The 144179-nt window shown below is 36.6% G+C and overlaps 1 protein-coding gene across 3 annotated transcripts; it reads right to left on the reverse strand.

Annotated features, from left to right (window-relative positions):
* Nucleotides 1-12990: 12990 nt before the first annotated feature.
* On the reverse strand, nt 12991-120515 carry LOC131066502 (uncharacterized). Of its 3 annotated transcripts, none has more exons than XR_009111677.2 (7): nt 119918-120505; nt 84246-84287; nt 84009-84124; nt 83768-83873; nt 83251-83304; nt 20942-21514; nt 12991-13339 (listed from the first exon to the last, which is right to left on the reverse strand). XR_009111677.2 is itself a non-coding variant. In XM_058001272.2 (6 exons), the coding sequence occupies exons 1-6, from the start codon at nt 120242-120244 to the stop codon at nt 21356-21358; spliced, it is 804 nt and encodes a 267-aa protein (XP_057857255.2). In that variant the 5' UTR covers nt 120245-120505; the 3' UTR covers nt 20774-21355. The 3 variants fall into 3 exon arrangements, 1 of the variants encoding a protein (XP_057857255.2); XR_009111678.2 differs by lacking the exon at nt 12991-13339 and adding an exon at nt 26872-26991 and having other exon boundaries at nt 21378-21514; nt 119918-120515; XM_058001272.2 differs by lacking the exon at nt 12991-13339 and having other exon boundaries at nt 20774-21514.
* Between the last annotated feature and the right edge of the window lie 23664 nt (nt 120516-144179).

Genomic DNA, 144179 nt, shown 5'->3' on the forward strand with positions numbered 1-144179 from the left:
AAGAGTTGTATTAGCCATTGCAGCAGCTAAGGGGTGGAAGGTACACCAGATGGATGTTAAGACAACATTTCTAAATGGTGAGATCTCAGAAGAAGTCTATCTAGAGCAACTTGAAGGGTTTGAAATTTATGATGTAGAGTCTCATGTGTGCAGACTCAAGAAAGCTCTCTATGAGCTTAAACAGACTCCCAGGGCCTGGTATGAAAGAATTGACACCTATCTCTCAGGACTAGGCTTCTCTAAAAAAGATGCAGATCCTAATCTCTACTACAAAAGAAATAAAGGTGATATGTTAATGTTGATTTTATATGTTGATGACTTATTAATCGCAGGAAATGATCATCTTATAGATCAATGCAAGAAAGATCTATCCAAAAAATTCGATATGAAGGACTTAGGACTCCTTCATTACTTCCTAGGATTGGAAGTATGGCAGAATTTAGACAACATTATACTAAACCAAGGAAAGTATACCTTGGATATATTGAAGAGATTCGGAATGCTAAACTGTAGACCCATGACCTCTCCTATGGAAACCAATTTACATAAATTTAAAGAAGCAACAGCAAAGTCACAACCCACTGACTCTACTCAATACAGACAAATGATTGGGTCCCTGATGTACCTGGTGAATACAAGGCCAGATATTTGTTATGCAGTTAATGCCTTAAGTCAGTTCATGTGTGAACCTAAGGAGGTACACCTGGTTGCAATAAAAAACATCATGAGATACCTACAAGGTACTCTAAACCTTGGTCTCAAATATGAGAAAGTTGACATAAACCTACATGGATTTACAAATTCAGATTGGGATGGAAGTGTAACTGACAGAAAAAGCACCTCAGGGTGTTGCTTCAGTCTAGGTTCAGCCATAATATCTTGGATCAGCATGAAGTAGTCCTCTGTAGTACAAAGCTCCATTGAGGCAGAATACATTGCAACTTCTATGCCTGCTCGAGAGGCAGTATGACTTAGAAAGTTGTTTGTGGGGTTGTTTGGAGAACCTATGAAACCCAATATTATACACTGTGGCAATCAGAGCTGCATAAAACTTTCAGTTTACCCAGTATTCGATGACAGATCCAAGCATATTAAGATCCCATACCACTGTGTGCGAGATATGGTAGACAGAAATGTAATTCAATTCGAATATGTTTGTACAGGAGATCAAATGGCAGATATTCTGACCAAACCTCTTTCCAGGGTGAAGGTTGATCACTTCAGAAAAGGTTTAGGTATGATAGAAAGGTAATTTGCTTTGTAATCTGTATTTACATATCAATAAGATGTTTAATGTGTAAACTTCTTTGTCATGATACGACATTTTGGATTTTTATCCCCTAAGTTCATATCTAAGAGGTGGCGATCTCTCAAGATAATGAACACTTGTATGGAGACATTATAAGGTGACGATCTTATAATGTCCAAACCAGTTATCATGTTGGATCTCTAGTGTATCATGGATGAGCCATGATTGTGTTGTGGTAAAACATTTATATGAAATGTTAGCGCACCTACCTCAACTTGGATAAAGATGAGAATGGAATATTTTCTCATATGATTATCCTTAAGTATTGCATGCTTAGGCAATATTGATATCACGTGCTAAGGTGATATTCTGTCATCACAAGATTGAGGTGATGGAATTTTGTATCATGTGTTTAGGTGATACTTCATATCATGTGATTAGGTAATATTATTTCCTAGAAAGTTAGATTGTGTAAAGAATGCTAACTATCATTTAAAATTGTGATGCTTGATACACTACTCTCATTTATCTTACCTAGCTAAGAGGGAGTGTTAATGCATGGTAGCTACGGTAAGACAAATGATTGAATGAGAGATAAATGAAGTCTCTCATTCAATCATTTATCCTATCGATTAAACCATTAAAAAAACTTCAAGCTATTTTATTTGATGATTATTCCTCATCTATATCAATATTGATAATCATATCATGGCACATTGGTGATCAATGATAGTTATCAAGTTAACCATCTATCCCGATCTATATCGGATGTGTTCCCAGCAAATGATTATCAACTTGCAATCGGGTGGCATAGTACGCACCATTTAATGAATACAACCTTTAGTTAGCAATCGGTGTCAGTTAACATAGACACCGATTCACTTCAGTTAATTTGCCACGCCAAACACCACCATTAATACCAATTGGCATATTGGTAAATATGTTAATATGTTCCATGAACCCCGATTAATATATCAAGCTGGTCAATATATTAATATGTTACATGAACTCCGATTAATATCGGGCTGAAAAATATGTTAAACACCGGTTGATAATATATACCAAAGGGTGTGACCAAGTAGTGTCTTGATCGGTCATGTCCAAGTCAAAATTATAATAGAGATAAAATACATAGATATATAAAGAATAAAATTAGAATACATCTTGCATATTGAATTGTAAATTGAACAAACATTTACAAGCACCCACCTTAGTGTGTTGCATCTTGCATTTTAAAATTCCCTTTAAGTATTTAATTAATTAATTTAATTTAATCTAAAGTCCTCTTTTATCACTCCACACATCATAAAATTGGCCCCTTTAAAGCCCTAATTAGGTCCTATTTTAACCTTTGAGGCCCAATTTCACATATCTAAATATTGATAGGAAAAAAATTGGGAATCACCTTATAATCAGAATCCTTGCATCCCTAGAAATTTGGAAAAAAGTTGATAGGACCAGTGTGATTCACACCAATCCCAACTCTTTCTCCCGGAATTTTGGGATCATGTTTTGGCGGTATTATAATGTTTCAATCCAAATGCATGTGAAAATATATCAATTCTAGGTCAGCCTTTGATCAAAAATAAATTTAGGGTTTCATATATAAAGCCTTTCCTTTTCTCATTTGAAGGATCCATTCTCTAGCAATTGAAGGAGCCTCTTATGAAGCGAAAGTGTAGGTTATGTGAAGTATTCGATCAGCAAATCATGCATCCATCAAGTCTATATCAACCATTTTCATCATCAATTGAAGCCTTGAAGATATTGAAGAATAATAGGAGATCACTGACAGTTGATTGGCTTGTACCTCTCCCTTTGGGTTTGGTATGGTTTCATGTTATTTTCATGTCTTCATATGAGTTTCACAACACTTATTTTCAGCTCTACATCCTTGCTTTAGATCCATTATTCTATTTGTGATTTGAAGCATTCTCATTTTCATTTAGGGTCTATACTCAAAAGCGTAGGATAGAACTCTAATTCTTGCATTTTTAGCATATTTAGGATCTTATACACACATAAGGTTCTAGCACACACATTTCAATACATTATTGGCTATTGGTGGAGGTGGAAATCACAAAAACAAGGGGTTTGACTAAAGCAAAACCCTATATAGCCACCCAAAAACCATTTTTCAAGTTGCACCAGTAGGTACAGAAATTCGACAGACGCACGATCTTCAGGAAAGCCAGAGATTGCAGATACAGTACTGCTACCGTGTGGGCAGCAAGGAAAACCGTCCCGCGTGGTGGGACTAGCATGCCATGTGATAGGGAAGGGTAAGGAAATAAAAGAATAAAATACATGCCTCCCAATGCATAAAAACCCAAACACCCAATCGTTTAAGCATGAAAATGATTCTTTTCCAGAACATTTCACGGCACACACTTACAAAATGCCAAATCCAATTTTCTTAAATGGATTTACCAGCAAGGTAAAAGATGAAATTTCGTCCCACAAGAACCCCAAATCTATGCAACATGAAACTAGAAAGCACACAACAAGCCAAATCTAGTTCATTCTTTCCAAATAAAAGAGGTAAACAAGAAAATGATTTTCAAGATCAAACACACAGCAGAAAGAGAAATGAACCATTTCCTTCCTAAAAGCAAACATGTGATATAGATTTCACAAAACCAACAATAATAAACACTATTTCTTCCATTCAAATCATTCCACAAACATCTACAGGAAGATTGCATAAATTTCCCCACACAGGAAACAAACTGAAAATTTCAAATAACAAATTCAAAAAAAGAAGAGAACCTCCAACCTTGAAGCAACAACAAGCAAAGAGATGAAGACTTTCTAGTCTTGCAAATCAGGTCGAATTTCCAGTTCCTCCAGGAAGTTTTCCAGAATTTCTCTCCCAAATTCCCCTCTTCCTTCTTCCCATGAATCATCCCTCCCGGAATAGCATGAAAATTCTCTTTTAACCTAAACTTTCTAGGTTAAAAAGTTATTCCAACCAATCAGATTTAAATATTTAAAAAGTAAAAACAATGAGATTTACTCCTTTTTCCAAAAATAATTATTTTCCAACAATTAAAATGAAAAAGCAAAAGTCCATTGGAAAAGCAAAAAGGAAAGCTTTTATAAATTTCTATATCCAAAAATACTTTCTTCCAACATAAGCATTTTTCATTTAAATGGCTAGGCAATTATTTATTCCGTTCCACAAAACACATTATGCAACTTTACACAATAAATTAAGCCATTTTAACCATTTAATCTAGCAATCATTAATTTAAATAAATCAATAATCACAGAGCATAATAATTAAATAATTACGCCAACACAAGATAGGATCATCCATTTAAATTAAATAACCATTTAAATAAACGGGAACATGCAAAACCAAGAATGATCAAATGACGACTCTCAAATGACAAAACCAAGGCACCATGGCACGCATATCAGCTAAACGGGGAAACACAACCGACTGACAACACTCACACGAGTGTAACTACGATTCAAACTAGGGTACAACAACTATCTCCTCCACTCCCATCGGATATATAAGGCATGCTCAAACCTGTGAAACCAAGTGGAGTCAATACCCCGTACCTACCCGGTACTAGTACCTGCAATCTTCTACACCAAAGAACCACACGTGCATATAGACCAATATATATACAGACACAACATACACACCGATGAAGGAGAATCATGATGTTCCTTGTCTCACCAGAGTGAGTGAAGGAAAATCATCCCCTTGCATCCCAATACACTTGCAAACACGCGACATATAAATAACGCATCGCAATATAAGGGAAAAGTGTCAGTCCATGATAATGATCCATACATAACATTAATCGTAAGCACTGAGATACTGCATAAAAACATACACCATAAATCCAGATAAATCATGAAATAACATCGCATGATATCCAAATCAATATACAATAATGTTCCACTGAACAGTCACTGAAGTAACTCAAAACATACAAAAGAGGTTGATCGAGGAGGGATACTACATCCTCCCCCCAAAGCCTAGGCTTACTCCTAGAAGCCTAAAACAGATAAGAATAAAGCTCTCTCATCTTCACTGCATCTTCCCAAGTCACGGAGGTCTCATCACTAGGGTCCCATAGGACCCTTACCTACTCGATGGTACGACCCCTGAGGGTCAAATCCCGATGCTGAAGGATGCGCACGGGCTCCATGGAAAGTTGTCCGTCCTCGACCTTCAAAGCATTCCAATCAAGCACATGGGTCACATCACAATGATAAGGACGAAGAACAGAAACATGCAAAACATCATGGATGCGGGATAGGCTCGGCGGCAAGGCAAGACAATAGGCAACAGGTCCTATCCTCTTAAGGATCTCAAAAGGGCCTACAAAACGAGGCGCCAACTTAGAACCCTTTCCATAACGGATCGGACTCTTCTGTGGTCGCACTCTCAAGAACACACGGTCACCAACAAAAAACTAACGATCAACTCTATGGGCATCGTCATACTTCTTCTGCCTATCCTGAGCAACAACCAATTGCCCACGAATCTGCTCAACTTGTTGCTCCATCTCACGAAGAAAATCCGGGCCTAAACGCACCCTATCCTCCAACCAATCCCAACTCAAAGGAGTACAGCAAGGACAACCATACAATGCCTGGAAGGGCGACATGCCTATAGAGCTGTGATATCCGTTGTTATAATCAAATTCGACAAGGCAAGGATATTCCTCCCAGCGCGACTGTTGATCCATAACATACATGTGAAGCATGTCCTCCAAGACCTGATTCACACGCTCAGTCTGACCATCGGTCTCTGGGTGATGAGTTGAACTGAAGTTCAACTGGGTTCCCAAAGCATGTTGAAGAGAGGTCCACAAGGCTGAAGTAAAGACAAGGTCTCTATCATAAATGATCCGACTTGGGATCCCATGCAACCTCACCACATCTTCCAAGAAGGCTTCTGCCACCATTGTTGTCGTATAAGAAGATCGAATAGGCACAAAATGGGCAACTTTGGTCAATCTATCAACAATGACCATGATGGCATCATGAGGACGCAAAGAAACAGGCAACCCTACTATGAAATCCATGGAAATGATATCCCATTTCCATTCTGGTATCAAATTAGGTTGTAAAAGTCTGGCAGGGTGCTGATGCTCTGCCTTCACCCGCTGACATTCCAATCACTTGGACACAAAATCAGCAATGTCAAGTTTCATACCAGCCCAATGATATATCTGTCTAAGATCTACGTGCATTTTCTTGGCACCACGATGTGCCAAATAAGATGCACAGTGGGCCTCAGTCATGATCAAAATGTGAAGACCCTCCAAAGGTGATACATAGATCCGTCCAAGATGTCTAAGAAGACCATCTGACTCAAGAGTATATCCAGAATATCTACCCTCCAATGGTATTCCAGACTCCGCCACGGCTCTAACATCCTGATACCAGGTGTCCTAAGGTAGAACTCCAAGAATTCTCTCACTCAAGTCGACACCAAGGGACAATGTTGCAACCTCATGCTGCCTACGGCTCAAAGCATCTGCCACTATGTTCTCTTTCCCCTGAATATAACGAACCTCAAAATCATACTCGCAGAGGAATTCCATCCATCTTCGTTGTCGAGCATTCAAGTTCGGCTGTGTGAAAATATACTGCAAACTGCGGTGATCACTATGTAGTTCAAATCGATGCCCCAACAGGAAATGTCTCCAACGAACCAACGCATGCACTACAGCTGCCAACTCCAAGTCATGAACTGGATATTTCAACTCGTGATCCTTGAGTTTGCAAGACTCGTGGGCAACCACACGTCATAAGCACCGCACCTATACCTTCTAAAGAGGCATCTGTGCATACCATGAAATCTCTGAATGGGTCAGGAAATGCCAAAATCGGAGCACTAACAAGGAGTTCCTCCAAGGTACGAAAAGCCAATTCGCACTACTCTGACTAAACAAACTTCTTCCCTTTCCTCCGAAGAGAAGTAATCGGATGGCCTATCCAAGAAAAGATCTGAACAAAGTGACGGTAATATCCGGCCAAACCCATGAAACTTTGAACTTCAGAAACATTGGTTGGCGCTGGCCAATCAACAATGGCTTGGATCTTAGAAGGATCCACGGATACACCTTCTCCCAAAACTATATGACCAAGATAGCTCACCTCTAACTAGAAGAAATCACACTTTGCCAAATTCGCAAAAAGTTGATTCTCCCTCAAGCACTGCAATACCTGACGCAAGTGACCCTCATGCTCTTCCATAGATCTAGAATAAATCAATATGTCATCCAAGAACATAAGGAAAAAGTGGTCAAGGTAGGTGCGAAAAAACCCATTCATAAGACTCATGAACACTGAAGGCACGTTCGTCAACCCAAATGGCACCACTGTGAACTCATAGTGTCCATAATGAGTACGAAACGTCGTCCTATGAGTGTCTGCATCATGAATGCACCACTAATGATACCCAGATTTCAGGTCTATCTTGGAGAACACCTTGGCTCCCTTCACCTGATCGAAAAGATCATCAATCTAAGGCAATGGATATCGGTTCCGAATGGTCACCTTAATCAACTGTCGATAATCAATGCATAATCGAAGAGAACCATCCTTCTTCTTGACAAAGATAATCGGCGCACCCCAAGGAGATACACTAGGACGAATGAATCCCTTGGCCAACAACTCCTCCACTTGCAACTTCAACTCACTCAAATCTTGAGTAGTCATCTAATATGGTGCTCTCGAAATAAGATCCGCTCCAGGAACCAAGTCGACGCCTCGCTTCGGAGGCATACCGAGAATATCCAAAGGAAACACATCAGCATACTCTCGAAGAATAGGGTGACCATCAAGAGCAATTTCTCGACTCTCTCCCTCCTCCACATCCTCAGGAGCAACTGCAAAAAGCTGACACCCTTGACACATGCACCGCCTAAGTTGCATAGCGGAAATCATACGTAAGGATATCGATCACTGAACTCCAACGATCCCCACTTTCCTGCCATGGTCATCTACACACTCTACTATCTTCAGACGACAGTCTACACAAGCGTTGTGAGATGATAACCAATCCATCCCCAGCACAACTTCATAGGACCCCAAAGGAATGGCTCGAAGGTCAACTGAAGTGACAAAGGGTCCTAGGTCCAACTCACAACTGGGAACGAAGGCATCTACAAACACTCGCACACTAGTAGCCAACTCTACTTGCCACCTATCTGCCTACTTAGCAAACACGAGCCTGCACCGCTCCACAATGGATGAAGAAATAAAAGAATCTGAAGCACCGGAATCAAAAAGTACAAAGATAGGGGTACCACACAACACACCTGTGGTCTCAATCACAGTACTCTGATGCTCAGTCTAGCGGTCATCCACCGCTGCAAATACTCTATGGGATCTACCTGCATCCCCCATTGTCGGCTATTATGCGGCTGGCCTCTGGCTACTCGTCTGGTGAGGATGCTGAGGACACTAAGCGGCCTTGTGGCCATACTGACCACAAGTGAAGCAAGCTCCCCTAACCAGTCCTCTACTCCCAAATGGTCCACTGGACTGCTGAAAGCTCTCCCCACTAGGGGCCTGAGATGCTCCCTAAGAAGACTGCCTTGGAAAATTCTCCCTACCCTTCTGCCATCTCCTGCTCTTCCGGGACTGAGAGATGCCACCCTGCTAGCCCTAAGACTGCTTCGGTCTCAGCGGTTGATGCTGCTGCTGACCACCCTTAGCAGGTGCCTGAGGACTCCTAAAAGGTGTAGCAGTTTGGGACTAATTCCCTCTACCTCTTGACCCACTGAAAGGATCACTCCTAATCTGAACTCCAGACTGGCCGCCATGAGCACGGCTAAGGTTCTGCTCTACCAACCTGGCTTTCACCACAGCTACCTCCATTGAAGCAAGCTCAAAAACTCTCACTCCTCCACTGATGTGGTCATTAAGACCCCTCAAGAAGTGTTGCACAAGCATAGCCTCATCATTGGCGATCCCGACACACTATTTGAGCTCATAGAACTTATGCTCAAACTGATCCACTGACAACCCAAACTAGCACAGAGCATAAAACTCATCTGCTTGCAACTGCCTCCATTGGGGTGAGAGGAATTGGGCCCTAAACCTCTCCAAAAAGATCTCCCAAGATGCGGTGTTAATGCTCACACCGATCCTCTCCTCTAATCTCCACTAGATAGATGTGAAGCTCTCAAGACACATGATCGTGCATCTCGCCTTGGTGTTGCTACTATAAGGATACATAGCAAAACACCAATCCAAACTGATAAGCTAGGTGTCTGCCTCAAGACCGGTACCTTTACCATCAAAAAAGGGAGGATTGGACCTCATCAAATCCCTCATGTGCCCTAAGATCGCTGGATCCGGGTCCACTGGGACCTCTCTCCTTCTAGGAGATCTCTCTCTCTCTCTCTCTGGAATCTGCTGAAGCGATTCCTCTACCCGACCATGGATGAGTTGATCCACCTCGGGTCTGGGGCCTATCTAGCTAGCACATCCTAAAACATGTGACGCAGCTCCTCCCTTTCGGGAACCTTCTCTACTGAATGTGGTTCCTCCTGATGAACCGACTAACTCTATCCTCACTCGCATGAGTGGGTGGTGGCGAAGGACTATGGTGGTCGGAACCTCGACCTCTTCCTCCTCGTCTGCCTCTGGTGCGGCCACCAACACGGCCACCTCCCTTGGCCTTCTTAGCCATGACCTAACATTGCACAAGAGAAAAAAGTTCAAATCAAAGGCAAAGAAAGACACAAGGAAGTCACACCACAAAACCTACACAAAAGGTCAATGCAAATGGGCTCACTACAAACCCAGAGTACCCAATGTTGAAACATGGGCTCTGATACCAAATGTAATGCCCCGTGAGGAACCCTGAAGGAAAACCCACAACAAGGGTGAAGGTTTTTTTTTTTTTTTTTAAGTATAAACATCATAAGTGCATTTACACAACATGCACGATAACACAAGCGGAAGACTTACACCAGAATTCCTTAAGGGTAACCAACGAAGATTTAACTTCAAGAATAAATTCCACAAAACCATAAATCCACATATGCATCATTAACTCAATGATCACAAGAAGCAATAAGTACATAAAGATTCGGCATTGAAAGATTAAAAGGATACTATATAATTCCACTTCAAGCATTTACAAACATCATAAAGGAAACTGATAAAAAACATCCCAACATAGGGTTACATTACTCTTCCAATACATAGCTTTTCAATATACATATAAGAATACATCTCAACCAAATACAAGGTTACATAAGATTGATATTACAATGACCACATAGGTCTCCAAATAACAATAATCTCCAAACATGAAATAAAGTGTGAGCCACGAACCACAGAAACACCTGCGAAGCCAATCCTCGCATGAAGGTACAAATCCGAACATCCGATGGGGAGTGGCACTACCACCCGACCATGTAATTCCCAAAATGGAATCACCCCACCGTGCTAGGAGATAGCTAAGGACCCTCAAACAAGCATAAACATGACATGGTCGACAAAACAATACGACTCCATGACAGCACAATATGACTCCACAAACTCCAGGTGACTCAACATCACAAACACACAATTGAACCAAATGAGAGAGTGTCACAGCATAGCTTAAGATGGATACCATGGTACAGCCTCCATAGGTCTCGTCTCGCTGTCCTGGTAACCTCTCCCGAACCTCCGGTTCCAACTAAGTCTCATGCGGACCCTACCAGCCTTTCGTGAAGACAAGGTGGTCAGTTTGTCATTCCAAGCCTTCTCGCAACATTATGAGCCCCGTACTAGCACTCACCTATGCACGAGGTACAATTATCTTTATTAATGTTATGAAACTACCCACCTAATCAATTCATTAGATTACCAATTATTATATGACTTTCGCTGGGTCATAATGCCTACCACTTTGGGCGCAACCCCCAAGCGAAAGACACCATCTCAAAGGACACTAAACAGACATGGTCACTCCCCGAGGACCCTATGGCGAAGCAGGCAGCCATAACACCACTATCAGAAACACGTGGTCAAACAAGGACATATTGACTCTTGGCTAACCATAAGGCAAAGACACTACATGGTTAAGACAACGAACCCAACATATATCTCTTGGTCAAAGGTACCAAATACGCCACCACGGGACAACTGAACCACAGACCATAATAACACATAATACACTTGCAACATCATTGATTGACAAATTAGATAAAACACTCTTTCTAGCAATCAAATTATTCAATTTCCAAATCAATATTCCATCAGGAATGAAATCCACACTAAACATCCAACCGAATAAAAACATGAATTCCAAACAAGCATTTCAATTCATTTCTGGAATATAACCAAATTAACCAATTTGAATTCTTAATTCATGCCTTGATTCTCATTGATAAATTTATTAACCACATAATAAATATTACATGAAAATCACCTTTATTTTATTCAACACAAAATCCATTCTAAAAATATATATTTCATTTATTAAAAATTAACTTATAGCATTGACCGGTTTGAACTGGTAAAGTACCTGGTAATGCGGGGGTTAAACCAACCCACAACAGTGCCACTATTGGGGGCCGCAGGTACTACCTGTCGGTAGTACTACTGCCAACCGGTAGCAAGCACTACCTGTCGGTAGAACTGTTGTCGCCCGGTAGCGCTGCTGCCGACCAATAGCAGGCACTACCGTCCGGTGGCAGTGACTACCGTACGGTAGCGTTGCTACCGTCAGTAGCAGTAGCTACCGACCAGTAGTACTGCTACCGTGCGGACAGCAAGAACTACCGTCCCGCGTGGTGGGACTAGCCCGCCACGCGGTAGGGAAGGGTAAGGAAATAAAAGAATAAAATACATGCCTCCCAAGGCATAAAAACCCAAACACCCAATCCTTTAAGCATGAAAACGATTCTTTTCCGGAACATTTCACGGCACACTTACAAAATGCCAAATCCAATTTTCTTACATGGATATTTACCAGCAAGGTAAAAGATGAAATTTAGTCCCACAAGAACCCCAAATCTATGCAACATGAAACTAGAAAGCACACAGCAAGCCAAATCTAGTTCATTCCTTCCAAATAGAAGAGGTAAACAAGAAATTGATTTTCAAGATCAAACACACAGCAGAAAGAGAAATGAACCATTTCCTTCCTAAAAGAAAACATGTGATATAGATTTCACAAAACCAACAATAATAAACACTATTTCTTCCATTCAAATCATTCCACAAACATCTACAGGAAGATTGCATAAATTTCCACACACAGGAAACAAACTGAAAATTTCAAATAACAAATTCAAAACAAGAAGAGAACCTCCAACCTTGAAGCAACAGCAAGCAAAGAGATGAAGAATTTCTTGTCTTACAAACCAGGTCGAATTTCCAGTTCCTCCAAGAAATTTTCCAGAATTTCTCTCCCAAATTCCCCTCTTCCTTCTTTCCGTGAATCATTCCCTCCCAGAATAGCATGAAAATTCTCTTTTAACCTAAACTTTATAGGTTAAAAAGTTATTCCAACCAATCAGATTTAAATATTTAAAAGTAAAAACAATCAGATTCACTCCTTTTTCCAAAAATAATTATTTTCCAACAATTAAAATGAAAAAGCAAAAGTCCATTGGAAAAGCAAAAAGGAAAGCTTTTATAAATTTCTATATCCAAAAATACTTTTTTCCAACATAAGCATTTTTCATTTAAATGGCTAGGCAATTATTTATTTCGTTCCACAAAACACATTATGCAACTTTACACAATAAATTAAGCCATTTAACCATTTAATCTAGCAATCATTAATTTAAATAAATCAATAATCACAGAGCATAATAATTAAATAATTACGCCAACATAAGATAGCATCATCCATTTAAATAAACGGGAACATGCAAAACCAAGAATGATCAAATGACGACTCTCAAATGACAAAACCAAGGCACCATGACATGCATATCAGCCAGACGGGGAAATACAACCGACTGACAACACTCACACGAGTGTAACTGTGGTTCAAGCTAGGGTACAACAACTATCTCCTCCGCTCCCATCGGATATATAAGGCATGCTCAGACCTATGAAACCAGGTGGAGTCAATACCCCATACCTACCCGGTACTAGTACCTGCAATGTCTTGCACCAAAGAACCACACGTGCATATAGATCAATATATATACAGACATGGCATACACACTGATGAAGGAGAATCATGACATTCCCTATCTCACCAGAGTGAGTGAAGGAAAATCATCCCCTCGCATCCCAATACACTTGCAAACATGTGACATATAAATAACGCATCGCAATATAAGGGAAAAGTGTCAGTCCATGATAATGATCCATACATAACATTAATCGTAAGCACTAAGATACTGCATAAAAACATACATCATAAATCTAGATAAAGCATGAAATAACATCGCATGACATCCAAATCAATATACAATAATGTTCCACTGAACAGTCACTGAAGTAACTCAAAACATACAAAAGAGGCTAATCGGGGAGGGGTACTACAAGCAGGCTCTGCCTTCTCTATAATTTGTCATTAACCCTCTTTTGGAGCTCAATGATATGGCTCATCTTTCACACCCTATAGTTGAGCCACCTCACTCCTCTTTTAAGAAGGGTATGTTTGACTCTCAACTTCACTAGATCGTTGACACTCATCTCACGGGAACTAGTGGATGGGAGCGTTGAGGCAGTTCACCCATGGCACTTTTTGTAGGCGAGACACCTAGCACTGCTTTAGTCATTGTCCCTTTGCAAGATCGATCTCCTCCCCCTTATGATCAAAATTGGGAGGAGGGTGAAGATTTGTTAGAGATGATTGACTAAAGTAGTGCCTCTTCGTGTCTTTAGATTACTATTTTCTTGTTTGTTTGTCTTCCCTCGCACTTGCTTGTATATGTTTGTTCTCTCCCCTAGAGAACTTGAGATACCCTCATAGGTACCTAGATATAGGGGACAAAATTTGTCATATATTTTTATTTGTGTCATCAATCTTCTCTTTGTCATACTTCGATTTTCGACATTTGGGGACAATACAAAGCATTGAGGGCATTTAGGCCTTCTTCCATGTTCATCCGAATCAATTTTTTTATTTGTCTTCATGTGCTCCACGGTCCAAAAAATTCAAGAGTATGATAACGGTTCATATACAATTATATATACAGATGCTACTGATATTAATTTTAATGACCCCAAATACTAAGATCCCCATGTCTCTTTGTTTTTTGTATATGTTGTGCATTCTTTGTGTTATCTGTTGCAAGGTAGCATTCCATGGATACATCTCACTATGTTTTCATGACACATCTCTTCTCCTTAGAATGACTCGTGCTCCTTTGCATAGCACATATCACTCTAATAGGAGGCTATCATATCATATTATAGCTTTCTTATCGCATATTTCTTTTATATCTTTTTGAAATATGTCTGCATCTAGTTGTCTTACTCATTGTCTAGCATGGGGGCAACCCGCTAGACTTTTTCTTTATGCACATCTATGTCACTTTTTTGTGGTTATCCTACAAAACAGTTTGTAGCAGTCATAGGCCGATTAGATTGTCGTATGCTCCCTAACATAACACAATGATACCCATACATATTGGCACCGGCTTATGTCTATATCATTTTTTATGTCTGATTTTCATCTTTCACCTAATGTGTTTGTCTACAGCTAACATGTTTATGTATTGGCACCGTCTTATGTCTATATCATTTTTTATGTCTAATTTTCATCTTTCACCTAATGTGTTTGTCTACAGCTAACATGTTTGTGGTGGTACCGTTTAATAGATTTTATGTAGGATCAACTCAAGTCTCTTCCTTGGGGGCAACTCTGCACAAATAGAAAAATATACTTCCCCTTTGTATCCTAGGTATAATATTCTTAAATTTTTCTCTCTACTTTAGGTCACATTCTCTCTTGAACATTTATCCTCGCTAAAGAGGGGGCAAACTATAATGTCGCAAATTGCATCCTATGCAAATTCACATCACACATGCCTTCCCTTTAGTTACAATTAAATAAATTATGCTTCTTAACCTTAATTCTAATCTAAAGCATACCTTCCACCCCACATGCTCAATTTCTTAACCAGTTGGTCCAATTTTTGCCTAGACATGTGCGCACCACACAAACATTCATTTGATAGTGGCCCACAAAAATTTGTGATTATGCTAGCCATTGGGATATCACATTTGTCACGTTTTGAGAATGTAATGCCTCTACCAACCCACACCAACATTGGGGGTCATTTGTTATTGCTTAAACCCTTCCTTTAACCTCGATTTTCATCTTTCAAATTTTATTCTTACTTGCCATCAGTCTAGAGCATTTTCTCTTGCATTGTCTTGCTCACAACACCCTATACACTTTGTTATTATGTCATTATTCCTACTACAATAACATCTTTCAAGCTTTATTGTTATCATTCGAAAAGGTCGCTTTCATCTTAAGTATTCTTGCTACTTCATTGCACCAACGGGCTACTTTGCTTCTGCTCTTGGGAATGGTAACTCTTTAAGATTTTCTATTGAGCATATGGTCCTTACTTTGTTAGCATATTGTTCTCTCTATTGTTTTATGTCTATTTCTATTATCTTGTCTAAGCATTAGAACATTGTGGAAGTCATTTTGTGTTTTTTTTTGTCACAATTCCAAATTTTTGTCTTCACGAGATGCCAACACATCACGCATTTGTCCTAAACAATGACCTTGTCAAATTGTTTTCTAAGGTCTAAAGAGTTTAGATAATTTATGTGCTTCATTAAAACACACAGTGCTTCATTAAAACACACATTTGGTATATTAGTAAATAAACTTGAAGGTCGTAGTTACTTGAAGGCTTACTTGAGTGGAGGGTTGAAATTTGAATCCTCAAATGGTTTGATTATCCTTTGTGTTGTTTCACTTTTCATAGTCTACAACAATGAACGTTGTTATTTTTATTTTATTTTATTGTGCTTTCATAGTTAATGAAAAATGTAGATTGCTTCTCTTGTCATTTGCGTTTGAATGTGTATTTAGGTTATGTTTATGGCGACTAACTCGAGTGGGGTGCACCTAGAATGGCCATGGCAACAAACTTTAAGGGGGAGATTCACACATTATTTTTTTTTACTAGGTGACATATATGGGAGTTTCATCGACGTCTACTTTTATTATTACTATAAATTTTCTCTCCTTTTGTATGTAGGCATTTGGGAGATTTGAAAGGTGTTGATCATGTTTACTATTTAGGTTTGAACCAAATTATCAAAATTAGATTATCTGTGTGAATATAAGATTTTGCATGTGGGTTGATTTTTCTTGTAGTAGCTAGTGAACATTTGATAATACATAGTTTGTAGAGTAGGCAATGGGTGTGCGTGGGTGTATACCCCCTTTTGTTTCAAAACCAAAATTTAATCTAATTCAAATGCATGTATATGAGTTTATAGAGTAGGCAATATGTGTATGTGTATGTGTATGTGTACACACACACACACACACACACACACACACAAAATATATATATATAGTCGTAAATTGTAACCTTGTACAATTTACACCACTTTGTGTGCCCTTGCCTTAGTATGTTTCCTCTTAGTTCTCATCCAAGCCTATTTATGGCCTTTGTACTGCAAAACTAATGTCATTTGTCTACATGGTGATATGAACCCCTATCTCACGATGAATGCTCCCCATAATTAGCTTGTTCACCCTGTTTTAGGTGGATAAGGGCATTTGGAGTGCCCTTGTCCCTTGGCACGTCCTTGTCCCTCGTAGCCTAGCCCAAATTTGAACATGTCAATGCATGCTTCCTGCCAGATGGTTCCCGATCACAATGCCTCAATATGACCATGGGAGGTAGGCCTAATTTATGAAATACCTTGAAAACCCTATATAAGAGAATTCTTTCAATTAATTTTCATATCACAAGCAACTATCATACCCACATTTGAATGTGTATTTAGGTTATGTTTATGGCGACTAACTCGAGTGGGGTGCACCTGGAATGGCCATGGCAACAAACTTTAAGGGGGAGATTCACACAATAATTTTTTTTTACTAGGTGACATATATGGGAGTTTCATCGACATCTACTTTTATTATTATTATTACTATAAATTTTCTCTCCTTTTGTATGTAGGCATTTGGGAGATTTGAAAGGTGTTGATCATGTTTACTATTTAGGTTTGAACCAAATTATCAAAATTAGATTATCTGTGTGAATATAAGCCTTTGCATGTGGGTTGATTTTTCTTGTAGTAGCTAGTGAACATTTGATAATACATAGTGTGTGTGTGGGTGTGCGTGTGTGTGTGTGTGCGTGTGTTTACCCCCTTTTGTTTCAAAACCAAAATTTAATCTAATTCAAATGCATGTATATGAGTTTATAGAGTAGGCAATATGTGTATGTGTATGTGTATGTGTATGTGTATGTGTATGTGTATGTGTATGTGTATGGTGTATGTGTATGTGTACACACACACACACACACACAAAATATATATATAGTGTTCTAAATTGTAACCTTGTACAGTTTACACCACTTTTTGTGCCCTCGCCTTAGTATGTTTCCTCTTAGTTCTTATCCAAGCCTATTTATGGCCTTTGTACTGCAAAACTAATGTCATTTGTCTACATGGTGATCTGAACCCCTATCTCACATTGAGTGCTCCCCATCCTTAGCTTGTTCACCCTGTTTTGGGTGGACAAGGGCATTTGGAGTGCCCTTGTCCTACCTAGCGCGTCCTTGTGCCTCGTAACCTAGCCCAAATTTGAACATGTCAATGGCTGCTTCCTGCTAGATGGTTCCCGATCACGATGCCTCAATATGACCATTGGAGGTCGGCCTAGTTTATGAAATACCTTGAAAACCCTATATAAGAGCATTCTTTCAATTAATTTTCATATCACAAGCAGCTATCATACCCACATCAAGGTGACATTTCATCCCACAATATTCTCCAAGCATTTTGGAGCAGCAAATTACAACAATCTTTGCGCAAGCATGTGTTCATGTCATGTCATGTTATTGCATCAACACTTGTGATCATATTCAAAGAGCATTGTATCATCAGCCTTCAATCACTTCAACAAGCTTGAGGTATAACATTTAGTATTTTACTTTAGCGCTTTCAATTCAATTCAAAGGTTAATTCAAAACCTAAGGTTTGACCTAGGCAAACCCCTATCCACAACACCATTTTTCTCCTTTGTGTGTGCAGGAGGTAGGATCTAACGACAATTGCATATTCGAGATGAGCAGACAGAGACATATCCAACTTTTGCAGAGGCAAAAAGTGGAGGACAAGGTCATCCCAAGCACCTATGTCCGACAATTTTATATTGAAACTTCAAGAAAACGCTCAGGACTGCATCTTGATTCTAAAAAGATACATGTTACATGGATCTGACACGCTAAGGACAAAGTCGCCCCAAGCACCCTTGTCCAACACTTTTAGGACCAAATTTCAGACACGGGTTCCTCTCAGATCCCTAATTTCAAATCTGTACTTGTGTCTACATATCAAATCTAAAACTATGTGTGCATGTTGATTCTTGTCAATTTCTCAACTTTAGCCCTAGATCTTGTATTCAATTTAAATCGTTCCATAGCTTATTTTCAACTCAAACAAAGAGAAAAACATAAGTCAATCAACATCCAAACATTTGGGATTGGATCTATTGACTTCATCCCTCTTTAATGTAATGAAAGTTGGAAGTAAGCTCATTCCTTGTTTACATAGCTAAACTAGTGAATACCTATTTCCCTACATTACACACACACACATTACCAAGTTGAAGGATTGGCTTCTAATCTTATGGTAGAGATGGTTTTACATGACATATACATATACATATATTACTTGCTAGGTTAAAGGACTAGCTTCTAATCTAATGGTAGAGATGGTTTTACATGACATATGCAAGGCTTTTTTTTAACTTTTTTTCTAAGAATAAAGTGACGAGAGTGAAAGGTCTCAACCTATATATTTGTTTGTTTTTTCTATTCATTTTCCTTTCTTGATTCAAACCAACGACATATTGGGGTAGGAGATTATACATAGTAGAAAATATCTATATGTATCCAATGTAATTCATGAGTGAATTTGAAATAATTTAGATAGAAGGGATTAATAAAGATATGGAACCCTACCAATTGCATGTATGTGTGCGTGTGTGTGTTTGTTTGTTTTACTATATCCTTTACTCTTACTTTCAGATTTATCAATTACAAAGCATAGTGTAATAGATGCATGGTAAAACAAAATTAGTTAAATATATTTCCTTATATCATTAGATTCTTATAAACATTCAAAATACATTTTATTTTCAATTATATGGCTGCCTTAATGCCACAAATCTATAACTTGTTATTTTAGCCTAACATAGGTGAGTTTAAAATGGATCACTACTTTACACACCTGCCCAAATGAACTCCTAAACATGGGTTAAACTTGTTTTAACCTTACTCAATTGTTTAAGGGATGTATTTCCTTAAATGCAAATAAAATTAGAAATACTAGGAAGTCGACTCATGCTTGAGTTTTATGTTTTATTCATTCTTTTGACATGATTGAGATAATATTAACAATTGATGTAACCAAACAATTCTATTAGGATTAGATGAGCTATAAGTATTTTAAATGTATAACTAGAGACTCATGTCATCATTTGAAGAAAGGATTGCTTGTGCTCTTCTACTCCATATATATAGTTACCAAGTGATCCTCAAACTTCCTTTAATTTTGACAATAAATCCTTTTAAATCAATGTCATAACCTCCTCCAACAAAATGGATTAAATACTATGATGCATGAGCATTCGTGGTGGATAGGATATTCAAATTTGAATTTGGAATATTCTTCCTCGAATTTTGGAATATTCCTTTTGGGTGTGGGAAATGGGAGATTCAAATTTGAAAGACTTGCTATTTAATACATTTCAAATTTAAGCACCTAAGCACACTTGGCAAAACATGCCTCTTTTGTGTTCAGGAAAGTCCTGAAAGTTTCTATTTTGTCTACAATGGAGGAGGTGGTCATTTACAGTTGAGGGAGAGCAATTTAGGAAATTGTCTAAATTCATTTGTAGTCTCCTTGTCTTGGGGTGAGAGTTTGGGAATTGGAACCACCCATGATCTTGGAAACTTTGGTAGTTAAAAGGCAAGTTTCAACATTTATTTTGGAGATCCTCATTTTCAGATTTTCGAGAAGTTTGAGTGGAAGAAGAAATTGCAGGTTTGAAGATGATAAAGAAGAAGAAGAAACTGATTTCTATCTTAATGATCACTCATAATAAATAGCTTACAACAGGACTTGCATTCAAAGTATTCAACTTGTGGCACTCGGCTAACTTCATAAGCTTAATGATGAGACCAAGTCTGCAATTATGAAGTTGTATAATGTACTTCAAGATGAAATTGTCTTTCCCTGTCAACAAAAGCTTTTATTTATGCATGTATTAATTTATTTGATAACTTTGAAGAGAGAAACAACATAATGAGATGCTATTAACAAAATCATGCAGGTATTAATTTATTCAAATTATTTGAGCAACTCTGAAGAGAGGCAAAATAATGAGATGTTATTAATAAAGGAACTGCATTAACTAGCTTAATATGTACTGGAAGAATAAAGAAATTACAATTTGCAAAAGTATACTGTGGAACAAATTCAATTATTCAGGATAACAAAAATCATTAAGGGAACGAACGTGGGAATATTCACCTCTGATAATTATATGGGAAAGGAAATCCCTGTTAAGAGCAGCTAGCCTTGGTAGATGATTCTCTGCAGTAGTTCCAAATGCTGTTGGATGCATATTATTATCTATTATTCCTGATACCAATATTTCAGGTTCTGGTTTACTGCTTTACCATCTTCCAAGCTTCACAATAAACCTCTCCTTTTGATTTGAAGCAACTCGTAGCCTTGATGGATAAGGCTGTCAATAGTCAATTAGTTATATTGTGGCTTGTGAAACTTCTAGCACAGCATGCAGGTCAACTGGATCTCCTCTCAAAATCACCCAGTTCTTTCCTTGGTCAGGCCTTTGCGATCTCATCTCAATATGTTAAGTTGCCTTCAAATGAATTTTCTAAATGAAGCACTAGAGGGATGCATGTGCGATATCAGATAAGTCTAGATTCTCGAGATGCTAACTTGGCCACTGCATGAACTTTTTATATTCAGCTCCAACATGTCGACTTCATCAAAATCTACTTCAAATCTGATGTAATTGATGCCATTTCCAACCTTGTCATACTCATGCTCTAGGTTTGCAACCTGATACGATTGGATCTGACAAAATAAACATGTATAAACTATAGTAATTAGTAACTATATAAGGAAACTGAAAACAAAAAAGGAATTTCCTTCAAAAACTCTGCAAAAAAATGAATGATAAAACAGCATATGTATTTTCATGTGATATAATGATACATTCTACTGTAATAAAATAGAACACAAGTTTCCAGAATGGCTTTAGTAAGGTTTTTTAAGTATGGCTTTATTTCATCTAGTAGATTGATTTTGTGTTGAAAAGAAGAGAACCTGCTTTCAGTTAAAATTAGAAGCAAGATAAAAAAGCATAAGAGAAGAGGAGAAAATAATGGCGAATGATCTAATGAATCGTGAAGCATGATGATAAATGCTAAGAGAGAACTTGGGCAAAAATAACCTCTTGCTCACTGTAGGCCCACCACTAAAGAAACCTCAAGAATATATTTTGATACTATCATGGTCCTAGATGAAACTGTTTTAATGAAGTTGTGTATAAAAGTAGTTTCAGATTCTCCTAGATTCGATTCTCCAGGTGATTTGTTTCTGAGGGCTGAAGGTGTACTCTCTTCCCACAGGATAACATTAAGATTGACAAACACAGTCGGGATAATAGTATTCAATGTTGGTGCCATGGCCGCTATACCTACAATAATCTGCATAATCATTGTAGTTGGCAGAATGGCCTTGCACACCATTGCAAAGTGAGAAAGTAGCCCATACTTCTCCAGAAAAATAAATAAAGAGAGAAGGGCATCAATAAGGAGGATTCACATTGTATTCACCAAATATGTATGATTAGAGACAACAAACAAGCCTTACAATAGGGTTAGGTTAAGGGACCTACTAACTAATGAGGGATAGATGGAACCAGAAAGGCAATATACGGGAATTATACACGATTCATTGTGTGTAATTGTTGACTGGCCCCAAAACCATGCCAAGTCAGAACAGAAAAGCTAAGTTCTTGATAACCCAAACAATGCTTGGTCAAACCTAAGAAAACCCAGGTTTTGGAGTTAGGTTTAGGGTTTATTTATTTTAACTAGACTGTTGATTTTATGCTAGACCTAACACTGACCATAAACTAATGTTTTTAGTTTATAATTACAGTTAGAGTTTTACTTTTTATCCTTAATGTTTAGTAATAAGTAATTTAAAAGAAAATTACCTAATGCTACAGCTATTAATATAAATCTAACCCTAAGTCTTTAATTATTATTTTTAGTTTAGAGTGAGTTAGACTTAAAATTTACTAATTTTTACTAAATAAAGCCTGCTAGGTTGTTATTTTTTTATTTTTAACTGAACCTAAAAGTTTCTATGCATACTTTTTATTGACCCTAACAAGTATGCATGTGTTTTTTATTTCAGCTCATAATTCTCCTGCCATGGGCCTATTGCACACCCATTCCCAATTCCAATCAGCTGAAATGCAACTGTTGTGGGAATGAATGCGGTGGGGGAATCAATTGTTTCAAATGGTATCGTACAAAGTTGTTAGGGCATGATGTGAAAGCTTGCAAATGTCTTGCTGATGCAAACCACCAAATGTTAATGTCTCTTGAGGCCTTTGCAGAAAGCAAAGTGAAAAGGCAAAAACTACCATTGGTTTATCAACACAATTATCTAGTGACATCGCTGTTGGTGAAAAACCTTCAGATCAAGAGTCCAAGGAACTTCTAGGTCACGATTCTTCTTCTACTACTACTACTATGCCTATCACTTTAAAGAGGTGTAATATTGGAGGGAGGAATGTGATTAATTTTCTTGCACCTCATACCCAACTTGGATATTGAAGAGCGCACGGTTATACTGAGAGGGGGTGAATCAGTATAACAACAAATTTCACCAACTTAAACTTTTTCAACTTTAATTACATGTATGTAACTTATTTTCTAAACATACTCATTGCTTATCAACATTCATATGTGATTTAACTAATATGAACACGGGTAGAACACAAGATATACACATGGAAACCCTTACGAGAGAAAACCATGGTAAATCAATGCTTTTATATATTTCTTCTTTTACAATATTTGTAGGCATCAACCCCTAACACTGTTTGTGAGCACCAACCCACTGGAAGCACCAACTCCCAAATCTGATTTTGTGAGCACCTACCCACTGGAAGCACCAACTCCCCAATCCAGAATTAGTGAGCACCAACCCACTTCATATAAATCTGAATTCCCATCTTGACAATGTTGCTATCTCAACTGATGATGAACAGTTTAATCTTTTGCATATATTCCTTCGTCACAAGCATATATTCTTCTTCATAAAACTGTTATATTATCTTCCACAAATCTGTTATGATCTCTTCATAAATCTGCCATAATTCTTCTTCAAAATCTGCATTAAAATCTTTCTTTTTAACTGCTGCAAAATCTTCCTTAAATCTGCCATTTCAATGTTGTCCCATACACAAGATACACTCTATATCTTTTGCACAAATTCTGACCATGAAAGTATTTACAAATCTGCAGTAAACTTCATTACAGACTTCTTATATAAATCCTTCATGAATCTGCAATTCTCATCGATCTCTTTGGTGTATATGATGGTAATCTTCAATGCTTACACACAGCTTTCTTTTTCTCCTTACACCCAACAATACTTGTGTCTGATTATATTTTCAGAATAACATACCATACACTACACGTTTGAGAATTCTTTATTTTCTAAGTTATAATCTTAGAATTATTCTCTCATACTTCTGAATTTTCTTCAGCATATACGTATCATACTTCCCTCTGTCTAAATATATTTTCCAGAATTATATCCTTATATCTTCTTTTCAACGAACCTTGGTGTATAAGCTTTTATATTTTATACACATATACCACGAACACAGTATTACCCTCTTTTTCAGATTATTTCCTCAGCATCTTACATCACACACAACTCACCTTACACACTTAACATATTCTTCATACAGATATAGCAATATTCCTCCTTATAACATTATAAATATTCTTCTGTTTTCACTAGTCACTTATTTTTCCAGCATATATATTTTCTCGCACACTTTCACAAGAGGTGTGAACTCTTTTCAAAGAGTGATCCTTATTCAAAATGAATTAAACTTTATTTAATATCCTCTAAAACAAATCACACCTCTTCATACGTATTGTTGCCTTAACCAAATGGGTTGACCTTTTAGAAGCTTGTTTATATTATTTAAATCGTTGCTTCTTATAATGGCTATTAAAATAACCAATACCATTTCATTAAGCGCTGCCTCAATAGGATTTGATAATGCTTTAAATTTTAAATTCAAATCACCGCTTTGTCTTTGCCTTTGAATAAGACAAAATAGATTTTGTCTTTTAGGAAAATACTTTTGCCTTTATTCACAAGATAAAAAGAGATCGTAGCTTTCTATTTTTACTTAACCGCACCTTTTACAATTTCACTTATTTCCAATTTCGTCTCATGTGCAATTTGTCTTATTCTTTCTTTGTCCTATTCATTTTTTTTTGCCTTGTGTTGTATTAAGTCAACAGACTCCTTGGCCATGTCAGCCTATCACTTGATGAGTCGGTTGTGTAAGACATATACACAACTTGATTATTATCGGATTTCTTCTAAACACGATTTTTATTATAGACATATACTAGCAATTGCACCTTGGTGTGCAAAGGATACACCAAAGATGTGTGGAAAGTCAGTTATGAAAAAATTTAGTTTATTTTTTTGCATACATTTGTGTAGTACTTGAGTTCAATTGGTAGGTTGTTTAGAAAATGATGTTGTTTGTGCAATAAAGGTCTCAATGGAGAAGTGATGACTTCAAAACAACTATGCATCCTCTTACAAGTATCCAAACATGACTAAAAAACCTATGAATGGGGAAGGTAATTTCCATCCATTACCGATAGGCTCATGTTATGTTTACAATAGGGAGAGAGGGAGATATGGGGATAGAAAGAGGGATAGATAGAAGAGGAAGAGCAAAAGAGAGAGAGAGAGATTGGGGGGGGGATAATGATAGAAATATGGAGAGAGAAAAAGAGAGGGAGAAAACAAAAGGGAGAGATGGAAAGATCAAAACCAAAGGTGATTCAATGATCATTAAGGAAAAACACTTTGAAAATTTTGATTCCCTCAGTCAAGTTAGCATAAAAATTAACCATACAGAGAATGCTTTATTAAGTTACTCAATCGTTAACAAAAAAGTAAACATGATAATCACATTACCAATAAATAAATTTTCACCAAAATGTTAGTTCGAGAAATGGTCTTTTCTTTACTGCTATAGGCAATACTCAATATGGATGCTTTATTAACACAACGATATCTTATTATTAATATTTAAATTCATGTGATGTTTGTCTTTGGTCGAATTCCTTACAAAATATATTTGTGAAACAACACTAATCTGTTTCTTTTGAACTGTATTTATAGAGAATGGGATGAAGAAAGTCTAGTGCACACGCATAGCAAGGCATAAAAAAGACTAGCCACAAGGATTAAGATTTTTAGTAGGTACTTTATACAGTTTTATAGAATACATTTATATAGTTTTGTGAAGGAAGATAGAGGTAGACATGATGATAGATCAAGAGAGGAATAAGGAGATAAATAGATAGAGATGTAGAGATATACACATAGAGATAGAGAGATAGATAGGGAATAGGGAATAGGGAGAGAGTGAGGTAAGGAGAGAGGAGGAGAGGTAGGGAGAGAGAGAGAGAAATGGAAAGAAAGGGGAAGAGATAGGTAGAGAAGGGTGGAGAAGAGGTGGGAGAGAGTGAGATATAAAGGTAGAGAGGGATAGATATATACAAACGGTGATATATAGAGATACAAAGGGATAGGGAAAGAGAGAGAGAGAGAGAGAGAGAGAGAGAGAGAGAGAGAGAGAGAGATAGGAAGAGAGAGAAAAAGGGATGAGGAGAACGAGATAAAGAGAGTAGAGAGAGTGGTATGGATAGATAGTAGCATAAGGAGATAAAGAGGGATAGGGAATGGTTTAGGTTTCATATTATTACATGATAAAAATTGATGTATGCCTTTGTCATTAAACATCTTTTACAAATAGAATTATTATTTGATGAGTAGACAAATATGGTAGGGTAACATTATTTGCTTATAGTGCATGTTTGTAAATCAGAAAGTGCATCTATTTTATGTCGAAATTTGTTGGATGTTGTCATGAACATAATTTTATATTTTGATGATATCAAATGTGATTGCCCCTATATTATATCAATGTGATCCTCTAGTTTCACTTGTAGTATGTAATTGTAAATGCAAAAGAAGGTCGTTTGAGGCTCATTTAAGATCCAAGAATAACTTAGGAATGATTGGAGAAGTAGGCAATGCTAAATGGAAAATTAGAACTTTTTAGTAAAGTTTGAAAAAAATACCTCTAACCCCTTGGGGCTATAGCACACTTGGAAGAAAGAATTAGAAGAGAAATAAATTTAATGATCTTCCAATCCTTTGCTGATGTAAGTAGGAATAGTTGTAAATCCATTTTTTATGTTCTATCAATAAGAACACCATGAGAATTTGATTAACATTCCATTTTAATGTGTATAACATAGCAATGATTTGAATTGCTTGTTGCATTGATAAAAATTAAATAAACTATAAGACATTTAAAATAAAAGAAAAAATTACTTGTATCATCATAATGTGGTATAATAACAATTTGAAATTTCTTTCTTGACTAATTAATACTATCAAGTTAAAAATTGAAAAATAAAATAAGTATAGAATAATATAAAAAAACAAAAGTTTTACTTTAAAACTTTATAAATAAAACATAAATCTTACTATTTGTGACTAATAAATAAAAAGCGATTTTATATTATAATTTAAAACTAAAATTAAAATGTAAAAAATCTGATTTTTTTATACACTGTATTAACATTTTGAAATGTCTTTTGTATAGCAAAAATTTTACTTCGAAACTTGCTAAATAAAAAAATAAAATTTACTATTTATAAAAAAAATTGTATATTACAATGTAAAACTAAAATCAAAATTTATCTTCTAGTTTTTGGATGTAGGTCAAAAATATATATTTCCATTTATTGTCGCGTTCCTAAACTGTTCAATGCCTGCCATTTGTGGCGCTGCATGTTTCTCAGGTTTGATCGATCTACACATAGATGAAAAACTCGGCGAGCAATTCAAAAACTCGCGAGTAATCGCGATCCATAATCCCGCGCGAGTTAATCGCGGAAATACTCGGGGCGATTTTTTTATATACTCGCCGCGATTTTTTTGGCAAATAATCGCCGTTAATGGCCAAAACCCGCCCGAAACGCGGCACAAAATGCGAGAAAAACACGACTTAAGTCGCAGGCAAAAAAAAAAACCGAAGTCTTTATTCCATTTCGCGGCTCGCACGACTCCGGAAGGCAAAAAACGCCACGCGATTTGCATAGGGTTTGCATTTGCACGCACGACCAGGTATCTTTTTGTATTGTTTCATTTCGAATACACAGTCAAAATGACTGTATTGTTTGCATTTGCACGCACGACCAGGTATCTTTTTGTATTGTTTTATTTCGAATACACAGTCATTTTGACTGTGTAATACACAGTCATTTGAAATGACTGTGTATTACACAGTCAAAATGACTGCATTGTTTGCATTTGCACGCACGACCAGGTATCTTTTTGTATTGTTTTATTTCGAATACACAGTCATTTTGACTGTGTAATACACAGTCATTTGAAATGACTGTGTATTACACAATCAAAATGACTGTATTGTTTGCATTTGCACGCACAACCAGGTATCTTTTTGTATTGTTTTATTTCGAATGACTAAGACTGTGTAATACACAGTCATTTGAAAATGACTGTGTATTACACAGTCTTAGAATCATTAGTAATTAGTAATTACAATTTACAGTCATTTCAAATGACTGTGTATTACACAGTCATCAGTCATTTGAAATGACTGTGTAATACACAGTCATTTGAAAATGACTGTGTATTACACAGTCACAGTCATTTCAAATGACTGTGTAATACACAGTCATTTCAAATTTTCAAATGACTGTGTATTACACAGTCATCATTACACAATCACAGTCATTTCAATTTTCAAATGACTGTGTAATACACAGTCATTTCAAATTTTCAAATGACTGTGTATTACACAGTCATCATTACACAGTCACAGTCATTTCAAATGACTGTGTATTACACAGTCACAGTCATTTCAATTTTCAAATGACTGTGTAATACACAGTCATTTCAAATTTTCAAATGACTGTGTATTACACAGTCATCATTACACAGTCACAGTCATTTCAAATGACTGTGTATTACACAGTCATCATTACACAGTCACAGTCATTTCAAATGACTGTGTAATACACATTCATTTTCAAATGACTGTGTATTATACAGTCATCAGTCATTTGAAATGACTGTGTAATACACAGTCATTTCCAAATGACTGTGTATTACACAGTCATTTTCAAATGACTGTGTAATACACAGTCATTACAGTCATTTCAAAATTTCAAATGACTGATGACTGTGTAATACACAGTCATTTTCAAATGACTGATGACTGTGTAATACACGGTCATTTGAAATTTTGAAATGACTGTGTAATACATAGTCATTTTCAAATGACTGATGACTGTGTAATACATTAATCATTAATGTACATTGTAATTAATGACTGTGTATTACACAGTCAATTGTGAAATACTCATAGTCATTTGAAATGACTGTCAACTGTGTAATGTCAATGTGTATTAAAGTATTTCATTTAAATTTAAATTTGAAGTTAAAAACTTAAAAAAATACACAACCAATTAAAAATTTTAATTTTAGAGAGTCATCTATTTTGACTGTAAATAAAATACAGTTATACAGTCATTGTAATTTTTGGATGTTTGTGATTTTTTTTGGTAACAATGTTATTTATCTCTAAATGTTGCCTCTCTTTTGCTAGGTTCTTTTCCACATCTTTTTGAAAGAAAATGGATTCAGCTTCTACAGTTAAAGTTGGTGGCAAAAAGAGAGACCCTTGTTGGAAACATGGGAGACCAGGTCCAAAACGAGGAGATGTTTTTTGCAACCATTGCAAAAAAATTGTAAAAGGTGGCATTAATAGGTTCAAATATCACCTTGCAAAAATTCAATGCCGAGATACCACAAGCTGTACGGAATGTACTGAAGAGGTTACGAGAGATGCAATAGCAACGCTTGAAGCATATGATCAAAGGAAGGCAACAAAAAAGAGAACAGCAGAGGCAATGGCAGCCCCAAGGGCAGATTTGAGTTCCATGGGGTCACATACAGATGTGGGGACATCTGGTTCTTCCCTTGGGCCACGGATACGAGCAAAGGGAACTTTGGACAGCAACATGGAAAACTTCTTTATTCCACGTAACACTCCTGGTGCACAACCTGGATTGCTTGGCACTGCATGGAATAAAGAGGCTCACCAACAAGCCAAGGTGGCGTGTGCTAGATTTTTTATCTACAACGATGTTCCGTTCAATGCTATTTCTAGTCCATCTTGGGACCAATTGGTCACCGCGTTGACTGTGGCAGGTAAGGGGTTCAAATCCCCAAGCCGTTACGAGGTAAGTGGACCGTTATTGCAGGATGAGGTCCAAAACACTCATGCATTAGTGGAAGAGCAAAGGACTATTTGGGAAAAGAATGGCTGCACCATTCTTTCTGATGGATGGACAGATGGTAGGAACAGGACACTCATCAACTTTCTAGTTGCTTCAGGAGGACAGTTAGTATTTTTAAAATCAATTGATGCCTCCAATGAAGTGAAGAATGCGGAGACCTTGTGCAACATGTTGGATGAAGTGGTGATGGATGTGGGAGTGCAGAATGTCATCCAAGTTGTGACTGATAATGCAGCTGCATATGTGGCAGCCGGCAAACTTCTAATGGCTAGACATCCGACATTATTTTGGAGCCCTTGTGCTGCCCATTGTCTTGACTTGCTCCTTGAGGACATAGGGAAACTAAGTTGGGTAAAGAAAGTGGTTGAAGATGGAAGGAATATCACCAAATACATCTACAATCACACATGGGTCCTGAATCTTATGAGAGAACACACTGAAGGTAAGGATCTTGTGCGGTCGGGGGTCACATGCTTTGCTACCAATTTCCTCACCTTGCAGAGCATACTTGCTACATTGCCCAACCTGAAGCGGATGTTCGTGAGTGAAAGATGGTTGGGGAGTCCTTATGCTACAAAGCCTGAAGCAGAGAAGGTTGTGATTGCCATTTTTGATACTAATTTTGCCAAGATGGTGGAGGAGATCATCAATGTAAGTTTTGAAACTTTAATTGATGATTTATTATTTAATTTTCTAATATTTCAATCTGCTGATTTTGTTAGATTTTTTATATCTAGGTGTCGGAACCGTTGGTGAGGGTGCTACGAATGGTGGATGGGGATCATAACTCCATGGGGTATCTATATGAGGCCATGGATAAGGCCAAAGAGGCGATTCAACACTTGTATGGGTCAAACAAGACCAAGTATGAACCCATATGGCGCATAATTGATCGGAGGTGGAACCATCAACTCCACCAACATATTCATGCTGCTGCCTACTTCTTGAATCCCAAGTTTTTTTACTCTCCGAGTTTCAAAGCAGATGCAGAGGTTAGAATTGGCCTTGACACATGCATTCGGAGATTAGTTGATGATGAGATCCTTCGAGACCTGATACTTGATGAGTTGCAAAGTTATAAGAAGGCCTTAGGGGAATTGTTTTCTTCACCTGATTGCAAACGTAGGAGAGCCACCTTACGACCAGGTAAAAAAAAACATATGTTTAATTTTTACCATTTATTTCTCTCTTTAAGATTATTGAAATCTTTACAAGTTATAAATCACATTTTGTATCCTTGCAGATTTGTGGTGGGAAGATTATGGTGCCACAACGCCTAATCTTCAAAAGCTTGCCATCCGCATATTATCACAGCCTTGTAGTGCTTCTGGTTGTGAGCGCAACTGGAGTGTTTTTGAGAACATCCACACAAAAAAGCGCAATAGGTTGACTCAACAACGCTTGAATGATCTTGTCTATGTGCGGTACAACATTCGATTACATGAGAAGAAGGTGCTAGGGCAAGATTCACATGAAGCACTTGACTTGGATGACATTGATCCATATGCAGCAGAATGGGTTGCTTCTCCTGATGATGTTGATAATGATTTGGATCCATTCCTTACTAATGAGCAGCTGAGTGAGTTGGAGAGGGCAGGAGAGGAATGGGATGCGGAAGTGGCAGCACGTGAGGAGGAGCAGGAGGTTGATCATGCAGAAGAGGCACCTGTTAGTGTTGAGGATGTTGCCACTACTTCAGCACCACCCACCCAGCGGCCACAATCTATTTTGAGCTTTAGTCGTAGACGCAATTTATGATTTCTTATTTTCATAATTTCATTGATACCAAACTTTGAACTTGATATGTAATCAGAATTTCAGAGGTTCTTGTTTTGTGGTCTATGACTCTATAACTCTATGAGACTGTCACTATGATACGTTGATATGTATTGAACTCTTATACATATGTTGCACTTGGTTTTTGGTTTATGCTATGATACTTGCATTTGTTGCTATGTATTACCAAAAAAATTTGATTTATATATCATGGAAATCATATATGTTATACAAATTTGGTGTAAATGTGTGTTTTTGAATTATATATAAAAAAAAAATGTATTTTCAAATGTTCGATAAAGTTGCCGAGTTTTGCCGAGTTTTTTGCCGAGTTTTGGCGAGTCCCGAGTTTTCAAAATTTTTTGGCCTTGCCGAGTTATTGCAAAATCCGAGTTTTTCATCTATGGATCTACACTTGGAACCATGTTGCACAATGCTTTGAGTGATATATGCAATATGGGCTCGGGTAAGGACTAGATGCTATATGTGGCCATTTCATGAGCAATAACGAGTTGTAGTTGAGACATGGATTCAGTGTTGTTTACCAAATTTCTGTGGCAATTGCATCAGCTTGTCAAAGTTACAAACCTAGACAATGAACACCTTCTGTAAAGGATTTATCAAAGAATCAACAGGTTTGGAAGTGGCACTATGTTTTTAACTTTTTCTCTCTTTTTTTTCTTCAAGAAATACAAATTATCTATGGCTATAGATCTTGCCCAATATTATCAGCATTTTTGGGATGTCTACAATTTGTTTTCAGAGTTGGCTTAATCTGTGCTTATGTTTTGCTACCAGCTATTAATGTGATATTATCTTATCTTAATTTTGCTTCAGTTAGCTGGTTAGCCGATTGCAAAAAAGAAGCTTAAATTTATGAAAAGCTACCAAAAAAAGAGATTGCAGAAAAGAAGCTTAAATTTCAGAATTTTATTGCTACTTCAAAATTTACAGTTAATGGACAAATGCATGTGGTAAACTGCCCAGATATGTGGACTGTTGTTATGATGATGTCGAACAGTTCCGTGACATTGCCAAATGTAGCAAAACCAACATTTTTGTGGGATTCAAAACCACATGTAGGAGTAGCGGTAGAAGAGTATGAAAACTATGTTAATGGCGCACAGTAGGAGATATCTGGAATGATTGCTTCATACATTTTGGGTATTCCATCTATAAATAAAACCTCTGGCATTAAGGTAAGTGGTTGCTGGAATACCACAATTTAACTTTGTAGATTTGACAATATTTTAGAAACTACAGATGAATTTATGTTGGTGTTAGATAACAGAGATGCATCAACAAAGGAAAAGTATGTAGGAGCTGGTTACAGCTTATTTATTAAATGCAATCCGTCAAAAGAAATTCAACAAATTATTTAATGATAGAAAAATGAATGGCCGAGATTGATGTAATTGTCTTGTATTACTTTTAAGCGATTTTCAATTATTTTAAACAAATAGATTTGCATTTATTTTCAAACATACATCCTCCGTACTTATGTGGCGGTGCAGTTATGCTGAGAAGTGAAAAATGGCCAGGAAAAATATTTAGAAACCATGCCAAAGCAATTTTTTATGGTACAATCCATTCTACCGTGACAGTAATATTAATAGCAGTTGTCAAATAGTACCGTGTGCAGGCAAGTTGGACGTAATGATTATCTAGCTGCCCATTACAGAACCGGTGAAAACGCTTCTCCATTGTTATCTATGCACACAACCGCCGTTAATAGTGGACGGACCACATGAATTAATGCCGTGAAGAATGGACCGCGGGAGTATAGTCACATGTTTGATTCTCATTGCAAAGAGTCCCATCCATCAACCTCGGCAAATGAAAAACAACGAAGATGTAACGGCTACGATGCTTTTGATCGTCTTGCATCCCATTTCCAACCATTTCCACCGTCGATGCCTAAACTTTAGCTCGTCCATTTCATAGAAAGAGACGCCTTTGGCGTAAAAACAAAAATCGCATTCTCCTTTACAAAATTATTTTTCTGTTTCGTACATGTTCAATGTAAGTTTGAATCAAATCATATCTTCTGTTTCCGCAAACTATTGGGCATTCTGTATCCATTGTTTGAATACTCCTTCTGTAGTTATCGATCATACATATAAGTTAATACACCAGTATGCATCATTGCTGTGTGACTCCCTTTTTGATATGATGTCGTTGATACAGATTGAGACTGTATAATAATCAAGCCATACACAGAAATACATAGTCACTGATAAGTCACTGATACACAGTTTCTGAGAACATTGTGGCTTTATCACTGCACACAGTATAGATTCATTAAATAGCTGATTGCTGCTGATAATAATCAATTGTTTCTGCTGCATATTCATATCCTGAGAGGATGGCTTTATAGTATGACACATACTATAAAGTATAAACCAATATGTAATGTACAACATACTTAATTTGATATGTGTAAGTCATACTCAATTTGATCATCATCAACCGGCATAATAATTCAGACTTGTATAAGTCAACAATCATCTAAGCATCATCCAATATGTTCATCATCCTCCAAATTCCTTTGACATCAATGACAATATTTCCATCGGATATAGGATGGAGAGAACATGTTCCTGCAAAACCAAAACAAGCAATAGTAATTTTTTATGTATTACTCCAACAACACATTCAATGTTGCTCAATATCCTTATCAGCAGTTCATGATTGATATTGGTGATATTGTAGATTCTGGTTTCAAGGCCCTATCGTATGATAGCCTCAAAGTTGATGTGCCAAAAGAGGTAATGCATGATATTATCAAGGTAGTTGTTGAGCATCACAAGCAATGGGAGATTATAGGGGGTACGGATATGTTAAGTAGGTGGACTATTAGAAGAAACCATACATTAATCAAATTCCTTATTAAATTAGAGTGGCACAGTCTTCCTCAAATTGACAGATGCTTCTAATAGAGTGAAATCAACCCACTTAATATTTTATATGATTAATGAGGTTGTGATGAAGGTTGGGTCACAATATGTGTGCAGTTTATCATTGACAATACAACAAATTGTGTGGCAATAGGCAAACTTTTGATGGAGAAGTACCTGTTGTCATTTTATAACACCCTTGGTCCATCAGTGAGAACCGATCAGAGATATGTTCCATGGACCAGCACTGCCCCAGTTTGATCAAAAAAGAAACAATGGAATCATGAAGTGTGAAGTGTTGTCTTGTCAGAAGGAAGTTCCTAAGCCTTCCCTTCCTTGACCCCGGAACCCCCAAGTTCCCAAGTTCCTAAGTCTTCCCTTCCTTGACCCTCAACCCCGGAACTCCGGAACCCCCAGGTTCCAAAGTCCTCAACCTCGGAACTCCGGAACCCTCAGGTTCCCAAGTTCCTAAGTCTTCTCTTCCTCAACCTCGGATCTCCGGAACCCCCAAGTTCCTAGGTCCTCAACTCCAAAACCCCCAGGTTCCCAAGTTCTTAAGTCCTCAACCCCAGAACTCCGAAATCCCGGAATCCTAAAATCCCAAGCCTAAGTCTTCCCAACTTCGGTAACCTGTGTTTTTTAAGTCTTCCCAACTTCCTTCCAGCTTGCAACACTTCCAGATGGCGTGATCAACAATCAAGGCTCTTAATGCTCCAACAACTCTTGCGACTTGTACACCTTTTGTGGAGCTACAAGGGCGCATTTAATGATTTTTGCAGAATTTCCATCAAGAGAGGTACATGGCCATGCTTATTTGTGGTTACTTATGTCATGCCTACATGCTCTGACTTTGGAATGTCAGTCAATCCACCTTCTAGAAGTACCTTTCTTGGGATTGCATTTTCAAGGTATGGCCAGGTTGCTTGCATGTACACAATGTTAGGTGCATGCACTTCCCTGCATTCCCTGAATGATATTTCCCTGCACACACAAGGGTCAAGGCTTCTCTCCCTTGACCAATGGTCTCTCCTATGCGACCAGTTTTCTATATAAGGTTGTCATGCCTCAATGTAAAGGGTTCTCTCCTTACTGGCTTGAACTATTCTATGCTCTTTCACTTCTCTTAAAGACTTGTATTTATCTTGCATTTCTACAACTGTAAGTTTGGCCATTGGCCTTATAATGAATTGAAATCATAATTCTTGCCATACTTCAACTTATGTATGTTGTGTATGTGTTCTTACCTTCATTGTAAGTGTATGTTTGTGACTTTCCTTAACATATATGTTGTGTTAACCTGTTCTGGGTGTGAATTGTGGGAAACCTTCTCCCCTCTTGACATTCAGCAAGTTCTAAACTCCATATGTGCGTTGAGGTCATTCATGCAGCAAAAGTTTGTGCATCTCCTGCGTATTTTCAATTGATTCTTTGTGCCATTTTGGGTGGGGAGAGAAACAATCTCTTATCTTGATGCATCACCTCCTTTCATTTTAAGCATTTCTCTCTTCCCTTTTCCTCTGTAAGTTATTAGGATAGGTTTAGAAATAAGATTTGGAGTGTTGAGTTGGTTCAACACCTGCACTTGGATTGAGAAGGAAGTCGGCCTTCTCCAAAGATTCAACCCACTTGCGCAAGGTCCCACACTTCAGGGTTGTTTCCATGTTTCACAAGGTTGCTGAGTTGATAGCTCAGCAAGGGTGCAAGCTTTTGTGATAACAGTACCCTACATTATTTCGAAGCCCATGCATGGCACATTGCCTTGATTTAACACTTGAAGATGTTGGTGAACTTCAATGGCTTATATCAACAATATAGAGAGGGAGATCCATCACAAAACTTATATATAACCACACCAAGGTATTGAGAATGATCAAATCCTTCATCAAAGAAAAGAAGCTCATAAGACTAGACATAACAAGGTTTGCCACTAATTTCCTAGCATTGTAGAATTTATGAACCAAAAAGATAACCTGAAATGTATATTTTGATTAGATAAACTTGGGAGAGGCCCGAACCCTTTACATATCAGCCATAGAGGCAAGAGGACTGGTCCACCAAAAATTATACAAAAGATAACAAAAGCTTACAAAGCAGCAGCAAAAAACCAAAAATAGCAAAAAGCGAGCAAGACCGGCCAACAACTAGTAGAACCAGCTACGGTCACCTAGCAACTTCAGGCCTTTGATAGCCTACCATTCCTTGTTTAGAAAATCCATCTTGTCTACAAGGATGGAAGGAGGGACAGTCTCGCTAGCCGCTTTATCTTTACCCTTCTTCTTAGAGCTAGTGAAATATCCCTTGCTGTTGATAGACTGAATATGCAAGGAATATTGTCAAACAATTAGCTGACAACCTGTTGTTCTAAGTCACAGACTGTATAACTTGCGTGTTATGCTGAAAACATGCTTATATGACACAAGGAATATCATCGAACAGTTATTCTTCAATCCCAAACCATGCTGTTGTATAACCTTATTTGTTTTGGTGGTGTTTGCTATTAGAATATTTAATTATATTTTAGTCACCTATATTTAGTTCCTTGTTTAATGGTCATTTAGCTTTTTAGTTAATTAGCTTTTAAGCTTTATTTAGCATTTAGCTTTTTCTTTTTAGTTAATTAGCTTTTAAGCTTTATTTAGCGTTTAGCTTTTTGGTACTTCACTTTAAACGACTTGTTCTTAATTTAGAATGTTGTCTTGTAATCTCTATATATACGCTTGTATATTGTTGAATACATTATTCGATTATTGAATCATTCATTCAATTTATTTTTCATCTAGGTTACCGGGTTAGCCCCTAGGCCCCCCTGGTACGGGTCCTAGTTCGACCGGGTCCGTGGTTCGGGTCCGGTTCGAGTTGGGTTTGACCAGGGTTCGAAAAACCTAGAGGTGGTTCGACCCTGGTCGAACCCAGTCGAACCCGAGCGGCTAGGCAGCCCGTAAAGTCAAAAAATATGGCAAATTTTTTTTTTTTTTGAATTCCGCCTTCTAAAAAGTGAAAGTTCTAACCTAAAAGTGACTTCTAAAACATTTTATTCACTCATTTCACCTCATTTGTGTTGCAAACAAAAGTTTTATGAGAACAGGTTGAAGAAAGGGTGAACAAAATTTGGCTTTCAAGATCAAAGAGGAGTTGAAGACTGATTTTTGAAGCTTCAACAAGTGTTGCAGCATCATTTCCATACATTTTCAAGCTTCCACTGGCTGCAAGAGGTAGGTTTTTAAACATTTTTTTCCAACTATTTTTGTTTCACAAATTGTCAAACATGAAACATGAATTTTTTTTCATTATTTAGTTTTTGTTTTTGAATATGTTTATATTATTTCTTGCCATAGGAACTAGAATGACATCTACATCTTCCTCCATTGGCAATGTACAAATAATTGCAAAACAAAGAAATGATCCAAATTCTCCCTTATGGAAATATGTGGACATTATAAAACAACTTCCGAGAGGTGGGGGATTCTGTTGAAGATGCCATGGATGTGATATTGAACGTAATAGTTCATATTATCAGGTGGTAGGCCATTTGTGTGGAATAAAAGGAAGACGTATCAAAAAATGCCCTAGAAAAAATGGTAAACCTATACCAGATGAGACAGTGATGAAATATATTAGGGAGCATGAGGCGGCAGAAGAGAGGGAAGCCCGTAGATTGAACCAAACCGCATCAAAGAAAACAAAGGGAATGCAAGGCCCTTCTAATCCCAGTATTGTAGTAGAAGACCACCCCTTCTTTGCCACAAATGAACCTCAAAGTGAACCACCCTTGACATGTAAAAGAACAAAGGGGCCTTTAGAAACCGCATTCCAAAATGAGAGTAGAGACAATATTGACGAAGGTATAGTAAGGTGCATTTATGCAAATGGGTTGTCTTTCAATGTTGTTTGCTCCCCATTTTGGAAGCAAATGATAAAAAGTGTTAATGGGGCTCCAAGAGGGTATAAGGGCCCCGGTTATGAGAAGGTACGTGGAACATTATTGGAGAAAGAGGTGAAGAGGGTTGAAGATGCATTGAAACCCACAAGGGATTCATAGGTTGAGACAGGTGTAACAATTGTTTCACATGGGTGGAAAGATGCTAAAAACCCTCTCTTGATCAATGTCATAGCGGGGTTCCCTAAAGGAGCAATATTTTTTAGAGTTGTGGATTGTGAGGGCCAAATAAAAGATGGCCAATTTATTGCAGAAATTCTCATCTCTGCCATTGAGTCTGTGGGACCCCGCAATGTTGTCCAAGTCATAACGGGCAATGCAAAAAATTGTAGAGCTACTGGTTTGTTGGTTGAGCAACGCTATGATCACATCTTTTGGACACCTTGTGTAGTACATTCACTCAATCTTATGCTACAAAGGATTGGGCAAAAAATAAAATGGATCAGAGATGTGTATGCAGAGGCTGAGGACATCCAGATGTTCATCACAAACCACCACATGTCTCAAGGGATTTTTAGAACCTATTCGAATTTGGAGCTATTGAAGGTAAGTGAAATAGTAATTTAATTTTACATTTTCTAATTTTTTTTAATTTTCAATGTTCATAATATCATTGTGTAAGCTATATATTGTGTATTCTTCTTTAAAGTTTGGCTTTATTTTTTAATCATTTGGCATTAATTTGTGTTATAGGTTGCTGAGACTCGTTTTGCATCAAACACAATCGTCTTAAGACGACTTGTGAAAGTTAGAGTGGCACTATGCAATATGGTGATCAGCACCAATTGGACTGTATGGAAGTAGAGCAGCACTGAGAGGGTAGAAAAAATTAGGGATAGAATATTGAATGAGAAATGGTGGGATCTTGTTACATATCTCCTAAGTATCACTGAGCCCATCATGAGCATGATTCGCTATATAGACATGAATAGGCCTTGCATAGGTGAGATTTATGATGGCATTGACTCAATTCACGATATTTGAATATCGTTACCTTTATTAGATTGATTTAGGCCAAACCTCGTCTTACAAGTCCTAGGGTTTTCATGATTTTTTCCTGAAAAATTGTCCTTGGGTTTTCTGATTTTTCTCCACAAAAAAATCATGGGAGGGTTTTGCTTGATTTTTCCTCAAAAATCAGGGAGTGTTGTTTTACTACATGATGTCTGTTATTTTGCAATGTGAGGTTTGCGGTTTTACCACGTGATGTCTAGTATTTTACCACGTGATGTTGTCTGGTGTTTTCCCGCATGATGTCTAATGTTTTACGGCATGATGTTTGGTGTCTTAACACGTGGTGTTTTGGGTCTTGCCATGCGAAGTTTCAGGGTTTTGTTCGATTTTTTCCTCAAAAATTGATTTAGGGTTTTTTACCATTTTTTCCACAAAAATGATGATTTGTATCTTCAATTTTGGAGGGTTTGCCGATTTTCCTCAAAATCATGGTTTCAGGTTTCAATTTGGTTACCCAACGTCAGGTTGGATGGATTCTGGTATTCTTGGTCATTAACACTTCTCAGATCCAGGGAGGGTCTCCACCGTAGCAGAGTGTTCTTTTAATTTGTGATCAAAAGACCTGCAGTGTCCTCTGTAGGGTAGTTAGTAGATAGAATGACCATTAAGGGAGGGTATTAGAATATTTAATTATATTTTAGTCACCTATATTTAGTTCCTTGTTTAATGGTCATTTAGCTTTCTAGTTAATTAGCTTTTAAGCTTTATTTAGCATTGAGCTTTTTCTTTTTAGTTAATTAGCTTTTAAGCTTTATTTAGCGTTTAACTTTTTGGTAGTTCACTTTAAACGACTTGTTCTTAATTTAGAACGTCATCTTGTAATCTCTATATATACGCTTGTATATTGTTGAATACATTATCCGATTATTGAATCATTCATTCAATTTATTTTTCACACCCAGAAAAATTTGACGAACCAGTTGAGGTCTCAAAAAACCCACCAAGAATTTGCAAGCAAAATAAAATTTCGATTTAAACTGAAGGGTCAAAACCCTAGTCGAAAATTGCAGAAACCCTAAGAAAATTTTCAATCTGCGAAAAAAAACTCCAGGGTGCAGGCCCGAAAATCTCCAGAACCCTAAAAAAAACATGAACTGCTGCCCAGCACAAAGAAATTTGCCCACGAACTAGAAACCCTCGAAACCCTCAAAAAAGCAAAATCAATTTTTTATTAAAAAAACACTAAAAAAAATCTGTAAAATATTCCAGAAAGAAGGCCATGAATTTTTATTAAAAAATTTGTCAAACTTTAAAGAATCCCATCGACCCGCTCTGATACCCTACCATTCCTTGTTTAGAAAATCCATCTTGTTTACAAGGATGGAAGGAGGGACAATCTAGCTAGCCGCTTGATCTTTACCCTTCTTCTTAGAGCTAGTGAAATATCCCCTGCTGTTGATAGACTGAATATGCAAGGAATATTGTCAAACAATTAGCTGACAACCTGTTGTTCTAAGTCACAGACTGTATAACTTGTGTGTTATGCTGAAAACATGCTCATATGACACAAGGAATATCATCGAACAGTTATTCTTCAATCCCAAACCATGCTGCTGTATAACCTGATTTGTTTTGGTGGTGTTTGCTTGATATCAAAGAGGGTTTCAATGTGATTTGTTTGTATGAATTTGAACATATAAATGTAAAGTTTATTTGAAACTAAACCACATTAAGAAATGCCAAGCTAATGCAAGTAGAAACAACATCTACAGTTGTTGACATTTTGACAAACAATTGTCATGCCTTCTCAGATTGGTAACAAGTCCATTGGACAGCACATATAAGGTTTAAAACCAAAACCAATACAATCAAACAAGCTTAATGGATGTACACTCCTTTAATCAGACAATTATATATTGCTGTCTATGACAGTTACAACAGTGACACCACTAATATAATCAGCTATAAGCAAGTAAGAGAACCTGTTTGAATGTCTGCCCAATGCTAATGTGAAGAAGCAAGCAATATCTGAAAATAGAGTCCTTGTGCCAGAATCATGCCTTATCCAAAATCGCCCCTGTTCTTGGAGTCCTCGGAAAATAACCATTAAATAATAGCTGCTACAGTCCTCCTTTCATGCCAAAAACCATCGGACTACCTTTAGGAAGAAAGTGCTCAAGCCTCATAGCAGATTTGATGCTCAAACTGGACTTGCTGATCAAAATCATGGGCCTTCTACTGTTCTGACTGCTGCAGATCTGCAGATGTAAATGTCTGATAACAAATGATTGCCAGCAAATAAGTCTCCCTTCAAACACTGGAAATCAGTCTTGACCTACACCAAAGACGGCGCCACAAACAAATGATGACTTTGATGCTAGAACAAGGTGGAATAAGCAAATCGTGGGTATGGCTGACTGGTCGGATTAGCTTCAGACCTGATTCTTTTTCATGAAAACCACTCCAAATCTCATCCAAAATGCCGTAGGAAAAATCGCCTTGTCTTCCCTAATCACATCGATGCAAGTGAGGGCTGATATAATCAAAATCGTGGCTTCCTTCAGCTGCTGCCGGTCTGAACCAAAATCTGAAATATACTCAGAAATAAATAGCTCCTTAGGATTAAGTATTAAGGTCACAATTGGTCCTTAAACTTCACCAAAAATCTTCTCCATTCCTCCTTATACCAAGCACTACAAATATCAAGAAGAATCGTTGCCAAGGATGAAACAATGTGCAAACCGTGGCACTTAAAAAACTGATTTTTTTAATGACTGGAAACGTCTGATAATTAAATCAGAATGATCAAGATGAATATGCAGCCCTTTAACCAAACCCTTCTAAAATCAAATCCTTTAGCAAATTGGCCCTTGGCCATAAATTGAGCACAATTGAGATGACTGAAGTATCACCTCCCCAAATGCAACCCCTCGAGAGATCTTTCGCTCCTTCAGTTGTGCTATCAATGGGAGTTTTCGTTCCCAAAGACAATATTCTGCAGAAACCCTAGTCTCCAAAACTCCACAAAGCAAATATCAATTCCTGGATGATTCGAAGCTGAGCTAAACCAACTTTTATACTTTTTTAATCCATCATCCAGAAGCTTCTAGAATAATTTAATATTATTCCACTTAAGTGACTTTTAGATATAATATTAAATTAAGTCACTTTATTAAATTAATTAAATGTAAAGTCATCTTTTAATATTTTAATTTATTTGATAACTTGATAAATAATTAACTTAATATTATTAATTAAAATAATTAATCAAGCTATCCATAAGAAATATCAATAATTTGGACAACTTAACTAATTAAATTAATTAATTATTCTTACTCCAAAAATGGGGACATTACAGCTAGAGGAAGTGGTGACAGGGTGATGTTGAGGAGGAAATCCCTCCAACTTATGTTTGATTTCCTTTTCTCCAATTCCTATCGAAACACCTGAAAAATAGTGGTTGTGTTCTTGAATGACTCCTTGCAATTGGCAATTATCTCCTCCATATTTTAATATGTCTTAACCTAGTTAGCTCAAAGTTTGCCAACATCAATTTCCAGCTTCCTCCAATCTTCAACAGAACTAGCCACTTGCTTGATGTACTTGACATCTTTCTGAAGGTGTTCCTAGTTATCAAAAGTGGTGCCAAACTTTTTCATAGCATCCCAATATCCACCAACCCCTCAAGCCATTGTAGATATTTGGAAAAAACAAGGGATTCCAATTTATAAATTTTCTTTTTAGCGATTTGCATTTGGGCAAGCTACCACTTCAGAATGTCATTTTGAAGATTATAGGATTTTCAAAGCTCATCTATCTTTTCCCAAAGGTCAAATTCTGGGAATCCAACTAGCCCTAGGAAAGAACATTGACATTAGAAGGCACATCCTCTTGGGGGTGTGTTGTGACCTTTTCACACATCGCCCCATTGCTAACAGGGACCCCCTCTTTTCTTGCTTTCTGCATTGTTAGGTTAGGGTTTTGGCTACTTAGTGGACAATTCTGTGTTTCCCGTGCCCGAGTCTTGGAGTTTTGATCATGCCTAGTGTCGTTTAGGGTTTTTGAGGTTATAGGATCAAGCACGTAAAAATTAAGATTTTTTTTTAAAATGATCCTAGATTTTGTCTAAGTGTAGACCCTTTTGGAGCGTTAATGTGTTTTTTTAAATGTCCTCACCGGTGATTTTAAGTGCTAAGGTGTTTTCAAACCTTTTGGAGTTGTTTTCTCGCTCCTAGAGAATTATTCAAGTTGATTTCGCACTTTGTTCCGATGGATTCCCTTGTGTTACGCTCCAATTTCTGATGAATTTGCCTAAGTCCAGTTGAGTTCTATTAAGTTTCGAAGTTTCTAAGTAATTCTAAGTGGAAAAATCATCATTTTCTGGAGTAAAATCCATATTCTAAGGGTTAAAAGGTCAAAATTCCATACTAGAGGTGCTTTTCCCCTCATATTCCTGACTACCCATGGTTTTCCCCTCTTAGAATCCAGACTGGACATGGATTTCCCCTGAAATCCATACTTGCTCCATTTTCCCACCACTGTAAATCCATACTAGGGTCGCTTTTCCCCTGGAAGCATAAAATTTGACTAAGTGTCAGGATTTATCCTGACTACCCACGTTTTTCCACCAGGGAGGTATGGACAAGGTTGCGGATGACGTTTGCATTCATTCCACACCTGGGTCAATTTTCCACTAGGTCTTTTGTGACAAGTTTTTGAGGATTTTTTGTCCGGATTTTCATCCAGACTCATATCGATTTTCCACTGAGAGTACTTTTCATGATTTTGAGTCCGGATTTTCATCCAGACTGAGGTCATTTTTTCACCAAGGGGTATTTTTGAATGTATAAAGTGATTTTTGTCCGGAATTTTTATTCCACACTCAAATCGATTTTCCCCTAGCCCCATTTTGTGTGCATTTTGATGGATTTTGTTGGGAAATTTTGTCCATACTAAGATCGATTTTCCCTTATGGGGAATATTTTGACGTTTTAAATAATTTTGATGGGATTTTTTAATCCCTACCTGGATCGATTTTCCCAAGTGGCTCAAATTTTGATTTAAATTGCAATATTTTAATAAAGTGAGCCTTGTTTTAATTGTTTTTCAATAAAGCAACGATTATTTAATAAATTTAAAAAACAATTAAATGATTTGCAATAAGCATTTAATGTTTTCAACCTTCTAGAAGCAAATCAGTTTCACCCAAGCAAGTATAAGAACAAGTGTTTTATCCCACATTGCTTGTGTGGTGAAAGTTGGTGATGAAAGCAAGTTTAAAGAGAGGAGTCCAACATTATTTTATTATTTGAGTTTGCCAGGTGTCTCCATGCAAAGGTGATTTTCTCTCTTATTGGTGAATTTTGGTGAAGCGATTGGTAGAAGACTCCATTCTTCTCCATTTTGTCCAACTTAGCAACCTTTTGGTGGCTGCCATTAATGGCTTAATGCCACGATTTTCCAAGTTTGGCGCTATTTTTGGTGTGTTTGGAGATTTTGGTATTGACAAACTTTGGCGATTTTCCTTGACATCACCATCATTGCTTGTTGGTTGACTTCCACTGTGCAGATTGAAGTAAATTTTGAAGACATTTTCAGACTTAAGTGTTTGGCGCCATGATAGAAAAAATGCGATTTTGATTTAGCAAGAGTTTTGTGCCTTTTTGGGTGGATTACCTCATGTTTGGTGGTCACCATTATTCCCTACTTGCTGATGTTGCTTCAGATCTGAGTCTTGACACCATTATTGCAGTTGGTTCAGCCTCCATTGTTGGTTGGTTATCTATTTTCAGACTTAAACTTTCATTGCCAGCCAGCTCCAACTTTAACGATTTGCCTTTGGGAGGGTTTTCCAAGTCATTTTCAGTCAATCACTTGACCATTTGCGGGCCGTTACAGGTCTGCAACTTCACCATGGCTGCTTGTCCTCAGAAAATTTAACTCTTACCAGCCATACCATTATTCCCGGATTTGACTTGCTTTCATTGTATAAGTTGTTTCCCATCAAATTTATGCACATTTAGATAATTGCAACTTTTTTTGAAAGGCTAATTTGTACAGTTACAGGTTGTCTTCAGATTTGTGACCTCCATTGTTGACTATGGAAGGTGTCTTCAGACATAATTTTTTGTGAAAACACAACCTTTCATACCTTTCCCTAGTCACTCTTGATTCGATATACTCCTTTGCACTATGATTTGCACGAAATTTCTAAGTATAAGGAGGTGTTGATTTCATGAGGGTTTCATACCCTAATCTTGTCACATTTTGTATTTAAATTGTTAAGATCTACCTAGAGTGTGGACTATTTTCCTGACTTCATACCCTAATTAGCCTAAATCATTAAGAAGTCAGGAATTCTATTAAGAATGTTATATTTTTCTTAAATTCTAACTTCAAGCTTCGTACAGGTGTGATGTTGAAGTCCAGATTTAAGGAAAGAAGAGAACAACAAAAGATACTAGAGACTGGATTCTATCCAGAATCCAAGATGTCATCCAGATGGAAGGAGATTACGGATACAAACATGCATTTCCTGAGCCAGAACCTGATGCGACAGCGAATGTTCGGAGTCGGAAATCAGATTCCTTCCCCAACGTATAGAAACATTATGAAGAGTGGTATTTTTCAAGCCACTGGATTTCCACAGTCCATACAATGCAATGAGCTTATCCTGGAGTGTGTACAATGTTATGATCCTCGCTCGCGAATGATCAAGACTCCTAAGGGCATTGTCTTTGCCTACCTTGCTAAGGATGTGATTGCTGAGGTGTTTGGAATTCCACGTGGAGCAGATATGACGAATGCAACTAAGGATGAATATGAAGAGAGGTACACGAAGAAGATGGATGCGTGTAAGAATTTAATAAACAAAGAGTGGATGATCGAGCCTAGGCTTCATCATTCCAAGGCTCCCAAGACACTCATGTGCATAGACTTCAAAGAGGAATATAGTGATTTAGTATTCCTGCTCAACAGAGTGATGGGGATGCCGCAGGGTGCAATATTCGATGGATGGATGTTCTACTTCATCCAGGATTGTCTTAGAGGGACATTGACAAATTGGTCTAGAATCATAAGTGACAATCTGGACTTCCAACTGAGGAATGTAGAGCGATCCAAGTCTTTCGCCATGACTTCCTACTTGGTATACCTGCTTGCATGGTTTGTTTCATATAAAGGATTGATATGCAGAGGTGAAGTCAGGAATGGGCAAGGGCAATTCAGGAGTCATGAGTGCTATCCCTAGTTGAACATGTATAGAATTGAAGACTATAAGAGAGTGAATGATGTATTCACAATGTACATCACGCGGATGCTGCAAGGCAGAATCCACAGGAGATTGTCCAAGGAGGCAAAAAAGCTAATAGAAAAATATGGATCATGGTATATACAATTTCCCACTTTCACGTACCTTAGGATTCATGGGTTTCAATCCAAACCCTACAGGCTTCCTAGGTATCCTTCTGACATAATGATCTTGTTGGAAGTGGTGAGACAACTTCTAGAGTTTGATTTCATTAAGAAAGAGAAGCATAGGACAGGCATGACATTCCCTATTTCAGTTGGGAAGACGTTGGAGGTTTGCTAGTCTGCCTTAGCCGCCAGCATTGCGAGTGAGGAGCTTGCATTCTATCGATTTGCAACCTTCAAGAAAAGAGAAAGATTTGATCCAGATAAGAAAGTTGGAGGGGATCAGGGGAGAGAAGTTCATCCACAAGGTAGACATAGAAGATTATTGGGCCAATCTGATGGACGAGCAGGCAGTGAAGAGACGAATGTGGTCCAGAATGTCAGTAGATTTCATGAGGAAGTGTGGATTTTTCCTCATTCACGATCAGGTGTTAGATGATTGGGATCATACGCATCCACAATATGAAAACAAAATGAAGAAGGAAATCTTATTGCCTAATTGGTCAGAATCAGAGGAGATTGATTTGAATGTATTGATGAGAGAGGTCTTGAGTTTCTCCTATACATGGGTAGACATTTAGATGAATAAGTTAGTTGATATGGGTGTTTCCTTCACTTATGAAAAGATGAAGCCGGAAGAATCAACTTCCAAAGATGATCAGAGGACTATCAGTGATGTCAGGATTCATGCAGATGAAGAGAGTCAAGCTCCCAAGAGAAGGAAAAACACTCCAGGAGGAGTCAAGGCCAGAGGGAAGAAGATTGAGGAGGTCAAGAAGAAGAAACAAAAGACTATCATTCCTTCACCTATCATTCCTTCACCACCTCTCAGTGTCTCATCAATTAAGGAAATTGAAATAACAGAACAGAATAAGGAAACTCAGCAATGTTCCAACACAGTGCCACAGTGACATCTGCTCCACCAAATGAGAATGATGATCAGTCGGGATCCCCTACTGTCCTTTTGGAGGTTAGTTTGGGAAATGAGATATATGATTTGACCAGGAGTAATCCTGATGATGATGATGTTATCTCAGCATTGAGAGGACTTGATCGAGATATGTGTCTCGATGATGGTATGCAGATGGCCGCTATTCCTGATTGATTGATGAAAAGTATGGAAAAGAGTAAGAAGATGATAAAGGTACAGCCTATTGATAACATTGATAACTACTTAGCTAGGAGCAAGAAGGAGAAAGAGCCCAAAAGAGCTGAGATTTTGTTGCACATAGCTAGAGATGAGACAGGAATGCGGATTGCACAGATGGTTGTTCCTATTGGAGGTGTGACAACGGACATTGCTACTCCTATGGATTTCCAGATTACTTCAGTTGCCCTTGGCCGTACTACAAGAGAGCAAGAGTTTCGGGAGGTTGATGATAACCTTAAGGCGCTCAGCGCAAGGTTAGATAGAGAAATTGAAGAGAAGGAGAAGTACAGAGATGAGAATATCAGACTTAGAGAGTATATTGCGGGGATAAGGCGTGAGAATCCCACCCTTATTTCCCCTATTGCGATTGATCATGGACTACATTCACACTATGAGGCAGCGAGAGATACATTCTCGAAGGTGGAGAAGTGGATTGAGAGTGCAAGAAAACATGCGGATGATTTCCTTACTCAGTTTGTCCACACATATGATAGGACAACAGGGCTCATGTTTAGAATCCAGTATTTGGAGGGAGTTTGGGAAGAATTCCGACCTCTTCAGGAGAAGACAATTCCACGCCTCAGAGCTTTGAAGAAGATTCCCAAGTCCACGTTGATCAGCGAGAACATTGTGCACAATGGAGATAGATACGATTTTCATGGCTGGTATTGTTCATTGGCCGTGAAGAAATCAACTTATGAGAACGCCTAGCTGAGTTGTACAGAGATGGAAGGATTGAATCAGGACATTCAGATGAAGATCCTTGCCTCAATAGAGGATTTATTGGGTGTTGAAGTTAGTGATGCTAGTGGTTTACAATTAGCCGAATTAAGAGACAAAATGAAACTTATGTATTTTTGTCAATTGGACTCTTTGAAGAAGAGTCAAATAGATGATTTGGTCTCTATGTTGATTCATGTTCATAGTTCGCAGAAGCTCATGCCAGATTGGGAGAACACTTTGGACGCTTGCTCGGATTCACTGGATGTGATTGATTTGCAACAGGATACCTTACCTAGCATTTCCATGGAGGAGTTAGATTTTGTATTGGCTAGATTCTTGGAGTATGCTAAGAGAGAGGGAGATGCAAGGAGGAATCTTCTAGAAGATTCCCTATTTGATGACTAGGTATCTTTTTATTGGGTCATATGTTGGTGGCGCCATTTTTTATGTAAACCCTAATTAGGGCAATTCTAGGGTTTTGTTGGCATGATCTTGGCCATTGATCTTGGATCAATCTTGGCCATCCATTTTGTAAGAGACTCTATATATACCTCCTTGTCTCTCATTTGTAAGAGAGTTTTTGTAGAATTGTTGGTATATGCTTCAGCTATTTGAATCTAAATCATTGTTCAATTGTTGGTGATTTTGCTCTTCAAATGTTGTATTTGCATTCATGGTTCTCAATTCCTCCAAGTTAGATTAGAATTTTAGATTAGAATTTGTTTTCATGTTTATTAGATTGAGTGAAAGATTTGGTGAATATATTTGTGTGGGATCCTTAATCCATACCACTAGACTCTTGCCGCTGGCAAGTGCGCCTTGTGTGGCCGACTGGAAATTTGAGTAAGCTTAACTTCAACTATCATGCGTCCCTTGACAAACATCAACTTGGATGGTGTCAACGTTGGATGGTGATAGTCTGAAAATCCTTGAGTATACCTTAGACAATTGCACTAAGCTTGTGTCAATACCTGTTTGTGAGACCTTGCCGAGTTTGATTCCACTATACTTGTTCATCATTTCCTACATTCCTAGGCCTAGAATAGATTCCCTTAACCCTATTTCTTTTGCCCCTTTTTTTAGTAAGAATAAATCTAAAACTACATTGCTAAATCTTAAGTTGTCAGCATACCTATTCCGCATATTTTATGATCAAAGAAGATAATCCTAACATTTGTGTAAGTCCCTAAGTGAACATAGCAATTCACATCGACCATTGAGTTACCCACTCGTCAAGACCTGACATGTAGAAACCTTGGAATCATTTTAGTTGATCTTACCCCTTAGCATCTGAGGTGATGTTGTTCAAGAGAGGGTAAATTACTTTGGTATTTTATTCTGAAATGTTATGTGCATAAAACACACATGAACAGGGTGGAGGAGAGGGACTAACCCTAGCATTAGGAGAATACTACGACTATTCAAGACTTGGGGAGCTCAAGTATTTAGAGTCAATAGGAATCTTCAAGGGGGTCTTGAAGGAAACAATTTTACACTTAAAGAGGAGGCGGGAATCATTCACCACATTTTTACCCTTCAAAGAGGAGGGGTAATGTGGGGATCCGAAGTCTTAATGGCTTTCCTCTTTTTTGGCGGTGGGGGGGCTCTTCTAGCTGGACGAGCAAAGGGTTGTGTTGTGACCATTTCACACATCGCCCCATCGCAAATGGGGACCCCCTCTTTTTGCTTGTCTTTCGCTCGTTTTCGCTTTCGTTTTTAGGTTTTTGCTAGTCAGTTGGTCGTCTGGATTTAGGGTCAAGCCTTAGGGTTTTAAATTTTGTCTTTTCAGGCCAAAACCCAGTCGTTTTTGAGAGCTTTTGAGCTTCCTTTTCTAGGATGCAAATTTTGAATGCAATGAATTCGCCAAATTGGTCTAATTTTCAATTGGAATGTTGATGCAGAGCTTAGATTTGTCTAAGTATTGAAAGTGAAATGTGAATTTTTGTCCGATTGAATATTTTGACCAAATTTTGACTTTTTTTGATTTTGATCCTGGGCATTAGAATTGATTTGTTTTCGCCTCGTGAAGTGTTAAAATGTGAAAAATCATGTTATTTTGGCCTGTAGGAGCAAAATCGCTCCTGTCCCTCAGTGAAGGACGGGAGCTCATTTTTTAAATATCTCATCATCCCTGCAGAGTCCAGACAAATTTCAAGTTGGAAGTGATGGAGAACGGCGATATCTTTCCATTGAATATAAATTGAAGATTTTCATGAGCACAGAAATGCCTCCAGGAGGAAAATCGCTCCTGTCCCTCAGTGAAGGACCGGAGCTACAATTCAAATTTCGCCTTGTCCTTGCAAGATTTTGATGACTTAACAATTTGAGGACGTCCAAAGGAAGATGCTTTGCCAAATGAATATAATTTGAGATACAGAAACGAAGGAGAATGACCTATATTGACCAAATCGCTCCTGTCCCTCTCCAAGGGACCAGGGCGAGGTACCTTGTAGCTCTCGTCCCTCTCCCAGGGACCAGAGCGATTTCCTTCATTATGCAAAATCCAGACACAGGTCAAGGCAAGTTTACGTTCAAAAACAAGGAAAAACATGAGATAAATGCGTTGAATATAAATTGAAGATTTTTGGGACGTCCATAACAGTGCTAAATGCCTAGTTCGCTCCTGTCCCTCTCCAAGGGACCAGAGCGATTTTTAATATAAATGATTTTCTTGCAAAGTTACAGATGATGTCAAGGCACGGACGAATGAAGTGAAGAAGGACAAGTCCGTTGAATATAAACTTGGAACCTGGCAAAGTGAGGTAAAGGCTACAAAAGGAAAATCGCTCCTGTCCCTCTCCAAGGGACCAGGGCGATACAATGGTGATATTACTTCCTATGCAAGTTCAAGGTCGATCCAAGTCAAGACAAGGTGGCGAGGGACACTTCAAGACCTTTTTAGCATGCACAAACATTCAAGGGTCGTCACAATGATGAAATTCACACCCTATAGCCTAGATCGCTCCTATCCCTCAGGAAGGGACCAGGGCGATGTTGAATGCATTGGTCATTTCATGCAAAATTTACGTAAGGACAAGATGTTGCAATGTTTTAGAGGGTCCATGGTATGATAAAAGGATGATATACAAGGGTTTTGAACGTAAAATGATCATCATTTTGAGCATGGAGACTATATCGCTCCTGTCCCTCTCCAAGGGACCAGGGCGATTTGCTTTGGATTCCTCGTTTTGCTTCAAGTTCAAGCTAAGTCAAGACGTCATAAGATAGCATATGGTCCAAGGCATCGTTTGAAGATAATTCGCAAGAGTGTTGAACGTCCAAACATTGCCAATCAAGGTAAAAGCTCACATCGCTCCTGTCCTTTGGATAAGGACCAAGGCGATACTATCAAAAACACTCACGTTCCTTCAAGATCAAAGCGAAGCGAGGTTAGGAAGAGTGAAGGACGACGTCTAGAGGACATTGCAAAGGAGATCGAAGTGTAAAGTTGCCAAGGTCAAGGAAAAGAACGTGGATCGCTCCTGTCCCTCTCCAAGGGACAAGGGCGATGGTCTCTTTAATACGTCCAAACACCTAATGAAGACAAATGGAATAAGCGCAAAAGGAATGAGCATAGATGTTATTCGCTAACAATGAAAGATCGAGGAGCAAAGATGCATATTGAACGTGGAAATTTGGAGATCGCTCCTGTCCCTCTCCAAGGGACAAAGGCGATGAACACTCAAAAGACATTTAAGTACGCATGCTAGATGATCAAATTCGAAGGACTCATCATGATGATCGATTTTCAACGCGAAGATGAAGAAGTTGGACGTAAGAAATGCAAAAATCAAGACCAAAATATGGATCGCTCCTGTCCCTTTCCAAGGGACCAGAGCGATGAGGTACGTCCCTTCCTTTTTCCAATTTTGGCGCCAAGTAAGCAATTCGAATTTTCCTCAAATGCTAAATCAATTTAAAAATTGAATATCCATTTTATTTAGCATTTAATATGGCGTTATCTTTTATTAATTATTTTTTGCCTTTATTTAAAAATCGAAATTCACAATTTAAAAAACGCAAGGCATTAATAATTAATTAATTAATTAATAAAATCGATTTGGAGCGCTCAATTAAGCAAGTCGGCCTTGTTATTTTATTGCAAATCATTTAAAAAATGGTTTTATTAAGCAAGTCGGCCTAAGGGGTGAAAGGATGAGCGCGCTATATATGAAGGGTGAGAGATTTCATTTTCACATAATCATTTTTACCTTTCTTCATGCGAATTAAGAAGAGGCGAATATAGTGCGAAGTGTGTTCAAAGGTGGTGCGAATTCAAACCAAGGGTGGCGCTTAGTTATCAAAAGTGGTGCGAATTTGAAGACCACATCAAATGCGAACTTGAGGATACATTAAGGCGAATTTGCTAAAGACTTGGAGGATTTGTTTGAGCGATTTGTCAAGGACAAATTTGAAGATCATTTAAGACCACGTCTAAGGCGATACTTGAAGATCACGTTCACTCCAAGGGTGGCAAAGTCAATTTTGAGGAGACCACATTGAAGACTATTTTATACCTCAAGTTTTGCCTAGGCGAATTTTGTTTTTGCATTCTAGAGTTAGCTCTCTATCGAGGTATGGCGATTTAATTATTATTGCTTTATTCATTCATCGTCGTATTTCAAATTTTGAAATTTTGAATTTTGAATCTCTTAGCTCAATCGTTTATTTTAGGAAATGATAACTCTAAAGACTTATCATGAGGTTTCCTAAAAACTTTATCTCTCTAATCAACGTTATTTATTGCAAAATCTATTTCTTATAATGAAATGTTGTGTAGGTATGGCGACCCCAAAGGCAGGAGCATCCACCAGCCGCTCAGCTCTCATGAAAGAAGATCAGAAGACCGAAGAGATGGAGACCAAGATCGTGTCTAAATGGAGCAACATTGGAGATACCAACTTGGGGAACTTTAGCACGAAGAAGTTTCGAGAGGTCCCTTACATTGGCAAGCCATCACCTGTCGCCCGGAGAATAATAGAGAGTGGCATCATTAAGGCGGCCGGTTTTCCTCCAGCTGTTTAGTGTCACGAGTTGATGATCGAGTGTGCCCGTCACTACAATCCACAGTCCAGGACAATTGTGTCCAATGAGGGAAACACTTTGGCATACCTTTCAGAGGAAGCCATAAGTGAAGCCTTCCATCTTCCAGAGCACAGGGACATGATATACAAGAGCATTGAAGGAGCCAGATCAGTGTATGATGATGATCCAGATGCTTGCCTAAGCATAATCAACAAGAACTGGCTACTTAAGAGTCGTCCCCGTCTAAGCAAGGTACTGAACACACCGCACCGGATTGATTTCCAGGAGGAATACAGAGATTTGATTACCATGCTCAACAGAGTTACAGGAGCACCTCATGCCTTCTATTTTGAGAAGTGGATGTTTTACTTCATCCAGGTGATTGTTCAAGGAAAGGGTACAATACATTGGGCTAGGATAATTAGCCATTGCTTAGACGTACAGTTGAGAAGACTCAGGGCTACTAAGTCCTTCCACATGAGTTCATACGTCATCTATGCCTTAATCAGGAGCGTTGAGTACGCAGGACTACCTCACAGAGGAGTGATTGGAAGAGGACCCGGCGAGGTCAGAGCTTGTGAATCCTATACCTACTTGCATCATCCACCAGGGAAGAACTACAAGTTAGTCAATGATACTTTCACGATGAACATCACAAGGACGTTGCAAGGAGGGATTCACAACAGATTATCTCAGGATGCCCAAGAGTTCATCAAGAGGTACGGTGCTTGGTTCATTCAGTTTCCCAAGTTCACTTACATTAGAGTGCATGGATGTCCTTTACCTCCATACATGTTGCCGAGATACCCGACAGACAGAATTGTGTTACTTGAAGTAACAAGGCAGTTGGCAGCATATGTGAAGGCATTCAGACACAGACATCAGAATGGAGTCCAGGTACCTATTATTTTGGGTAATTCAGTTGAGGTATGTCCTAATGTCTTAGCCATGGATGACGCAGAGAAGGAGTTAGCCTTGTATTCTTTTTCATCTTTTGCTTGGAGGAATAGTTTTGATCCACATGGACATTTAGAGGAGACGGTCGGTAGAAGATTTAAACATGAGCACCAAATTGAAGATTTTATGATGAACCTCTTAGATGATCTCGAAGTGAAACGAAAGATACATTCTAGATTGCCTTTGGATTTCATCAGGAAATGCAGGATTTACAGAGTGGCCGACCAAGCTCAGGACAATGGCAGGCACATCCAGTCTTCATATGATAGAGAAAGCAAAACAATAAGTTTGAATTGGAATGAGCCCGAGGCCGTGGATTTAGATGATTTGATGGCACCAGTCTTGTCTTGTACTCACAGATGGGTAGACGTTCAGCATCAGAAGTTGAGAGAACAAGGCATAGCTATGTCTTTTACTTTGGAAGAAAAACCAGCCGAAGGTGGAGCAAGTGTTAGTGAAGGCAATCCTAATCCTAGGAATTCAGGTGAAGGTAACCTTCGATGTGCCAGTGAGGGCAATCTCCATTCGAGAGGTTCGAAGAGAAAGGAAAGATCGGAAAAGAAAGAGTCTTCCAAGAAAAAGCAAGGTGCCAACAAAGATCAAGCACCAAGTACTTCTTCCAGACCAGAGGATAGAACAGTTCGAGTGGAAGAGTCCATGGAGTCGATGGTACAAAATGACAGGCAGGAAGAAGGACAGGCACAGCATGTTTCGTCAGATGGATCTCTCCAAGACTATGATTTAGAAGAAGATAATGAAGTAACATCTCCTCCCAGACAAGAAGAAATAGTACATAAAGAAATTCAAGTTCAAGAGACAAGATCGAATATCCCAGATTGGTTGAAGGAAAGATTAACCAAGGTGATCGTAATTGAGGACGAGGACAATGCAATTGATTTAGAGAGCCTTGTTGGACGTTCACATGTGATAACAGAGAAGAAGAAGGCTACGAAGATGTCCAAGATGATTCGAGATGAGACTGGATCTAGAAAACTGCAGATAGCTACACCGGCAGCAGATAAATATGAGGGTGAGATCCTAGCAGAGGATTATGATATACAGACTTTTGAGTTAGGACCATCCACAGCAGAGCAGACTTTAGATGATGCCACCGACACATTTGAGGCATTGAAGGACAAGTTTAGAGAAGAGGTGGAAAAGAATAGAAAGCTTGAGAGAGAGGTCGGTGCATGGAGGACATATTTCAGTCACATCAATGAACCTTTGGGACGTCAGGATCCAGTTAGATCACCAGTGCAGGCATTGCCCCTTCAATCGATCAATGAAGCAGAAAGATTCAGGAACCTGGTCCAGCGTACATGTAGTTGGATGGATAGATCTCATACAGTGGCTATAGAATTTGTTACAAGGATGTCGAAGATCATTCATCAGGCTATCCAAGTTCTTGAGATAATCCACAGATTGATGGCAACAGTAGCTGCATTTGCCCATACTAAGGACGTTGTCATCCCTGTCTTGAAAGTGATAAGACACACATCCAGAAGAATTTTAACGCAAGAGAGGATCTTAGAAGGTGATTCTCACAGTTTGTTCCAGTGGTCAACCTTACTCCATATAAAGAGTGTTCTCTTCGAGGACATCAGTGTTAGATGTGGTCAAGTTGAGGAGGTGATCAATCCGATCCAGGACAGAGTATTTGAGGTACTTCGTACCATTCTTGGCAGAAGGATCGAGGTCGAGACAAATGTGGATATACAAGAATTTGAGGATAGAATCAAGATCATCTTTCGCAAGGACGCAGATGTTACAGATGAGCAGTATGATCAGATGTATGCCACCATGCTCCTGATTGATAGAACAAAGGAACTTGAACCTACTTGGGACGCAGCTCTTCTAGATGCACTCGATCAGGTCATCCACTTAGAAGAGAGTATCAAGAATCTTTCCGAGATTCCAATCACAGAAATCGAAGGAATCGTGACAAAATTCATTGCATATGCTAAGAAAGAGAATTGGAAAGGGAATAAGATTCTAGATGAAAGGTTGTTACAGATGACATGACATCTTATTTCTCATTGGTTGATACCTCCTAGATTTTTGTGCCGAATTTAATATTTGGCTATGTATTTAATATTGTTCAGTAAAAAGGAGGTCATTTGTAACAAACCCTAATTAGGGTTTAGGTGTCATGATCTTGTCCGTTGATTTACTTTCAATCTGGACCTTTCATTGTAACTGGGGATGCTATTTATACCCCCATTTTTCATTTCATTTGGTAATAGTGAATAGTTAATAGTCGAATAGTCAGATAAGAGTAAAATAGAGAGATTAGAGTTAGAAACAATTCTTATTTTGTAGCAAGATTGAGTCTTGAAGAGAGAAATTCAAGCAATTGTTGTATATGAAGTTATGGTGTTTTGTTGCAAATTTCTTAAGTTATCTTCATGGTTGTTGGATGTACTTGAATCACGCTCAATCAAAGTAGTTTGTTAATTTGAAAGACTAAGTGTGAGATTTGATATTTGGTAGGATTCGCTATCCAAACCACTAGCTTCTTGCTGATTGTAGGAAAGCCTTGCGTGGTCGACTGGAGAACATTTTGAGTCTTTAACCTTCAAGCATTGTCGCATCTAGGATATGTACCTTCGTAGTAGTGTCCTTGGTCTTTGATGCATTGAACATCATTATTACCTTAGAAGATCGCACTAATTTCAATTGAGTTGTTATCTTATGGCAAAATTGAAGTTGGTTGAGTCTTGCCAAATCTCATTCATGCTAAGTCGTTCATAGGGTTAGGCTAGGTTAGACTTCCTTAAACCCTATCCTTTTGCTTTTTTTTTTTTTTTTGAAAGTTCCTTTTAGATTAGTAAAATCTTCGAGCTTTGAATACGTAAGACCCCTTGGAGGAAACAGCAAATCACATCATACCACTAAAAAAGCTTGTCCACACGTGGAGACCCCACTAAAAGAACCTTGGAGTCCATCTAACTGATCCTTTTTGCAGATCTTCAGCAGTTAGAGACTATTTTCTCAAGAGAGGATAAGATGCCTACTGGTATTTTATTCTGTGTATGATTGTGTATAAAATACACGTCAACAGGTTGATATAAAAGTAAATAAATATAAAAATTAAATTTATATAAAAGTGTTTAAAATTTGGAAGGAAAATAGATCCCCATGGCTCCAAATTGGAGAGAGGTATATCTACAAGCTCCAACCACTCATTTCAATTATTCAAATTCCCATTTTCTGACATTCAATTTGAGTTCCAATTTAAGCATGCATTCCAAGATGGTACCCCCTCAACTACAAACCACTAAGATTAGGATGAAAACCCTACCTCGTTTGGCAATTCTACATAGAGATTTCAAAGTGTTGATTGAGATCTTTGTTCCTATCCCAGGTTGAAGTGATCAGGTCTGCATAAAAAATCTTGGAGGATACATCACCAATTTATAGAGCACTATTGATTTTCAGATTGTTGAAAGAAGCTTGATGTTTGTTTGGGAGCTGCCATAATCCTTTCCCCAGTTGCAGCTATAATTTATTCTCCATCAGCCACCATTAGAGGACAAGTTGTGCCACAAGGGAGAGATAACAGCTATAAAAAAGACCACAAACACAACTGCTGGGTTACACAATCTACACCATTCCAGAGCACCCTTGCAGGCCTGGCTGCACTTTACATTATATTATATGCACCGTGTGGATTGGCAAGGGAGTTAAAAGCATATAATCAGTGAAAGGGAGGCCAACTCAGTCTATGCTACAGTATATTTGTGCCACCTAGACCCGTCATATTGCAGATCTGTATGTTGTGAGGGAGATATCCCACTTATCCATTAAGAAGCAATGCAGTACCAAGGTTACTTGTAAGTTGTTCATGTGCAAGAGGGTTTCTAGTTGCATCTACAGCTGAATTACACCTAAGCCAAGTGATTTATACCTGTGTTTTAGATCTAAATTCTACAATCATTTAACTACTGCAATATACTTACAGTCCAGCCCTACTCGTTATTTTGTAACTGGTTAATCTGAATATTTTGAGATAAATGCTATGAATTGTCCACATGTCTGAGTTGTAAATTTTCAGTTTTAAATAAGAAGTTATTGACAACAGATTACCTTCATATAGTTGGTTTATCGCAAGAAAGAAAAGAAATTCAAGATTGTGATATCACATTGATATCAGAACAATTTGACCTACCATCCTGAGGGATCATTTAATGAATGTATGCAGCCCAATCAAAGAGATCTAAGAACATCAGAGAGAGAAAGAAGTTGGAAGCAACACAACAAGAAACTAATGAAGGAATAGGAAGCAGAGGTAAGAGAAACATGGCAGATCTTGGGGTTAAGCTTGATGCTTTTATCTAGAAGCAGGAGCAACAAACTAGTTGCTAATCCAAATGATGCAACAAATGCAAAACATGAATGCTACCCCAAATTTCACCAGGCCAACTCACAATGCCACAAGTGAAAGGATTAATTCAAATCAAAATGGCCTAACCAACCACACAAATTATAATAGAACTTCAACTTGAATAGCAGCTAGTCCATTTCTACCTACCCTTTTATCCAAAGTAGAGGCACCTATTGAAGAAAAAGAGCAGCAAAACCCAACAACGTATGGCAACAATGCTTGTATGAATGAATACATGGGACTCGACTCAAATATCAGAAATCAGATTTCATTTAAAAATCATTGCAATTTTAGATAAAGAAACAGACCAATAATAGAAAGAAGACCTCCTACACAACAACCCCATAGAGATTTGCAACAAAGATTGAGAAAGTTGACTCTTCCTCCTTTTGATGGTTTGGGGAAAAGTGCTACATGTGCTTGGGTCCAAAAGTTAGACACATCTTTCACTTAGCCCCATGTTGGATAAAGAAGCCAGCAAATTTGCAATCCTTCATTTGGAGAGCATAGCTCACAAGTGGTGGCATCATGAGTTGATTACACAAGGGCGTAATAATATTGTTACCTATAATGACTTTACATAGAGACTCATGGATAGATTTGATAGGAAGGACCACGAGATTCATTTCAGGGAGCTAGCTCAGTTGAGATAGCATGGTACAATGGATGATTATGTAGTAGAATTCCTATGAAGTATCAGTCATGGTTTTGTATGTTTTACTTATGGAGGGAATCCAAACCACTCAGGGGTTTGGTCAAGGATTTTGATCCAGTATCTCTACAAGATGCCATGAAAAGAGCATTAAATTTAGAGGATTCAGTAGCCAAGAAAAAAATTTACTCCAAGACTCCTCCAATAGGGCAGCAAAAGAAACCTTTACAGAAGGAGTTCTCTCAACCTAAGGCACTACCTCCAAAACCAAGCAGGTTTGAAGAATCCAAGAATGAACTTCAAAGGAAAAAATTACATTTTTCTTGTAGAGAGCCATGGAAGCTAAAGCATAGATGCTCGAAAAAAGGGCAAATACACTACATGAAGGTTATTCCTAGCAAGGATTCAAAGGTAAAAGAACATGAGCTTGAGATTGTTGTTGATGAAATGAAGCACAAAGGCAAGGAAGGAGAGTCCTCAAAGAACACCCTTGCTATTCTTTTTGGAGCACCTAAGTGTAGGAGTTGAAGAGCTCAACACCCTAGGATCACCTATGAAACAAAAAGATAACCTTTCACAAGAGAGTGAGAAAGAAATGAGCTTGCTTAATATTAAGATCTATGAGATATGATTTTCTGATCTATATTACAAATATACAACGGCCTTGCTTATAAAGGCAAGGTGGAGGATAGGATTAGACAAGATGATGACATGTGTCTTAATCCGATGACATGAGACAACTAACTCAAATAAATATTACATAATCTAGGACACAAGAAGTAAATGAGATATGATCTCACTAACAACTAGGACTTCTAGAAAAACTCCTAGGACCAAGTTAACACGTGAATAGGACCTAATAATAAATTAGTTAGGTAGAATACCTCATTCACAACAACACTAAGTATCATACCTTTCTTGTTTAGGGAATTTTTCAAAGTCACAAAGTGAGAATGTTGATCAATAGTGGGGCCACTCATATCTTCATAGATGCAGATTTAATTTCTAGGAAAGGTTTAGATACTAAAGAGTTTGATGGGTTTAACGTCATGCTTGTGGATGGCCACATTATTCCTTGTAATACAGCAGCTCGACTTATCTTTTGAAAGGCATCAAGTTAAGGATGATTTCTATGTTGTGGGAATAGGAGAATAGATATAGTTTTGGGTGTGCAATGGTTGCACTCACTTAGGGAATTCACTAAAAAATACCAAACAACAGAGTTTAAATTCTAGGTGGTTGGGAAAGAGGTAATACTCCAAGGCATATTGAATGGAACCCCAAGCATAGCTGAAGTGAAAAGAATGAAAGTGAGTGTTTCAGGAAACCATGCCACTGAATGCATAGAATTAATCAAGGATCCACTCCAAGATAAAATACTTCGTTATGATAATGTTTGGTCTGTTTTGAATATGTTCATGGTGGCACGCCAAAGGTGGCTACCCAATGAGAAATTGACAAAACAAGATCTTTGGGGTAAGAATCATCAACTTAACATGGCTGGGTGGAGATTTGGTAACAACAACTATGACCCATGGATCATTATTAGTGTTATTTCCCATTTTATAACTGCTACTACCCACATTTCCAATTTTCTTAACATTCTATTGGCAGCCATAAAGGAGTTGTTAATCACATGGAAGATGCATTTTCCACCCATTATCATTGTTGAGGCATTTGCAGCCAACACAAGATGGCTTCCAGCCACTAAAATTCTGATTTTGACCAAAGGAATGCAACGCTACAGCCATGGTATGGAGAAACTTTCTTGGTCTAATGGTGTGTGTAAGAGGTTTCACTTGTTGAGATCATTAAGTGCAAATATTCCCACATCTTTGGTGCTGTTTGGGAAGAACTTTAGACAAATGTATGTTTGGAACACTCAGCTATCAACACACATATGGTCAGTTTTTGAACCATTTTTCAGATGATGTAACTTGGGGCAACACAAAAGGAACTTGTGGAGACCAAGGTAACCATTATAACAGCAATATAGAAAGGTGAGTATAGTTGTTGACATGCACTGGTTAAATTTGTTTGGAAAGCTCATTTCCAAGAAGAGATTCAAGATGAAGGGAGTATTGTGTCAAGGCAACTATATTGTCGAGGCAGTCATGGGCATCATATGAAGACTTCAGGGAGAACTTTACATGAAAATCAAAGTGGTGCAGCTAAGCATGGTGAGGTGGCATCAAACTTGGAAGGATGTGCAAAGATTTGCCCACAAGGAACAAGGAGAGCACTTGTCAATGATCTCCTACCACCCAAGGAAAGGGAAAACATAATTCGAGCAGCCATGCCCCACATTCTTAGCCTCAATGCTGCTATCACAATCAATATCAATCCTCACATCTCTCCAATTATACTTAAACAATTGGTTTTGCAAGAATCAACAAGCATAGAAAGGAGGGATTTGCAGTTTGTAATTACTAATGAAGTATTTTCAGCTCCTACACTGCTTACACATTTGACTTTTGCAAGGGAATGTTAATTATGCTGCTGTCATATCATCGGCAGGTTCTTGGAACAGCTATTATCAGTCATGAACAATTTCAAGTTGGCACAATTTAAGAGAATATCCTTGAAGGAAGAAGTTGAATAGAGTTTTCAGTTAGGAAGGATCACCATTGCACCCACCATGGTACCTAATTGGGTAAGATTTCAGTTGAATTATGTCTTTTCTAACTCATTTCCAGCCCTTACACAATGTGATTTTACTCAATCCTGAAAGATATACATCACAATCTCTTTGAAGAGGCCATAGGAACCTACAAACAGGATCATGAAGTTCCAATATGTTGGCATTGTATTGTCATTGATGTCAACCAGTATGTATTCACCAGTATGGATGGCTACCGGTATGCAAGGTGTATGCAAGTTGCAAGCAGGAGATGTTACCGCTATGGATGTTCACTGGTAAGCAAGCACAAGAAAGCAACGAGACAACTAAAGGTATGTCTGATTATGTCAACCGGTATAGCAAAATCAGCATGTATGTATTGCACAACTGGTATATATGGTAGGTGTACCGGTATGAAGGTCTGGTATGTATGGCAGGAAATGCAACCGGTATGCAAGAGGAAGTTACCGGCATTGGAGATAGGTGACATGTGGATGTCAACCGGTAAGCAAGCAAAACCAATAAGTGCAGTCCGATTGAACATGTCCATCGGTAAGCAAGCAAGGGACAAGCAGAACACAGAGGAACCCAATAACCAGTAGGGCAAGAAGACCAGTAACATAAGGTAAATACCAGTAGGATGTTTTTGGTCAGTGACTGATCCTTGATCGAAATAGTGAGCTGAGGTGGATGCCGACAAAGAAGACACATGGACTCCAGGTGGCAAACGTACAGTAGTCGGTGAAGAGTGTTTTGGCGAGGTTGGTGATGAGTAGGTCGACATTAAATGTCGATTGCGAAAATCACGGATGAGTTGTAGAGGATTGCGGCTCAAAGCAGTTCAAAGGACAGAGATATGATTGTTTGACATCTTGATCGAAGCAAGACATCTGATCATCTTGCCGACCTGGAGAAGGAAGCTGCTAGATCATTTATTATGATTGACAAAAAGCAAGGTCAGTGTTTGCTAAAACTAGTAAACGTGTATTGAAAGAAAAGATTTGGCAGTGCGGTCCTGTTTTGTTGCAGTTTATCATCTCAGAGAAGAGATCCAATCAGATTTGATACGGATTGGGTTGGTGAAGAAAAACCCTAGGGCTCGGAATTTTTTTCTTTGTTTTGGCAGGAAAGCCCAAGTATAAATATGCAGAATGAAGATCAGAGAGGATGATGCCGGATGCAGAAGTACAGAGCGTGAGTGTGAGAAAAGAATTAGTCCAAGTGTAATCTGCAGAAGATCAGAGTGACTAAGTGTTGAAAGGAGAATCGGTAAAAGGATTTAACTAGTAAGAGGAGCTTGACTGATAAGTGACAGAGTCACCGGTGAGTGGTCACAGAGTTATCAGTGAAGTGAACCGGTGAGAAGGCATTACAAAGTAAGAAAGTGTTGAGTGAGGATCTAAGGAAATCAGGAAAGGCAGAGGTTGACCGGTAAGGGGTCAGAGTGAGTGAATAGTAAACCGGTAGCAAAAGAAGCAGTGAGACAGAATAACCGGTGGAGTGTATTCATTGGAGGTGCTACAAAATCCATTTGTAACAAGGTTATTTCATTGTATATCACTGAGTTGGAGCTCGGTGTAGGGGTTGGTGCTCCTTTGGGTTGGTGTCCATAAACTGTTAGGGGTTGTGCTCCTTGGGTTGGTGCTCCTTGGGTTGGTACCTGTTGTGACGTTTTCACACATCGCCCCATTGCAAATGGGGACCCATGTTTTTTTGCTCGTTTTGTTCGTTTTCGCTTTGCTTTTTCTAGGGTTTTGTTAGTTTGTTAGTTGTCTGGATTTAGGGTCAAGCCTTAGGGTTCTAATTACCGTCTTTTCGGACCAAAATCCAGTCGGTTTTGGGAGCTTTTTGAATTTCCTTTTCTAGAATGCAAATTTTGAATGCAATGAATTCGCCAGAATGGTCTAATTTTCAATTGGAATGTTGACGCAGAGTCTAAATTTGTCTAAGTGTTGATGATGAAACATGAATTTTGTCCAATTGAGTAATTTTGACCAAATTTTGACTTTTTTGAATTTTGATCCTAGGCATTTCAAATGATTTGTTTTCGCCTTGTGAAGTGATAAAATGTGTAAAATCATGATATTTTGGCCTGTAGGAGCAAAATCGCTCCTGTCCCTCAGTGAAGGACAGGAGCTCAATCTCAAATATCTCATCATTCTTGCAGAGTCCAGACAAATTTTACGTTTGAAGTGATGGAGAACGGCGAGATCTTTCCATTGAATATAAATTGAAGATTTTCATGAGCACAGAAATGCCTCCAGGAGGAAAATCGCTCCTGTCCCTCAGTGAAGGACCGGAGCTACAATTCAAATTTCGTCTTGTCCTTGCAAGATTTTGAAAGTTTAATGATTTGAGGACGTCCGAAGGAAGATACTTTGCCAAATGAATATAATTTGATATGCAAAAACGAAGGAGAATGACCTATATTGACCATATCGCTCCTGTCCCTCTCCAAGGGACCAGGGCGAGGTACCTTGTAGCTCTCGTCCCTCTCCCAGGGACCAGAGCGATTTCCTTCATTTTGCAAAATCCAGACAAAGGTCAAGGCAAGTTTACGTTCAAAAACAAGGAAAAACATGAGATAAATGCGTTGAATATAAATTGAAGATTTTTGGGACGTCCATAACAGTGCTAAATGCCTAAATCGCTCCTGTCCCTCAGTGAAGGACCGGAGCTACAAATCCAATTTTGCTTTGTCCTTGCAAGATTTTAACGTCTTGACGATGTGAAAAGGTCCAAAGAGGTACATTTTATCAAATGAATATAACTTGAAGTGCTGTCGGGGAGATCAACAGGGTAGCAAGTCCGGCTTGAGTGAGGTCCTGATCCTGAAATTTGGCTAAGTCTGGAATGTCCTGATCCTGAAATTTGACTAAGTCTGGAAACTGAAAAACCTCCAAAAACTAGATTTTGCAATATAACTCCTGGAGGTCTGAAACCACTCTCAAACATCCTGAAAGTATATATGGAATATAACTTAAAGTATAAGAAAGAAGAAACATAGAAGGAAATGTCACTTATACTTAAATGTTATATTCCATTAAAATTGTCCTGATCGAGAGTGCGAAAAGTCAAATTTCGCTCGTGTCCTTCTCCAAGGGTCCAGAGCGAAATGCGCTCGTGTCCCTCTCCAAGGGACCAAGGCGAATCGCTCGTGTCCCTCACCAAGGGACCAGAGCGAAAATGCTTAGTTGAGCCATTCCTGACCTTGTTTGGACGAATCGAGACATCAAAGGCATGGTGAAGGACGAAATGAGCATGATAGAACATCCAGACTTGATCAAAAACAATGAGATGATGAAGTTTTGCCTAGAGGGTCAAATTCGCTCCTGTCCCTCACTGAAGGACCAGAGCGAAATTCTTCATAAGGTACGATCTAGGCAAAGATCAAGCAAATTTTATGTTCGAAGGCAAGAAAGGAGGTCAATCGAACCCGTTGAAGACAAATTGAAGATTATCAAACGTCAACAAAGGACCAAAATGCTTAAGTTCGCTCCTGTCCCTCAGGAAGGGACCAGAGCGATTTTTGTTGTAGATGATTTTCTCGCCAAATTTCAACCGATCTCAAGGCATGAATGAATGAAAGGAGGCATTGCAAATCCGTTGAATATAATTTTCGAAGGTGATGAAGTAAAATGAGGCCCACAAGAGCAAAATCGCTCCTGTCCCTCAGTCAGGGACCAAGGCGATGAGGTACGTATCTTCCCACTTTTTCATTTTTGGGCGCTAAACAAATATTTTTGAATTTATTTTAAATGCTAAAAATCGATAATCTTTGAAAATTCAATTAAAATGGCATTTAAAATTTGCGCAAAACATTAATTAATTATTTTTGCCTTGTAAAAAAAAAAAAAATCGAATTTATTAATTAATAAACAAGGAAATTTAATTAATTAATTATTGTTTGCAATAAAAATGGAGCGCTTGAGTTTATTTTATGAAGGTCGGCCTTTGTTATTTATTAAAAATCATTTATAATTGCTTTATTTTTACACAAGTCGGCCTTAAGGTAAGTATGAGGTGAGCGCTATAAAGGGAGGGTGAAAATCTTCATTTTCACATCATCATTTATCATCTCTCATATGCGACTTGGAGAAGGCAAAGGAGGAACGAATTTCATTTCAAGCTAGAAGGCGCTAGTAACTTCCAAGGTGGTGCGAATTTAGAGTTTCCACTTGTGCGAACTTGTCAAATCCATTGGAGATCACGTTAAAGACTTGAAGGGTGGTGAAGTTGATAATTTGAAGAGGAGATCATGTTGAAGACTATTTAATGTCAATTTTGCTTAGGCGATTTTGTCCTTTTTGCATTCTAGAGTTAAGCTCTCAAGTAAGGTATGGCAAGATCTCTTGTTTTAATTTCAAATTTTGATCGTCATTGCCTTAATTTTGAATTTTGAAATTTTGTTTTGCCTTAGCTCAGTTGTTTTTAGGAAATGATTAATAAAGGACTTATCATTAAGTTTCCTAAAATTTGCTCTCTAATTTATGTTATGTATTGCAAAATCATGTTACTAATTTTGAAATGTTGTGTAGGCGTCAAATGGAGGTCTCTTCAAGGAAAATCAAGCCGGATCAAGGACGGTCTTCGCCAGGACGATCAAGCCAAGACATGGGCGACCTCTTTCAATCCAGCGTTCCAAGGCGAGGTACATCGTCATCCTGCACATCAAGGACAAAAGGAGTTAGAACAAGAGTTAATTAAAGATAGCCTCTCAACGACATCAAATTGAATATCTAGCAAGCTTCAAGTGTCAGATGAGGTGGCGTCCTAGTCATCATTTCTCCAATCAGTGAAGTCCATCTCAGCATGTCCAGATTCAATGTACTTAACTCATGGAAGGTGGCACAAACTCCGATGTACCTACCCCGGCTATCCATTGGTCGATTTTTCTAAAAGGGACATGTGTCCAAGCAATACAATTTTATCATTGGTCAAGCATTAAATGTTATGTAATGGTTGTAACAAACCCTAATTAGGGTTTTCATTGTAAAATCTTGGCCATTGATCTTGAATTGATCTAAGCCATCAAATTGTATTGTGGGCACTATATAAGCCCAGGCATTTCATTTTGTAAGAAAAAGATTTTTAGATAGAATTAGAGAGAGTTGTAAATAATTGATAGAATAGCAATTAGAGTAGAATAGGAGGACAAGGCAAGAAATTGTTGCCATTGATTGTAAACAAACTCCATTTTCATTGAAGTAATGGTGAAATATGTCGTTTTCTTGCAATTTGCATGGTTTCTTGTTGAGTCTTCAATCTTAGATGGTAGATGATTAGATGAATGGAGGAAATGTGATTGATTAATGGTGGAATTCGTACATCCATACTACTAGCAGTTTGTTGATTGCAGACTTGCCTTGTGTAGTCAACTGGAATCGTTCAGCCTAAGCTCAATTTCAATTTGTCGCTTCTTCATTGATATGCATCAACTTGGATGGTATCTATGCCTGCGGTGATGACTTGAACATCATAAAGCTTCCCATAGAAGATCGCACTAGTCTTGTGTAGATGTTCCATTGATGTCAAAACAAGACCTAGTTAGAGTTTCATCAAAAATCAAATCATTGCTCCTACATTCTTAGTATTAGGATTAGATCCTCTCTTCGCCCTTATCCTTTTTCCATTTTTTTAATCTAAGTTAGTAAGAGCCTGTGTCCAGCAAAGCAGATCGGAAGTTCAATGTAAGTCCCCTTGTGATTCCAGCAAATCACATCATACCACTGGAGCTTGTCCACACGTGGAGACCCCACTAAAAGAACCTTGGAGTCTACCTAACTGATCCTTTACGCGAATCTTCAGCAGTTAGAGACTATTTTCTCAAGAGAGGATAAGATGCCTTTAGGTATTTTATTCTGTGTATGATTGTGTACAAAATACACGTCAACAGAATTGGCGCTAGAAGGAGGGCTTGTACTATCATGCCTCGATCATTATCAAGCTGTTCATAGATAATCACATTCGCAAGGAGTTGTGTAGGACTTTTGTCCCTCCTCCCGCGTCAACAGAATTGGCGCTAGAAGAAGGGCTTGTACGTGAACTCCAAATTCTATCACTTCAAATTTACGGAGGTTATCTCAAGAGCTTTTGTCCCTCCTCCCGCGCACAACAGAATTGGCGCTAGAAGGAGGGCTGAGTATTTGAAAGTCCGATCTTGTCAAGAACCTTTTGTCCCTCCTCCCACGTCAACAGAATTGGCGCTAGAAGGAGGGCTTGTACGTGAACTCCAGATTCTATCACTTCAAATTTACGGAGGTTATCTCAAGAGCTTTTGTCCCTCCTCCCGCGCACAACAGAATTGGCGCTAGAAGGAGGGCTGAGCATTTGAACGTCAGATCCTGAGAAGCGCTTGACAGTGAACACGAACTCTTGAATCCAAGGAAGATCGGTGGAAAGTTTTTTTTTCTCAAACACTCGAAGGAAGGTGATCGCTGGATCGTCAGTTGGACTTACGCAAGAGGGAATCAAGCTGGAACCAGTTGAACGTTCAAGTTGAATCCGAGATATTCAAGATCTCTCTTATTCCAGAAAATCCAAAAAAAGTGAAAAATTGAAAATCCAAAAAAATCAAAAAATCAAAAAATCAAAAAAGAAAGATTTCTCAATGGAGCGGCAACAGTTTCACGAGGAGCAACAAGTTGATTTTCCTAAACTTTGGTGGAGGTTAGATACGCAACTTTATCCACGAAGATTGTCCGAGTTTGCAAGACCAGGGCAGTGTCGAGTTCATGAGACAGAGGAACATGATGAGATGCATTGCTTGAAGTACTTATCAAGGATGGAATCGGCAGCACAGGGAAAAATCTTCTTTTGGGATGTCCCAAGGCCAGAAACGGAAGAAGGCAACTTCAGTGTCCCAGAGACTAAAGATCCTCTTCTAAGCTTCATGTGGATGATCGAGAGTCAACTCGTTTTGGATGGTGAAATGCGTCTTGAAAACATATTGCTACCATTGTGGTGTAGAATTCACAACTCACCTCACTCGGAATTTACTTGCTCAGTATGTGAAATGGCTATCAATCAAGTCAGAAACCAGTTTGGAATGCCAACTTTGTCCGAGGAAGAATGTATCATGAATGGATCTTGGGGTGCACATCTTGCAGCCGAATTTAGGAGAACCTATGAACAGGACATTGCTCCAACATCTGAATGTGAGAATGATCAATTGTACGTTGACGATACCAATGCACCTGATGATCAATGTATTACAATGGATAGCCTGCCATGCCTTGCACTTGAAAAAGAATACCATGAAACAAAAGTTGAAGAATCAGTTGAAAATACAATAATAAAGGAAGATCCAGGAGTTGAACAAGCAATTAAAGAGGATGACTCATTCCTTGAAGAATTCTCACTTATGCTACAAAAGGAGATCCTTGAGATTGAATTGCAGGAGTTTTCAAATGGCCTCATTGAAGAAGACAATCAAGTTGAGATATTGAGTGAAGAGCTACAAATCATCATAAGTGAGCCCAGGTACGAAGAACAATTCAAAGGGGCGCTTAAAGATTTCATCACCATTATGCTATTTGAGGAAGCATTGAAGGATCTTGTAGAGGAAACACAAATGGAATCACTGCCAAATTTTTTTCTAGATAAGCAAGTTACTGTGAGTGATGTGATCCATTATCAGCTCCGACCTCCCGAGACTATACTTGAAGAAGAAAGGCCACCTGAGATTATCTTTGATCGACTAGAGGAGATGTTTGAAGCTCAATCTATCAAGGAGACTCTCATTTTTGAAGATAGGCTAACAAAATTTCATGAAGATGCCTGGTTTATGCAAGATATCTCAGTGAAAACAAAGAATCTTGAGCTATTCGAGGGGGCGCTGAGCTTGTTTCAAGAGGAACTTCCTAATCAAGATCAATATGTTGTGGATACTCGTGGAATGATTCGTCATCAATGGCGACCTCCTGAAGCGGCTGGTGACCTCGCTTTCAACAATACAGTTCCGTCTGAGCCTGAAATATGCCAGGTTGTTTCTTTCCTTAATCCTAGCCTTGAAAGTTATTATGATTTTGATTATGGGGATTTTGGGAAAACAACTTGCATTTGGATTGATCATGGTCCTAACGAATTACCTCAGTTGATCATTTTGAGTGAAAACTTGCTTGAGTATGAGAGATGCATGGTGAGAGTTTGCCTTTCTGTATTTAAGGATGAATTTGCCCGATTGAGAACCATCACGTTTGCCATGCTCCTGTTGCACAACCTGAGAAATCATGTAAAGTCATGTACATATTTTGCTTCTTTGAGTCGTGTCGAGTCTAGGAATCTTGTATATAGGTTTAGAGTAGGTTTTCTTTTCGCGTTTTAGGTTAGAGGTCTTTTGAGCCTTGTTCTTGATTTGCCTTGAGTCATTTGACTCATGATCTAGTGTGGCTCAGGTAGTTTAGTTGTTTGCTTTCTTTAGTTGTTTGCTTTTGGTGCGTTTTAGTTTAGTTTGCTTTGGGTCGGTTTGTTGGTCGGTTTGCTTTAGTTTAGGTGTCTTGAGTGGAAGTCTCCATCTTGTGAGAAAGGTGTTTGTGTTGTTGCCCGCACGCTGGCAATATCCTGGATCTTATGTTAGACTCATTTCTTAGATATCTATTCATGAAGTGCTCGGAATCCGAGGTTGTTCCTCTTTAGCTTTATCATCTGATCAGGACCTGTATTTGACTTGGAAGGGAATCATTTTCTGTGTCTTGATGCCGACATCTGTTGATTACTATATCTTCACACATTAAAAGACTCCGAGTCATTATGGTTTTCAGGCAAAGCTGTGATTGGTGAAAAATCTAAAATCTGGCTTCAGCGCCACCGCAATTCTCAAACCCTAGTAAGCTTCACTGCTTACGAGCCAAAGGAATTGACGAAGAGAAAAAGCAATATCAAAAGGAAAAAATGAGAAAAAAGAGAAAACGAAAAAGAAAAATGAGGAGAAAAATGAAATGAAATGAAATATCAAAATTGGCTAAAGGGAATATGCGAGTAACTCCATCGGGGCTATAGACGCCTGGCTGGCAATGGAGCAATGTTCGTGAGCTTGCGGCGATAACCTCGTCGGGACTATGGACGTCTGGCTGGCAGCGAGGCTCTATCCAGGATGCTTTTGAAGTTCAGATAAACTACGTAGCTAATCACAGGGGAACCTGAAGGTTATAGTTGTCTTGTCGAGAGGAATAAATACACTTGCACACACCTGGGTAATCAAAGACTAAGTGTCTAGATTTGGTTAAAGATTCTCCTTCTACTTTGAGTGCATTTTCTAATCTCTTGATGAGCTTGGTTGAATTTTCCAGAGGTTCTAGGTGTCGATTGAGTCTTTATCTCTGAAATGTTTTTCAACATTTATTCAAGGTGGCGCTAGATGTTGTGACGTTTTCACACATCGCCCCATTGCAAATGGGGACCCATGTTTTTTTGCTCGTTTTGTTCGTTTTCGCTTTGCTTTTTCTAGGGTTTTGTTAGTTTGTTAGTTGTCTGGATTTAGGGTCAAGCCTTAGGGTTCTAATTACCGTCTTTTCGGACCAAAATCCAGTCGGTTTTGGGAGCTTTTTGAATTTCCTTTTCTAGAATGCAAATTTTGAATGCAATGAATTCGCCAGAATGGTCTAATTTTCAATTGGAATGTTGACGCAGAGTCTAAATTTGTCTAAGTGTTGATGATGAAACATGAATTTTGTCCAATTGAGTAATTTTGACCAAATTTTGACTTTTTTGAATTTTGATCCTAGGCATTTCAAATGATTTGTTTTCGCCTTGTGAAGTGATAAAATGTGTAAAATCATGATATTTTGGCCTGTAGGAGCAAAATCGCTCCTGTCCCTCAGTGAAGGACAGGAGCTCAATCTCAAATATCTCATCATTCTTGCAGAGTCCAGACAAATTTTACGTTTGAAGTGATGGAGAACGGCGAGATCTTTCCATTGAATATAAATTGAAGATTTTCATGAGCACAGAAATGCCTCCAGGAGGAAAATCGCTCCTGTCCCTCAGTGAAGGACCGGAGCTACAATTCAAATTTCGTCTTGTCCTTGCAAGATTTTGAAAGTTTAATGATTTGAGGACGTCCGAAGGAAGATACTTTGCCAAATGAATATAATTTGATATGCAAAAACGAAGGAGAATGACCTATATTGACCATATCGCTCCTGTCCCTCTCCAAGGGACCAGGGCGAGGTACCTTGTAGCTCTCGTCCCTCTCCCAGGGACCAGAGCGATTTCCTTCATTTTGCAAAATCCAGACAAAGGTCAAGGCAAGTTTACGTTCAAAAACAAGGAAAAACATGAGATAAATGCGTTGAATATAAATTGAAGATTTTTGGGACGTCCATAACAGTGCTAAATGCCTAAATCGCTCCTGTCCCTCAGTGAAGGACCGGAGCTACAAATCCAATTTTGCTTTGTCCTTGCAAGATTTTAACGTCTTGACGATGTGAAAAGGTCCAAAGAGGTACATTTTATCAAATGAATATAACTTGAAGTGCTGTCGGGGAGATCAACAGGGTAGCAAGTCCGGCTTGAGTGAGGTCCTGATCCTGAAATTTGGCTAAGTCTGGAATGTCCTGATCCTGAAATTTGACTAAGTCTGGAAACTGAAAAACCTCCAAAAACTAGATTTTGCAATATAACTCCTGGAGGTCTGAAACCACTCTCAAACATCCTGAAAGTATATATGGAATATAACTTAAAGTATAAGAAAGAAGAAACATAGAAGGAAATGTCACTTATACTTAAATGTTATATTCCATTAAAATTGTCCTGATCGAGAGTGCGAAAAGTCAAATTTCGCTCGTGTCCTTCTCCAAGGGTCCAGAGCGAAATGCGCTCGTGTCCCTCTCCAAGGGACCAAGGCGAATCGCTCGTGTCCCTCACCAAGGGACCAGAGCGAAAATGCTTAGTTGAGCCATTCCTGACCTTGTTTGGACGAATCGAGACATCAAAGGCATGGTGAAGGACGAAATGAGCATGATAGAACATCCAGACTTGATCAAAAACAATGAGATGATGAAGTTTTGCCTAGAGGGTCAAATTCGCTCCTGTCCCTCACTGAAGGACCAGAGCGAAATTCTTCATAAGGTACGATCTAGGCAAAGATCAAGCAAATTTTATGTTCGAAGGCAAGAAAGGAGGTCAATCGAACCCGTTGAAGACAAATTGAAGATTATCAAACGTCAACAAAGGACCAAAATGCTTAAGTTCGCTCCTGTCCCTCAGGAAGGGACCAGAGCGATTTTTGTTGTAGATGATTTTCTCGCCAAATTTCAACCGATCTCAAGGCATGAATGAATGAAAGGAGGCATTGCAAATCCGTTGAATATAATTTTCGAAGGTGATGAAGTAAAATGAGGCCCACAAGAGCAAAATCGCTCCTGTCCCTCAGTCAGGGACCAAGGCGATGAGGTACGTATCTTCCCACTTTTTCATTTTTGGGCGCTAAACAAATATTTTTGAATTTATTTTAAATGCTAAAAATCGATAATCTTTGAAAATTCAATTAAAATGGCATTTAAAATTTGCGCAAAACATTAATTAATTATTTTTGCCTTGTAAAAAAAAAAAAAATCGAATTTATTAATTAATAAACAAGGAAATTTAATTAATTAATTATTGTTTGCAATAAAAATGGAGCGCTTGAGTTTATTTTATGAAGGTCGGCCTTTGTTATTTATTAAAAATCATTTATAATTGCTTTATTTTTACACAAGTCGGCCTTAAGGTAAGTATGAGGTGAGCGCTATAAAGGGAGGGTGAAAATCTTCATTTTCACATCATCATTTATCATCTCTCATATGCGACTTGGAGAAGGCAAAGGAGGAACGAATTTCATTTCAAGCTAGAAGGCGCTAGTAACTTCCAAGGTGGTGCGAATTTAGAGTTTCCACTTGTGCGAACTTGTCAAATCCATTGGAGATCACGTTAAAGACTTGAAGGGTGGTGAAGTTGATAATTTGAAGAGGAGATCATGTTGAAGACTATTTAATGTCAATTTTGCTTAGGCGATTTTGTCCTTTTTGCATTCTAGAGTTAAGCTCTCAAGTAAGGTATGGCAAGATCTCTTGTTTTAATTTCAAATTTTGATCGTCATTGCCTTAATTTTGAATTTTGAAATTTTGTTTTGCCTTAGCTCAGTTGTTTTTAGGAAATGATTAATAAAGGACTTATCATTAAGTTTCCTAAAATTTGCTCTCTAATTTATGTTATGTATTGCAAAATCATGTTACTAATTTTGAAATGTTGTGTAGGCGTCAAATGGAGGTCTCTTCAAGGAAAATCAAGCCGGATCAAGGACGGTCTTCGCCAGGACGATCAAGCCAAGACATGGGCGACCTCTTTCAATCCAGCGTTCCAAGGCGAGGTACATCGTCATCCTGCACATCAAGGACAAAAGGAGTTAGAACAAGAGTTAATTAAAGATAGCCTCTCAACGACATCAAATTGAATATCTAGCAAGCTTCAAGTGTCAGATGAGGTGGCGTCCTAGTCATCATTTCTCCAATCAGTGAAGTCCATCTCAGCATGTCCAGATTCAATGTACTTAACTCATGGAAGGTGGCACAAACTCCGATGTACCTACCCCGGCTATCCATTGGTCGATTTTTCTAAAAGGGACATGTGTCCAAGCAATACAATTTTATCATTGGTCAAGCATTAAATGTTATGTAATGGTTGTAACAAACCCTAATTAGGGTTTTCATTGTAAAATCTTGGCCATTGATCTTGAATTGATCTAAGCCATCAAATTGTATTGTGGGCACTATATAAGCCCAGGCATTTCATTTTGTAAGAAAAAGATTTTTAGATAGAATTAGAGAGAGTTGTAAATAATTGATAGAATAGCAATTAGAGTAGAATAGGAGGACAAGGCAAGAAATTGTTGCCATTGATTGTAAACAAACTCCATTTTCATTGAAGTAATGGTGAAATATGTCGTTTTCTTGCAATTTGCATGGTTTCTTGTTGAGTCTTCAATCTTAGATGGTAGATGATTAGATGAATGGAGGAAATGTGATTGATTAATGGTGGAATTCGTACATCCATACTACTAGCAGTTTGTTGATTGCAGACTTGCCTTGTGTAGTCAACTGGAATCGTTCAGCCTAAGCTCAATTTCAATTTGTCGCTTCTTCATTGATATGCATCAACTTGGATGGTATCTATGCCTGCGGTGATGACTTGAACATCATAAAGCTTCCCATAGAAGATCGCACTAGTCTTGTGTAGATGTTCCATTGATGTCAAAACAAGACCTAGTTAGAGTTTCATCAAAAATCAAATCATTGCTCCTACATTCTTAGTATTAGGATTAGATCCTCTCTTCGCCCTTATCCTTTTTCCATTTTTTTAATCTAAGTTAGTAAGAGCCTGTGTCCAGCAAAGCAGATCGGAAGTTCAATGTAAGTCCCCTTGTGATTCCAGCAAATCACATCATACCACTGGAGCTTGTCCACACGTGGAGACCCCACTAAAAGAACCTTGGAGTCTACCTAACTGATCCTTTACGCGAATCTTCAGCAGTTAGAGACTATTTTCTCAAGAGAGGATAAGATGCCTTTAGGTATTTTATTCTGTGTATGATTGTGTACAAAATACACGTCAACAGTACCCTAAATCAGTAGGGATTGGTGCTCCTTGGGTTGCTGCCCTAAATCCTTGTAATATTGTTGTTTCATTGCAAGGTTAGATTGGAGCAGTAAACTCCAGCAGCATTTCACACCGAGGTTTTTTTCACATTGGGTTTTCCTCGTACATCCAGTGTTGTATGATGCATTCTTTGTGTGTGATTGTTGATTAGTGTTTTTCTTACTTTACCAGTTGCACACACATAGTTGGAAATTGTTTAAAATCACTGATTCACCCCCCCTCTCAGTGACATATTGTGTTCTACACAATATGTGTTCCATATTTCAATCACATAGGAGGAATCCAAAGGTGAAGCATGAATGTGATGGGTAGTCTCCAATCATCAAGACGTTGGCCCAAGTTAATGCAATGGGCAGATGAGATTCATGAAATTGGTATGTTAGTGCTAGGGTATCCATGATTACGGAATGTTTTAGAACAAAAAGATATACTATTTGATTTGCAAGGTTTTTTTGGACAGAAGATATTCCAATGGAAAGATGCAGGACCTCGGATCGATGAGCATCACTTCAAAAAGAGGATAGTTTCCTCTGAATTAACACTACTTGCGAGCAAGAAATTTGGGGAAAGAATTGTCATGTCCCTTCACCCAATTTAAAATATTAATATATTATTAAAATTAAAATAAAAAGTGTTTATTGACACTAGCTAAAATAAAAATTAAAGAGATGTGTATATATGTATGTATGTATATGTGTGTGTGTGTGTGTGTCTATATGTATATGTATCTATAATAACCAGAGAAACGAGACTCACCCGAAATCGCCCAAACTCGGCGAGTCCGAGTCCGAGTCAGGCCAAACGAGTCCCAGGGGCTCGGACTCAGACTCGGCCGAGTCTGGAGAGTAAACTCGCCAGACTCGCCGAGTTGGCGATTTTGGCTCAAAATCGCCAGACTCGGCGAGTCCTGAGCCCCAGACTCGGCTACTGGCTGAGTTAATAAAATGACCAAAAAAAAAACATTTTAAAAAGTAATAAGTTTTTTTGGAAGGGCGAAATTTGACATTTTGGTCTCTCCGTCAGGATTATTTGATGGAATATAGGAAATGTCACTTATACTTTAAGTTATATTCCATATATACTGTCAGGATGTTTGAGAGTGGTTTTGGGCCTCCAGGAGTTATATTGCAAAATCTAGTTTTTGGAGGATTCTTTAGTTTTCCAGACTTAGTCAAATTTCAGGATCAGGACATTCCAAACTTAGCCAAATTTTAGGGCATTTGAAGATCAGGATGACATTCCAGACTTTATCACTCACCAACTTGACCTAGCTTGGACCTTCAAGGATGATACTCACTCACCAAGCAAGACCCAATTAGCAACAAGAGCAAAACCAGGCCCTAAGGAAGACTCTCAAAGAAACCCTAATTCAGACTTGTAATAAGTTTTTTTGGCCTTGCGGGGCGCTACCCCTCGACCTCGCCCTGTATCGCGACAGGGAGCACGCAAGTTGCACTGCCCCTTGACCCCACCTTGGGGGCGCTGCCCCCAAACCCCTGTTGAAAAATATGGGGGAAATTGCGTCGATAGAAGTAGAGAAAATTTAACCTCCGAGTCTGACATTGATTGGATCGACCAGGTAGATATAGAGGTTGAGATTGTAGCCATGGCAGAGGAGGAGCGGAGAGCACGAGCACAGACAGGAGATTCAGAGGCAGATAGTGACACGGATGTTCCTGATGTTGGTGAGCATGGCATGGTGTCACGGGGAGCGGCTATGGCAGTCGAATCATCTAGGACCTACCTTAGACGCCTTCGCAGGGGGCTGGGGCCGGAGGGTGCAAGCTCCTCTGAGCCATAGACTTGTAGTTGTATTTACCTTTGGTATTTGTATGAAACATTTGATGATGATCATATGATGACATGGATTTTTTATTCCATGAGTTTTGTAATATTGTATACATTTGACAATATTTATATATCTATGTTTGTTATTTTCTTTAGCTACAATTTGCGTTTATGCTTATGTGATTGATGTATACTTGTGTATGTAATCAAATGAGCCGAGTTTGATGATGTTATTGTGTCTTTAAGGTGTATTCAATAAAGGGTGTCTGAAACAAGTTTTAAATATTTAAAAATCTCTAAATTTCTTGAGTTTTTCACTATCCCGAGTCCAGCCGAGTCTGGAGCCGAGTCCCGAGTCCGAGTCCGAGTTGGCCTTGCCGAGTCCGAGCCGAGTCCGAGTCCCGTTTCTTTGATCTATATGCATATCTATATGTATCTATATGTATATCTATATGTATCTATATATGTATCTGTATGTATGTGTGTGAAATGTCCCCCTCTTAGTAAGCCATCTCAGTGATTTCTTAGCTTTTATGCTCCCGAAGGATAAGTGGAGAAATAAGGGAGAGTTGAGTTAATTATTTATAAAGTTATCAAATAAATAATTAAAAAAAAATTAAAAGGTGACTTTATATTTAATTAATTTAATTGACTAAATAAAAATATTATATCATAGAGTCACTAAAGTAACTAATATGTTTCTAGAAGCTTCTTGAAGGATCCACCGCCTCGGAGAAAAAGTATAAATAGAGGGATCAGCCAAGCTTCTAAGCATCCAGGATTTGTTATTTGCTTTGATGAATTTATTGTGGAGCCAAGGATTTCTGCAGTTTGCTACATTGGTCATTGGGAACGAACACTCCCATTGATTCGCATAACTGAGGTGGTGAAAGATCCTCCGAAGGGTTGCAGCTATTGGAGGAGATAACTCAGTCTTCTAATTGTGCCATCACACAATTTTGCTCATGGAGGCTTGTTTGTGCATCGATTTCATACGGGTAGTTGGGCGCTCCATTTTGTGAGTCTTGGCAATGATTTTTGGAAGGGTTTGAAGGCTTTTCTAAGATTGAAGGTGACATGAACAGTGGTCGTGAACAGTGGCGTTGCTACAGTGGTCGTGAACAATACCGCTACAGTGGTCGTGACAGTACCGCTACAGTATATGGTAGATTTTGAGCAGATTTAAATCTCCATGTTATTGCATTGTAATTTTGATCAGATTTAAATCTTCAGGTTCCCTTCATTATATCTTCATGTTATTGCATTGTAATTTTCTGAGTGTAAATCTGAAACACATTTTCAGGGCATTTGTATTGGCATTGTAGTCAGCTTGTTGAAGGCATTGTAATCTGATTTTATATCAGAATTTTATATCAGCAAACTATCATTTTTAAAAGTCTGAAATATAATTGAAGTCTGCATGACAAGTGTTTGTAAAAATGCCACTTACTTGTAGGTGTTGATTTGCATTAGATAAGTCATATATATGCTTTTGGAAAATGCCAAAAACAATTGCATCTTCATCCTAGTTCATTTTTAGATGTTGAAAAGTCTTTGCAAAACATTTTCTATTATACCATTTTGGACTCAGTACAAGTGAAAGTAATCTGAAATTTATAACAGTAAGATATCCCTTTGTATGCCAAGTATTCGACAAGATTCTCAAAATCAAAAATCAGAAAATTGAATTCAGAATTTGCAAGGGATATTACAGTGTGTGTGTGTGTGCATGTGTGTGTATACATATATATATGTATATATGTATACGTGTATGAATATATATATATATGTGTGTGTGTGTGTGTGTGTGTGTGTGACATGTGAAGAAGTAAGAGTTGAGGACGACTTGGATAATTAAACCCTCATAAAACATGTGAAACACCAAAAGAGGCCGACTTGATCTGAGTGTATAAGCAGTTTGGAAATATTTTCAGAGGAAATGAATGAAGGGTAAAATCCTAGCCGACCTGATTAAGAAGTTAAATGAGGTGAATACATATACAAGTTCAAATTGCAAATCATTTTCATCATACTCAAAATAATTCAAATGCAAATTGGAGCAGGTTTAATGTGAATTAAAGGCAGAGTGGAGGTGGATGCGAATTACAGCAGGGAGAAACAGATTCAATATGAAGGGTTGAATGAAGAAGGTGCTGAAATGAAAGAAGGCAGCGAACCCTGGCAATGAGGAAATCAGACTACACTCAGCTTGAAAGAAGGCAATTTCTTAAAAAAAAAAAAAAACTCTTGAACATCATTCAAAGCAAATCAGAGGCAGACTTCAATCCAGATCAGACCTGAAACAAGCTCAAAGTGCAGAATAAGAGGCAAATTCACTGCAAGACAAGTTTTGGAGCAGAAGTGAAGTTCGTAGCCAGAATGCAGATTCAACTCAAACTGAGACATGAGGCATCAAGAATCAGATCAAAACATAAGCAATCAGTCATGAGAAGAGGTGGAACTCAGACCTGAATCACCAAGTTAAGACCCTAAAAGCGTCAAAACTCAGGCTAGCAGGATCCTAAATTCAGCATTGAAGGAAATTGAAATCAGACCTCAAAATATAAGAATCGGGCCTGCAACACATAAAACCCAGAGATCAAAACGCCTAGAGTGCATATTAGATGAAAGATGTGTGAAATTAATGTATATCAGGTATGTTTGATGCTATCCTTGTTTGTTTTGCAGAAGATTAAGGAAAAGGGTGAAGGAGCAGGCTGTAAGCATTTCAAGGAAACATTGCAACAAAGAAGGAAAGCTCTTCACAACATTCATCAACATGGCAAGTGAAGAATAAGGACTCATCATCACAAGGTGAAGATCAACATCCTCAATGAGCAAATGCAAGAGATGAAATAATAAAGGAAGAATAAGAACAATGCAATCGAGGTAAAGGAGGACATCTCAGCAGCTTGCGGAGGTCAAGGTTCAAGGAAGGGTATCAGCGTAGTCAATGAAGAGGTGCAGCTCATGATCGGATGCAAGACTCAGCAAGAAGGTGAAGGGATTGAGATTCACTGGCATAGAGAATGAGGATCAGCTCAAAGATGACAACAGGTGCCGATGAATGAAAGATGAAGAGGACAGCAATGAGCATACAAGATCAAGAGCTAGGATATTTGAAGACATCACAATAATGAGGATGGATGAACAAAATGATACAATCAATTAAATTCCCAAATTAGAGAAGGCTGACTTAATCAAGGATATGCAAGCTGAGGTTGCGCTGACTCATCTTCATTTATCAATCAAGATCAACATGTCCAAGTTCAGCAAACCTAGCTCATTCAAAGGTGGAGCAAGTGACACTTGTCACTTCATCAAATATTGTTTATCTTACCTAACCTCAATTCTTACTGGTTAGAATTCAAAGTTGGACATGTGTCCAAAATATGTAATCAAATCATTGATCAAGTATTAAATGTAATGCAAAGTTAGTTGTAACTAGCCCTAATTAATGTTTTCTCATGTAATCTTGGCCATTGATTTGGATTTGATCCTGGCCATTCATTTTTAAAGGGAAGTCTATAAAAGGCTTGCTCTCCTTATTTGTAAAGGTTAATCGTGGCTAGATCATTAGAAGTAGAGGTAAAATAGGCGGAGAAGGCAGAAATTGTTGCCAAGGCATGTAAATAAACATACTTTTCATTGAATTTAAGGTAAATGGTAGTGTTTCTTTTACATATTGTATGGTTTCTTGTTATATCCTCAAAGTTTTAGATAAAGTTCATTGATTATGATGGAGAAGTGTGACACTATTTGATGAATCCTTCATTCATACCATTTACACTTTGTTGATTGCAAGTTGTAGGGCATGCTCAGCCTGAACCTAATTATTATTATGGCTAATTTCGATTGTGAATACTTTATTTGGATTGCACCAATATTGGATATTTGAATGGATGGTTTACAATATGAAGATCTTTCACTACCTTAGGAGATCACACTCTTTCGATGGCGTTGTCAGCTATCTCTGGTTAAGTAGAAAGTAGTTTCATGAAGGATTTGTCTATCAAAACATCATCCAATATTGGCATTGTCCTTAGGTATTAAGAGTTAGCATAGATTCTCTAAGCCCTTCCTCTTTTTTATCTTTTTTTTCAATTCAAGTCAATTTAAAAGAAAGCATCACAAGATTGCAATATCAGATGATCTAAGTTCCAGCAGGGTTCAAGCACAACATAAGTCCCCTTGTGATTCCAGCAAAAACACATCAACACACTGAGTCTATCCACATATAAAGTCAAGACCTGAATATCGGAACCTTCGAGTCGTCTCATTTGATCACATAGTTTAGCATCCGAGAGGTCTTTTATTCAAGAGAGGATAGAATACTTAGTATTTTATTCTGTGTTGCATGAGGTCATAAAAAACACATCAACAGTACCCAACCCCCCCAAAAAAATGCCATACCAGCATACCATACCCATGCCTGATTCAACAACCTAGAAAAATAATGCATCTACCACATCTGCATTAAGCCAACTAGAGAAACTCTGATGTATTTCATGTGATAAATGAAAACTACTGTATTTAATTCCTTTCAAGTCAATATTGCTTCTCAAAACAACCTTTGTTGTGGGATGAAAGCATTCTATCAGTTCCAAGAGAAATAGATGTTGATTAGCTGATCAGGGATGAATGAATAATAGCACTTCACAAATGACAAATTCAAACAAGGTACATGAAAATTTAGATGGCAACGCTTAGCAAATGCTTCTTCAAACAAGAGCAATTAAAACATCTTGTGTTAGCATAATGAATTTTATAAGTAAGAATTTGCTGAAGAGTGTAGCAATCAATGCATTATATCAGTACAAGGATCCACTAATACAATTAAAATAATCTAATCACACCCCACAAAGAGGTATATTAGATTAGTATTATAGATAATCCATAAAAGTTCACAATAGTAATAATCAGAAGAATTGGACTTTTCCTATAAATAAATTATTTTAATTTAAATAAGGTGTAGCTTCTGATATCATTATATTGATTTATCTTAGAAGCAACACATTTAAATCACAAGTATCAGATAATATAAAATGAGCATTTTACAGAGAATTACATTTAGCATAAAATATAATATAACTATATAAGTAGAAAAAGGGTATCACATTTCTCGAGTAGTAAGCACGAAAGGGCTTTATTAAAAGAATTATAAAATATAACATTGTTAAATCAATTGATCTTGTGCTTCTTAGAATACTCACCAGAGAATAGATGTTGCCTAAAAAGTCAAAAGGCACTTCCAGAGTTACTGCAACCTACAAAGTTAACAGATAAACCAGTTCATACAAACTATTAAACTATAGTCCCATATAACATAATACTATAGCATGAGACTTGTAACCTAGAAAGGCCCTAATATGACATAAAATTCTCCTCTCAACACATAAACAATGAATTTTCATTCACATATAATGGCATGATCAGATTTTCTCAAGAAGAGTTTGAGATACAAACATAACCCGAACGTACTTTGACAGAGAGATCACAACCATAAAAATTGAGTGCATAGCATTTTAGATTGAAAAATTTTATTTTAAATATTAAATATATTCCATTCTCTACTCACCTCAAATGAACCATCAATTTTTTCAGTGAAAATTTAAAATACAAGACCCTCGACAATATGAAAGTATTGTAAAGTACCAGCAAGAACACCTTAACAAAATGAAACTCAAAAGAAGTTATCCAAGAGAAGCCATAAAGGTGGAAGTCCATGACCTTAGATTTGACCAAACAACTTGGTGCATCTCTTAAGCAGTCTGAAGCGACCCCTCCATATGCCCTTACCAACCCTCCAGCTCCTAATTTTATCCCTCCAAAGTACCTGCAATGATATATAAATAAATACTGTGAAAAGGAACATAACCATGTGCAAAGAAGCAAGCAAAAGCTCCTCAATGACTATGTCAACTTCTTTCTTCAATTCAAATGTGATAGACAGACAACATTAATCATTTACCTGATTACCACAACCATTACTCTATCTAGTCCTGAAGCAACAATTGCAGAATGGATTGGTCTTCCAGCTTTACCCACAGGCTCCCCATCATCATTGAATCGATACATGTCCCCAATCTGTATTTATTTAAGGAAAAGAAGAGACTAATTTTAGTTCTCTTAGATTTATGTCACCTCAAGAATCTTATAATGTCAGCAAGAGTTAAGAAATCACTTGCATATTACTAATATCACCCACCTTGTAACCCCAGCAATTATGTGTCGCACGTGGGTCTCGGACCTGAAACAAGAACGCATGAATACTAAGAATTCTAAAGTCAATTCTTTGACAAAGGCAGAAAATACAATTTTCACTGGCTGTGAATTTCAAATTTTTATATAAGTAAAATAATTCAGCCAGAATTTCTTTTGAAATGCACAACCAATACAATATTTTCTAGAGGAACCAAACGATTGATATTGGCACAATTTTAGCATAACAAATACACCTTACAGAGGACCTATAAATCCAAGACATTAAACCTTTATTTTTGTCCATGAAAATAATAATCATAAAACACTTCCACAGATGTCCTTCGTTTATCAAAATAATACTTATGTGCCAAACTGAAAACTAGTAAATGGGGAATAGTTAATTAAAATGGTTGCTGATAGGAAATTGCCAATTTTCTCATACCATCTGTAAGGCCAATAGGCATTTGTACCTCTCTCGTCAACTTTTAGTTGCATGTCTATGGTTATATTATGTTATATTATTTTGTATTGGTTGACTCACACTTGTGGATACAAACATACTGATTTTGGCTACTCAATGTGTGTGTGTGTACGCACACATGTATTATTTATAATAAATCATGTATAAATGATGTATTCAACTTCACTATTTTCGTAAAATGATATGCTAGAAGATATAATTCTGTAATTCTAGATCATTGCTTTGAAAAATTATTTAACTGAAATAAAAGTGTTCAAATGTGATCTATTTGATGATTGGTTGATTTTACCATTCGCATTGGCTATTTTTACATATTGAACAATTGTGCCAAATGTGTGATTGAAGTCTCCTGTAATGTCCCCTACTAGGAGGGTTGCCGATTCCTCTAACTTAATAATAGTTCTGATCTGATCTGATCGATGATCATGTTCACTGGATGCTTTTGACTCCTTTCCTTTATATCTCTCGATGTGAGGGAGAGGTCACACCTCTTCATTATGGATGCCCTTTGGCAAGAGACACACCCTTTCACCATTAGCACCCTTTGAAAGTGTGCAACTTGTCATTACTTCTGCCCTTTGAAAGGGACACAACCTTTCACAATCAGATCTGCACTTTTTATTTAAATCAGATTTGCACTTCTGATTCCCAAATTATCCCCTTCTCAAAATGAGGTTCTCTTCTCCCTTTTATATCCCATGTTTGAGGTAGTCACAACTTTTCCTTCCATGTCTTTTGAACATTCATTAACTTTATTAAATTTTAATTATATTTAATTATATTATTTATATTTTAATTTAAATTTTATTTTTATTCTTTTCATTTTAATATTATAATTATTTATTATTAATTATATTCCAAATTGGGGACATTACATCTCCAAGTACAGGTAAGATCCCAGTGGTGGTTAATTGGAGGCATTCACATGTTTGTCTATTCTATTTACCTATCTAAACCCTATCAGGGTGTAAGGCATGTGATGTGTGAAACCAGTTAGCCCTATCTGAATTGCATGAGATTTTGGATCACCGTTGTTCTTGCAACATTTTTGTATTCTTGTGTTTTCTCATTATTTTCTATTGTCTATATTACTTGTTATAAGTGAAATCAAAATAAATTTTAAAGTGGAATGTTAGCATGCATGTGAAATGATTAAAAGGGCTTTTCAAAATAATAGTATGCTTTTCAATTATTTAGAAAACGAATGATTCCTTAATAAGCTATAGAAAAAAAAAAAGCTTTAGGGAAACATTGCATTTTAACTTGAAAGATATTTGTATTGCATATGATACAATGATTTGGAAAATATATTACATTCAAAAAAGGGTTGCTTTGGAAATAATTCTAACTTATCAATAAGTGAAAATTGGATTTAAATTAGATATTTTGGATTGAAAATGGATATTTGTTGGAAATTATTAAAAGTGACTTCCTCAAATGTGAAAAGGATGAAAAGTGAAATTGATGTTCGAGATAGGTTTATATGCAAAAAGGTTTCATTCTATTCTAGGACTCTTTTCCCTTGTGAGCTTTTGGAGAGCCAAAAGAGGAGTAGAGTATTTTTCTTGAAACCATTGCTTGTTTGACTGCTTTGGAAGAGGATTGTGAAGCCTGGGAAGTGGATTGATGTCATGCCCCCGCCATAATCCCTCAACCACCATCGATTAGAGAATATGTCTTATTCATAAGACTTCACAAATTTTCTGCCATTGGGAAAACATTGGATAATGCTGCGATTAAAGAGAGCGAATCGAATGAAGACTTGGACAAAGGGATAATGAGTATTATTACTCAGAGATGAATTAGTAAAACAAAAGGAGTATTTTAGGAGAAGACACCTCTTTGCATGAGTCATAACCAAGGGGAAAGGATCAAAAAATGCCACCCTTCCATAAGTCATGCCGGTGGGAGGGGACATGATGCTTTGCTCCAATAGAGATGGTATAAATACAGCAAGCCGATCAATTCAAGAGGGTAGAAAAGAATTGGGTCAGAGGAGTTGAATGATCAAGAATAGATCTGATACAAGACAGCTAGATTCAAGCATATTGTAGTGCTCCTCCCTGATTCATCTCGTCTTTCTGTACATCAGGGGATTATATTGACCTAGCTTAGTTTACCTTATGATGATTTGATGGTAACATGCTATGCACTAACCCTATTTCATGATTGAATTGGATATGAAGATGAGTATATATTTGATGATTTATATGTGTTCATTATTCGTGATGGATCACACTGTTTACGGGATTTTGATGACATTATGATTACGCTAACACTACTCTATGATTGTGATGTTTGAATTGATGCTACAATGTTTGTGATTGTCTTCTAGTGCCTTCGTGATTAGAGATGATGTCATACCACTTATTGCGAGCATGATATGGCGTTGCAATTCTCTATCACTTGCCTGATCATTAATGATGTATATATGTTGTATCATGTTTAGTGGTGGTTGCAAGCTTGCAGGTACTGGACATGGACTCCACCTGGTCTCACAAGTCTGAGCGTGTCCTATCCCAATGGCAAGTTGTCGGAGATGGCATGTGTTTCCCTCCCATACTCTAGGCTTAGTTGTTCACCTTGTGAGTTGTGTCGTGGAGTAAGTTGATGGTTAGAGTCTTGTGTCGGTTTTGACCCTTTGTCGGGTTGCCTAAGGTGTTGTGAGTATGTGATTTATATGTAAATTTATATTTGATTAATATAGTATTAATACTATAGTTGATTTATTTGATGGCTTGATTAATTGGTTATTATTTGGTTGGTTAGTTAATATTTATTTCTATTGGCTTGGTTAATGATTAATTGAGCTTGATTTATTTAATTAATTGACTTATTGTTTATTGGCTATTTATTTATTTGGTTTATTTAGTGTTTAATTGATTATTTGGTATTTCATTTATTGTTGAGATTAATTTATTAATTTATTTGATTTAATGTTTAATTGATTTGTATTAATTGTTTATTGTTTATTGATTTATTATTTAATTTGATTTATTTATTTATTGTTTAATGGTTAATTTATTATTTATTTATTGTTTATGTTTTATTATTGGTTTGATCTTATATTTTATTACGAATCTCTATTTATATGGCTTTCACCCATTTAATTCATTTATTTAATTATTAATGGGTATGATTTATTGATTGCTTATTTGTGTTTATACAACTATTATCTTGTTGCTATTGATAATCAAATATAATATAAAGTTTACCTGCCCCTTATTTCTATTAGTTGATTTGAATGGGTAAGTAAATAATATTGTTAAATAATATTTGCCTCGAATTTGTGCATGGTAGGTATAATCTATAGTTTATTGGATTTTTCTTATTGGCCAGTGATTTTCTATAGTTTCAAGTTTAATTTTTATTTATTCGGTTGCCTGTGCATTTTGTCGGGTTAGCATTTCTGGATTTTCTTTTGCATATTGGATTTCTTGGTTGGAGATTTTTGGTTGCTTGGATTTGGCCTAGATTGGATTTGTGGATTGCACTTCTTCAGCTTCATTTGCAATTACTTCAATCTTCCAGGTTGGAGATTTTCTTCTCACTGTAATTTTACCTTTCTGAAAGATTGTATGCACCGTGTTTGCAGAAAGATTGTATGTACCATGTTTGCAGAAAGATTGTATTTGGGAAAATTTGGGGGAAAATGTCATGAGATAGCTCCATATTTCAAGTTAATATTATTGTTGTATTATTTAGTTTGGGTAATTGGTTTTAAATATTTTGTTTTGTTTGCAATGAGTTATTGTCTGAAACTACCGTGAACAAATCTGTATGTGAATTGTATATTTTATGATGGTGGAATGTTTTGCCTTGGGTCCTTTGATCAAGTGAAATGTTGTTTTCACAGCACTTCTTTTTTTGAGTTTTGGGAGTGATTGCACTCCCATTTCGTGAATTCAATTGTTGATTTTAGAGCTTTTCCTCTCTAAGTGTTGCTGAGAGTTTCTGTGACAATTGGAATGAATCTGTAAGTCTATGAATCAATTAATAGTTTGAATTCCTCTTGATTATCAAGTTCGGAAGGTTATTGTGTCCTTTTGGGTGTTTTAGGATTCAATTTTTATGCCTTGATGATTTCCGGAGTTGGTCACGTTCTTCATTCTCCCGTTTCTTGAGATTTTACAAATGCGCTAAAAGAATTAACAAATGCTCCAAAAGAATTAACAAATGCGCTAAAAGAATTAACAGATGCTTTAAAAGATTTAACAAATGCTCTAAAGGATTTAACAAATGCTCTAAAAGATTTGTCAAATGCTCTAAGAGATTTGTCAAATGCTCTAAGAGATTTGTCATATGCGCTAAAAAATTGGTCAAATGCGTGATTCTGCCTTTTTAGTGGGTTTTGATAATTTTGTCAGTTGTAATCAATTTTTATGATTTTGGCTTTTTACCAGAGGCATGTTGTGATGTCCTTGAGGTTCTTGGCTCTGTGTATTGCTCAGATTTGAATGTTTCATTGTTATTTGGACTCCGGTAAGAGGGATATTGCTTTACCGTTGAGGATTGTGTGTATATGTTGTTATAGCTCCAGCAAGAAGGAGAATACCTTGTTGTTGAGGATGATTTGAGTATGCTCTAGCATGAGGTCTGTGATCCGTTGTTGAGGATTGTATTTTATTATGGTTGAGTAAGATGTATGGTGCCTTACTCTTGCTTATTGTTATGTCTTTGATAGTGGAGGCTCTTGTTGCATGTTGGCTTTATGGATTATGTTATACTTCAAATTGTATCAATGTGATTGTGATTGTGATTATGTCATTTGTGAGCCTTCGTGATGTTGTTGTGATGTTATTTTGATGAGTGTTTTCCCCAAGGCTATGGTCCATGGTTGGGAGAGTGGGCTCTTGCACGTGTAGGACCGAGATCATGAGCAATAGACTGCTAGGAAAGGGTCTAGACCTGTCATGGAACCACATGAAGAGTTTATGTTTAATTGCAAGTGATAACCATAATAAAATGATTAGTGGGTTGGGTAATTAGGAATTCACTTAATCAAGATAATGAATTTGAGTTGTATGCCCCAATGGTGGGTCCCAGGGAGGTGGTTTTGGGATCTATGGTTGGGAAGACCGTTGGAGCGGTAAACCGGTAAACCGACCTCCCTTGTTTGGCTCCAAGGTTGAAGCGGATTCCACATGAGGTTAGCATGTGATGACACTCTTCCCTACATGTGTCCATTATCTTTATGCCTTGATTTGTTGATCATGCCTCTGGGAGTTATTGATTTATGATTAGCCTTGTGATGTGATGTGATGTGATTCATTGTTATGCTTGTTGTCTTGTGGATGTCATGTTGAGTCCCTTGGTTGTTAGGTGTCAGCCTAGGTCTTGAGCATGAGTTGGAACCCCATGTCATCTCCTAGCACGGGGGGTGGTTCCTATTTGGTTCCACATGGTCGGGTGGTTTGATGCCTTCTTCCATTGGGATGTTCTTCATTGGATGCTTGCATGCATGGATATGGATTATATTATCTCATCATGTGGATAGATCTTTGGAGCATAATTCATGTAATTGGAATTGATATCATGTTTTTTTTGTATCTTGAGGAAGATGTAATAGTAAAGAGAACTATGTAATTTATATCTTGTGAACATATGAATTAGGACCTGTTGTAGGTTGATTCTAGAATGAGATGTATTGGATAAGGTCGCTGTAAATGGATATTCGATGTGTATGTAGTTCTAGATTAGAAAGGAATCAATTGATTTAAGTGACATGATTGGATTATCTTGTGTATATCTTGTGGATGGTAGTGGATATGTTAATGATCATGTATGCCTTGATTTAAAAGATACTAATCCTTAATGTTAGATATCCTTGGTGTAATGCCCCGCCAAGAACGCCGAAGGAAAACCCACAACAAGGGTGAAACAATTTTTTTTTTTTAAAGTATAAACATCATAAGTGCATTTACACAACATGCACGATAACACAAGCGGAAGACTTACACTAGAATTCCTTAAGGGTTACCAGCGAAGAATTAACTCCACAAGATAAATTTCCACATATACCATTAACCCAAATATTCATCATTAACTCAATGATCACAAGAAGCTATAAGCAAATACAGATACACCATTGAAGGATTGAAAGGAGATAATATAATTCCACTTCAATAAGCATTTACACATCTCATAAAGGAACTGATAAAAACATCCCAAACACAACTCCATAGGACCCCAAAGGAATGACTCGAAGGTCAACTGAAGTAAATAAAAATATACAAAAAGAGGCTAATCGAGGAGGGGTACTACACTTGGAATATGGAAAAGAATGAGTAGTTGTAGATTTGTATGGACTCTATGATACTTCTTTATGTGAAGCTGATTTCTATGTATTGAGATAAGAATATTGAATCATGATGACATTGAAAATGTAAAAGAGATTATGCACTTGTACCATGTATTCTTATGTGATAGGACGTGATGATGAGGTAGTCGAAGTTATGATCTTGTAATGGAATAGGATGTTGTATTCATTGTATGATACACGTTGTAAGAATGTTCATTAGGTAGAAAAGAGATAGAGATCTATATGGATTAAGATTTGAAATGCTGAGCTATGTGTGTCCTTATTGTAGATATGGTGCTTTAGATAATCTTGTTATAAGTAATCTCATTGGAAAGTAACTAGCACTGTTGTATGGACTTGTCAATGATTGTGTATATGTTATCTTGATAGGATGTATGACGAAATTAGAAAAGGGAAAAGAATTGGATTTGCTTACATGTTGATAGTGCTATTTGGATTCATATTGAGTTAGATGGTTAGTGAAGAAATGGGGGATTAGGAACACTTGGAATTGGTGTTTTAAAATGAACTCAAAGAGCTAATGGGAATATGATAGTATAAGTGTTTGAAAATTCATGATTCTCATGATAAGAGAGATAGTAATGTAAATGTTATAACAAAAGTTAATGGTTTTATGATATTGACGTGTTATGTGTTATTGCTAGTAAGTAATGACGTTAAAGTACCCTAGGGAAAAAAAGAATAGATGAATGGATGAATGATTGTAGGTACGCATTGAGTTGATGATTATTATTTAATGCTACTTCCACTTGCATTGTATGAGTTTGTGGTTATCTTCATGATGTTTATGCATTCGTGATATGTTAATCTATGATTTGAAGTAATGATAGCTTGCTATGTTGCATTGGTAGATGTTCTTTAAAAAAAAAATTAGTTAGTTTATTTATTTTCTCTAGGGTATTTTGGCGGGCATTACACATACAATCATTAAGTATTGCACTCGTGATTTGGTGGTAGGCAATATGATGTGATTCTATCTATTCACATGAATAATATGGATGCAATAATGTGATTCTACATTTTATTATATAATCTCGTGTATAAGATATAGACAATAATGTGTAATTCTTTATGTCTATTTAAATGCTACAATCAACCATGATAGGGATAGTAAGGGAATACAAGGAGGGGAAACAATTATGAGGTCCTCTTCTAAGCACATGGTGGTGACAGATAGTCCCATGAGGCCAAGGGGGTGCAAGGAGTGCCCCGCCCTTAGGCTTAGAAGGGAAAGAATGTTTCGGACACCCTATTGTAGGAAAGATCATTTAAGGCACCCTTATCCTAAGTCTCCTATGATTGAATTCTATTAATGAATTATATATCATATGACTAAAATAATGTTCCTAACCCAAGTAGGAAAGATCTATTTTATGGATTATGCTTTCAACGAGCTCAGAATTGTAATTTTAGGGCAAAAACTAGGGCATTTACTAAAGGGGACATTACAATTGAAGTGTGTTTGAAAGATTGCTTGTTAGAGGAGAAGAATTCACCTTGTGATTGCATTGGCTTCATAGAGGTATTTTCAATGTTTGTTTTGTTCTATATTTACAATGCAATTTCATAAAAAGAGAGATTGTAAACTCTTGTTCTATATTTATAATGCAATTTCATAGAAAGAGAGATTGCAAACTCTTGTTGCATGAAATGGAAGATTGTATTGAATATTGTCTCAAATCTATCTCAAGCTTTTAATTGGAATCTTAGTTCAGAAATGATAGTTGTAGGCAAAGTATCAATTTGATAATGTTGTAAGACCATTGGGTAGTTCAGAAATTCAATTATTTTTATTTCATAGTACAAGAAATTTGGAAAATATGAATTTCATGCCCAAAATCTTGCAAAATGAAAATAGATTAGAAAAGAAGAATACAACTAAGGCAATTGCAGCTATGATGAATATCCACTTGAATAAGGTGAGAATTGCATTCACTATTTTTTTGGTATAGCATACCATTCCATGTTTTGACAAGTCCATATTGGGAGTCGTTGGTCAATGTATTAATTGCTGCTAGAAAAGGTTCAAGGTACTTAGTCCATAATTTGTGTGGGTTGTTGTTGGGCAACGAAACCATGAAAAACGATGAGGTCACACTAGGGGCTCTAAAGAGAATTTGATGCAAAAAAGACTGCACTATTTTGTTTGACAAGTGGACAAATAGCAAGGACTACACATTGTCAACTTCCTAGTGGCTTCGGGTAGGTAGTTGGTGTTCTTGAAGTAAAGTGATGCCTTTTGTTTAATGTCTCTTTTTTCGGTTCAATCCAACTTTTTTTGAAACTACAACTTTCATGGAGAGTGCCATAATAGCACAAATTAAAATATTCAGATCCTTCGACAAGAAGCACCCACTAAGGCTCGTTGGAAAATAATGTCTCTATTCAAAAAAACTAAAAGCTATTGAACCCCTATTACATCGAAAACAATTTGTTTTATAGACTAGTCAGTCATGTTAGTGATTCCAAGTGCAACTCAGCTTTTTTGGGGCTTCTGCTCTGCATTGCATGAGAAAAGGGAACATACAGTTTAAACCACCGAGAAACTCACAATTATTTTTCCACTGATTGTGGCATGCTTCAAATGGAAGTCCTAGCAAAAAAGAACCAATTGTACAACTCCAAAAAGTGTCAGATCCTCCTTTGCTCCCAAGGAGCATTGTGTTGACACACATCCTATTGTGTTTCACCCCATGGCGGTCCCACTTTTTGGCTCCTTTGACTCTCAACCAATAGCATAGTGTTGCCATGTACCTTCTTTAACAAGCTCCCAAAACTTGCATCTATGTGACAAGTGGCGCAACATAAAATGACCCTCCTACAAAAGCTTTTGCAGATTTTACTTTTTAAGAGCACACACTTGGCTTCCACATCTCTCACTGGCACTGCATAGAGAAGAGCTAACCATTTCTTAGGAAGAAAACATGTACCAAGTGAAGAGCACAAGAATATACTAAGAGGGAGGGGGAGGGTGATTCAGTATATTAATAAACTTTTACTTTTTGAACTTTAATCACAAGTGTATAACTTATCTCATAAACATATGCATTGTATATTACCATTCACATGTGATCTAACTACTATGAACACAAATAGAACACAAGATGTATACGTGGAAACCCTTACGGAGAAATCCACGGCAATAAATGCTTATATGAATATCTTCTTTTACAAGATTTGTAGGCACCAACCTACTAGAGGCACCAAACCCTAAGTTTGTCGATGCACACCAACTCCCACTCTTGAATTTGTAGGCACCAACCCACTGGAAGCACCAACTCCCACAACTAAGCACCAACTCAGCAAGAGACACCAATCTCTTATTTGATAGGCACCAACCTACAAACTCTTCAATGACTGATATGATTTACTCCTTCATCCAAGTATGATCCAATTACAATTTTTCTTCCTTCTCAAATCCCAACGCACACCATACAACATCCTTGATCAAAGTTCATACAATAAACTTCTCTCAAATATCTGCTTGAATCTGCTTAATTAACCTGCTTGAATCTGCTTCATAAGTCTTCTTAAACTTGTCTCATATGTCTGAACAAATCTGCCTTGTATGTTCGATCAATTCTAACTCATACATATTGTTGATGTATGTACTTAACCACACACCACATTTCATCCAATCCTCATTTCTCTTATCTGTTGCTTGTGTCTTTCTCATAAATCATTTTCACTCACTTGTCACACACTTTCTTTTTAAAATCTTCATTACTCCTACTTCACATCACACAACACAGCACTACACTTTTGCTAGATCTTTTTATATCTTCATCACACACCACTATCTTCTCTCACACATTTCCCACTCTCTGAAATATATTCTTTTATTTTAGTCACATATATTTCTCTGCAATTTTCAACTCAACTTACACTCCATAGAGGTTATATATTATCCACGTACCCTTCATGAAGAGTGCAAAACTCTTTTCAAAGAGTCAAATCCTTTTCTTAAAACTATCAATAACTTCTAACTAATGTTATTTCTTTTCATATTTAATTTTTGTTATTGCATCAATCAGATCATTCCCTTTACAAACTGTTTTGCTTCCTTTTGAATAACTTAATCGCATCTTTTAATAGCATCTTATGATCACACCATTTAGTCAAACCATATTAAAAACTAATCGCACTTCTTCATAAATCGTGCAACTTAATAACAGTGTTCCACGGAAACATGCCCCCCGCCCCCCCCAGGCCCAAGTCCCCCCGTCTCCGAAACTTTTTCCCTTTGTTCCCCCATCCCCGCAGCTCATCCCCCTGTCTCCCCGTCCCCAACGGCCATGGAACAATGCTTAATTATGCATCACTTGTTTGTTATAGTATTTGCTTAAATTGTTTATCTTCAAATCTCACCTGTTTTCAAAATACTTGAAAATATTTTTTTTTGGCTTAATCGCTGTCATTAGTTCTGAATGGGTTCTTCATAGGCTGGTTCTGACAATAATTATACAATACTTTAAGCTTAAGCATGGATTACATCACTTGTCTGAGAATATCGCACAGCACATAAGCATTGATTTGACCAAATCATTTAATCGTTGTTTACACCTCATAATGAATCGCTGTTCATAGAATGAAATTGTTGTATTATTAACATAGATCCTTTGTCCAAAAAGAGCGGTCGACTTCAGATTAGAGGTCAAGGCTTGATTGATAGTCACAAGGTTTTGATCACTGCCCTTTATAATGGAACATTGTTGTTGATTTATTTAATAATAAATCATTGTCTTTTAATGATGCACTTTCAATAATCTGTTCGTTGTTCATGTAACTTAAACGCTGCCTCTTATCACTGCTCATCTCTTAATGAATTTTCTGTTCATGAAGTCTCTCTTAATTGCTACTTTTCTTTATTAGATATCGAGCCCTTGATGTATTAAAATATCTCTATAACATCTACTTTGTATCTTAAACAAATTGCCACTTTTAGAATATATTGATTACCTCTCAATTCACTGCATCATTGGTAGCTAGATGAAGATCGATCAAGGACTTGTTCTTTGAAAAGCATTTAAAGTCTTTGTATTAACAATTCAACCAGCATCACATCGCTCCAATTCTTGTGATGATCGGACCCTTAAGTCTTTGCATACGGTAATTAATCTTTGGTTATGATTATGTCCCATGTGCTGTCTACCATAGTCTTTAACTAAAGCAATGCTCTCTGTATTGATCAGCAAGTATAAATGACTTTCAAACATAATCGGTCTGAATAACCATTTGTCTTGGACACCAACATTTATCATAATATTCTGCCTTTAATCATGTTCTACATAAGCATGTCTGTCAAATAATAGAGTTTATTTATTGTAGATGGGCCACCAATGAATTGTATCATTTGGATCTATGATAATGGAAGCTATCTTCATCTGACGTACAAAGTCTAACAATCTCCAACAACAGTGTCAATTGCTTTGGTTGACTTGTGCAAAGTATCATTATCGCTGCTTCACTACCTTCTGCTTATTTAAGCCTTCTTGACATCAATGAAAACATTTCCAACACCAAGATGACATGCATCCCTCTTCCAAGAGGCATCATACTTATCCAAAATATATATATATTTAGGCCGCTCCAAAAGTTTGGCTCTTCTAACTAAAATAACATCATTGTTTCTATTGATGCCTCAAGCCTATTGACCCAAAATGTAGAGCCTCTCTACAACAACAATGATGGAAGTGTTGAAAGACACAAGACAAGTTTATAGTTACTAAAAGCTTCACACAGAGCTATCAGATTGATCATGAAGAGATATTTGTACTAGTAGAAAGACAAGAGACTATTAGAATGTTGATGTCGTTAGCAGTTCAAAAGAAACAGTGCATTCATCACATGATTGTGAAAAGCACCTTTTTTAATGGGTACTTAGAAGATAAAGTCTATGTGGGACAACTGCAATATTTTGAAGCGCAAGGGCAAAAACATCAAGTCTACAAGTTGAAGAAGGTTTTGTATGGCCTCAAGCAAGCACCAAGAGCTTGGTATGCTAGGATTGATGGGTATTTTCAGGAGAATGGCCTCAATATAAGTAAGAGCGAACCTACCCTTTACTACAAACAAGAAGATAATAATATTCTTATCATCAATTTATAAGGTCAATGATTTGTTGTGTATGGATAGTACTTCGAAGATGAAGGATCAATTTAAATTTTCTATGATGAATGAATTTGAGATGAAAGATATAGGTCTCAAGCAATATTTTCTAGAAATGGATATTTATCAAAGTGAGGATGAAATTTTCATTTGTCAAACAAAGTATGCAAAAGATATGCTGAGGAAATTTGATATGATTAATTCTAAACCAGCCTCAACTCCAACTGCTCATGGAGTTGTGTTGTGTAAAGATGATGGTACTGAAATTGTTGATGGGATAGCTTACAGAAGTATTGTTAGAAGTTTGATGTTTCTAACCCACAAAAGGCCTAATATTGCTTATTCAAATTCTCTTGTTTCAAGCTACATGAAAAAATCATCTAAAATACATATGAAGACAGCCAAGAGAATTTTGGGATATGTGAAAGGCATTCTAAATTTTGGTATTCATTACTATTCTTATAAAAGGTTTAATTTTGTTGGTTTTAGTGATGCTGATTGGGGAGGCAGTTTGGATGACCTAAAGTCTACATCTGGTAATTGTTTTTCTTTTGGTTTGGGTTTTGTTACTTGGAGCTCAAAGAAGCAAAGTACAGTTGCCCTTTCATCCACAAAAGCAAAGTATGTTGCTGTCACCTCAGTAGGTACACAAGCATTATGGTTTAGAAGAGTTCTAGGAAAAATTGGAGAGAAACAAATCCAGCCTACAGTGATTTTCTGAAATAACATGAGTACAATCAAATGGGCCAGATTCCAGTCCATCATAGTTGGACAAAACATTTTGATCTAAAATTTCAATTTATTAGAGGTTTGGTTCAAAAGAAGGAAGTCGAACTCAAGTATATAAAGACACTAGAACAGCTTGCAGACATTTTCATTAAGGCAGTTGAAAAGGTCCAGTTTTTTATAATCGAGATCAAATTGTGAGCCCTCTCCGCATCAAAAGGGAGTACGTTGATAAGTGATGTGAATCAGCCAGTTCTGCATGCCATTCACCACCATCTACAGTTTCTATCTTTTTAGACAGTTTTAGTTAGTTGTTTTAGAAAGCTTCCAATGAAAACAATCTATTATTAGTCTGTTTCTGTTATTTCCATAGAGATGCTATAAAGCAATGCATTGAACGCTGTTCTGCAGTTGCTTTGTTTTAAAAATGATACAAATTTATTTTTTTTGTGTGTGTGTGATGTTTAGTCTAGGCCTTTAAAAATTGTTGTAACAGTCTTCATTCAAAACAAAACAGAATTTTCTTGCTGATATATCCTGCAAATTTGTGTATGTTTATTTGACACTGTAAGTAGTAATTCTATCTGCTATTTGTTATCATATTCTTTTCTCTTGGTTTTCAAGAACAGGTCTGGCTTTTCAAAACCTACAAGATCTCCATCAATTCTCTAAGGAAATGTTTTGTGAAGAAGCATAGATATTGAGATTTGATAATGTAGATTACAAACATTCATCACCAGGTGGATTGCCAAGCTAGAATTGTGAATGAATCAAAGCCATAGAAAACTATTACGGTTTTATTTCATAAGATGCGTAAATGGCATAAGTTAATAATACAAATGGATAAAAAAAGCATTGTTTTAAAATTTGAAGCGAGGTTATATAGGCTCAGTTTTATAATCAGTAATTTGTGCAAATAAAACTGCCCATAAAAATCATTTCCCCTCTTGGTATGGACATCTTCTGAGGCACTCTTGGATGGTCAGGGACAGCTAAAAGATTCTAAATTCAGTTGGCAGTGATCGGTTTTTCTTTGGAGGACAAGATGCCAAGCTACATAGGATAAGACACATTGCCACGCATTATGGGTAATTTGTACCTGTTTAAACAAAATTGAGCTTTGATTGTTGCAACCTAAACTTTAGTGGGTTAGAAGGATGTCAATTCTTCGGCCTCAGGAAACAGGCTGAGGGAAAGGGAAATTATTTTCTTGTCTATGTAGAAAATGATTTTGCTCATAATTGTAATGCTCAGTTAATGTAAATCGTTTGTTCTGTTGAGAAATATAAGGTGCATTTTTAAAAAATAGAGGGTAAACTCGATCTTCCTAATAATTGTTTTCAGTGTCAATCCATTGAACATAAAATCAGAGATTATCCCTTAGTCACCCACAAGCCAAAACCAGCCTCAAAATCTGTGAGTAAAATAGTTAAGAGAATGGTTGGACTAGTGTTGGCAGCTGCAAAGGTGGTCACAATGGGCCCAATAAATCCAACAATATAGGAAACAACAATGGTGTGACTTCCAAAGCCTCCACACCTATGTCCCATCCTTGGCCTAATGCCAATAACAAAGCCAAGCAAATGATGGTGGCTTAACCTGACCATGCCTGCTCTTATGGCAAGTATTCCAAGGAGGTTAGTAAGCCCCTTTGTTCTAGAACTCCACTCCCTATAAGTGTTTTATGCAGACTAGGTGGTTCAAACCTCTTCTCCATTGAAAGGTAAAAGGCCCCTTGTGGCCCTTCTGAAGAAGGGTAATTTGTTCCTGAAAAGTGTGTGATGTCCCCATCTAAACGATCAAAACATGATAGCATAATAAATAATAATACAATTGAAATATATATATATATATATATATATATAACCAGATAAATGAATGAGAATGAACTAAATAAAATCTTAATAATAATAATAAACAAGATTTAATATGTAATTTATATTTATTAAATATTAATATTAATTTCATAGTTATCAAAAAAAATAATATTAATTATTAATTCAATAACTAATAATAATATAATGACAGATATTAATTATTTCATTACAAATGTTAATGAATAACTCTTTAATTCTTTTTGGTGTAATTCCTTATCCCCCCTAAAAGACAAACTTATGGGGCCCACCTCTTAATGTTAGAGTCCTCAATAAAAGATAATACAGTCCTACGTAAGAGACTGACAAGGCAGCAATTTAATAATTACTAAATTGCAATAACCATGGTTTCTTATAGAGCAGCGATAATTACAAGGACAATTTAACAAAATAAAGACAAAGTCTAAGGTTCAGTCTTAAACAGAAAACCATTTCCAGCACCCGATTTATGATAGACGAATCATAATCTGCCATTTATCGGTAATTCAAGAATATTAATGATCGATAGATTAATTATGAAGAGACACGATGGCAGAATATAGAATACACAGCAAAGACATGTATTTTGTCATATAGACCAACCGATGACTAATATTGAATGATACGATTAGTTACACAAGTCGATTTGTATATGATACGATTACTTATGCAAGCCGATTCATATATAATAAGTATAAGCCGACTCATATAGAAACGGGATCTACTTTATGTTGAAAGAATAATCAACGGACATTTTGAGGTGGTACGATGTCATCGCTTAGAAGGTGCAACTTCATGAAGTTCGGTGGGAACCTTGTTTAGCATTAACAAAATTGAGATGATTAAAGGTCGATTCCTCATTAGTAGTTGCTTCACTTAGAAAAGGTGCATCTAATATTAAATGATGTGTCTTTCTACGTAGTCCCAAAGGTATAAATGACATTGGAAGATCGTGGAGGATGGGGGATATCTCACTCAGACACAGTCAAATATTGAAGTAAGCTTATGAACTCATCTAAAGAAGTTTATGAGCCGTTCTATGGGAGATAGAGAAGAATATATGTTTTATCTTGGAGTCTGAATGTTCAAGTAGAATAACATAAGGCTGAATCAGCATTCAACCTAATCTCTTAAAAGATCACAGTTAGATCAGAATTCACCACGTAAGCAAGAGGATCTTGTATATCAGGAACAGCAATAGTTAACATCCCACAAAACCATTACTGAAAACAGATATTAGTCTGACAAGGACCTGAAGCAGTGATCAACATACTACTTCAGTTTAACTGTCTTGCATCATCATCGAGGCTAATAACAGAGAATTGTTTGAACAGTATACTGCGCGTATATTTTAAGGAGATATCAGAGATAACAGTTGATCCGTACATCAATATTGATATATTCTTTTAATCTTGTATAATATAAGATTCATCCAATACATACCAACATATTACGAACTGTTTACAATGCACATAACAGAAATTCATTACAATTAGAATATACATAAGACTTACACAGTTAGTTGAACCCTGGGATCACTATCCTTATGCAAGCTCGGTCAACAATCCAATTCTTGCATAAAGGAAAAGATACAAATGCGGTGGTATATGTGTTGGAAGACAATCATTATATACATTTAATTATAAGAGAGTTGTCAATGAAAGTATTATACCAGAGGAAGTGATAGCAAGAGATTTCGATTATGTATCATCTATTCATAAGAAGCTATCAAGATAAGTTTTATCCTCTAAACTATTCTTAGAATTTTAAGCTAAATATTATAAGGAAATATATATTCAATTTTGATATAGTTATATTTATTAATATATTACGATTCTCACTTTAAGTTAAAAATGTTGTTTCAGGACTAAATGGCGGTAAACCCCAAAGGGGACATTACAAAGTGGCACACACAATTTGGAGAGTTTTCTCCACAATACAGAGCCTCTTTGTGCAAAAATGTTTTTATACATTACAAGGTTTGAACTCTAAGGAAATGTCCCTCATTTCAAATGAACTGCATCTCAAGGAAGAACAGGGGTCACCGTCGAACAGACACAAACCAAAAATACATTGTGTGGAATTTTTGACAGAGATCTGCTCCTCTAAACATGCTTTATCTTCAAGAGATCAAGGTTGTTGGCTTTCTCCTCTCAGTCGTGTGCCATGTCACATGGCCAAGGAGTGTTTATTTCAATAGTAATCATGAGCAAAGACAAGGAGGTTTGGTAACTATAGTGGATGCCAAGTAGCACTCTCACTATATTTTGCATGGCTGTGACTCATCTAATAGAGACTTGTGGATCCTTGTCAACATCAACAATAAAGCCTTTGACATTGTTAATATCTATGCATCAAATGATGCAATAAAGGATTCCACTTTGGTGATGTCTTGTAGATGAATTGCCCACAGCCTAGTGGCTCTAATGGTGACTTCGATATGGTTGAGGTGGCTTCTAATAAGCAAGGTTACCTACCAATGAGATGAACAATTGGTGAAAGGGAGAGGAAATTCTACATGAGCAATAAATTAGGCTTTTATAATCCCAATATTGGGTGCCAAGGTGCATCTTCTATCTGTTACAGCTGCTCCAACTTGCATAGTGGTTTGGAAAAGTCATAAAGCAACTTAATTATATTATGATCTTGGCACAACTATACTTCTCCTTTGCCAATTGTTATTCTCTCCTAGATGAACCCTTCAAAGTTGTGTGGTTTCCAACCACTCTGATCTGTTTCTAGATGGAATGTGGTCTAGAAAAACCCAAATTTGAGAAAATACAAATTTTTAACACATAAGTGCTGAACTTTGTGTTTAGCTTGAAGCAATGCCTTTTCATAAACCCCGGCAGGTTCACGGGGCCAAGTTGTACCACCAGGCACAAGTAACAATGCTTGAGCAACTCAAAGAGTCAAATAAAGGCCAATTCACTAGTTGAAGGTTGGCATTGGAGTCTCCAAGGATTTTTTTCTAAGCCTTATAGGAACAAAATTTTGCTCAAAAAATCAATACTATCAAGGAGACAAATAAGTGCATTTTTTAACTTCCAAAGGTTCTCAATGTTTTCGTTCAACATTACAAAACTATTTTCAATGCTGAAGACCCTTCACCCAATCATGAATAGTCACTCAAACACTATGTAGATATGGTTCCATGCCATCTTTCCACAACTCAGTTTGTGGCCTATGACAAACTCCTTTCTCAAGAGACCTCCATTCAGCAATTCATGGAATGACAAACGTTAAGGCTCGTAAGTGTGATGGTTTCCCTTATAAATTCAACAAAATTCTTAGGAAGATGTTGGCCCTGGTTTACATAGAGTTTATCTTGAAGCATTTCATTCCAATTCATTAGTTTACATCATCAACAAAGGAAATATTAAATCCATACCTAACATCTAGGATCGTAAATTGATTTGCAATTGGAGGCATATCAGATTGTTGTACATCCCAGAGAAAATTGTTGTTAAAGCTCTTGCACTCCATATTAGGCATCTCCTCTCACTAGTTGTCTGGCTGGAATAAATTGGTTTTATACAAAGCAAATATATTTTAGACAATGCCAGAAAGTTAATGGTCTTGGCTTTGACTCTATTTTTATAGAATCAGTTAAAAATTAAACTGTTGTTTGCATATGCATTCGCTTGCCCTATTGCCAATGGCATCCACTTTGAGCAATTTCAATCAGTTCTTCGATAGGGAATGGAAACCAAAGCCATTTCTAGTTCTCCATATAGAAGAGCTGATTGAAATGACTTTGGTTTCCTTTCCCTTGTGATCTCTCATGTTCACATTATAATTTCCAGCACTTTCATCACCAAAAGTATCTAGAAGGATCGGGAAACTGTCAAGTTGTGGCTAATATGGAATGGGGATCAATTGAATTGGACTATCTCTCAACTAGAAATCCTTATGGTGGTCTCCCACTATTGTTTTTCAAAGTAAGTCACTGGCTAAGATTTCTTGGATGCACATTCTTATGTTTGTCAGAAACCTAAGATTTGTATTCCAAGGTCGATTCTACTTGGCTCTCTTGACCACAGACCAAATTGAAGTTCATTCTAAACCTTGTGGGCAAGGAAACCTTCCATGCAATAATTTAGGTTGTAACTTTGCAAGGCTTGCGCCAAATTTATGAAAGCTCTACTATGTCTTGGTGGAAGAACTAAGAATGATGCACAATTATACCCAAGAAAAGGATACAAATGGCTTTCACCACATTTACCTACTTTACATAAACTGAACTCAGACGATCTCTTTGGTCTCCATCTTTTCTATTTGGTCCAAGTGCTTCCAAACAGTTTGGAAAGCAATAGTGCAGCCCAAGATTGTGCATTTTTCCTAGTGTTTGCTTTACCAAGGTCTTCCAACTCGCAACTAATTAACACATCTTGGCACTTTTAACCCCAAATGCCCATTTGTGGGCAACCTAAAACACATGCATTTTTTGGTTATGCACTCATGCGCATAAGGTCTGGCAATGGATTCATTATTTTTTCACTCTCTTGGGCCAAAGTTATTTACCTAGCATGTGTTGGCATTATACGCTCAGATGAGAATAGTTGATGTTGTCATTGATGGCAACCAACTGGTAACATGGTTCACAAGTTACACCGGCAACAGACATCATCTACCGGCACCGGCAGGCACTACAAGTTTATTCTCACCGGCATCTAGTCTATACTGACAGCAGATTATACCGGCACTCTAAGCCGACTTGAAATAATATTGTTTTGTATTGTAATTATATTTGTATAGCCGACATGATGTATTGTAAAGACTCGTATATGTATGAGATCTTGTAGGTCATTTTAAAAAGGTAATTAGGTAATGTAAGGAAGCGATATATGAGATGTGATAGGTTATGATAGCGAATGAACTGTATATGCATTTTGATGTAATTATCATATGAGCGAATAAGAGCAGAGCAGAGCGAAGCAAGGTTTATGGCAGAGGTATCAGATAGAGCTTAAACCGGTACTAAATCCAGCATTGCAGATGCTATTTTGAGCAGTACATTGTTAGTGGATTTAATCATCCAATTTTGTAGTCAATGTGACTCCTATTTTGTATTGAGCAGTGAGCTCTAGGCAGTTGGCCTTCCTACATGTGCCTGCAAGTGCAGGCCCCTATTGTACAAGTAATATTTATTCATATTGGCCAGTGAGTAAATATTGTGGGTCACAAATCCCACCGAAGTTTTTCCCCTACCGGGTTTCCTCGCCAAAAATATCTATGTTATGGTGTGCATTGATGGTTATACTTTTGTTTCTCTTTATTGCATTATTATTTGTTTAGCGGTATATTAATTTGGGTTGTAAAGTTGCAAATAAGTTTAAATCCTTCATCCACCGGTTAGACACAGATTCACCCCCCCCTTCTCAATGTCTTTGGGACTGTCCTAGCATCTATCAATTGGTATCAAAGCCTAGTCCTCTATTTGCAGAAGCCTAATAGCTTGAGGAAGATTTTGAAACCGATACCAATGGAAAGTTTGAGACAACAGTTGGAAGGAGCTCTTGAAGATTTTGATGCAGAAAAATTGAAGAATATCAAACTGGAAGATGAACTCAGAACTGCTCAGGAATTTATCAAAGCACTTCAAGATAACCTGGTTATAGCAAAGAATAAGAGAAAAGAATTACATGTGCAATTGATTGCAAAACCAAGATGATGAAGAAAAAGAAACTCTTAGAGATATTGCAGAAAAATTGAGACAAGAGAACAGTAACATGAAGAATGAGATGCAAGATTTAACCATGAGATTATGAAAGGATATTGAAGACAGAAAGAGGAATGAAGAAGATTTGGCCAGAAGACTTAATGAAAGATCAGATGAATCTCTAAGGCTTAGTTATGAAAATGATATGCTCAAAACAGATTTGATTCACATGCAACATGACAAAGAGGAACTTATGAGACAAGTTAGCACTTTGGAAGGTGAATTGGTCACTGCAAATGAATACAAAGACAAATTCAAGAAGAGTTCAGATAAGTTTGATGGTATGCTGAAAAGTCAGAAACCTGATGGAGAAACAATTGGACTTGGATTTGAACATGGAAAAAGTTCCGAGACTGCAAACAATCATGATCACAGCAAACCGGTAAGGCAATCTAATGCTTATAAATTCAATGGAAAATGTTTTAATTGCAACAAATTTGGTCATAGAGAAAATCAGTGCAGATTTAGGAATAATCAGAATACAAACTCATCCACCGACCAATGTTCCAAATGCAATAAAAATGGTCATAAATCAGACAATTGCAGAATGAATGTGAAATGCTATGTTTGTGGTAGATTTGGACATTTATCTAATCAATGCAGAACTCAAACCGGTCAAGGTTATGGAAAAGCTATTCAAAGAAACAATGTAACTTGTTATACATGTAACAAGATTGGGCATATTGCAAAATTTTGTAGAAGCAAGACTGTACCAGCGAACAAGAAAGGATCTAATGACAAAGGCAGAGAAAAGGTAAATGAAATCAAGCAAGAATTCACAAAGATGAATCTGTCTCTGCACCGGCAAAACAGAGCAATCCTGCACCGGCAGGAGATTCTTCATCTAACTAAGGAATAATCCTTAGGGGTAAGGCAACTAATTGAAAATCATGCATTTACCCTCAGTTGGTGGTAAGAAGTTATAATCCTTCTTTACCGGCACATATGTGGAGTATTCACTTCACCGGCAAAGCATTTATTGCAGCTGTAAGTTAACTTTTTGGTTATGAAGGCATTGTAACTTCTCATTTCATCTCACCAAGCATTCACGCATTCGAAGAGAGCGAAATTAAGCAAAGGCATCCCAAAGGCGAAGCAGCAAGGTTTTTCAGAGCATTCAAGGATTTCTCAGCTAAAAGGTATTTATCTTACGCAATGGCTTCTTCATCCTCCATTCCTGAATTCATTGCAAACCCTACCATTGTGGAGAACATAAAACGACCGAGACCCATTTTCAAAATAATTCCTAAGATAGCAAAACTGGATGACTCCATTGGTGCATTTTCTAGAATCCCGAAGGGAGTTGAGCTTATTGAAGACCTGTTGTGACCATTTCACACATCGCCCCATTAAAATGGGGGCCCCCTCTTTTTGCTTTTTGTTTTGCCTGTTCTTCTCTCTGCTTTTAGGGTTTTGAGTGAGTGAGTGGTCTGTCTGGGCTAGGGCTAAGCCTTAAGGGTTTCTTTTGGATTTTTTTCAAGCTAAGTCCAGTCGAATTTTGAAAGTTATTAAGCGTCCTTCCGAGGGTTGATTATTAAAGTAAGGTAAGTCTATCGGGAAGTCAAATATGTCCCAAGTTAGGTCTAGATTCGGAAATTTTTGGGGTAAAATTCAAATTTTGTCTAAGGGTTAGCATTTTGAAAATGAAATTGTATATTCTTGCCTAGGTAAATTTTGATCAAATTTCGGAGGCAAGATGATGCCTGAAACAGAGAAAGTGCTCCTGTCCTTCACTGGAGGCCCAGGGCGAATTTCATTCTAAGTGCAATTTCCTGTTTTGCGAGGGCTTGCTAACTGATTCTTGGCCTTAAAGATGACCTAATTCTGCCTTGTGAAATGATTGGAGACCTAAATTTTGAATATTTTAGCCAGAAAGGACAAAAGTGCTCCCGTCCCTCTCCAAAGGACCAAGGTGCCAATGTTATTTAATGCATATTAGTCACTGACTTTTCTATTTTGTTTTGTGCAGGGTCTCCCGGAGTGATGTTTGGACGTGACTCGATACTTTTGAAGATTTTGAAGGCATGAAAATGATGAATTTTGAAGGTTGAAGGAAAAAGTGCTCCTGTCCCTCACCAAGGGACCAATGCGAAATTTTGAATTCCCTCATCTCGCAGTGAAAATAGGCCAAGTATTGGATATGAATGGAAAACAAGTGATTTTCTCCACCCGCCTGAAGAGGTTTTAGCTTGGAAAAGTGAAGGATTTTGTTTGAATCATCAAAAGTGCTCCTGTCCCTCTCCAAGGGACCAAGGCAAAGTGCTCCTGTCCTTCACTAGAGGACCAAGGCGAAAAGACTTATTTGAGACATTTCTGGCCTTGTTTGGTTAAATTGAGACATCAAAGGCATAGTGAAGGACGAAATGAACATGATAGAGCATCCAAACTTGATCAAAAATGATGAAATGATGAAGTTTTTGCCTAGAAGGTCAAAAGTGCTCCTGTCCCTCACTGAAGGACCAGAGCGCTTTTCTTTATATGCAGAATTTTAGACCTTTTTTGGACATTAACTCTTATTCGTAGCGTGAAGTAAGATGAAATCTTCCCTAGCAAAGGAATTTCGAGGTGAAAAGTGAGACAATTTGGCTTAGAAGGCAAAAAGTGCTCCTGTCCCTCACTGAAGGACCGGAGCTTGAATTTCAAATTTGCACTACCTTTGCAAGATTAAAGTGATTTTACGATTTGAAGAGGTCAAGGGAAGCATGTTTTGTCCATTGAATATAATTTAAGCGGTTCACAAAGGAGTAAATCAACCCAAATGACAAAAAGTGCTCCGGTCCCTCACTGAAGGACCATGGCACTTTTTCAAGTTTCTCCTCTTTGTTTGATATTTTATGGCAAAACTTGACTTGGATGGGAAGGACGAAGGATGTTTTATGCCTTAGATGCAATTGAGAGGTTTAAAAGACAAAGAAATACACCAAGATGTAAAAAAGTGTTCCCGTCCCTCTCCAAGGGACCAGAGCGATTTTCCAAAAAGTGCTCCTGTCCCTCTCCAAGGGACCAGAGCGATTTTCCAAAAAAGTGTAAATTTCTTGCAAGGACAAGGCAAGTTTGTGATTGAAATGAATGGAAGAGGACATGATTAGCCCATTGAAGATAATTTGGGAAGCTAGCAAAGGACGGATAAGCTTGAAGTTGAAAAAGTGCTCCTGTCCCTCACTGAAGGACCAGAGCGCTTAACATGTTATCTAGTCTTTCTCACCAATTTTGGACAAATTGAGGCCAAGGCACAAGTTTGAAAAAGTGTTTAAAATGCCTTGAAGGGGAATTGAGATGCGAGAGTTGCAAATTTTGACGACAATTGGCAAAAGTGCTCCCGTCCCTCACCAAGGGACCAAGGCGCAATTTCCAAATACGACCATTTACCTTGCATTTTGAAATGATATTTTTATTACCAAGGCTCAAGATGGAGTGAAATGTGATATTCTACGCCTGGAGGATAATTTGAAGTTGATATGATCAAGAATTCATGCAATGGACTCAAAAGTGCTCATGTCCCTCACTGAAGGACCAGGGCACTTTTTATGAAACAACAAATTCCCTCCGAGATTATGCTAAGGCAAAGTTGTGTGAGATGGGAAGGATCTTCTAAAGCATGGTGAACGAAGGTTTGACTTCAAATAATTGAGAATCCTAGCCTAAAAATGAAAAAGTGCTCCTGTCCCTCTCCAAGGGACCAGAGCGAAGTTATTGGCATTCTTTATTTTTGCCATATCCCAACGTTGACATCCTCCAGATCGCATAGAATGCCAAAATCATCAACTTCGAAATATTTGAAAATTTTAAATTAAATTGGCATTTAATAAAGGCGCATAGCATTTAATAAATTAATTTTGAGCCTCAAAAAATCGATTTTTTATTATTAAGGCATTTAAAATTAATTTTTGTGAAATTAAAATTAAAAAAGGGAGCGCTAGAGGTATCATTTTTATTATTTTATTAAGTCGGCCTCTTCTTTTTTTTAATTTTATTTATTTTTTGGCCTATTTTCATCAAGTCGGCCTATGGGGAAGTGAATAGTGAACGCCCTATATAATAAGGGTGTTTTGAGCAATTTAATCCATCATTCATTCATTATCTCAAGTGCGAACTTGGAAAACAAGGAAGGAAGTGCGAAAGCTAGTCTATTTGGAGCGAATTATCCTAAGTGTTGGAGGCTTAAGGTGGTGGAGTTGATGCTCGTAAAGACTAAAGGAGGCGCATTTTGCTAAAAGGAGGATTTCGATCTACATTTTGCCTAGCCAAAATTCACCTCATTTTTGCATCATTTTTTAGAGTTAATTCCCAAGTGGAGGTATGGCGAGATCACCCTAGACACCATTGTTGAAATTTTGAATTTTGCGCTTTGTTTTGAAAATCCTAAATTTGATGTAGTTAATTAGGAAATAATAACTCAAGATTTATCATGAAGTTTCCTAATTAAAATCTTAAACCTTCCTTTATTTCTATATTCCTACGTTGCGAAATATGTTACTCATTATGAAATGTTGTGTAGGTGTCAAGATGGCAACCCCAAAAGCAGGAGCATCCACTAGTCATCCAGCCCTCATGAAGGAAGATCAGAGGAATGAAGAATTGGAGACCAAGATCGTGTCCAAGTGGAGCAACATTGGAGATACCAACTTGGGAAACTTCAGTGTGAAGAAGTTTCGAGAGGTCCCTTACATTGGCAAGCCGTCACCTGTCGCAAAGAGAATAATTGAAAGTGGCATCATCAAGGCGGCCGGTTTCCCTCCAGCAATCCAGTGCCATGAGCTGATGATCAAGTGTGCTCGCCATTATGACCCACAATCAAGATCGATCGTGTCCAAGGAAGGGAATACTTTGGCATACCTTTCGGAGGAGGCTATAAGTGAAGCTCTCCATCTTCCAGAGCATAAAGATATGATTTACAAAAGCCTAGAAGGACCCAGGTCGATGTATGAAGATGATCCAGACTCTTGCTTGAGCGTCATCAATAAGAATTGGTTACTCAAAAGTCGTCCTCGCCTGAGCAAGATTCCCAATACACCACATAGGATCGACTTCCAGGAGGAGTACAGAGATTTGATAACTTTGCTCAATCGGGTTACAAGGGCTCCTCAAGCCTTCTATTTTGAAAAGTGGATGTTCTACTTCATCCAAGTGATAGTTCAAGGAAAAGGAACGATCCATTGGGCTAGAATTATTAGCCATTGCTTGGACGTGCAGTTAAGAAGACTAAAGGCTACCAAGTCATTTCACATGAGCTCATACGTCATATATGCCTTGATTAGGAGTTTCGAATATGCAGGACTACCTCACAGAGGAGTGATCAGAAGAGGACCCAAAGAAGTGAGAGTTTGTGACTCTTATGTTCATTTACATCATCCACCAGGAAGTGACTACAAGTTAGTCAATGATACCTTCACGATGAACATCACTAGGATATTGCAAGGCGGGATTCACAACCGACTATCTCAAGATGCACAAGAACTTATAACGAGGTATGGTGCTTGGTTCATCCAGTTTCAAAAGTTTACTTATATCAGAGTTCATGGGTGTCCTTCACCTCCCTACATGTTGCCAAGGTATCCGACAGACAAGATAGTGCTACTCGAGGTGACTAGGCAATTGGCAAGCTATGCGAAGGCATTCAGACACAAGCATAGAAATGGAGCTCCCGTGCCTATCATATTGGGGAATTCAGTTGAGGTATGTCCTAATGCCCTAGCCTTGGATGATGCAGAGAGGGAGTTGGCTTCATATGCATTCACGTTCTTCGCCTCAAGCGAGAATTTTGATCCTTATGGGTATATAGAAGAAACATATGGTAGAAAGTACCGGCACGAATTTCAGGTAGAAGACTTTTGGATGAATCTCTCAAGTGATTTAGAAGTGAAAAGAAAGATGCATTCCAGATTACCTTTAGATTTCATCAGGAAATGCAAAGTCTACAGAGTGGCCGATCAAGCTCAGGACAGTGGTAGACATCTCCAGTCATCCTATGACAGAGAAGACAAGGCAGTGAAGATAGATTGGAACGAGCCTAAGATTTCAGACTTGAGAATTTTGATGGCTCCAGTTTTGTCATGTACTCGCAGATGGGTGGATGTACAACATCAAAAGTTAAGAGAACAGAACGTACCAATGACTTATACTTTGGAGGAAAAACCAGAAGAAGGAGGAGCAAGCGCAAGTGAAGACAATTCTCATCCTAGAGGCGCGAAGAGGAATGAAAGACCCGAGAAAAGGGAACCCTCCAAGAAGAAGCAAGAGGCTAATCGAGATCGCTCATCAGGTACATCATCTCGACATGAGCAAAGGGCAAGTCAAGTTGAAGGACAAGAGATGACGATGCCTGAGGCTGATGAATCTATGGAGTCAATAGTACAGAATGATAAACCTGAAAAAGGGAAGGCACCTCAACATTTGTCAAGTCGATCTCCCCAAGTCAATGAGCTACATGAGGACAAGAATGATGATGAAGTGACATCTCCTCTCCGAGAAGACAAACCATTGCCTAAAGAAATACAAGTTAGAGAGACGAGATCTGTCATTCCAGATTGGTTGAAGGAGAGATTGACAAGGGTGATTGTGATTGAGGATGAAGATAATGTAATTGACTTAGAGAGCCTTGTAGGAAATTCTCAGGAAGTAACAGAGAAGAAGAAGGCCCCCAAGATGTCCAAGATGATCAGAGATGAGACAGGGTCCAGGAAGTTGCAGATAGCTACACCAACAGTGGACAAGTATGAAGGTGAAATCCTTGTGGAAGAGTATGATGTAGAAACATTTGAGCTTGGTCCACTCACGGCTGAGCAGGCACTAGATGAGGCAACCGATTCATTTGAAGTACTTAAAGACAAGCTTAAGGAAGAAATGGAAAAGAATAGAAAGCTTGAAAGAGAGGTCGGTGCTTGGAGAGGCTACTTTAGCCATCTCAATCAGCCCTTGGGACGTCAGGATCCGGCAATGTCTCCTGTGCAAGCACTTCCCCTTGAATCAGTTGGTGAGGCAGAGAGAGTCAAGAGCTTGGTTCAGCTTATGAGCTCTTGGATTGACAAATCCCACACAGTTGCCGTTGAATTTGCAACAAGAATGATGCAGACAATCCACCGAGTTATCCAGGTCCTCGAGATCGTCCACAACCTAATGATAACGGTAGCCGCTTTCACTCACACTAGAGATGTTATCATTCCTGTTCTGCAAGTAATCAGGCAAACACCAAGGAAGATCCTAGCACAAGAAAAGATAATGGATGGAGGAGCTCATAATTTACTCCAATGGTCAACCCTACTTCAGATGAAGGAGGTTCTTTTTGAGGACATCAGCACCAAATGCAATCAAGTTGAGGGCGTCATCCATCCAATTCAGGACAAGGTGTTTGAAGTGTTATGTACCATTCATGACAGGAGGATCGAAGTTGAGACAGATGTGGACCTTCAAGAGTTGGAAGAAAGGGCCAAGGTCATCTTTTGCAAAGATGAGAATGTCATCACAGATGGGCAACAGGATCTAATGTTCGCTACTATGCTCCTGATTGAGAAGATCAAAGAACTCGAACATGGATGGGATGCGACTCTTCTCAAGGCCTTTGATCAAGTTATTCACTTGGAGGAACGAATGAGGAATCTTCTCGAGATTCCTATTGCTGAGATTGAGGGAATTGTGTCCAGATTCATTGCATATGCTAAGAAGGAACATTGGAAGGGGAATAAGGTTCTAAAAGAGAGGTTGTTGTAGATGATGTGGCACTTTAATTATCATTGGTCTATGTTTCCTAGATTTTTGTGCCAATTAAATATTTGGCTATGCATTTAATATTGTTCAATAAAAAGGGAACTTTTTGTAATAAACCCTAATTAGGGTTTAGGTGTCAGAATCTCAGCCGTTGATCCTCTTTTGATCTGGGTTGTTCATTGTAATTGAGGATGCTATATATACCCTCACTCATTTTCATTTTGAAATTAGAGGAGATATTATAGAGAAATCAGATTTTAGATATTAGAGAGAAGAAAGTTATTTTGTAGCAAGATTGAGCATTGAAGAAAGAATTTCAAGCAATTGTTGTCTATTTTGGCTTTGAGATCAATAAAATATTGAAGTTATGGTGTTTTATTGCAATTCTTGTCGCTATCTTCATGGTTGTTTACTTTCTTGAATCATTCTCAATCGAAATAGTATTTAAGTTTGAAGGACTAAGTGTTGAGCTTGATCTTTGGTGAGATTCACGTTCCAAACCACTAGCTTCTTACTGATTGTAAGGACGCCTTGTGTGGTCAACTGGATATATATAGATTGCTTGAACCTTCGATCATTATTGAACTATTGATATGTACCTTCATGGTAGTGTCTATAATTTTTGATGATTCGAAAAATCACTAATCACCTTAGAAGATCGCATCAATTCTAGTAGAGTTGTAATTGCTTGGCAATACTGAAATTGGTAGAATCTTACCAAGTCTAGCCTACATTGAGTCGTTCTTAGGATTAGTTAGAATTCATCTCTTGCAAACCCTACCTTTTGATCTTTTTTGAGAACTTGTTAGTTTTAGGAAAATTTTGTTCCTACAATTCAGAAACGTAAGGCCCCTTGATGAAACAGCATTCACAACGACCACTGGTGCTTATCCACGCGTAGAGACCCTACATCGAAGAACCTTGGAGTCATCCTGATTGATCCTTTTTGCGATATCTTCAGCAATCAGAGGCTTTATTCAAGAGAGGATAAGGTACCCTTGGGTATTTTATTCTGTGTTTGATAGTGTACAAAATACACGTCAACAAGACCCTAGGGCATACATACATTGTAACATTAAAAGTTTAGGATCCGAAGATTTAGAGAATATGTTCATAAATGTTATCACTGACAAACATGGGGTAGTTAAACCGGAACACAAGGTTATTGAGGATTTAGGGTTCATTGACATCCTCCATATGCCGGAATTCTCAGATGAAACCGTCCACTATGTTCTTAGCAAGGTTCACAGTGAATTTATGTGGTTAGACTTAGTATTTAAGATCACTAAGGAAGCTACAAGAGTTGTTACTGGTTTACCCTCCACCGACACTAGGCCTGACAAGAAAAAGAAAATTCCAAACAAAGAGGTTATGAGCTTAACCGGCGCAACATTTGACAACAGATCACTTAGGGTCAATGATATAAAAGATAACAATGTTAAATTTGCAAGTATGGTCATTGGTTATAAAGTTGCTCATACTAACAGACTGAATTTTGTATCTAGTTTATACATTCATAGTGCTCATGAGATGATTATGAATAATGGTAAAATTGACATCTGTGAATGGTTAAAGGATGAATTGCTAGATAATTTGGATAAAATAAAAGGAGATAAGAAGGGAACCTTTAAATTTGGAAATCTGATTGTGTGTTTAATGCTTTACTTCTCAAAGGAGATTCTCGGTATTGGACATAAGGATTTTGCCTATGATATTTCTGTTGGAAAACAGATAAAGGAGGCAATTACCGGCATGGGATCTGATAGTGACAAACTGGTAAAAGAGTATTTCAAGAAATTTCAAGCAAAAATGAAACAAAGGGAAAGGATTCCCTAAAGCATTGTTGATAAGCATGATAAACAAATATGCTTTGTTATCAAAAGAGATGAAATTTGGATGGAGGCAGTTAGACCTAGAACTGTCTCGATTACAGAGATGGGATATGAGTTGGATTCACACATCTTGGATTCATGTGCTAAAATACTCCTAGATGCTCCACCGGAACCAACAAAGGAGATATTTGGTAATGCTAAAACTATAGAGAGTGGTGTTGCTATGCAGAAGCAAAGGAAGAAAAGAGAAAAGGACATAAAAGATGCTTCTAAGTTTGTTGAGATTGTCAAGAAGGGATTATTGAAACTAGATCCAATGAAAGATGATGTTGAACAAGAAAGAAAAGTAGAACAGCAACCGGTAGCACATATTTCTCCTGTTGCTACCTCATCCGATTCTGACAGTGGTAAGGCAACTGAATTCAAAAGAGTGGACAGGAAGAAAAGAAAACCCTCACCGGCACCTGCTCCATCTCCTAAGAAATCAAGGACACTCAGAAAGAAGCAACAGGCTGTAAGAGAGCCTGGTGGTCCTAAGAAGAAAGTTACTCCAAAGAAGAAATATGAACCAAAGGAACCGGATACTCTTTCACCGGAAGAGTTAGTAAATGAAATCACCCAAGACAGTAACCTTAGCAATGTAAATAAATTTTATCATTCTTTTAAAGATTCGGATAAGGAAACTATAGAGGAAAGTATTATTTTGTATCTAGATATCTACAAGAAAGTTCTTATTGAGGTAATAGACGTTCTACCAAATGATTTGTACTTAAGATTAGAAGCCAAGAGAATGTTTGTTATGGAAATTGATAAGAAATTGAAGGTAGAAGCTCTATTAGCTATGCATCCTGTTAATTCCAAGCAGGAAATTGATGACCTTATATCTGAAGCCAATAGAACTGCTTTTGTGAGTGGTCACTGGCAAGTTAGTCTTATGGCTGGCAGAGTTAAAGAAATTGCAGATGAAACGGCTGATAAATGGGACATATTTTTTGTTGAGAGAGAAGAAAGAAGAGAAAGACAAACAAAAGATGGATAAGTCATTTACTAAGGTATATCAGAAGGTAGATAAAGGTAAAGGCAAAATTGGCAATATACCTAATATCACTGTTAAGGATAATCTACCGCCACCGGCACAAGACACCCCACCAATAACTTCAGAGGCACCGGCACAAACGGATAGTCAGTCGGGAGAAGATAAGTCAGAGGAAGTAAAAACAGATAATGTTGATCTAGAGTCGGACATTCTTTTTACCATGAATGTGGACACTCAGTATTTTAATATTGTAATGGACAAGGAAACAACTGAAGTTAAGAAATCTGAATCCATCCCTGATGATACTCAGCTTAACACTGAAATACTGGTAGAAGCAGAAGCAAAAGTAGAAACTAGAACAGAAACAGGGCATGAACAGAATATATCTGAACCGGCAGATAGTAAGACAGAAAGTAGATTGAAAATAAGAATGAAAACAAGAATGAGAATAAGGAAGAAAAAGTGAATAAAGAAGAGGTTAAGGATAGAAGCAAGGAAGCAGAAGTGGTTAAGATAACTGTGCAGGCATCTGGAGAAGAAAAGAAACCAATTGCAGAACCAAGCACTCCGCCTAGCACTTCTACTATGGATTATAGACCAAAAAATGTTACAGATGTACTTTTAGATTCAATAAAGAAGATTACAGAATGCAATACCTTAGCATTTAAGGCCATTGATGATACTTTACCAATTTTGCAAATGATTGCACCGGCATGTAAAGTTGATCATATTGATGGATCTATAGGTAAATTGGACACATTGTCCAAATTCATTTCTTCTAACATTCAAACTGTGGATAAAATAAATGAAGAGACCGTTAAGGAAAGAGTGAATAAGGAAAAAGATGAATTCTTTGACAGGACAATTAAAGATTGTACAGGACAAATTGATTCTTTGTTACCGGCACTAAATTCCACCATTCTGGAATACAAAGAGTTGTACAGGGAAGCATGTAAGCCTCACCATCTAACCGGGGATATTGATGAGGAAATAAGGAAAACAAAAAAGGAAATTGATAATATGGCTGATAATATGATTTGTTCTTCGGAACTTACTTCAGTTTTGGATCAGGAAATGGCAATCTATGAAGAGAAGATTGAGAAATTAGAAAGGGAGAAAGCAAGGCTAAGAATGAAAACCCAGGAATTGAAGAACAAGCTTGGTCCTAGATTGGACAACTTATTAACACATCGGAATGAGCTGTCTAAGGCATCTATTCAAGGAGAGAGGTCACCGGAGCAACAAATGCATTATATCACTGGTATGATCCGGCAGACAGAGACCATAATTTCTGACAGTACTAAGTTTTTGCAAGGTCTTAACTTAGTTTTGGCAAACATTTTCCAGATTGTACATAACCGGTTACAAGTTTCTAGGTAAATTTTAAAATTCTTTGATTCTTTTGACATCCTTTGTCATTGATGTCAAAGGGGGACTAATGTATGAGAAAAATGTACAGAAGGAGATCATTTGCTCAGGGGGAGCACACTCAGTTTTTGGACTTCATTTTTTGGATATCAGTTTTTGGATTTTTTCTCATGAGTGTTGCCATCAATGCCAAAGGGGGAGATTGTTGGCATTATACACTCAGATGAGAATAGTTGATGTTGTCATTGATGGCAACCAACTGGTAACATGGTTCACAAGTTACACCGGCAACAAACATCATCTACCGGCACCGGCAGGCACTACAAGTTTATTCTCACCATCATCCAGTCTACACCGACAGCAAATTATACCGACACTCTAAACCGACTTGAAATAATATTGTTTTGTATTGTAATTATATTTGTATAGCCGACATGATGTATTGTAAAGACTCGTATATGTATGAGATCTTGTAGGTTATTTTAAAAAGGTAATTAGGTAATGTAAGGAAGCGATATATGAGATGTGATAGGTTATGATAGCGAATGAACTGTATATGCATTTTGATGTAATTATCATATGAGCGAATAAGAGCAGAGCAGAGCGAAGCAAGGTTTATGGCAGAGGTTTCAGATAGAGCTTAAACTGGTACTGAATCCAGCATTGCATATGCTATTTTGAGCAATACATTGTTATTGGATTTAATCATCCAATTTTGTAGTCAGTGTGACTCCTATTTTGTATTGAGCAGTGAGCTCTAGGCAATTGGCCTTCCTATATGTGCCTGCATGTGCAGGCCCCTATTGTACAAGTAATATTTATTCATATTGGCCAGTGAGTAAATATTGTGAGTCACAAATCCCACCGAGGTTTTTCCCCTACCGGGTTTCCTCACCAAAAATATCTGTGTTATGGTGTGCATTGATGGTTATACTTTTGTTTCTCTTTATTGCATTATTATCTGTTTACCGGTATATTAATTTGGGTTGTAAAGTTGCAAATAAGTTTAAATCCTTCATCCACCGGTTAGACACTGATTCACACCCCCCCCCCCCCCCCCACTCTCAGTGTCTTTGGGACTGTCCTAGCATCTAACAGCATGTGTAGTTCATAAATAAATAAAATGAGTTATTTTGTAATCAAAAAATTAGTTCCCGTCAGTTAGCTGTCAGTTGGTAGTTATCGAAAGTTGGTGTTCTCAACCAATATCAGCTTTGCTATATATTTTTTATTGTACTCATAGTTGGGGACGGCACGTATAAATTCCTGTAACTATTGCATATCTGATGAATGAAATGAATAAGAACAACGTATCTTTCCAAAACATTGTTGTGAATGAATATTATATTTTGATATTTTGTTATTCCGTTTATTCTATGCTAAGCGTTCAAGTAGAATTGCCAAGTAAACAGCATGATGTTTGTTAGACAATGAGACCAAATGCCTACCTAAATTCTCCAAGATATGACATGATTTTAGACTAGAGATTCTTTTATTTATCTCAAAAGATGGGAACGCTACCATATTTGCTAATATTGTTGTTGATTCCAATTTTGCTCCTCAATCCAAGTCCACTAGTGATTTACAATGTGCTCATGCAAGTTCAAGTTCAAGCTAATAAAGAGGCCTACAGATTCAGCATCTTCAAACCCTTAAAGGATCACTGGGGAACACTCCCTACACTATTGCCAAGGTCTCGCCCTCTTCACCTCCTTGTGAAAATTCCTTTGCCAAGGGCACTAGCATGGCCAGTCAAAGTCCTCTTGGCACTGCTCGAAGAGCCGCCAAAGAGGCTTTTCTCTGTCACTAATCAGACAGCCTTCTACAAATCTCTGCCTACTAGCCCTCAAATGGGGTGGTCATTTTCTGCTTACCATTCTCCTTATCCTCTCAATGGAGTGGGCAGGTTCCCCACAGTGACAAGGTCATGTTTTCTCATCTAGCTCCCGCAATTTCACCACCAAAGAGATCAATTTCTACCACCTGCCATTCAAGATTTGCAGCCAAAAGAAGACCATGAGGAGGGAGAAGCCACCAGTCTCACCAGTTGGGAAGCCAATGGATGATGGCAAGGACCTACCTGATGGAGGTAGGGGTAACCCTAGTAATCAGGACCCCCTCCTACTGCCAGTTTTATAGCTTTAGCTGCTTAAGTCTGTATATTATAAACTTTGAATTTCCGATGATATAAACAGTTGTTTCCATTTTTAAGGTCATTTTTTATGTTGTAGTTGTTTTCTTTTTGGGACCACTTGATACTTTGCTTCCCAATTTGACCAATCTGTTCAACTTTGTAGTGGGATGCTACAATTTTTTTTAAGATAAGCTGTACTTATTTACTTTGATTTGTTTATCTATAAGGTTTTGTTTTATCAAAATAAAATAAAATCTAAAAATTTGGACTTCCTAAATTCTAATTTACCAAGTTTTTGATAAGAGCGTAGATTAACCCCTAAAGAATGGAATGGAATAGCACCTTTGCTCAATATAGATGCCCTGGAAAAACGAAAGGGGGAAAAAAAACCTGGTTTAAGAAATTAAAAGCAGCTTCTTCGTCAGAAACAGGTGCTGCCAAAGCTATGAATTTACTGCGTTTAATTTCCAGCTCTGCGCTGGCCTTTGTATGAAGAGTGGTATAAATTTCGCCCTTCTGGCACTTTGCACAGGTTGAAGGTTCAACTCTTTTAGAGGATCGCGAGGCCCCGCTGCGAGCCGAGAAAAATGTAATGGGAAATTTGAAAGACATCTGCTTGATATAAATATTAATTCCCCCAATCGATTTGTTCAGATGGACGAGCATGGTTGAATATAACTGCAAAGTGTAGCTTTCCGTTAATACTCTTCCTCTCATCCCATCAAAAGAATATGATTTTCAAATTTGTTTGTTGCAGAGAATCTCGATGAAATTGAACTCAAGAAACAGCTCCTTGCCTGGTTGTGGAAGCAGGCGCAATTCTTCATTACCCCTAAATTTCAATCTTCAATTCTAATTGGTATTTTGGGGTTTTTTGAAAAGATCGTGATTTTTTTATTGCATGTATGTAGTACACCATCGTTTTAGATCCTCTTTATTGAGCTTATTAAACATTTAGGTTTGATGAATACAATATTTGAATAAGGACGCAAAGCGTCAAGTCCCTGCCATTAGAAGAATGAGAGTAATGGATAGAGATAAAGAGGAAGAGATAGCTACATATAGATGGAGAAATAAAGCTATTCAAATAAACTTTTATTTATAAATCAAAAGTGAATAAACTTTCATTTATAAAATTTATTCAGTTTTATTCACTTTTGAACTAAAATAAACTTCATAATAAGTATAATAATAAACTTTATAAATAAGTATAGCATTATTATAATAATAATAATAATAATAAGTACAACATTATTATATTAAGCATTAAACAAATTCTCATTATTAGTATAAAATAAGTAATAATAAAGTTATATTTTTCAATTATATATATATATATATATATAAAATAAAATTAATTTATAATTATTACTAAAAAATTATAAAGTTTATTGGATTAGAAATGGTGTTAGTGTGAGAGTTATGGTTTGGTTAGTTAGAGATAAAGTTTCAGTTATAATTCAAAAATTCAAAAGTGAATAAACTTTCACTTATAAAGTTTATTCAATTATAAAATTTATTCACTTATGAATAAATTTGATAAGTGAAACTTTATTCACTTTGAATTAAAATAATCTTTAATAAGTATAACATTTATAATAAGTATAACATTATTTTGGAATTCTTTTGTATATTTTCAATTAAAAAAACTATAACATTATTATTATAAAATAAGTAATAATAATGTTAGTTTTAAAATTAAGGTTAGGGTTAGATATATAATTAAAGATAAGGTTGGGGTAATAATTATTGTGATGGGAGGAGTTAGGGTTAGAATTTGAGTTAGGGATAGGGATAAAATTATTATTGATGTTAGAATTTAATATAAAATTATTAAAAATATATATAATTAGAATTACCTAGATTTAGTGTTAAATTTTCATAATGTATTAAAGTTATATATGCTAATGTTACAAATTTAATGTTATATTTTTATATAGATTGTTATGATTTCTTTTTTTTATGTTAGAAAGCTAATGATTACCTTAATGCTTACATTAGCATTTCCGATTAGATATTAAAAAAGTTTAAAAATTATATAATTAATATATATTTAAAATATAAAAGAAATAATTTAAATAAAATATATAATAGAATTAAATATATTAAAAATTTACTAAAAATATAATTAAAATTTATTAAGTAAAATATAATAAAAAAATATAAAATTTAAAATATATTAAAAAATTAAAAAATATTATATAAATAAAATATATTGACAAATAAAATAAATATTAAATAAAGTAGATTTTAAAAACATATTACAAAATAATATAAAATAGTACATATTAAAAATCTATTTAAAATATAATTAAAATTTATTATATAAAATATAAATAAATAATTTAAAATATTAAATAAATTCATAAAAAAGTACAAGAGTAATAAATGGTACTAATAATAACAAGACACCATTTATTATGTTTGTCAGTAGTAATAATTATATAGGGAAATTCTATAAATTTTTGTTGATAAAAATTAAATTTTATGCCTACTAAAATTAGTGTAGACCAATTAGATGATAAATAAATCATGTTTTCAAATATGTTTTGTTAAAAAATATGCATGTTAACTTTTGAAAAAGCAAAAATTTATTTTAATTTCAAAAATTTAAAAGAGTCATTGGCTGTCAAGGACAATAACTAATAACTATTTAATACCAAGATCAATGCATAAGTAATCCTGCCATGGGCAGGAACTAATAAATCTAATTTACACTATCACTAGTATATCTATATTTGAAAAATATGGCTAAATTATGTCCAAAGATATCATATAATAATAGAGATATCATATTATGCTACTTGATTTTATTGATTATTCCCTTTTAAATATTATGGCACCCTTCTATTATCATTTGAATATAACACCTCCACAAAAATCAAAAGATGGCATATTTCATGCATTTACCCGTCATTTGCATGTCAAATTGTTTCAAAATTGAATTTTTGTTTACAAACATTTTGATGTCATTGTAGATGTCTCTCGGCATAATAAATAATATGAAAGAATTTAGAAATTAAGAGAAGTTGATTTTAATGGTTATATATAGTTGTTTATTGTTTTGATTATTATTTTTAGATTGTAATTAGGATAACTTAAATTTTTATGTATTGGAAGTTAAAAAATAAAATTTGAATTGAATCATTTTTATGATTTGTGTCAAGTCAATATTGGCATAGTGTGATGGTTAATGTGTGGTGTTGTAGTTCTTGCCACTAAGATTCAAACCATGTTGGGATGTTATTGTTGAGTGTTTATGTCAATAATGGGGTCTCTAGTTTGTGACCTCACTAGATCATAGCTTTTGGTCAAAACCATTTACACCTTTAAAGAAAAGTGCAAAGCCAATCTTGCAACTATAGGAATGACCAATCTTTTATGAATTTGAACTATTTTGAGGAAATGAACCTCTATTGTAGTTTTAACTTATATTTTGTTGATTTTGAGATGCATTTTTATCCTTGCCATCTAAAACAATGGTATCTACAAGTGTTGCTAGAATTTGTTTTGATTGGGATTTCATTTTTGTCAAACCCTTAGAAGCAATTCAACAATTTGAATAAGTTCAAAGCCAAGTCAAGCAACCATGTAAGTGTTAATAGAGTTTTTATTATAGGGATTTTATCATAGTTGAACCCTTGGAACCAATTCAACAATTTGAACAAGTCCAAAGCCAATTTAAAGAAACCTTGTGAGATGCCTAATTTGTTATTTAGCAATATAGATCTTAATGTAATGATGATGTGATGCTAGATTATGATTTCACTAGATTATTCTTTGATTCCCCACGATTTTCACAATGAATTAAGGGTTTGTCCTTTTATAAAATACCTTGGTATGAAAGTTTAAATATTTCACACTCAAATTGGCAAATAACAAGTTGGAAATATGTCGACTTGGGCGGGCTAGGATTAAATTGAGCCTTAAAAGTTTAGGGGCCGAAACTATAGTTGTGGTCATGAACCAAGTCCAAACTTGCACCTACAAGCTTGACCCATTTTATGGAGTAGTAAACTAAAGATTAAGTATGGACCATTGAGATGTATGGAGTCTAGTTTAGTCAAGGTTGTAGTTAACTGTCAACTTTTGTGTGGAAACATGTCACTTGAACTTAATTCATTACATATGGGACAAACAAGTCAAAGTGAGTCTAAAATAGAGGGACAAAGTGCTACAATACAATTATTAGGTCTCTAGTATTTGAATTTGATTAGTTGATTGCTCTAATTTGTAGGAAAGTTTTAAGTTTTTTTTTTCGTATTGATCAAAGTCAGTATGGTTATAATTGGTGGACCTCGTTAATGTTTCTCAAGGGAATTGACTACAACATATAAGGCACCTAAAATTGACAACTTATCATTACACTATATCTATATAGTTAATATATAAATATTAAAAAATATTTTGCGTCTATAAATCAATTTATCTAAGATAATTAAATAAATTACATTAACAAGTACAAATTATTCTAGACGAATTATAGTTGGGTCAATAAATTTTAATAGTAATCAATGTGATCATAAAATGAGAGGGAGTAGGTACTTTTCTCTAAAATTGACGATAGAATTATGATGTTGATGATGCACAAAATCGATTCACCACTATTTTTAAACTTGTGGTTTTATCTAACAAATATATTTAAATCTAGGTAGGAGCAAGAAAGCCATGAGGAGAGATCCCAAACGCCACATACTCAATCACGAACTCTAACCCTTGTATCTAAACTAGAGAAAATAGACTTCTGCAAAGTGCTTTATATATTCTCTAATATGTGATTAGCTGGTAAGGACTTAAATGTTTATAAACACCTTGTGCCAATATGCCAAATCACTAGGGTCAATTTTTCTTAGAGTGGACCCCTATATTAGCCAATTGTATAGATCTCATCAAAGATTCAAATATGGTATACACAATAATGCAAGTGGCCTATATATATTTGATGTAAAATCTAATTTCTTATCTCTTAGAAAAATAAAATATGCTCTAATGTTGTTAAATACCAAGACATGACAACATGTCTAACAATTGGCTCGTAGAAAGGGCCAATAAAGTTGGAGTTAGAGTGCATGGAAATAAACCTAGGTCAGGGAAATGATAATCTATAGTCAAGGAGCAAATGCATTTAGGTAAGTTTGAATTGGGTGTAATATATGATGAGTGAATGGTTAAGGTTTGTGAATAAGTGTAAATAAGAGTTAATGTAGATAAATAGAAATCATTTACCATGAACAAAACTAATATATTAGTGTACCACTTGTCAAGATGCAATTATATCTTAGACATTCCACTAAGGTGGGTACATAACTAAGTGAGAAACAATATGGATATGCTAAATTCGCCATCACATTTTTGTAATACCCCAATCTTTCATCGAAGATGTTAATATGGATATGGATATGCTAATATCTCATGTGCACAACGTGTCGTGGAAAAATCAAAGAACACAAAAACCCATTACCAATACACCAACTAGGTGGCATGAGTAGGAGACTCAATCATATTTTATGACAAAGTCACCATGATGATCATATAAGAGGATAAAGTTTCCTATATGATGAGTATTAGACACAAGCCCACAATATTGTTAACTTTTGACCCATTTTATGGAATAGTAAACTAAAGATCAAGTATGGACCATTGAGATGTATGGAGTCAAGTTTAGTCAAGGCTGTAGTTAATTGTCAACTATTATGTGGAAACATGTCTCTTGAACTCAATTCATTACATATGGGACAAACAAGTCAAAGTGAGTCTAAAATAGAGGGACAAAGAGCTACAATACAATTATTAGGTCTCTAGTATTTGAATTTGATTAGCTGATTTCTCTAATTTATAGGAAAGTTTTACGTTTTTTTTTCGTATTGATCAAAGTCAGTATGGTTATAATTGGTGGACCTCATTCATGTTTCTTGAGGGAATTGACTACAACATATAAGGTGCCTAAATTTGACAACTTATCATTACACTATAGCTATTAAATTAATATATAAATATTAAAAAATATTTTGCGTCTATAAATCAATTTATCTGAGATAATTAAATAAATTACATTAACAAGTACAAATTATTCTAGACGAATTATGGTTGGGTCAATAAATTTTAATAGTAATCAATGTGATCATAAAATGAGAGGAAGTAGGTACTTTTCTCTAAAATTGACAATAGAATTATGATGTTGATGATGCACAAAATTGATTCACCACTACTTTTAAACTTGTGGTTTTATCTAACAAATATATTTAAATCTAGGTAGGAGCAAGAAAGCCATGAGGAGAGATCCCAAACGCCACATACTCAATCACGAACTCTAACCCTTGTATCTAAACTAGTGAGAAAATAGACTTCTGCAAAGTGCTTTATATAGTCTCTAATATGTGATTAGCTGGTAAGGACTTAAATGTTTATAAACACCTTGTGCCAATATGCCAAATCACTAGGATCAATTTTTCTTAGATTGGACCCCTAGAGTAGCCAATTATATAGATCTCATCAAAGATTTAAATATGGCATACACAATAATGCAAGTGGCCTATATATATTTGATGTAAAATCTAATTTCTTATCTCTTAGAAAAATAAAATATGATCTAATGTTATTAAATACCAAGACATGACAACATGACACACAAATGGCTCGTAGAAAGGGCCAATAAAGTTGGAGTTAGAGTGCATGGAAATAAACCTAGGTCAGGGAAATGATAATCTATAGTCAAGGAGCAAATGCATTTAAGTAAGTTTGAATTGGGTGTAATATATGATGAGTGAATGGTTAAAGTGTTCAAATAAGTGTAAATAAGAGTTAATGTAAATAAATAGAAATCATTTACCATGAACAAAACTAATATATTAGTGTGCCACTTGTCAAGATGCAATTATATCTTAGACATTCCACTAAGGTGGGTACATAACTAAATGAGAAACAATATGGATATGCTAAATTCGCCATCACATTTTTGTAATACCTCAATCTTTCATCGAAGATGTTAATATGGATATGGATATGCTAATATCTCATGTGCACAAGGTGTCATGGAAAAATCAAAGAACACAAAAACCCATTACCAATACACCAACTAGGTGGCATAAGTAGGAGACTCAATCATATTGTATGATAAAGTCACCATGAGGATAGAGTTTCCTATATGATGAGTATTAGACACAAGCCCACAATATTGTTAACTTTTGACCCATTTTATGGATTAGTAAACTAAAGATCAAGTATGGACCATTGAGATGTATGGAGTCAAGTTTAGTCAAGGTTGTAGTTAGCTGTAAACTATTGTGTGGAAACATGTCTCTTGAACTCAATTCATTACACATGGGACAAACAAGTCAAAGTGAGTCTAAGATAGAGGGACAAAGTGCTACAATACAATTATTAGGTCTCTAGTATTTGAATTTGATTAGTTGATTGCTCTAATTTGTAGGAAAGTTTTAAGTTGTTTTTTTTGTATTGATCAAAGTCAGTATGGTTATAATTGGTGGACCTCATTCATGTTTCTCGAGGGAATTGACTACAACATATAAGGCACCTAAGTTTGACAACTTATCATTACACTATATCTATATAGTTAATATATAAATATTAAAAAATATTTTGCATCTATAAATCAATTTATCTAAGATAATTAAATAAATTACATTAACAAGTACAAATTATTCTAGACAAATTATAGTTGGGTCAATAAATTTTAATAGTAATCAATGTGATCATAAAATGAGAGGAAGTAGGTACTTTTCTCTAAAATTGACAATAGAATTATGATGTTGATGATGCACAAAATTGATTCACCGCTATTTTTAAACTTGTGGTTTTATCTAACAAATATATTTAAATCTAGGTAGGAGCAAGAAAGCCATGAGGAGAGATCCCAAATGCCACATACTCAATCATGAACTCTAACCCTTGTATCTAAACTAGTGAGAAAATAGACTTCTGCAAAGTGCTTTATATAATCTCTAATATGTGATTAGCTGGTAAGGACTTAAATGTTTATAAACACCTTGTGCCAATATGCCAAATCACTAGGGTCAATTTTTCTTAGATTGGACCCCTAGATTAACCAATTGTATAGATCTCGTCAAAGACTCAAATATGGCATACACAATAATGCAAGTGGCCTATATATATTTGATGTAAAATCTAATTTATTATCCCTTAGAAAAATAAAATATGCTCTAATGTTGTTAAATACCAAGACATGACAACATGTCACACAAATGGCTTGTAGAAAGGGCCAATAAAGTTGGAGTTAGAGTGCATGGAAATAAAGCTAGGTCAGGGAAATGATAATCTATAGTCAAGGAGCAAATGCATTTAAGTAAGTTTGAATTGGGTGTAATATATGATGAGTGAATGGTTAAAGTGTTCAAATAAGTGTAAATAAGAGTTAATGTAAATAAATAGAAATCATTTACCATGAACAAAACTAATATATTAGTGTGCCACTTGTCAAGATGCAATTATATCTTAGACATTCTACTAAGGTGGGTACATAACTAAATGAGAAACAATATGGATATGCTAAATTCGCCATCACATTTTTGTAATACCTCAATCTTTCATCAAAGATGTTAATATGGATATGGATATGCTAATATCTCATGTGCACAAGGTGTCATGGAAAAATCAAAGAACACAAAAACCCATTACCAATACACCAACTAGGTGGCATGAGTAGGAGACTCAATCATATTATATGATAAAGTCACCATGATGATCATATAAGAGGATAGAGTTTTCTATATGATGAATATCAGACACAAGCCCACAATATTGTTAACTTTTGACCCATTTTATGGATTAGTAAACTAAAGATCAAGTATGGACCATTGAGATGTATGGAGTCAAGTTTAGTCAAGGTTGTAGTTAACTGTCAACTATTGTGTGGAAACATGTCTCTTAAACTCAATTCATTACACATGGGACAAACAAGTCAAAGTGAGTCTAAAATAGAGGGACAAAGTGCTACAATACAATTATTAGGTCTCTAGTATTTGAATTTGATTAGTTGATTGCTCTAATTTGTAGGAAAGTTTTAAGTTTTTTTTTCGTATTGATCAAAGTCAGTATGGTTATAATTGGTGGACCTCATTCATGTTTCTCGAGGGAATTGAGTACAACATATACGACACCTAAATTTGACAACTTATCATTACACTATATCTATATAGTTAATATATAAATATTAAAAAATATTTTGCATCTATAAATCAATTTATCTAAGATAATTAAATAAATTACATTAACAAGTACAAATTATTCTAGACAAATTATAGTTGGGTCAATAAATTTTAATAGTAATCAATGTGATCATAAAATGAGAGGAAGTAGGTACTTTTCTCTAAAATTGACAATAGAATTACGATGTTGATGATGCACAAAATCGATTCACCACTATTTTTAAACTTGTGGTTTTATCTAACAAATATATTTAAATCTAGGTAGGAGCAAGAAAGCCATGAGGAGAGATCCCAAACGCCACATACTCAATCACGAACTCTAACCCTTGTATCTAAACTAGTGAGAAAATAGACTTCTGCAAAGTGCTTTATATAATCTCTAATATGTGATTAGCTAGTAAGGACTTAAATGTTTATAAACACCTTGTGCCAATATGCCAAATCACTAGGGTCAATTTTTCTTAGATTGGACCCCTATATTAGCCAATTGTATAGATCTCATCAAAGATTCAAATATGGCATACACAATAATGCAAGTGGCCTATATATATTTGATGTAAAATCTAATTTCTTATCTCTTAGAAAAATAAAATATGCTCTAATGTTGTTAAATACCAAGACATGACAACATGTCACACAAATGGCTTGTAGAAAGGGCCAATAAAGTTGAAGTTAGAGTGCATGGAAATAAACCTAGGTCAGAGAAATGATAATCTATAGTCAAGGAGCAAATGCATTTAAGTAAGTTTGAATTGGGTGTAATATATGATGAGTGAATGGTTAAAGTGTGTGAATAAGTGTAAATAAGAGTTAATGTAGATAAATAGAAATCATTTACCATGAATCAAACTAATATATTAGTGTGCCACTTGTCAAGATGCAATTATATCTTACACATTCTACTAAGGTGGGTAGATAACTAAAGAGAAACAATATGGATATGCTAAATTTGCCATCACATTTTTGTAATACCTCAATCTTTCATCGAAGATGTTAATATGGATATGGATATGTTAATATCTCATGTGCACAAGGTGTCATGGAAAAATCAAAGAACACAAAAACCCATTACCAATACACCAACTAGGTGGCATGAGTAGGAGACTCAATCATATTATATGACAAAGTCACCATGATGATCATATAAGAGGATAGAGTTTTCTATATGATGAGTATCAGACACAAGCCCACAATATTGTTAACTTATGAATACAAGGAATGTAATGAGATGGAAACTCACTTCATTACACATCCCAAGATAATATAATTTACATATAATTATAAACATGAAAGATATCCACTCACTAGGGCTGCCTAAATAAGAGGTAGGTCAATTGGGAGATTCAAGATCTTGACCAATCAAACTATCAATTAGTTGTTGATTACACATAAGGGCACACAAACAAACCATGAAAACTTTACAAGGTAGGGATGATCTTGCTCTAATTACCAACCACAACCATAATGGATAGGAGATGATGCATATGATATGATAACGCAATACATAACCTCTGACACCTAGAACATGTGTTAGTAAGGTCATGGGTGTGATGACAAAGACTTCATACTCACACTAGAGGCTGGGTAGAAGATGACAAATTCCCTTTAAATACCCAAAGGAACACCCAAACTAAGATGTTAGCAACACACCTCAAGGAATAATTTTTCTTTTGGCAAATTTCCCCAAAAAAGTATGGGAAATGCTTGTTGTCCAATGGTTTGACTATAGCACACTTATGGACACCGACACAATTTTTGGAAATTGGAACACTTTATGACACTAAGGTATCTCAAGGAGACTAGTGAGCCTACACAGTAGTCCTCCATATATGTTTTTTCTTCTATGCTATTGTCCTAGATAAATATTCATCAAGACTAACTTATCAAACTAAAAATATACTCTTATGGACTTTTTGACATTGAACTCGGATTGATTTTTTGACATTGAACTTAGTTGTATAATAAAGTACAAACATAAAGATAACCAAGCTAGTTCACAAATCTAGTAGGATGTGAATCAACATGAAGATCTAAGGTTGCTAATCTAATAGGATTATAGAGGTAGGGGAACCCATTGGCACATCCAACTCACTTTAGGATAGTTTTATTGGCACTAGACATGACTCCCAATGCCAAAAGTCTCATAACTCACAAGCATCTCACAACCACCCAAATTTAGGGTTAGGAAAAAGGACCATTTGCAAGACCTTAATAAATCTCTAAACTCACAATCCACTTACATGTTGAACAAAAATTGTCATTGATGTCAAAAAGGGATTTTTCTTAGAAGGAGATTGTTGGACAGATATTTTTAGCTATGTATCCAAATAGTTGGCATATTGTATTACTATTTATTGTCACATTAGTGCATTTTGAGTTACGATAGTCTTATGTAGTCACATTGATTGATATGACTACAAAATTGATCTAGACATGTGTCTATAATATCATAGGGCATTCTTTCAAGTTGATGGAAGTTTGTTCTAGAAAGTTGGTTGTAGTTACCCAAATAGTATGGTTGAACTTGCAAAGATCTGTATTTTCTATACTTAAGAGTTATGACCTGTTGATTGAATGGAGAGTATACCTACACATGCTTTATCAGTATCTAGAGTTTCCAGAATTTAGGTCTAGTAGAAGACACTATTTGTTTCACTAATCTATTACCATGTTGTTGCCAAACCTAGTCTGTCTCTCAAAACGGTGCGATAATTGGTTTTAGAGTATCATACTACAAACTAAGGGTTGGCATCTTATGATCAGATTAATCCTCAGTACGATTCAATGGCATGATTCTTTGTGTGAAATAACTTATAAGTTTTTTGGTCACCTTCCACACATTTTATTTTGTCAACTTGTAGATGATCTGTGGCATGGGCTTCTACCAAAGATTGCACATGAACATCCTTTAGGACGTACTTAAGCTACCTTGTAAAGCATGTGACAATATTATTCAAATTAATGTGTGTATGGATAATTAGGACCTGGCTTACTACACATTTGGTGAAGAAAGTTGTATGTTTGACTTACAAAATATTAATTATGTCATCAACCTATGTTTGTAATGATAGTTAGGACTAATGTTCTAAATTCATTTCTGAGATTTTTCTTGTTCATGTAATGTATTCTTGAGGTTACAAGTTCATATTGTAATGCCCACCAAAATACCCTAGAGGAATACACTAACTAACATGCGAAAAGAGATAAAAAAAAATAAAATTAAAACATCTACTAGTGCTATCATACAATTAACTACTTATATGCAATAAACATCCATTAATCAAATATCATTTAACCATCTTAACACAATCACAAAAACACATAACGTAAGGTGAAATAATATCAATACATCTAAGCATTCCCTAGGGTATCTCAACACCATTACTTTAACTAACCAAAAGCAATAACATAACATCATATGCATGATAACACGCTTGCATACTATCTCTAACGTGATTTATTATTTCCATGCATACATGATCATTCACTACTCTATAGCATGATTATATCCTCCTACTAATCATACTTTAACCATCCCTTTTAAGTTCATTTTAAAACACCAATACCAAATATTCCTAATCTCAATCATTATACATTTACATCATCATGAACTAACCCCAAGATAATCTATCACATTACCACTATTACATGAGACTATATGAATATTTATAATTTCATTTTCATTAATAAACCAATGTCACATGTTACATCATTAAGTTCTCCTAAAATGTTATCCACCATTTACATGAATACAATATCTTTACACAATGAGGAGCATGGCTCTCAATCACATTACATTTGCATCATGAATCAATACATATATGTCATAAGAATCATTTACATCAATCTGCTACAAGAATCCATCTGAAGTTGAGAAGACAAGATATCCACATCCACACAAGAGTATCCAACGAAGTAAATCCCAATCAAAGAAGGCATCAAACCACCCGACCATGTGGAATCATAAGGAACCAACCCCCATGTTAGGAGATGACACAAGATCCCAATCACACTCTATATCTAGGATGACACCTAACAACCAAAGGAAAGACCAATACAACAAATGCAAGAATGTAAAACATAGAATCCATTCTCAAACTTCCAAACATGAAACCTCCAAACACAAACCCTCTAGAGGAGACACGTCAAACAAGGATCAAGGCACTAGGATCTACATGTAGGGAAAGAGTGTCATCACATGTAACAAATGGGAACCTGGGCATGCATCCCGACCATCCTAGATGCACATGCGGAGCCATATCAACCTTAATCCCTAGGGTAAGGCAGATTAGCTTACCTGGGTTGCCAAGGCCTTCCCAATCCTAACCTAGATCCTACCACAAGGAAAGGCAGAGGGGCCACCATCCATTTCTTATCTTATTAAGATGAACTATTCTACCCAACCCCCAAAATTATTATATTAAGCTATCACTTGATTACAAAGTCAAACTCCCAATGAGATATCCAGCAATCTAGACCTTAGGTAACCTGGTTGTCTAACCCTTGTGATCTCGGTCACTCACTTGGAAGCCCACTCCCCCTAGTATGCACCTATAACTTAGGGTGGAACATACATCAAAATAACATCATAAACAAAACACAATAATGAAGTCTCATGAGAGATATAAAAGTACTCATAACATCATAAAGAACATATTGCACGAAATAGGATACACAAGGCCTCATACACAACAATAGCCTTCACCAATACATTACAATCAAAGAGCCAATCATGAACATAAACCAAATATGAATCCAAATCCTCAACAAAAAGGCACAACACATCCCACGAAAGTCACAAGAACAATCCTCAATAGCAAGGAATTCTCCATCTTGTTGGAGCAACTCAATGCATAAGAAACACCTCAATAGTAAGGCACAAACCCTCTTACCAGAGCACAAAAGACATCATAAAATATCAAAGTAAATAAAATACAACTCAAATAATCTCAACACAAACCATCCATGCCTCTAGAGAATGCACAAAACCCAAACAGTCACTCACATAGCTCAAAACTGACTTTCTAGGACCTCCGAAGCAATCTAGAGCTCTTGGAATGCATCTTAGTGCTTTTGGAATGCATTGCAACATTTTTGGTATCGAATATGGAATTTTTGGTACATACCATAGCGTTCTGGGACCATATGATAGCATTTTGGGTACATTTGGCAGAGTTTTGGGTGTTTTACTCAATTTCTTAGTTTCAGGACTTCAGCTCTCTTGGCACATTCCCCAGTGCCCTTGGGATGCATAATGGCGATCTTAGGTCATATGGTAGTGCCCCTAGTCCATATGGTGGCATTTTTGGTAGTTTCTATAAATCAAGCAAAATGCAGACCTAAGGCCAAGGTACTTGCCCAGATCAGCTAAGGGGTCAAAAATGACACTCAAAACCAATTACAAGGTTGCAGACTCAGGGAAAGAAAACTGCATAAAGAACCTTCTCCCACAGTGCTCAGAATGGCACTTAGACACAAAATAGCAAAGGAGAGAAGCAGTAATAACACAAAAACCTCAAGGAGACCTCAAACAAGCTAGATGAAGTTCAAATACAATCACAGATCCTTTTCAAGGTTTGTCCCCACAAAATGCATATCACTGAGAACCAAAATGGCTCCCGACATGCTTCAGGAAGCCCAAAATCAACTAAAAACCATACTGAGACAAGGGAGACTCAAAGAGTAAATCACACAAAGAAATATCATAACAAATCCAAAGCTTATCATCACATCTCAATCAAAAAGAGGATTAGTTACCATTCACAATAAAAAGACAGAAAATGCACTCTCGACAAGCAATATTTCAAGCTGAAAACAAAGATCTACAAATTCTCTTTTCAAAATCCCTTTCTTCCCAAATCTTTTCCAATTACAAATTCAGTCTCTAAAAACCATTCTAAAACCCAAAAACATCTTTTAATGAGGTGCAAAGTATACAAGCTTTCGAAAATGAAATTTGCAAAGAAGAGAACAAAAGCTCCAACCTGAAAATTGCACTCCAATTCAATAAACATTTTGGCGAAGAACACAACAATCAACAACCAAAAAATCAAATCTTCAATCCAAGCTTCAAAAAAATTCTAATTTGATCCAAAATTCTACTGAATGGTAACCTGACAACATTCTCAGAAAAGCAAATAAATGAAAATTAAACTTCAACTATAGGAAACTCTCAGCCAATCAGAAAATTCAAGGAAACCATATAATATACCTACCAACACAAAAATCTATGCATAAATAATATAAAATAATATTTATATAACTTACCAAGCTATCGACCAATAGTAAAATAGGGTAAGTAGGACAAATAATAAAATTAATAACCAAGAGTGCGAATAGGAATTAAAATAATATGTATCCATTATAAATAAACCCATGGGCACAATTAATTAAATAAATCCCATAAATTAATAATCAAAAGAAATAATTAAATAGCCTCAATAAATCAAATAAATAATAATTAATCCAAACAATAAACACAACTTTGCAACACAAGAATAACCCAAGGAATCACAAGACACTAAACAACAACTCGCACCAAGACTCTAAACTGACAAGGCAATCAACTTAAACCTAGAGTATAGAGTGGGTTTTCATGTCATCTCTGATCAAATTGCCATTGGGATAAAACATGCTCAGGCTTGTGAAGCCAGGTGGAGTCAATATCTGGTACCTACAAACCTATCATTACCAACACGTATACAACAACATATACAATAATATTTCATAAAATAAACAGACAAGTGAAAGGAAATCACAACGTCATAGCATGCTCACAAATGAGTGGTATGAAATCATTCCTTATCATGAACACAGTAGAAGACACTCGCAAACATCAAGCAATATCATAGTCATCCTCATCATAAGATAGGGTTAGTACATAATATAATGTCATCAAATCAACATAAACAAACATGAAACACACATATATCACAAGTGCATATCAATCATCAAGAGTAATCCATCATCACAATAATCCAAGATTGTCATCATCTCAAGTAATCATGATGTCAAACATAATATAATATGTCCAATATCCATAATAGAAAATCTAAATCATAAGACAAATCCATAAGAATCTGATCAAAACATCACAAAATAGTCTAAGCTATGCCGAAATAGTCTAACGATGCATAAAAAAGAATGATGAATCAGGGAGGGGCACTACAAATATCATGTGATTTCAAGAATAAATCAAATGGAGAACCTCGTTCATGTGCACCATTAGTCAAAATATCATAAGTGATAGAGGAGATCTTGCAGTGGTTGATTCAATTAAAGACAAGTTGTATTTTCAAGGTCCTAAAACTATATCTTTCATACTGTTGAGATTGAGGTCCCGGTTCCTGAGTAGGTGTTGAAATCTAGGTTCTTCAGATTGGTATCTCAAGTGGGTTGGTGCCTAATGTGATTCGAGAGGATTATTGTCTCATGTAGGTTGGTGCCTACAAAATCTATGTATGTGATTCATTATATGTGAGGTTGGATTTGGGTAGTAGATACAAACAACTATTCTCATGATGTTTTTTACCTTCTTGGGTTTCCACATATATCTTATGTTTATGGTTTGAATGTGTGTTGATGTACATGTTTATTTGTTGCATCATTGATATTTGTTAATGAAGTGAATCTAACCATTACATGGAGAAGTCATTTTAAGTAATTAATGTTGAAAACTAAGTAAAAATTTCATATAATGATTCAACCCCCCTCTTAGTATATTGTGTGACCTTTAATTGGTATCAAAGATAGATTCCTTGGATAAAAAATTAACAATTTAAGATAAATCTAAGATGGCACACTCAATTACTCTATAAGGTTCATCTGCAAATCATGCTCCATTATTTGATTGATAAAATTATGAATTTTGGAGTAGAAGGATGGAGTCATATTTGATGACTTTAGGTTTTGAAGTCTAGCAATCAGTGATAGATGGATATGTATTTCCATATAGTCCCCCAAGGGATTTGGCTGGTAAGAAATCCTATGAAAACAATGATAGGGCTATATTATATGTGGTTTGACTAACTCCCAGTATATAAACGTAATGTAATGTAAGACAACTAAGGAAATGTGGACCAAACTACTTATGAGAAAGTTAAGGAAGCAAAGCTACAAACTTGCAAAGCATAATTTGAAGGCTTGAAGATAAAGGAGGATGAAAATTTTGTTGCATTCTTGCTTCAGGTTGATGAGATAGTTTTCTCCATTAGAGGACTAGACAAAGAGTTGAAGGAACCATGTGTTGTGAAAGAGGTTCTCAGATCCCTACCGTCAAGATTATTTGCCAAAGTGGTTACTATTGAAGAAGTTAAAGACTTGAACAAACAAACAATGGATGAATAACATGGATCCCTAATAGTTTTTGAGATGAGACTAGATAGTGAAAAATATTTTTCAAAGAGGCAAAATTCAAAGCGTCTAAGAAGGAAGATTAGTTAGATTATGATAATGAATCAGATCCAAAAGTTGCTAATTTTGTTAGAAGACTACAAAGAGGTCCTGGCAAGTACAAAGGTAAGCTACCTTTCAAATGTTTTAATCATGGAGAAATAGGACATTTTATGGCTAAGTACCCCTACAATGAAAATTAGAAGGATGGAAAAAACTATTTTAACAAAAAGAAGAAGTTTAACAAGAATCATAAAAGCTTCATTGTGAATGAGGATAATAGATCATCCGATCAAGAAGAAGAGGAAAATAATACTAAAGGAAGCAATGAGGAAACCATATTCAATGAATTAGAGACACCAAATAATAATACCAAAATGGTAATAGATGATGAAATATATGATGGTTATGTGGAAAAATAGATACTTTGCTATGAGGTAAACAAACTAAAACGTTTGGAGGAGATGTCACTCTAGGTAACAATTCTATTGCCCGAATTGTTGGAAAAGGTATATTGAGTCTTGATGGTGGCAAGACAAAAACCTTCAATGTTTTATATGTGGAAGGTTTGAAGCATAATCTCCTAAGTGTGAGCTAGATGTGTGATAATGGATATAGTTTATCTTTCAATGAGAAAGGGTGTGAAGTTAGAAATAAGGATATCAAAGAAGTGATTGCAAAAGGAAGCAAATTTGACAAATGTGTATACCATCTAAGTGACGTAAATGGAGAAAATTATTTTTATATGAAAAGAAGAAAGTTGGCTTTGGCACGAAAGAATGAGACATTTCAATTTTTAATGATCTTGTGAGAATTAGCTCAAAAGGAATAGAAAGAGACAATGCCTAAAATAAAAATCCTCCATCTATGAGCTACAAACCATGTCATGAAGGAAAATAGACACAAACGAGGTTCCCAACCAAGGATTATTCTACCACAAAGCCATTGGATTTAATTCATGTTGATTTGTATAGTCCTATGAGAACAAAAAGTCTGCAATGTGATAGAAATTTCATTATACTTACTGATGATTATTCTAGAATGTCTTCGATATTTTTTTTGAAAGAGAAATTAGATGCTTTTGGGTTGTTTAAATATTTTAAGTCACTAGTTGAAAATGAAACTGGTAGAACAATCAAATGTTTAAGATCATATAGAGGCAAATAATTCACCTATGATAGATATGAATAATATTGTGCAAAGTATATAATGTGGAGATAATACTCAACACCTAGTAGTCCATAAAAAATGAAAGAAAGAACCAAACTATTCAAGAGATGGCCAAAACTATGTTGAAGTAGGCACAATTTTTGGATATGTATTAGAGAGAAGTGTGCCAAACAACAATATACATTTTGAACAGGGCTTTGATCAAATCAACGACAACAAAAACACCATATAAATTATGGAATGACAAATCAACATCAATAAGGCACTTCAAAATCTTTGGAAGGAAATGCTATATCAAAAGAGATGAAGATAATTTAGGTAAGTTTTATTCTAGATCCAATGAAGGTATTTTTCTTGGTTATTCAATTATTACCAAAGCATATAGATTTTATAGCAAGAGACTAATTAAAGTAGTAGAAAGTGCAAGTGTAAGTATTGATGAATCATTGTAACCAAGTGAGGCTCCAAAAGAAGAATTTAAGTTTGATTCAACTCACAAAGATTCATAAGAAGACTCCAGAAAGGAATCAAGGATAACCAATGAAAAAAATTCAATAAGTTATGTATAAAAGAATCAACCAGGGGATCAAATTATAGAAGATAAGGACAATGGTGTTTAGACCAAGTGAACAAATACATTTTTTCCTATTGTCAAAGATTTAACCAAGTATTTATGTATAAGGAAGCAAACAAAGTGGATAGCAAGATTCTATGGAAGAAGAATTGTCTAAGATCAACAAGAATGAAACATGGGAGTTATTATCAAGGCCTAAAAATAATAATGTGATAGGCACCAAGTGGGTTTTCATAAGTAAGCTCATATCTATGTTGTATGCTTATTTTGGGTATGTATATGTTATATTTTATGTATTATCTCCAATTCTTATTTGTTGATGATATTTCCTTTGGAAATGTATGCTATGATGTCTTATCTTACTTGTAACCACATGTTTAATATTATGGTTATTCATTTTGATTGGTGTGTCTCTCATATATTGTCTTATGAGTGATTTGGTGACTATGCCATATATGCCTTGTATGTGTGTGAGCCTTCAACTTAATATCAAATCATCTATAATATAGCTTAGGGGTACCCTATAGTGTCATATACATTTGATGAATTACATGCCACCATTAGTTTATTTTAAGGTTATTAGAAGATAGAAGAGTTCTAGATTTATCTTTTTACATTATTCTTTGTGATTATTAGAGAACCTTGGAGGTGGCTGATAAATGATGTAATATTATGTTTTTGTTATTTATGTGCAGAGTGTTGATTACAATATTTGTAAGTGGGGTCTATGAGATCTTTATATTTATTGTGTACTTGTACTTTGATGTAATTTGTGGTGTGGTTTATGATTCATCCATGTTTAAGATGAAAAAAATTAGAGTTAATATGAGTATATATGGCTTATCAAATTACTAGGGGTTCAATACCAAAGTATTAGCATGAAAGTTAAGAGAATTATGACATGTTATTACAATTATGACTGATCCAGTACTCTATTGGGGGATAGGGAAAAGGAGTGGCACTTGATAATAGAATTAATATTTTGGTTGTTGGCATTTATGGTTGTTGTATCCTAGTGAGAGTTGGAGGGTGATCTAAATGAGATAATTAGAATGCATCCCAAAAATTTTAGGATACCATCTCTCATTCAAGCCTTATTTTTTATGTCAATCACGAAATTTTGAAGTTTACCGCTTTTGTCACCAAGCTATGTGGATTTGAGCACATAGCAAGTGTTTCAAAATTTATTTACTTGACACCTTGTGCACACATTTATGTTGTTTGTCTTGGTTAGTGATAATTTTGTATTAAAAAAAATTGGTTTATGTGTTTTTTTTGGTTGATTTTCAATGTAAAAACTAGGGCATTGCATCTAGTATTAGAACCCATGTTGTAACATTGGGAGATATTGGATGTTTTTTCTACTATTCTTATTTGAGAGTATGCAACGTATTTATGTGGTCATGTGCTTTGAGTAGCATATATTATTTTGTTGTATGATTTTGTTACATGTTTACATTTGAGGGACTTGTTTGGGGTTAGACCCTTGTGGTTTATAGGAAGTTGCTTTTGTGTGAATTTACTTCCTAATATTTTGAATGATTGAAAAGTATAATTATTTTAGATGCAATTATTTGAGTGATCTTAGTCAGGTCATATTTTATCTATTTTAAACCATTTGGGTTGTTTGAATTGTAATGCCCCAAGCTACACACCTAGGAGAAAACCAAACATACAACTTTTTTTGAAACAACAACTAAGATACAAAAACAAAATATCAGACTACAAAGAAATGCACACAAGTATCACATGAAACACAATGACACAAGGCAAACAACAACACAAAAAATATTATCATTGTTAAATGCAAGGTGACACCAATATAATACTTATCAATCATGAGATAAAAAATCCACATATGAACCTATAAGAAGGAAATGAAACCCAAATGATGAAAAAATACTAACCCATGATTGTATTCTCTCACAAAAAACACAAGGCGGAATAAGGAGTAAATTGAAAAATAAAACACCTCCAATCCACTCAAAAAATACCTTAAACACAAAATATACGCAAGGACACTCCTCCATAAGAGGTTGTCTTACTAAGAAGTACAAGTCATCCTCCAAATAGAATAAAGACAAGTCACTTCCAATAAATGGCATGCTTCCCAACACAAGTGGGTGCCACAAAGATTGAGATATGACAATTTAAAAAAAAAAAATTGAAAGACTATCTAGGCCAATGGGAAAAACTTTCATATATATAGTTTCCTCGAGAAATAATTAGAAGACCAAAAAAATGAATAATAATAAAAAATGGGACGCCAAAGGAGACTAGCACCTAGAGAGGATACTTGTACCTATAAGGGACACTATTTTGGTGCCAAAAGTGTCCCAATCTAGTGCTAGAATCCCAATTTAGCACTAAAGTAGTGATGTGGTGTTGAAGTCCCCAATAAGTGTTGCATTCCTTCCTAACATTGTAGTCCAAACTCTAGTGATTATGTCCTAACTAGTAAGCAAACCAAAGCTTTTTTTTTTCCTCAAGAAACACACAACACTTAGGACCATTAGGAAATAACTTTAAAAAAATAGATTGAAAAATTGTGAAAACAATTAGGGAACTGAAGAGGTCCTAGACACATAATCTCACCCTACACTAGCCCATGAAGGAGATAACTTCCAAGGATGAAGGAGAGCATGAGAGGCTCCAACATGAGGCAAGAGAAATGGTGTGAAGGCAAAAGATGTCATACACCTCTCAAACCTACCAAGACAGTTTGAAAAATCCTAACTGGCTCCTCAAACAAGGAATTTCTCAGCAATACATCAAGCACACAAAAGATACCTAAAGACTTCAAATGTTAAGTGACATGTTTTCTAACTTTGCATTCATTTTAAACCAAAATTCTAGATATGGTATATATTCATCTTACCAAAATTGTCATGAGACCAAGATCATACAAAATGAAAAGTATTTTCAACTCCGATGTTGATACACATGAAAACATCTCAAGTATTGAAATAATACATTCACTTAAGGAGGTTCAATTAACATATTAAAATTGAGAAGAGGACTCAAATATCTTTCAAATAAGAACTTAAAAAACATTAAAATAGATATAAAATTGCAAATTAAAAATATTTTACCCACCTGATCATGATCTTGGAGCTCTTCCAAAATCTCAGAATCCCCAATTGTGGTTCCAGGCCACCCAACCATGTGTTACCCAAAGGTCCACTCCCACCATGATAGGAGATAGTCACGGGAGCCACAACTACACTCACACCAAACACATTGGGTGAAGGGTTTACACGCATGTCATACATAGAGAAAACATACAACATGCACATAACACAAGCATCAATCAATCATCACATGATGGATTAGAATACAACAATCATTGGGTACAAAAATTAATGACTCAAAATAATAAATTTTCATTGGGTATACACACCAATGGAACATAATATAAGAAACTTTGATTGGGTACAGAAATCAATTGCACAATAGTAAGATGCTAGAGAGGAGATAGGGGTGTCATCACAAAGATGGAAGGGATGGTTAAGTGGGTACACACATCATGTGCACAAGGATAAGATGCTAGAGAGGAGGTAGGGGGTATCATCACAAAGATGGAAGTGATCATTAAGTGGAGAAAGATTTGAATTAACTTTCCCATGTGATGAACCCAACTATCAAGACCCATCACTCTTTAAAAAAACAATCATTCTCTGCTCCTACCAAGCCTATATCTAATTACTTTGGCTATGACATTGTTGGCAAATGCACACTCCAATGAGACATTGTAGGTGATTGAAGGTTTTGTCATTTATGGCAACCGTACAATCCTATTACACCGGCAACGCAATCCACCGACACCAACAAAGTCAGATTCTACATCGACACACAGACCATCGACACTGACAGTGAAAGGAAGCATACCGACACAGAAGCCGACAGGAATTTTGATTATAATTTATTTTGTTTATTATTGTAAAATTATTGTAAGCCGACTTGGCAAATTGTAAAATGACTCATATATATAAGAGATCATTGTAGAACAATTAGGTATGCATGGAAGAATGTAATTAGGCGAAATAAGGCAAACCTATTATGCGAATTATAGGTTTAGGGTTTATGTAAGAAGCAGAGCTATAAACTGGTACTGGATCTGGCATAGTAGATGCTATTTTGAAGCAATACAAGATATTGGATTTATATAATCATTTTTGTAAGTCAGTGAGACTTCCCATTTTGTAATTGAGCAGTGAGCTCTAGGCACTTGGCCTTCCTGCATGTGCAGGCCCCTCTTGTAGCAGTAATATTCTCTTATTGTCCAGTAAGTGAATATTGTGGGTCACAAATCCCACCGAGGTTTTTCCCACACCAGGTTTCCTCGTTAAACTACTATGTTATGGTGTGTTTTTCATGTGGTTGTTGTTATCTTTGTTCATTGCATTATTTCTTGTTTACGGGTATACAATATTAATATGCTTTACATGTTTTAAGTCAAGAAAATCAATACACAGGTTAGATACTGATTCACCCCCCCCTCTCAGTATCTATGGGAATCCTAACAATTGGTATCAGAGCCTGGTCCTCTATTTTCAGAAGCCTAACAACTTGAGGAAGATCTTGACACCGGTAGAGATGGAAAACTTGATGAAGCAACTAGAAGAAGCTCTCTCGGACTATGATGCTGAAAAATTGAAAAATATCAAACTTGAAGATGATCTAAAGGCTACTCAGGATATTATTCAAGCACTTCAAGAAAATCTCACCATTTCAAGAAACAAGAGAAGAGAACTTTGTGAAAAGATGCAAAATGAGAATGATGAAAAGGAAACTCTTAGTGATCTGATGAATAAGCTGAAACAAGAAAACATGACAACAAAGAATGAGATGGAGGATATGACTATGAGATTTTGTAAAGAAATTGAAGATAGAAAGAAGAATGAAGAAGACTTGACTAGAAGACTGAATGATGCTGCAAATGAAAACACAAGACTCAGTTATGAAAATGATATGTTGAAGACAGATCTAATGCATGCACAAAATGATTCAAATGAACTCATGAGACAAAAAGGTATCTTGGAAGGAGAATTGGCTGCTGCAAATCAACATAAAGAAAAATTCAAGAAAAGCTCAGAAGAACTTGGTGACTTGTTGAAGAATCAGAAACCTAATGGTGACACTAATGGTCTTGGCTTTGAAACTGGTGAAAGCTTCGATACTGCAAACACACAGGAACGTGACAAACTGGTAAGACAACCTACTGCTTATAAATTTAATGGCAAATGCTTTAATTGTAACAAGTATGGTCATAGAGAAAATCAATGTAGATCTAGAAATTATCAAAATACCAGTACACCCACCGGTCAATGTT

Source organism: Cryptomeria japonica, chromosome 8 (genome assembly GCF_030272615.1).
Source record: "Cryptomeria japonica chromosome 8, Sugi_1.0, whole genome shotgun sequence".
NCBI classification, from domain to species: domain Eukaryota; kingdom Viridiplantae; phylum Streptophyta; class Pinopsida; order Cupressales; family Cupressaceae; genus Cryptomeria; species Cryptomeria japonica.

What these genes read in the sequence shown, in the direction of transcription:
- LOC131066502 (XM_058001272.2), bottom strand. Translation starts at nt 120,244, where the DNA reads ATGAGAGGAAGAGTATTAACGGAAAGCTACACTTTGCAGTTATATTCA. An exon ending in CTTTTAATTTCTTAAACCAG is followed by an intron (nt 84,288 to 119,917) that starts GTTTTTTTTCCC and finishes TTCTTGTTTCAG; the next exon opens with GTCCGAGACCCACGTGCGAC. An exon ending in TAGGCAACATCTATTCTCTG is followed by an intron (nt 21,515 to 83,250) that starts GTGAGTATTCTA and finishes TTATTTTGTCAG; the next exon opens with ATCCAATCGTATCAGGTTGC.